We start from the raw sequence: 144,179 nt of genomic DNA on the forward strand, positions 1-144,179 counted from the left end.
TGTCCAAAAAAGGGCCATTTGAATTTTCTATTAGATAAGCAAGTTTGCTTGGTGAAGGGCTGCTTTTCTTTGTCAAAAGACCTCCCAATCATGGCCAAAAGTAAAGCATCAGTTCCAAAAATGTCATACATGTCCTAACAAGAGGGTTTGAGAGGAAGTTTTAAAAGGAACCTACTTTATTTAAGCCTTTTTAAAGCGCTTTAATAGGCATTTGAGGAGTGAGGATGCCTTAAGGATGTATACTGGAGCGTTATATTTAGTAACTAAGTAAGTAAAGTTTATTTCTAAAGCGCTATCCACAGTTAAAATCACAAAGTGCTGTACAAGGGAGTATATCAAATAGAAAACAAAGTGAAAACCCATCAACCAAAGGTTTTTCTAAATAAAAGTGTGTTTTAGTTTCTGTTTCAAGACAAACATTAGAGGTCACTGAGAGTCTTACTTGCTACAGAAAAGTTGTTGAGTGGATACGCGAGGTCCGAGTCCTGCGGTTTATCTTTGTATCCGATGAACGAGCCGTCTGCCTTTAGCAGAAAATAGCGCGGTCGCCAGTTCTTTATGTACTCCCCTGAAACACAACATGACACAATGATCAATATTGCAAACCTTACAAAGCAAAAAGACACAATTTACAGCATGGTAACTATGCTATTCAACACCTTCTAATGCAATGTCTTTCCAGACGTCAGTTTAAGCTGGCTAGTCCAGTTAATTTAAATATTAGCTTGGTTTTAAACCTTTTTATGTTTGCTTTTTATTATAGTTATTACCAGTAAAGCCACGGCAATACGTTTTTAGAGCCACATTCTAGAAATTACCATAAACGAAGGTAAGACAGCTGCATTTTGAGAATTAACAGCATCGTTCTACCAGAAATTGTGTTCTGTCCTGGTCCACATTTAACGATAGGCTCTTATTTTAATGGTCTACTGTTAATATATTCTCAAATTTATGTAGAAATAAGCCTCTCTTACCCCTCTTCTGGACCCAGCCCTCCTTGACGACGTTTTGGTCGCTCATGGTGGCGTCTCCTCACCGTCTCGCCCTCTTCTCCCAGTGTGATGACTTTACTGGGCGCAGCTATCCGTTCGATTCTTCTTACTCTGTACCTCCTCCAACCTTCTCCTTCTACTCTCACCTGAACAAACGTTAATAAACCCTGCAATCACTTCCTGGTTCCTCCTGTCCCTGACTTTCTCTCGCCTCCAAAAATTCCCCACTTCTAGCGATTTTGTTGCTTCCGATTTCCTTCACCGTTCACTTGTTGTAAACTTCGGGCGCCGTGGTCGTGAGTCAACCTGGAAGGAAGCAAGAGGCAGAGAGAGAGAGCACACAAAGCAAAGTTAGTTTCCCCAAACGCTTCGACACTTTTCCTGTTTGCAGACCACAGAATATGACAGGTAGATGTGGAATACACATGATGGATTGTGTTGTTACAAGGCTTTTCATCAGTAACTTCAACCAACAAAGACCCGTGGAAAGACAGACATTATCCACACCTGCAACGAGTCGTGTCCAAATGATGTTTTTAAAAAATACACAAAGCCTGTTGGCGTTTTTAAAATGTAATTCATGTTGATGCAAATGGGGAATTGGGTTTTTTTCCATAAGTAAATATGTTTAGATTAGTTTATTATTCATATTGTGTTATGTACCCGCTGCTGATGAGGGAAAAAATAATCTTACGGAATTGAAAAACATGCAAAATGTCAATCTATCCATCTATATTTTTCCTATTAATTTATCAAAAAATGTGCACAGGTTGCATGTTTAATTTGCAATAATGGTAAACAATAATGGGGCGACGTTGGCACAGAGAGGAGAGCGGGTCGTCTTGTGATCGGAGGATCGGCGGTTTGAATCCCGCAGGTGCACACTGTTGTTGTGTCCGTGGGCAAGACACTTCACCCTCCTTGCCTCCAGAGTCTGCGTACACTGGTAAATGAATGTGAGTGTGAATGGGCGACTGGTTTCTTGATGTAAAGCACTTTGAGTTCCTAAAGCAGGTAGAAAGGTGCCATTTAAATGTAGCCGTTTACCATTTTTACCATTAGCAGACTGCAAGAGGTGATTTGATTTTGGTTTTTAATATCCTCTGCAAACAAACAAATATCATGCCTCTCCATAGAGCCTTATAGTAACACCTGCTAACGCTGTAGTTTAGACCTCTACAAACTGACACATATGTGATTTATTTATTGGTTACTCAGCACTTCATATTTCAGTCTTCTCCCAAATGTTTAGGTGACTGATTTTATTTGGTCGGTACAGTGCATGTTAATGAACATACATGGGTCTCATGCATGTAAACAAGCCACACCAGACTGTAGCCATGGGCTAATTTCCATCCGTCGTCCCCCATGCGCACTCTCATTCATCCTGGCCTATTGTACATGTTTTTAGTGGTAGGGGAAACCGGAGCACCCGCAGGAAACCTACGCAGACACGGGGAGAACATGCAAACTCCAAACAGAAAGGCCCCGTCCTGGTGGGAATCAAACCCGGGACCTTCTAGTTGTGAAGCACAAGCGCTAACCACTGTACTACCGTGCCGCCCAAATACATCTTGAAATGGGCATTTCAAGATTTTATTTGAAATGCACATTATCTGAGAACTAAATTCTGTTTCTAAAACATAAATCATAAAGCAATAATTCATGATGAACCTGCGCAATTCTACTTTCCAGCAATTCAGCTCTAAATTGTCAAGAAGGATTTGAACAATGAAGTGTAACAAAAGGACTTCAACGGTCAAACAAGCATTACCATTTTCTTGTTTGTTTTTTCTATGCTTATACTTTACCGCCTTTGGACTATTCTTTTGATACATCTTTAATAAATGATCACAAGGGTTAGTTTTGGGAGCTCATGTAGTCCAGATACATACCATTTCTAAAAACGTCCACCTGTCCGAAAAGCTACAAGAGGAAGCTATTGCATTTTACCTTCAATTTTAGGGACATTAACATATTCAGCGAGAATACCAACACAAGACTGACAACAGTTCAGGTGCAGGTTTAACAGCAAAAGCCTACAATGCTACAATATTACTACAGGAATGCAAAGAAGCCTACATCAGCTGCTTAATACATGGGTGATAATAACACAAATTTCAAATCCAATACACCTAAAAGAAAATTGAAATATTTGTCGAGCTTGTGACCTCAATTAAATAAAAGCTGTCCTTTCACAATTGCCTTTATTGTGCTAAATTATATAGAAATAGAAATACAAAAAACGAATATGCTTTTTTTAACACAATATGTGATTTGTAGAAGCTATTCCTTCCATATACGCCTTCCAGACAGGTGCGGGGTAATCAGCAGAACAACGAAAACACAAGGGCCTACCTGACTGTCTGGAGTCTGCTACTCAAAACCGGTATATAGAGCAGGGCTAAAACTGAAACGAGCAAACATCAAAATGCACAAACCATCACGACGATCCCGCATCCGAACAGCGACGCATCAAGCCCGCGTTATTTCGCAGCGCAGCCCGTGCAGCTGGTGGCGTGCCCTCAGTCATCGCCATCACCAGAACATAGCGTGCACAACAAACGTGAGCCCCCCAATGACAACAAAAACAATGGCTGACACCAGCGAATGGGGCTGTGTTTCAGCAGCCGGCAGAGAGCGCAGGCCTGCGGGCACAACAATCCCCCTCAAAAAAAAAAAGCCAAACCCCCTGCGCCCTGGCTCGAGCTCCGCGCACAAACAACCAAACACACTCCAAACAACAGCTTTTGTTTCAAGGACGTGTGGTGTCATTATTGGTTACATAACAACATCCGGCTTGGCGAAGAGCCTTATATTTCAACGGGGCAGACGAGGATAGATGTGTGGTTATTGTTCCGATGGAGAGACAGTCTGGGGCGGGAAATCGGCGTGTGAAAAGCGGGAGGGAGAGGCGAGGTCAGCGGGGTAGCCGTGCACCGGGTCCCCGGCCTGTAGACTGTGGAGGATGCGAGGGGCTAGCCAGGGATGCTAGTAGAGGTGGGGGGTGGTGATGCTAGGGATGCTACGGCTAATGTTAGCCGGTGTTGTGCCGAGTTAAGACTCCCCCCACGAATCTGCTGGCGCGCAGGCATACAACCTCTTTTTTGCCCCCATGGTTTAAGGTTTATAAAGGACACGCTGTTTTTTTTTTTTGCTGTGCATTTCAACATCTGGTTGCGAGGATATTTTAAATAATGTGCCTAAATAAGTTCGAAATAAAAGCAACTGGACACCAGATGCTTCATTAAAGGGATGGAGAGGGAGAGCACGAGACCTAGATTTTTTTTTTCTTCTTCACAGAATTCTTAACATTTTTGTGGGAGTGGATTATTATTTGATGCTTTAAATTTGTACAGATTAAATGCAGATAAACATAGAAATTAATCTAATTCAAACACAAAAAGGCATTTGATAAATACTGTAAAGCCAATATGAGGTCTTATGACATTAGACAGGAGTAAGGATCTGCAATGACAAGTCGGGCTGTGGCTCTAAGGAGGAATATTCATGTTTATTTGCCCATCATTGATCTCTCGTCTCAGGCTTGGTTTCTCATCAGACAAACGGTTACTCCGTGGTAACATTTTCCTGACCCAGAGCCATCTAAAATACTTTGGATGTGGGTGCTCTGATCTCTGATTTGAGACATCTTGCCTGCTATGTTGAGAGGACACCCCAGAATCAGAAGTTTATTGTTGTTTTTAATAGATACCAGCACCGACTCCAGAACAAACGGACTGAGGGTGCATTCGAGTTTCTCACCCTTAAAATACATTGGGATACCATTAAAACTGAGGGTGCAGACATTTCAAAATGAGGCTGCAATGCACCCTTTTGCACCCCCTTAGATCTGGCCCTGATAGATACTCATCCATTACTATTAAATGTTTCCTGATTTATTTTATTTTATCCATTTGCAGTATGTTTCATAACTGATCCCTACATTTCATTAGTATTAGGGGTAGTAGTATTAGGGGTAAAGAAAAACACCCAAAGCTGTTAGCCCGCAGTATCTTCATGTTCTTTCAGTAATTAATGAAGTCAGTCTCACACATTATTCTGACAATATAATTTTAAAGCAATTGCAAATTATAATATTAATTTGTGGGCATCTATTGACTGGTCTCTGAAGTAAATGTGCCTACTGAATAGATCTGTCAAACTTTTCAGCTTTCCAGGACTAGACTAAGACGAGATCAGGACTAAACCAGCCAGGTCTAAAACTGAAGAAAATTAGACTGGACTAAATCCTGAGTGTAAAGATAGTTATTTCAGTAAAGGCTCGAGCTACACAAGGTCATGAGGTGCCATTTAACAATGATTTTAAAAATTACTCATATCAACATAGACTTATAGTGGTCATCAGCAGAGCACTATTGTCATACTTTTTTTTGTTGATTGTGTTGTGAAGTCTTTAGACAACATGCTCTGCCCGTGAAAACCTGTAAGTAATGGAACAATCTGCCTCTCATTGTTGTGTTGCATGTTCTCCTTGTGTCTGCGTAGGTTTAGTAGTCCAGTAACCACTAAAAATGGACGTTTGGCTAATTGTGTATGTGAGAGTGAGTGGTGGTGGTGGTCGGAGGCTCACATCGACAGCCTCGCTTCTGCTAGTCTACCCAATGGGCAGCTGTGGCAACTAAGGCTGCTTTACACCACGAGGATAAAAAATTGCCCCATGTAAACTGACCTTGTCTGTGAAAGGCCCAATACAAATGAAATGAAGTCTTGTGGCCAATAAGTGTACTTTTTAAAATGTCTTCTGCTGCTTCTTATGTTAATCCAGCAATTTTACAGGTTATTGTTTCAATGCAGATGTATTTAATGTGCACCATCCCTGTGAAATAAATAAGTACAAATAAAATAGGTAAATCTCAGTCAGATGAAAGACTTATAACAATCATTTGACAATATAAAATAATACTATATTGTGCAGCCCTCGGATATTGTCTAACAACTGGAAAAAGAAACTGATCAGACTATCCTTACAAAAGATCAAAAGTACAAGGTCTTTGACAAAGAGGATATATTGCCAAATCAATAAACTGTATTTAAACAGTCTAGTTTTATTTGAAGACAAAAATGTACAGCCAGGAGCTTTTGATGAAAGCTGTGGACTCAGACGTACTAGTATTTGGAGGAGCTGCTCCTAAAAAAAAAAGGCAGGAAGAAGGCAGTGTCCCCAGCTCACCTCATCTGGAGCACATGTTGTACCAGTGTGCTTTTCCAGTTCTGAAAGAAACCATTTTGAACAGCAATTTGGATTTTAGATTCAGGGGCAAAATATTAAAATGGGGGGAATAATCTATGCAAAAGATGATTGAATTATGTACTCTTTTCAAGATTTTGGCGTTATGCTGACAGATGCTGATCCACCTTTGTTGTAGCTCCACTAACACTAGACATGTAAATCTCCTCAAGGGCATGCATTTGTTTAGACATTTTTGATAATTTGCAGCCATTATATTTACTGATACTCATCCAGGCAAATGTCGCACCTTATTTCAGAAATAGCACCCTTTTTTTTAACATTGAACCCCATGCTAAGCCGCTACTCAAGAAGGCATGGCGTGCTGGCTTTAAACGCTCCATTTAGAAAAGGAACACGCATCCGACACGAACAAATGTACAGTATACGAGACAATTGAACGCAAATGTGTCGATATTAGTCAAGGTTCTCTGCCATTTCAGCCTAAAGATAGCTCGCTGGGTTACATTTCCTACTGGGGGTGCAAAAGCGGGCAGAACACCGGCTCCGCATCCCTTGCAGCCTGGGCTGGCGAATGACGAAGCAGGGAGCTAACCACAGCTAGCCGAGACGCTCACCCCGGACTGTTCCCACCCCATCCCCAAATGCCGCCTTTATCGCGCCATCCACGCCGTAAATCTGCACCCTCGCCCCGTCCATCACCATGTTACATCGCCCCGAGTGTAATAAATTCACCTGGCGGGGTCGAAGAAAGATAGGGATGCCCCTCCTCCCCTGCCTTTCCTCCTCTACGGGCAATGGAGCATCCGACCGTGCGTCAGTGGAGAAAAGCGCAGGGCAGCGAGGGATCCATAGCCGCCGTTAGCATCCCCCAATCTCCAGACAAGCGGATAGTCCTCGCGAAAAAACGGGGTGTGTTTCTCGTTGAGATATCCAGGCGACACGGGGAAGGGAGTGAGAGAGAGACGGGCTGCGGCGGAGGACTGACGCACGGCCGGGGAGACAGACAGACGCGTCACGTTCACGGGGATGGATCCGACTGGGAGGACCCTGCTGCGTTCAGGGGCTGCGGGGAAAGGAAATGGACTTCAGCAAAGGGCGTGTGTAGGGGGGGGGGCATAGAAATATATAAGGGGCGAAATCAGGGCATTATTGAGTAGTAACAGAGAATGAGGAACTGTAATCACTGTCAAATTATTTAACATAAAATTAAAATAATATTAAGGAAATCCCCACTGCTAATTTTGACCAAATTTTTAGATTGGGGCGAACAAAGAAGACAATGCATTTATGTTTTAATAATAATAATAATAATAATAATAATAATAATAATAATAATAATAATAATAATAATAATAATAATAATAATAATAATAATAATAATAATAATAATAATAGTAATAATACATCAAACTTGTAGCTGATTTAACTGATGAAAATGCAGGGTAAATTAGAAACTTAATCGAGTATACTTTCACTGCTTCATGGACCTTCTGCCACATATACAAGAGACCAGACTTATTCTTTGGCGTTCAATTGAAATTTCACTGGAAGTTAAAATGTTTAAGTCCCTTCTTTTCATTCTTAATTAGTTGTTATTAGTTTACAAATATATTGGGATATTGGTAATCATTAACGTCTTTTCATTTATCTTTAGTCCAATTTTATCGAGCGACAATACACTGCCTGAACAAAACAAAAAATCACAAATAAAAAGGTCACATGCTCTAATATTTCGACCACCTTTAGCTTTGATGCATTTGGCTTCTGAAAAGTCATAAGATCCAGTGCTGCATTCATTTTTCACGAAGATCTTGTATTGATGATGGGAGAGTGTGACCACAGTGCAAAGCCTTCTCCAGCACATCCCAAAGACTCTCAATGAAATTAAGATCTGGACTCTCTGGTGGCGAATCCATGTGTGAAAATGATGTCTCACTCTCCCTGAACCACTCTTTCACAATGTGAGCCCCGATGAATCCTGGCATTGCCATCTTGGAATATGCCCGCACCGTCAGGGATGAAGAAATCCAATGATTGAATAACCTGCTTATTCGGGATGTTCTGTCGGCTGATTTCATTCTTTAGTTAGTTAAATCAAGGTGCCGACTTTTTTTTTTTTTTTTTTTTTTTTACTTAATGATAGCTATATAATGTATTTCATATTATTTCATTGACCAAATCTGGTTTAAACTGACATGAAACTGACCCGGGTGCCACATCCGTCTGGCTGATGACTTTTTAGCCAAATACCACATTTGTGTCAATAATTATCAAACATTTTGGTGTGAGACAAATCTGACATATCTCAGCTCTTAATAAAAGTTGGACTGGTGGTGGTCAACAATGAAGCCCATTGAAAACTTACTTTTTACCTTCAAAATGCTATGACCAAGCTTCAGCCCCATCTTGTTGCTGTTATGCACCTATTCTGTCTGGAAATTGTGAAAAAATGTTTTTCTCTTTTTATTTTCTTGTTTGCATATTAGGCCTGCAGAGGGCAGTATTGCTCTAAACCCAAATGGAGGCAAGAGCAGTGTCCATTTTCAAGGCTCCAGTGTCCACAGTGTCTCATTACTTTGTCCTGGATTTAAGAACCCTGTAAGAGGTAAGTCGCCATACTACCATAGTAACATGACAGAAAAAAGCTATTTGTGTTTATCAATAGTACAAATGTATGTCATTGTCAAGAGATGAGCGGCTGTTATTTGAAGACAAACACACATGATTAATTGATCCAAGTTTAGAGGCAAAATAGGTCAACAATGTCAGATAAACACAAAGTGTAGGACTGTGATAAGCATCATGGTCATTTGTGATTTTTAGACTTTAATCACTTTAATGACAGATTTTATTTGTGTTGTAGTGGCCTGAAACATTTAAGTTATGTATTTTTCTTGTTTAGACATGGTTTGGTTTACAGATTAGGTTTTACCACCTTTTAACCTTTCTGATGGTTCATTGTGGGAAAAGTAGTATCACTGGGTTAAGGGTTAGTGTTGCTGCATATTTTAAATAAATAATAAAGCTGATGCCAATGTTTGTTTTCTTGTAAACACTTAATCTTTTTCCTGTAGATAGGCATATCTGTTTGTATTGCAGCGATGGCAGGATCTGGTGCTGCTCTTCGGCTTCATGAGTTCAAAGAGTTCCTACACTGTGACCACCTCGACTATCAAAACAGGTCAAAATGGAAATTATCGCAATACAAATAAAATTTCAAATATATAAATTATTGTTCATAATGTAGCTGTTTATAACCCGTTTTCGCTCCTCCTTACACTTCCTTACTATGACATCTTTCATTTGTGTAGAGCGTCCCGTCAGGGCAGAGACACACATGGACAGTACCCAGGACAGCTGGGGCGAGTGCATCCGGCTCACTCACAGGATCATGGGTAACACACTTGTTAGTCCAGACCAGAATATAGACCTTAAAGACCAGAGCCCCAATAACCAGAGCAGAGGTGGGTTGAGTAGTTGAGTAGCTGTCAATCAATTCATCTTTTAAATCAGATTAATCACACTTGTGCAATTTCATTAATCGCGATTAATCGGGGCTTAATTATTCTCTGATAATTATAATCATTATTAATATTTGGCTGATATAAAACATTCAAATTGAAAGCATTTGCTCACATTTCATTAACCAAATATATATATACCTATATAATATATAGGTACATAAAGTAGATTACAAAGATAAAATTAAAGTCATTTTTGTTGAAATAGCATAATCACACAAGCCTCTTTGTTGGATAAGTACCTGCATGACTTACAATATAGTTAATAATACCAGTGCTTTGTCTTTCAGGTAATGTGTGTGCTCAGAAACAGGTATATAAACAGAAGCAGTATATGTAAGGATTAATTCATGAATAATGCACTTATTATTATTTTTCTGATTAATCGTGAGTTAACGCTTTAACTTTAACTTTGACAGCCCTAGTTACCACACGATCATTCACTTAAGTGGAAGTATAAAAAAGATAAAATACATTTAGGAAAAGATACTACAAAAATGCATACTTCACTTTTTTATCATAATTTTAGGATGGAGTAATCAAATGTTTTGCTGAAGTAAGAGTATTGTTGCTTCAAAATGATATTATTAAAGTAGAAGTAAAAACTAGTGTGGGATAATTATTTCAAGGCAGGGCTGTAGACGGGGGAGGCAGCACAGGGTCCCAGGAACAGGGGGGCCCATGAAGGAGCTTATTTTCTATTAAAGTCTTTCTGCTTTAGTACAATACTTTGAAAAGTTACTAATGCGTTTTTTGTACTTGATTTACTGAGTGCTACTTAGGAGACAGGCCTCGACTTCTGATCAGAGTCATAATCTAAGCTTTTGTTGTTGTATAATTATGTTGTGAATGTTTTCCAGTTATGAATCGCTGAGTGGAAGTCCGAAGCTGCTTTCCGTGACTCCATTTCAACCAGTTCAACGTTTAAACCAAAACCGAGACGTGTCGAGTTTTGACCTCCGGACTCTCAGAGCGGTGTCTGCCCATTTCCAGCCTGCACCGCCAGAGCGTCCCATACAGACGACGTACCAGGAGCACTTTGGCCTCCAGTCAAATCTGCAACTTTAAAGCACCTTTCTATCATTTGACAGAAAATGGCAATGAATGCATGTAATGACGGATCTCCCTTGGAAAAATGGAACAAAGGAGTGGGACTTCCTAAAAAAAGAAGTTATTGTAATCGAGAAATAGCTAGTGTTTTTTGAAAAGTTTGTTAAAAAAAAAAGTAAGTCCCTACCTTACCTCCAAGCTCGGGTCCTCTACCAGGCCTGGGAGCTTGAGGGTTCTGTGCAGTATCTTTGCTGTTCCTATAACTGCACTTTTCTGGACCGAGATGTCTGATGTATTTCCTGGGATCTGCTGGAGCCACTCCTCCAGTTTGGGGGTCACTGCCCCGAGTGAGTGCCCCAACGACCACGGGCACCACTGATGCCTTCACCCTCCAGGTTTTCTCCAGCTCTTCTCTGAGCCCCTGGTATTTCTCTAGTTTCTCGTGTTCCTTTTTCCATACATATATATATATATATATATATATATATATATATATATATATATATATATATATATATATATATATATATATATATATATATATATATGTATATATATATGAGTTTGTTCAAAATATGTCTTCTCATTGTGATAGGCCTATTATCATATAAACTTTGTGTTTAAGTTGTATATGGCAGTTGACCTGTGCGATGGAAAGCCCTAAACTACTTTTAGCAATCAGGCTATTTGGAAGTTAGGCTCTTACTCCATTTGCTTTTTGTGAAGAAGAAATTTCCATTTTTTTCCCCTCAGTTTCTATAACACACTGTAACACATTTAATAGACTATACTGCAGTTTCATACATTTTCCAGCTCGGATGCTGCAGATCATTCGGCACATCACGGATGAGGATGCGATGGGTCGTTCTTCCAGAGACAAACCCCTCGGCCTAATCCTGACAGACACGTCCTTCATTCAATCACAGACCACAATTTCACAACAACGGTCCAATCAGATCCCTCCCTTGCGCGAGTAGGCGGGAACACAGCGGATGCGGACAGCCAGCTCAGCGGCCATTGACGCACAGGCCATTTTTTGCGAGACAACGATATTATTTCATTCGTTTTGGCTGTTCTCTCGAACCAAAACCATGGTGTCGCACTCGCTCGCCTTACCCATGATCTGCTTCACCACGTTATGGGGCCTGGTCGGTGGCGTGGCTCCGTTTTTAGTGCCCAAAGGACCAAACAGGGGGTAGGTTCACTAAAACCATTCATTTACATGATGCCGTCACGTCACGCGGGCTATTCTTAACAAAATGTCATTGAGCAGAAATACATTAGCCATGTAAAGGTTCGTTTTCTTCGCACGATTTGGCATTTGATATTTTTCGTGGGGTTATTATCCTACATGCGTGCGTAAAGGAGAGGCCTGTGCGTCATCCTCGCATCCATCTGTCCATAAGGTCAAAACGAGTCGAGTGTTGGCTGTCAAATCAACACAATATGGTTGGGCAATACAATTCGGTGCTCTGCAGTTATTATTATTTACTACATTAAAGATATTTTACAAACAACAACCGTGTTTTTCTTTTTTTTTTTTCATTGTTGGTTTACAGTTTTGATTGGTGAACCGGAGCTAAGCTAAATCAATGAAGCACCTTTGACTGATTTGTATTTTTTACATACTGACTGTTTATATCTCATGCTATTATTACAATAGGCCCTGCAAGCTTTTATTGTTTTATAGCCTCGTTTCGACATAAACCCAGAGGTAAATAGTCTAGGTTCAAGTCTAGATGTTTTGTTTTAATGAAATTGCCCTGGCCACTGCAATACTGAAGCCACTTTACATTGGTCTAATACGATTTTATTCTTTTTCACAGAGTGATTGTCACCAGTCTCATCCTCACGGCCATCTGTTGTTACTTATTGTGAGTAGAAACATCTTTCCCACATTCTTGCTGTTTGTTTAATATTACGACTTGCACATCTGCAAGTCGTACCAGCTGCACACAGTTATTTAGATCTCAAATTATGGAGCCAGTTGTTGTCTCCTTGGGCAATGCACTTCACCAAGAGCCAGAACAGATGTCGGTACACAAGGTGAATGAAAAATTGCCTGAGAAGCTTAACAATATTCTAAAGACCACTATCGCTTAAATTCAAAACACCATCGCTAATGCCGGGTGATTTTACCAGAGATAATACACCCGATAAAAGTACTATCAAAACATGACAATACATGACAAATTTGAGTAGTGTTCTTTTATGTCTAACAAAATTAAAGAAGAAGAAGACCCAGGACACGGTGGTGGGACTATGTCTCCGAGCTGGCCTGGTGTCGCCTCGGGGTCCCCCCAGAACAGCTGGAGGAAGTGTGTGTGGATCGGGAAGTTTGGGCATCTCTGCTGAGACTGCTGCCCCCGCGACCCGGCCCCGGATAAAGCGGAAGAAAATGGATGGATGGATGGAAAATTAAAGAAAAAATGAGGGGACCATATAAAAATGCTCCAAAATTACAGGAAGACTAGGAATTTGTGAACAAAACATCCACAAAAAAAAAGAAATTAATAATGAATGATATTTGACACTTCCCTGGTGAAGGCTGTACCCTAACCCTGGGTAGAATCCACCCGAAACCTACTTTACCTTGTATCACTATTGCCATCATGTGCCTGTAGAAAAAAAGTATGTTTTGGATTAGGAAAACACCCATGTCATCAAAGACATCAAAGACGATGCTGAAGACAAATTACACTCAGATAAACGTAGCATAATAAAAATCACATGCATTTATTTGCTCGGGTTGCCAGGCAATGGTGTTCTGGGGTTAATGTAAGATTTTGTTGTGAGCATCCAATCTGAAGACATTCAAACTTTCCACAATAAGCCTATTCGACCATTTTGAGCTTGGTTTCTCCTTTTAAGTGTACTCACTGGAAGCCCTCGAACATAGTATTTCATATTGCATTGTGCTTGTGCTAATGCAAATCCTCCACCAGGGGGAGCTCCTCAACCACAATCACCAAGAGGCCTGTGAAATGACCATCAGAGAGCTTTGATATCTTATGTTTTTTCAGCACTAATGTGAAGAGATACTTGTAACCGAAGCATGATTTGTTCCCATGTAAAGGTCTCTCTCCCCCTCTCTGTCCTCAGCTGGTTGATAGCGATTCTGTCTCAGGCCAATCCTCTGTTCGGCCCTCAGCTCAAGAATGAAACAATATGGTATCTGCGCTACTTCTGGGAGTAAACATGGTGAGTTCATCTTTAAAACATGTCAGATTCCACACAAAGAATGCTAATCCTTTTAACAGTTGCTAAATTATGAGAAAGTTCAGGTCTGGACTTAAACATCCGGCTCAATCTATTATTTACAATTGCTTTATAACAGCTGTGTAGAAGTTGGCAGCTGGATAATAGCAGCATTGTTCACAAATGGCAGTAGTATATACACGCACACACATGCACATACCATACCATTCCTGTTTATGAAGCGTGTGTTTATTGAAGAAAATGTACACTTTCCTGCCTAATGCTTTGTGGCATGATTACTCCTCTTATCTTCAAAAGAAAAGTCAAAACTGAAATGTTTTGTGCAATTTGTTAAGGCACACTTTACTGTCCCATAGTGATATCTGTCCTCTGCCGGGGTTAAAGCTGTTTGGAACAATAGGCTAGTAGTCAGGATTGGGTAGACTATTGAACGTTTTTAACCTCTTAACCCCCGCGTAAATGGAGCACATGTTCTCCAGTTCAGTTTTACCCAAATCTGAAAGCTTCTCGAGGATGAAAAGGCAACAAAAACATGACAGAAAAGCGTCTAAAAAGATATGGAAAATGCATCCAAAAAAACGCTACCAAAAAGTTACAAAAACATGACAGAAAATTCTACAGGAACATGACAAAAAAGGCAACATAAATGTGACAAAAAAAAGCGTCAAAAGAGTTATGACAAAGCATAAAAAATGCAGCCAAAAAGTTACAGTAGTGTGATAAAATGGCAACAAACGTGTGAAAAGTGAAATCAGTTTTGTAGAACCTTAGCTTTAAAATGAGGCGTTACTCTGGCCTATAGGCTGTGAGCTCCAGTCGAGAAGCTTTTAGATTTGGGTTAAGCTGAACTAGAGAAAATGTGCTTTTGGTTATGGTGGAGATATGATAAAAGCAACAGGCACAGTGAGAGCATGCAAATTCCACACAGAAAGGCCCCACATGGTCCGGGAATCAAATCCAGGACCTGCCAACCACTGTACTGCAAATATAGTATTGTTGGTTAAAGGGGCTAGATGCAAGTTAGCCATTTTATACTCACTACTGCCACCTCGGGTCATACGTGTAACTGCACCTTCTATATTGAGCTCGTGCATGACGGCACTTCCCGAATGAACACCTTTTTGAGTGACAGTGCAGGATTTTAGAGGCAGCAGTTGTGGTGAACAGGTCTGGATTCATTCTACACCTTAGGACATTGTTGAAACATGTAGGGGGAGAAAATACATAATACATTATTTTTTAACATTTTTAAACTCTGTGTGGTCCCTTTAACGTCTATGTAGCACTTAGATTATCGCTTTGCTGAGAAAGTTTTGACACCAGCTAAATTACCAAATCAATGCCTGTTATTAAACGATAGCTCAGGGAGGACATACAAACACTTCAGAGCACGACGACTGACTGCATTTGCCATTTATTCCCCAAATAAAGGCCAACGGCAGCAAAAGTAAAATGTGTAGGGTTTGGGCTGAGAACCGTTCACTCTATGGTTTCTTAAGAGTTGACCCGCTCTGTCACTGCACACTTTTAAGGTTATTCTTTCATTTTCTTGTAGAGTTTTAAGCGCAGTGTTTTCATCACCACCGTTCAGCCTTTTTGCCTTAAGACGTAGGGAAAGGCGACTAAGGGTCAAGCAAGTATAAAAGAGAGATAGACCCTTTTAGAAAAGAAACTTCACCTTAACTTTTACAATGCGCAGGAATGTGTCCTTGACTCTTGCTCTTTCACAAAACACATTACAGTACATTTGACATAGCTACAATAAAAAACAGTTGCAATAAAAATAAGGAAAAACACCCAACCCAACAGCAAAAGGATCAGCTAAAACGTGTCCCCCTCTGCACAAAACTCAGAGCATCAAACTGAGTCATAACAAGACTTGTGTCATGACCAAAACACGGCTAAAATGGAAGTCAGTTTTGAAAATCAGGACAAAAACACTCCCATGCGCTTTTGTTATGGGTGTGTCTGCATATAATGTGCACATCTCAGTCAGATGGGAGACGTCAGTGATTTTGTGATGCTTATTACTTATATCATTTTCTGTTCCTCGGTTTCAGAATGAAGTCCCAGTGCCCGGCGTCTCTCCTGGATCTGGTTTGCTGGACTTTATCATGTTATTTATTCTCTTTTGAAAAACACAAGGGAACATTTTATTACTTGAATCAACTGTTCATTTGGCATTCGTGTGATCACCGATGCAGCGTGATATTTTACTGTTTCGTTTTCAATTTGATATGATAATAGTTTTACAAGTCACTAAATCTTAACTCAATCAACATGGCGTCTGTGGACTTTTCCCCAGTCTCTTCCCGTCAGCCTTTCCCTGCAATGTGCTTGTATAGTACTTACAGTAGTGAGTTTTGTTTACATATTTATTTATTTTGTTGCCATCAGGGAGCGCAAACTTGTAAAATGTTATTTATTTTAGGCCTGTACGGGCTCGAGTCGTTGTACAATTGTCAATACTTGTGACGTGATGTGTGTGTGTGAAGAGATTGCCTGCGATAATGAAATCTAACATACAGAACAAATGGCCTTTAGTCTCAACCACCTATATGGTTTAAAGTCATTTAAATGCAGGCTGCGCTCGCAACTGAACCCCAAAAGTGGCCCTCCCACAATGTTTAGACCATGTTTAGTCCTAGATCTTGGTGCTTGGGCCTGCATTTCTTCTCGTTTTGACCCTAATTCACAAAAAGTAGAGATCAAACCAAGAAAACTAAATTAGGGAAACCATGACAGTGAAGCATACTTTTAAGTTTCCTTTTGTTTTTTGTTGGAGTGTTCGCAGAAAATGTGTCTCCTTTACGATATAGATATTGCGCAGCCCTACTTTTGATCACTCTCGCAGCCCCTCACACGGGAAAACTCCAATCGCGGCTCCTTTCAGTCGAGAAAGAAGAATAAGAAGGGAAAAAAACATCCCTAAAAATTCACAAGTGGCGACATGCTTCCCCTCCACTCCAGAGCTCAAACGCCGCTCTCACATTGTTCGATGCGGAGGTCCTTGTTGCCATGGTGATCTCATGCCCAATTCATCGCCTTTTTTTTTTTTTCTTTTTTCCCTCTCCACTCGACCCCTTTTTTGATGAAATTTGGACCAATCACGCCCCTGTGCACTCACTGTACTCTTGTCTCTAAAGGAACCGCAGCAGAAGCAGAAGCACATGCCCCGCTTTCTCTTTTACAGTACGTACAGTAGCCTCTCCAGCTCGAATTTCAACATTCAAGTTTTTTTTTTTTTACATTTGATCACTTTTTGATTAAATCCCGCTGTCCATTCGTTGCCGTCTAAGCACGCATGCCCTCCTTTTGTACAGTATGGAAGCTATTTCAGCCAGATTTTCAACCATATTTTTATTGATTTCACCCCTTTTTTTCAAAATTCATCTTTTACAATAATAATAATGCCCCGCAGCTCTTCGATATAACCGTTCCCAATATATTTGGCTTTCTTTTGAGCCGTGAATGTACAGTATTCGAGAGCAGATGTTTTCTCACCGGCCTCATTGCTAACACGCCTCATATAAACCCTTTCACGAAACGCATGACCGTACCTCTTTCTCTACCTTTAATAACCTCGCGCATTCCTGTTTCGCACCGACGCTTTAAAGAACGTGGAGTTTTGGACTGACCGGCCGCTACCACAACTAAAAAAACAACAACAACTACCTTACTCTTTTCCTACTCCAAACCCGAGACCCCTCCCGAAAGCCTCCCACATGCCTCTTCTCCTCGCTCTTCTCCTCCGCCGTCCTTCTCTCGAAACCACTTTGCTTCAGCCAAAAAGAAATCTTAAATCAATATACAGCTACTTTTTAGAAAGACCAAATTGCGTTGTATTGTCTCCTCCTGAACCTCTTAGTTGTGGTAGTGGCCAATGTTTAGTTTATTTTTCTGTAAAAAGAAAAGAAAAAAAATGCAGTGTTTAAGTCTTGCTCCATTTGACTACATGTAAACCAAAGACAGTAAATAAGGTTATGTTAGCAATGAGACCCGCGGTCGAAGCATCTTCTTTTTATGGATATTAGTTTAGTAAATCTCCACTCTGTCCTGCCAGGCTTTATACCCAGATGCCCCTTCCTCTCGCTACCAGCCATATCCTACTGTAAAGCTAAAGCAAAGAAGCTAAGCTGGCTAAACTTTCACACTACCATTCTCATCGTATTTTGGACCAGACTTGGATCAAAAAGTGTGAGAATTGGGGCAATGACTTTAGTTGCAATATAATATGCATCACGATACAGACGATACGATACATATGATGTTGCGATGCGACATGATTTGTCAATATAATGAACTGCCCTTCATAAGAAAGCACAAGCTGAGTTTCCTAAAGGTGTAAACTCAATTTAAATCAGTGTGACATTGAGTAAATCATTTTGCAAAGTCTAAATGGCAGAGGAAAAAGTCTGGCTCTTTCAGCACCAAAACTGGTATTAAATAGGGGCGCAACGATTCGATACATACTTCGATATAAATGTCACCATTTCAATTCAAGCCAATACATTTTATCTGCTGAACAACAAATACAACTTCAACATTTAAAAAATATTATTTATTTGATTTTATTTCGCTAACAGGCCAAAATAGCACAAAACAGAATTACTGTACTGTGCCAAAATACATTCTAATGCAAAATATTCAACCGCTCTTATAGACTTTTACAAAGGGAAACTTCTGACAATATTATTAGCAGCAAATCTACAAGCTTTCATCAATTCATATTGAACATATTTGCGTATTGAACTGAAGGAGGCTTAGTGAATGATTCAATATAATGTGAATTAGTATTAAAGGTGCATTATGCAACTTTTTTGTGAAAAAAAAGTTGATATTTGTACATATTTGACCTTATTTGACCAGCGGCTGTAAAACTGGTCACCATGGCGCCTTTACTTTTGATTATGGTGGTCTCTACAACGCTTCAGGATAAATTGTTGTGTAGGTTTTCTGGAGAAAGGGTCCGTCAGCAGGGAAAACCTTCCAAACCATTGATACTGGAGCATCCAAGAGACCACTGTGATAGTAAAGTCGCCATGGTAACCACTTATACAACTGCTGGGTCACTACAAGGTCAAATATGCCCAAATATCAACTTTTTTTTTTTCCACATAAAAAGTTGCATAATGCACCTTTAATGCCAACTTTAAGTACACATAAAACATGTGTACATGTATTTTCTAGGGCTGACTTGAGTATCAAAAGTATTGCTATATGTAGCTTCCGATACGATACACGTATCACGGCAAACGATATTTTGTCCTGCCCCAGAAAAAAAGGGTCAAAAATAGACTTAAATTGTACTAGAATGTGTCTAAACTGGATGTAAATCATGTCTTAGCTACATAAAACAGCTAACCTAAACACATAACTAAAGCATCCATGAAATGATCAAAGTCAATAATGTTACGTAATGTGAATTGGTTCTAAATGAATTGCAATCTCCCACTGACCTTTCATACAAATCCAGACCTCTTCTAGGAATATAACAATCTTCCAAGCACGTCATAATTCCCCTTAATAATGATTTATGAACGCATCTACAATTCATACATCGCCTAATCTCTGTGGAGTGTGTAATGACCTCCAGTGAACCGATCCTAACAGTTTGGCTTTGAACGCAGCCCAATTTGTCAGTGCTCATATTTCTCTTATCAAACAGGCTGCTGCTGTGTATCTGTTACATCTAATTAATATTCTTGGCTTCTCTATGACTTGATTTTTGGGCTGTGTTTTTTTTTTTATCGAATCACCATGGTAGCAACAATCTAAAAATGAGGAGACGAGCCGAGTGGAACAAATGAAGAAAAGGTGTCTGAGTTAAGCACTGATGCTGCGGAATAGGATTTTAATGACTCTCTATTAGGGCTGCGCAATATGAGAAAAAATATCTGTTTTGAACATTACGATGATAAGTACGTGCAACTAAATGTACACAAAAAGCAATTCTAGGTTTGTGTTTCCATCAAATTGTGTCAAAATACGACTTAAAAAGGACACAATCGGGATCAAAATGGGGCGGAAAGTAGGAAGTACAAAATTCATGACCACTTTCATGTAATTTTATTTTGAAATAATCCTACAGCGTGTGTTAATCACTTGGATGGTCCTGCAAACTATTTATTTTGAGGAAACCTTTTTGGGAGCCAGGTTACGGAAATTATAAGCGTAATAAAATGATCCCTTACTACTGACTGAAAGCCTTCTTTTATGCCTGAAGGGTATTGAACTACGAGATCCAATGTTTGAGTGTGTGTTGGAGCACTTGTCTCAAAAGCAAGAATGGGTATTCTGGGCTTTTCACTGCAACTTGTTATGTACAAAATGTGAAATGTATACTCTAAATTGGGAACATCACGGGCCTAATACTGTATTTTCCCCCTGTAGATTGTGTGTGTATTGTGAACTGAAACCTGTTTTGCCCGTGGCACTGTATGTGAGACAACAATAAAACCCACGACCTAAATGTACCTGCACTGTGTTGACATGTCGTTCATTCTTATGGAAAGAGGTTAGGGAGCGTTAGGGAGTTTAAATACAGACGTGTGATGCTTGTTTGTCTTTCTGCACTGCCGTAAATGGTTGAGCAACGGCACTTTGTTTGTATAAGAGTGTGTGTTAAAGCAACAGCAGCACACAGGTGACTTTACATGGACGCCTTTAAGGTAGGAAAAAATGTGTCTTCTGCATTTGACTCATTATTTAATACCACTGTGTCTGAGGGATAGGGTTGAAAAGGGGAGGACATTTCCTGATACATTTCCGTCCCTTTTTAGCTTGGAACTTAATTGCCTGGCCTGCCAGACACTCCTCCTTTCTGTTCAAAAGAAGAACCGTCTGGACAGCTCCTCGCAGCCTATCATTTCACGATTTTCACCCACATCGGTCCAATCACGCACCGAGAGGCGGGACTTCATTCCCCCAAGTGGCGGAAGCCGTTACCACACTCTACCAAAACAGAGATGGCATGCGTGGCGAGTGATACGATGTTTTCTTCTGCTCTTTTGTCTGTGTTGAATCATTTGAAAAAACAATTAATCCCAAAAAACTGGAGCAAGAAACAGCGTTCGGAGTGTTCCTCGTAAATTTTCCAAAAACGTCCTGTTTTTGGAAAGGCTTCCTGCCGCTTGTTGCTGCGACGTATCCAGCGTTGCTCTGATTGGTTTATGCCGTCAGTCAATCACGCCCACCGGGAAATCGTTGAGATCAAGCTTGCTCCCAGACTATATGTCTTTGAAATATCTATGAAAAGGCATGTAGTTTGGCAGGCCAGGGAAGGAACTTAAAAGAACAGGCCACCGTTTTTCTTTACTGAAATGGTGTATGTTCTTACCTGAGCTTAGACGAGTTGATACGTACCTGTCTGGTCTGTTTGCGTGCCCGTGGAAGAGCTCGGTCTCTTCTAACTTCATCCCGTTTGGAGCTATAGGAATATACTGGGAGAGGCCAAATGCTAGCAACTGTGGTCGTTTTGCGTGACTGAGGGCACACAGTTCTTCCATACTGAAATATGTTACTATTCTTACCTGAGCTTAGACGAGTTGATACCATAGACTGTAGAAAAAAATGGACGTCTTATGCTCACTCCCCAGATTGACCACGGCCGTGGGGCAATTCATGGCGGATTTACAGACTCCCCCTCCCCAGCTCTGACGAAGCATGTTCCTAAAAAGGACATACGGGCAGGATTTTCACCGTAGACTCGGCCCTTGCGTGACGTGTAGCTCGCGCTGCTCCAATGCTAACAGTCCGAGCCTCATTAAGTACGAGATTTCAAAAATTCATATTACGAAAACCAGCCTGGTTTCATATATTGTTATTAACCCAGCGTTATCTCAGGAGGAATATCTAGCCTAGTCTAGTGTTGAAACAATTGAAACCAGGCTTTAAAGTAGTTTTTAACGTGTCTAAACTCCAATGCTTTTCAATGGGGGCCTAGCGGCGATATGGAGGTACTGCAGCAACGGCGGAGCAATGGCGGCCCCCACGTTTGTGGTCAAAAAGCAGGGCAGCCAGCGGCCATTGGTTGATACGTACCTGTCTGGTCTTTGTGCGTGCCCGTGGAAGAGCGTGATAACTTCCAACTTCACCCCCGTTTGGAGCTATATGAATACATTGGGATAGGCCAAATGCTAACAACATCTTTGGTTGTTTTGCGTGACTGAGGGCACGCACAAAGACCAGACAGGTACGCATCAACTCCTCTGAGCTCAGGTAAGAACATAATCTCATTTTGTAAACACGGTGACCTGTTCCTTTAAATAACAGTATATTTTAACATTTATTTTGTTGAATAAACAATTAGTGAACTATACGTTACCCATGTCACTGAACCATAAAACATGCAATTGACATGCCCCCTGATCCAGGCTACAAATAGTCACGTCAAAACATAAAACAACTTTCTTAAACCGCTGCTTAACACTCTTTCCAATAAGTGGTGGGACAAACGGCAAAGTTTTGTTTTAGTCTGTGATTGGTTAAATTCACTAAATTGTCTCTAACTCATGAAAAACACTGATCAATACTGTACAAGGAGTGGATGAGAAAGAAGAGACACTTGTGTGACATAGAGCTGCATTAAATAAATATACCACACTCTACAGACTGGCACATGGCTAAAAACAATATAATATTGTAATATTGCATACACTATGAATATGCGCAATGTGATTACAAACATAGAATGAGTGTTCTTTGTACTGGTCAGACACTTAAAACACTGTCCTCTTTACACCCTGGTGTCAGACATCTGTGTATTATCCAGTATATATTTTATGAACCTTTGTTTAGCATAACATCAACCTGGCCAGGGACTGCGGGTGGAAATTTGCATTTTTGCTCTAACCTGGCACACACATCTCTTCACTATTAGACTAATGTTGTTTGTGCATTGTCCCTGATCAAATAAAGGCAAAAAAGGGTAAAAAAAAAAAAAAAAAACATGGCAAAGATTTCTTTTCATATCTGCTGTGGTATTCAGTTTAGTATAACTGTCTAATCTGATTCTTATGCTGCTGTTTGTATCTGTCTGTAAAGAAGCAGCCTTCAGATCTGTTTATTCCCGTTAATCTAGGTGCATTGTCAGGAGTATCTATAGGATTTGCCTATTGTGTGTGTGTGTTTTTAAGTTGCTTCACCTGCTCTGGGGATTGAACAAAGAGTCATTTTAGTGCAAGACAACAACGGCAACAATTTAGTAACGTTCTTCAACACGGATGAAGATTGAGGAAGCTTTTATTATCCCCATTCATTCTCTCAACAATAAAATGAATGCTCTGTCAGGGGAAAAAAGTTTTTATTTACGCCAAAAGTGGAAAAGTACAGTGTAGGACAGAAAAATGTGCCCTTGAAAAAGTATACGGTTATATAGCAAATATTTCAGGCAGCAACACAATTCCGTTAGGTCCACGAACCACTCACAAATATGTTTTTTAGATTTTTTGTTTTTCCAACCAAGAATGCAGGCGAGAAACGTGACTCCATGTTACAGTTACATAAACATAACAGGAACAAAACACCCTCCTCCTGGCTCTGATTTATTGACCAACACATAATAATAAAGGAAACAATTAGATCAGACTGTGTTGAGTTCCTGGACCAGAGTATGGAGGATTATGACACGGTGGAGCCTCAGTGTTTCAGGGGTTTCCAAAGTGGGGGTCAGTACCCTCCCGCAGGCCGCAAGTCCCTGAGTGGGGGTCCCAAGTTGATTTGAAGACAAAGCCAGAAGACAAGGCACTGTTTTGTTTGTATAACTCTAGTGTAAAACGGTGTGTAATTTGTGAAATCCAGCCAAATATCATCAAATAATGGTGAAAATTCGAACTTGATTTGAAATGTTATGTTGCCCTAAAACAATATGACATTTCGATAAGATAGGAAGAGTCCTGTATCATCTTAAAGCTGCATTATGCAACTTTTCTGGGAAAAAAGTGAATATAAATTTACCGTCTCAGTAACTCAGCAGCTGTGGGTGATTTAAATGGTGTCTTTACTTTCAATCCCTGTGGTCTCCAGGACGCTCCTGGACCAATTGTTCTGAAGGTTTTCCACTGCTGACGGACCCTCTCACCAGAAAACCTACAAAACAATTGATCCTAGAGCTTCCAAGAGACCACTGTGATGGAAAGTAATAGTAGTAGGTACCATGCGGACGACCCATACAGCCACTGGGTCACAGAAAGGTCAAATACACATTAAAATCAACTTTTTTCCATCAGATATAAAGTTGCAAAATGCACCTTTAAGTCCTATCTTATCTGCTATATTTCAATCATCCTGTTGAGCTGCTTAGCCGACCTTTCCGGAGTAAATGCAGCACCCAGACACATTTCTCCAGATCTTGAACTAGGCCATGGGTAACCTACGTTGCGTTTGTTGGTTGATTGGGGAAACTGGTGCTCTGAGGGGAAACCTAATCAAATCAAGGGGCGAACAAGTCCCACAAAGAAAGCTCTAAAGGTCTAAGAATAGACCCGGGACTATGCCGGACTCTGACTGAAGTCTTATTTAACCACTTTGCCCCTATTATGACCATTGCGGAAGATGACTCAGTGTGGTCCAGCCAGTGCAGAAGCTCAATTTAGCAAAACAACTGACTGAATATGTTTTCAATGAGTGCATTTCAGTAAAACAAACTTTTGTAAGACTCCAAATAAACATGTTTTTGAGTGCGTACGTTCAGAGTAACACCTGTTTGCAATTTGACCCACAACAGAGTCCATTGCACACACCCATGATACTGTACTCTGCCTATAGGGGAATGTGCACAAACAGGAAGGTCGACTCGGGACACTGCTGAAGGGAGAATGTAAACAAGCCTTATATAGCACATATGACGGCAACAGGCACTGGATTCCCAGAACTGTTATATGTTCAGCCCCAACAACTAAAGGGGAATGTCAGTGGAGAGTTTACTTGAAGCTTCACTTAGACACAGAGCTAACACTTCAAACTTTTCACTTTCGAACTGAAATTTCTTCTGTGATTAGGACAGTGGCACAAAGCAAAACACACAGCGGAGAGTGGTGGAATTAATTTTGTTTTGCTTTTTCATTGAGAAAGAAACATGCTAACCTGGTCTTATTCCAATCAAGAAGGTCCCAACTTTCGATTCCCAGATGTTTCTATGCGCGGAGTTAGCACGTTCTCTCGTGTCTGCGTGGGATCCCTCTGGGTTTTAGTTTCATCTGTCAATTTAAAAAGGCCACTGCACACTAGGCCTCCAGCTAAGAACAATCAACACACAAGGTCAGGATCTGGACAAACGTCTGTGGGAGCTGCACTGGTGGATTGTCTCAGCAGCTCTTTTAGGACCTGTCAAATGCAGAATGAACACTTTTCTCTGTGGAGGCAAAAAAAGATCAAGTGAAGCCACGCTGCAGATATATATTCATCCTAAGTAAATAGACTAAAATACATGCATTAGTTTCATTAGGAGTGGCTAGTTTCCGTTAGCCTGGCCAGTCCAGCGTGATACGTCCCTGTATTCTTATATACACAGGGACATCCGTCTTGTTGGCTGCTCGAGAAAACTCAATCAGATTAGTTTATTTGCCATCACATGTTGTTCTCAAGCAACGTCACTCTTTAGACACGGTAATCCCCTCAGTAACAATCCATGAATGGCCCATGGGGTGCAGAGTTTTTCCAATTGGCAGTAAATGACCAAAAACACATCAACAGTATGTGACTTTCGTGATTTACAATCCTGTTCAAATATTAGTGCAGAACCGCTAATAACAACGACACATGTCCTCCCGTCGCTGATTGGTTGCTCCACTTCCTGTTTGCTTGTGTTTGCCCCACCTCCGAACGCAGTTGACGCCACGGTCCAGACTCAATCTCTGGTACAATGCTGAGTCTGGAGTTCCAGGCAAAGGAAAAATGTTTCTAAGTTTCATCAGATCCTCATCAAAATGCTTTGTTTTGAAAACCTGCTACAAATAGTGTTGTACAGTTATTGTTAATGTCAAATAAAGCACTTTACTTTAATCACTGACAACAAAATGTATCCTCTGCATGAATCCCCTATGGAGGATTAGCCATTGTGTATGTTTTGGATTGATGAAGGAAACCAGAGCACTCTCTCATAGGTAAACATGTTTACAGTACTATTGCAGGTATGTTTGTTTTTTCATACCACAGTTGAGTTGCTTTGATAAAGAAGCGACATAAAACCTAACATTTTCCGCAGTGCGGCTTTAAGTTTCTTTTATCAGTCGTTCAGGAGTCTTAGACTTATAGCCCGGGTGCTCATTGGCTCCCCACCTCTTTCTAAGTAGCTCCCCAAAGTCTTTCTACATTCCACATAAGCCAGATGAGTCAACCTTGAGTACTGTCTTCGCGGAACCACTGCTCTGTATCAAGTTACATTTATAGATTTTAATCTCTCTCTAACCAAATGATTGACTTATGAACACAATCAGCAAATATTAAGTATTAAGAGGACGCTTAATTCATTTTCATTCTTTGTGTTGAAACATTATCTTGGCTATTATCTCTCCAGGCTCCACCTAAGCCCCACGTTATTGAAATATCTCAAGACATAGTCATCATTGCAGTTTCGTATATTGTAAAAGTAGATCATGGAGACCCCCTTTAACAGCTCCCTCGCCCAATAAAACAAAAATAAGGCTGCAGAGGTGACATTGCTATGAAGCTTTGGTTACATGCCATAGTAAGCCTTCAAAAACCTGCAGACTGTAGGCCTATATTGTGTTGACCGGGCTTATAGTGGCTTCCTGGCTGTCAGCTTTCTCTATACGGTGCAGACATTATTAGAGCTAACAGCGGCAGCCTAGTTTTGCATTGCCGTGTTTTTTTTTTTTTTTTACATAAGCTGATTCTGTGAGGTGTCCTACATATCGCTCTGTGCGTTAGAGGGGCCTGGGCTTCATCGCAAAGAAGCAGCTGCTACAAGCAAGTGCACATTTTAATCTGCAAAGACCTAAATCACACAGATACAAACATACTGTTAAAATGGCTCTAAAGTCAATGCCGATTAACGTGAAAGGCTCAGAGTGCATTAGCCTTTTGCCTCTCAAAGGTTGTGGGTTAGACTCCCAAATAAGCCACATGATTTTAATAAGCGCTGATCTGTCAGAGCGTGCATTGTCATGTCATTCCTTTGTTATTACGGCAGAGAGGTTAGCCTGACTCACTCAAGGAGGACCCTTTGGCAAACTTCCCTTGAGAAAAGTCAGGCTACTTCTTAGACGGCGACAACATAAAACAACCCATTATATTGTACCAGACTTTGATAACATTTAACTTGTTAACTGGCTTCTAAACCCCCAACAACCAGGAGTTCAGATTTAGACCTCCTTGAGTTTACTTTTCAGAATGTGAGCAAGTAACCAGAGTTCAATTATATCAAACTGATGAATGACTCCAGATGAGACCAGGACTAAACCAAACCAAAACTCTACCAGACCACCAAGAAAGCTATGATAGATTCTCTTAACCAGGGGTCACCGATATACCTGCTTCCTCAGTGGCAGGACGGTAGCACAGCGGTTAGCGCTCTCGCTTCACAGCTAGAAGGTCCGCGTTCGATTCCCACCTGCACGGGGCCTTTCTGTGTGGAGTTTGCATGTTCTCCCCGTGTCTGCGTAGGTTTCCTCCGGGTACTCCGGTTTCCCCTACCACTAAAAACATGCACAATAGGCCAGGATGAATGATGTGTGTGAGTGAATGCATGGTGGTGTCAGAGGGTCCGTTGGCGCAGACGTGTGTAGTCGCGAAAGCGCTTCTGACAGTCTCCCCCAGGGGAAACTGAAGCTACAAGCGTAATTTACCACCACCGAGTATGGAGTGAATGTACAACTGTCTCAAAGCGCTTTGTGACCATGTCTGTGAAAGGCGCTATATAAATAAAGATCTTCTTCTTCTTCTTCTCAGTGGCCCTTTTTCCTTTTTACAATCAGATGTCTTGATTTTCTTGCAGTGGTTTCTGTTATTTGAACTCTGTATTTGTTTAAAAGCATGCACACGTGACATTACATGGTTATTACCCTTCAAATAAATAGTGTAAGTTTGTTTTTCTGAACTGGTTGCCTCTCAAAAAACTTCTGCTTACAAAAGGTTGGGACCCCTGCACCTATCCTCTTTAACAAATTAATATAGGCTAAACCCTCCTTCCAAAACGTCTTTCCTTTCACGGTGCAGCCTATTATGTAACGCAGCTTTGTCTTTCCTCGTATAGTTGACTCGCTCCTCTGGAAACCGCCACACTGTCAGTCTCTCGCCCCGCCGTAAAGTCTGCGGCCGGCGCGCGTATTTGGTCCTGTTACGGTAAAGCCCTCTCCTCCGCGCGTGGAGCGGAGCCAAGCAGCGGTGCTTCTCATCGAAACAGACCGGGGGAAACGGCGCGGGTCATCGGGTTCACAGACCCAGTCCTCCCCGCTGTCCTTAAACTTAGGTCGCGCCGCTCCGCCCCTTCGGAGAGGGCGTGCCGTGGACTCACAACACATATCCGCCTACAAAGAGAGTCAAGCCCCCGGGGGAACGCAGGGGAGAGGGGGGAAGTGGGACCGCCTGGCTTTCACAATTAAAGGCCCAGTTATAGGTCAGTGTTGCTGGGCCTTATTTTAAATTCACAACACGTCAAAAAAAAAAATTATATCCATGAATAAATCTCTTAAAAATAATCCTATATCCCTTTTTAAATCTGTTGAAATAATTGGGTATAGTGGGATTACTCGTGACATCTGCCAGGTGCTAACGAGCAGATGTGACTGTGTTACTGTAAATTGCACCTTTCTACTCCAGTGATAACAAGATTAAGATTCAGTTTTGTCATGTAGGTTTATTTGAACAGCTTTGGCAATGTTTAGATTCTTACAAACCGACAACAAAGCAGTTCTGGAGACGTTTAAGTGCTATTAGCGTATAGTGAAATGTGACACCTTTCTCACTGCCACATGGGATATCATTATTTGTTTATTTGCATTTTTTTTTTATTCGTCATACATTTTCCCGCACTCTCATTCTCAAATTCTCATGCATGCATCAAAGCACTCAACACAAGCACTGGAAGCAAGATGGATGAGGCGTCTCTTGCCCAGTTTGTTCTAATCAGACTCAGGGTCAGGCCATATAAAAGAGAGCGATTTAAACTGTGAAAAATCTACAGTGGTGATTGGTAAATGAAGCCTAGGCGTAAATTCAACCTGGCAGACTAAATTCAGCATCACATAACTCCAGCCAATGATCGTGTCTGTGAGGGTCACACCTCCACCTCAACATATCAGCAGAGAGCTACTCCATTGTAGCGGCCAATCATCACCCTCGGGTATGCTTGTAAGCCTCCAGCATTCATGGTTCGTTCGCATCCCAGCTGTGCTGCGACCCGCCTCCACCCCTCAGCATCTCCCATGTACGGCTCTCCCTGCTACATCCTTCTCAAGCCTCCCATACCACCACCAATGTCCAGGCTCCGGGGAAGACATCTCCAAGTCTAACCTGATGCATACTAAATTTAATCCATATATCTGATGCCTACTGCCAGGGTCAAAATATACATATGTCAACAAACCTTTCTTATCTTTTGTCTGTTTGAGCCTATCCAGGTTGAAATATGTACAGGTGCACAAAACTCACACATTTCTTTTATTTGCCGGAAATAAGAGCTTATTTTTTTAATCTTTTGAGGCAGGCATTTGTGGCAGCAGCACCCAGCAGGGGGGCTTCCAGGAAAATATGTTGAAAACCACATGTATAAGTCATGGAGGAAAATAGGAGGGGAAAATGTATGTGAAGCCAAGACGGCACTGTTGTACATCTAATTTTTCCATGATATAACGCATAGGATCAGAATGCGTTGATGTTTGTTTTTTAATATTGAAAACAGTTCTCCGTTTTCTGCACAAAAGCGTGTTTTTTTAAAAGCATTATCCACTGTGACTTTTATTTTTATGCCCCAAAACAGGAAGCTGGTCCGCGCGCTACTTCGTCGAAATCGACAGTTGCCAAAACGCGCTTGTTGAACTCAAGTGCCCCTGTATCTCTGAGAGCGGTGCAACTGTGTCTGCAGCTGCAATAAGATGCCTTTTTTGCCACAAATTTCAGAAGCTCAGGCAGATTTCCGAACTCATGCGCCTGAGAATGCCACGAAATTGTGAACAAACCCCCCCCGTGCAACACTGCCACGCGACTAAAAATAAACTGTCCCTTGTCTCCCAAACACACGCTCATGCCATAAAAGTTGCTCACTTTTGCCTCGTGTCATCCTGCGACGCTCATGGGCCACCGCTGCTCTCATGCGTAAAAGTTCCTCTGCCCTATATATATATCGCCCGTATCTACAAGAGCGCGTGCACCAATGGCGGGAGGGAAGGGAAGCACGGGGAGGAGGTGGTGATGGGGGGGTGTTAACAGTCCTGCAACCATCTTTAATGTCCCGTTTATTCGCTATACAGTCGCTGCAAACTTCCTGCATGTGACCGATACAATAAGCGCAAGTGGATTTTTCCCCCCTCCTGCGTTTCGCCTGGGTCCGCGCGCCGGCGCTTCCTCCGCTGACATTGGGGTTGTTTTGGATGGTGCGCTGTGCCGTGGTGGTGGTGGTGGTGGTGTTGGTGCTGGTGCTGGTGTGTATGTGTGTGTGTGGCTGAGATCTGGAGAGGCCGAGGCGGACATTTTAGCCCCGACGGTCCGAGGAGGAGAGGAGTGGAGAGGGAGGAAACCAAGCGCAAGGGGACAAACGAGGACACGCGCTGCAAGGTAAAGCCCTCTCTCGCTCGCGGCCTTGTCCGGCTCATTTCAGGGACGGTTTTAACCCACATTTGGCCGTGTTTTGAAAAGGTTTGCGCTTGTTTTGAATGAGGAAGAGGTTGGATGTGTCCACATATCGGGTTTTTAACGGTCTGCCGGGTGAAAATGGCCACTTTTTTACGGATTTACGCAAAGTATGGCACGCTGGATATTATTCACTGTACCCAAAATATGTTCTAAGGTAGGAAAACAATGACTTTTATATTTTTTGGAGCTTGAAAATATATTTGATAATTCATAAAATTGCATTTTTCAACAATGTCTGAATTTATTGCCAATTTGTTATCTGTGTAAAAGTGCAATTCTTTTAAGCAATCACTGTAGTTAAAGCGATGGCGACATCTGCAAAAGACAATCGCGCAAATAATGTAGTATAAATAGTAAGATTACAGTATGTAGCTTAATAGCATCGCAGAAGGCTAAACGACTTTTATGACGGAGGACATCTGTTGCTTTTGTATACACGGTTAGACTGCGTAGCTTCCAGTAATCTCGTTTTATTTGGTGGGAAGCCGTGTAACATTGTAGGCAAATTATCACAGCCTATTTGCAAAGTAATTTGGATAGTATACAGGTCACTGGGAAATAGGAGCGTGCAGGCCCTATGACTTTGCAAGTCTTCAACATTGAAATTGAGAAAATCTTAGGCAGCAATAAGCAACAAAGGGCCCTTATAACAACGTGCAGTTAGAATATTTCACAGTTATTTTATGTTTGAGCTAGTGGAAATGCTGTATTTTGGATAAATGCTGCTTGACTTTGGTGTTTGAAAAAACTTTCAATTACATTGGTGCTGCTGTGGCAAATACATACATATACATATACATATACACATATCTGCTTATCCTTCATATTTGTCCAGAGTTAACCCAAACTGTGGTGCATGTACAATAAATGATGTTGAGGAGTCTTTCGAAGTTTGACTCATGATTTTGTTTGGAAAAGGTTTAATAGTTTTTGTTTGTTTTTGTTTTGCTTTTGGAATTCATTTGCAAAGCTGTACTCATGGTTTAGACGTGGCTTAGTGTCGATTTCGGCCATGGTTGTGCCTTTGTCTGAGTTTTGTTCTGGTGGTTTAGGACTCGGAGTATTGACGAAAATCTCTTTCTGTCTCTCACGGCAGTTACACTATATGAGGAAAAGGTTGGAATATTTGGCTATTGTTGTGGTGCTGTCCATGAAACCAGTACAGCATGGTATGTGTATTATTGTTTATTAAAATGTGTCAAAACAGTTCTTAAAGCGTGCTAATAGGGTTTAAATTTAACATAACTCGTAACTCAAAACTCGTGACTCAAACTGGACTTATGCACATTTTCTTCTAGGTCACCATGTGTTTCTGTTTTAGGCTGTGTTTGCAAAAAAAAAAAAAAAGTTCAGTAAATCTCAGTTAGTTGGAAAACCTCAGAATCACCTAATTTTCCTATAACTATAATTTGCTAATACATTGTGCTTCTCGAATTTCAGTGAACATCCATTTGGCAATACAAAAATCACGTTATTCGGCTCGTGGATTAACAGCCTTTGTGCAAACCGTTACAGCAGTGGTGGTGTTGCAGTGAGGGGAGAAAAGTTGGTTCAATCTTTGCTTGTCCGTATATTGTCTTTGTTTCCTGTGGCAACTTCACATCACTAACTTCACAGTGTTTGCAACCCTCTGAAAGATATATCATTCAGTTATCGTCTTGATTCTTTGAAGTAGCAATCACTGTTATATTATTATTGTGTGTATTTGGCTGCTACGGCGTCTGTTAATGAACACAAATGAGACTCATGCTTGTAAACCCGCCAGGCTGGACTCTGGCCAATAGCCATCGGCTCATTTTCCATCCGCACCAGCTCTCGCAGACACACTCTCATTCATACGAGCTCGCGGCACCTGGGATTCCCACACGCTCTCCCATCCCAGCTCTGCTGAGCCTCCGAGATCAGACGAGGCATTCTCAAGGGGGAGTGTGTGGACCTCCTCTGAGTGTACTTTTGCAAATACCTACGGATTTTTACACTGTTTGTATTGTTTTAGTGCGTTCATGCCCCTTCTCGGAAATTAGTCTCAGTTTTTATTTTGGTTTGCCACTCTCCTCAGGTTTTTGTGCATGGCATATGAACTTGTCCGGGCCTGTGTCTGTGCCTCCATCTGGCAACATGTGCAGCTGCGCAAACTGTACTCAAGCGGCTTTATATTCCCACAATGGTATTTTATTATCAGGGAATATATTGCCACAGAAAGGCAAGCTTCTGTGTAGGCCTTTTGTGAAGCACTTTGGTCAACAGCAGTTGTTTTAAATGTGCTATATAAATAAATTTGATTTGATTTGATTTGATTCTGTGGGGAAAATTTCAATGTGAATTCATTTTCTTGATTGCCTACTTTCCTCTTTCTCCTTGTTTATTAAATGTTGCCTTTGTGTCCTTTGGCAGGTCGCTTCACCCGACACATTGCCGTCAGTGTCTTTGTATCAAATTACATCTTTGTAAGTGAGAATGAGGAACAACTGATGCAAAGTCCCATGATTTTTAACCAGTGTGTAGTGGAAACAGTAAGCCTATTACAAACAGGCACACACAGACTCCAGGTGAGCGCTGCCCAGTTATAGGAACTAGGGCAGGGCGATATGGCCTAAAATCTATATCATGATATATAAAAGAAATGGACAAATTACTTCTAAATCCCAGCTTTACGCCTATGAGGAAGATTAATTCAGTGATATTTTTTTTAATATATTTTTTTTAATGATACATAAAACAAAGCTTACAAACAGCACATAGACAAAGGAAAGGTACACAAGGGCAGGGCATTAAACGGATACACATTTGATTCTTATTATCATTCTTGGGTTGTGCATGGCGTGGATGTGCTGTGTGTGATGAGTGGGTGTGAGATATGGATGAGAGAGAAAACAAAAAGAAAATAAGTGAAAGAAATAATAAATCATGAGAAACAAATCATAAGACATGCAAAATGATGATAGTACCAAATAATAGTAAAGAAACAATAATAATAGAGGTGAAGGTAAGCTGAATGAGTGAACATGAGAGAGGATAAACATTCAAGATTCAAAGCAAACAGACAATAAGGAAGGAGAAACAAGAAACAACATAACATTTTCGTAATAATAACATAGTCGTAATAGTATCATTCGCTTATAATATAAATCTAGAATATACATACAGTGGGGGAAAAAAGTATTTGGTCAGTTTCCCATAGGCTTTCTACTGGATTACTGAATACTTTTTTTCTCCATTGTATCTATAAAATTAAATTATATAATTCCATAGATTCGAGGATTCTGAGGTCAGCAATAACATTTTGTATTACAAAAATACATATCTACACATATGTACACCTCATAGTTATGATATACATGATATACATTGTATCTATTATTATTATGATAGTAGATACTCCTTTATTTTCTTCATAGATAATACCATATAGTAGTAGATTATGTTCTGACCGCCCGCTATATAGTTTTTTTTTTTTGTTTCCTCACAAATATGATCTACTCATGCAGTTTACATCCTTCATTTCATTTGACTTTTTGAAACACCTGTTCTCGTGTTCTACAGTCAGTGCTTATGTTGCTCTGATGGAGTTGAGCGTAACACAAATTATATCGTGTCCACAACGATATCAAAAAATTATTTTGCGATAACGATATGCGATACGATATGGCCCAACCCTAAAGTGTACAGACACAAACACACCAGCCCTCTTTCCACAGGAGCAGAACGGGGCGGGACAGCATGATTTAGGGGTGTCCATTCAGCCTAAACTAAACTGTTCCGAGTCCAAAGGGGTCCAAGCCGCTCCAAGGGCCACCTCTGTGATGGGGTGGAGAGGAGCTCTGTGCAGCTTTGACTGATGGAGAACGCACTCGAGCAAATACAACAAGACCAAACCTTTCTTCTGATGAACTGTATATCAAATGATTTTAGAGTATTATCAGCTGTTACCACTTTTTTGTCATTTTAGTATAAACTGGTGAATTTTGCACTTATATGGACCAAAACTGGATTTTGGTTTGTGTAAAAGTAGAGGTTCATGTCATGAGCACAGAGCGATGTGATCAGTGTAGCATCCCCAGGTCACGCCCAGAGAATTGTAGGATTTCTGTATTACATCCACAAAGCATCAGGTGTGTGTGTCATTAGCACTTAGCTTTACCGTGGACATGTCAGCTACTCGCACGGTGAGAGAATTTACTGTGTTTATTTGATGCTGTTCAGTTTCTCGTAGCACTGACTGCGCCCCCACTGCACCTCCCTCGCTTCCCCCCCACGGCCCGACGAGTCGACCCACTTCAGCAGCAATTTCACACTGCATATGCGAGCAGAGTTTGTGTCTTTAGTGCCACTTCAAAGGTGCATTATTACGTTTTATGTGAAAAATAAAAAATATAAAAATATTTGTGTGTATCTGACCTTTCCGTGACCCCGCAGCTGTAAGAGTGCTTAGCATGGCGCCTTTACTTTCCATCACAGTGGTCTGTATGATCTTTTTAAATTGTTGTTTATTTGGTGTTAATGAACATACAGGGATCCTGGAGCGCTGTAGAGGTCACTATGATGGAAAGTAAAGATGTCATGCTAACATCCATGCAGCCATTGGGCCACACAAAGGTCAATTAACCACAGTTTGTTTTTCTCATAAAAAGTTGCATAATGCACCTTTAAAAGCACAAATAAACATTAATTTGCCATATTTAATCAAGCGCTTACCTGTTTTGCCTCAGCGTCGCATTTTGTGAGAATCGCAAGTTATGTCGAGCTAAAATGTTGATCAAAACAAAGCAGCGACTTAGCAGCAGTTGTTTCCATTTGGGTTCTCGCTTCGAGAATAAAAACTATGCATTTCTTGTCTGTAAAATATTTAATCCATTAGTAAAAATAGTTGTTTCCCAGCTGTAGCTTAATCTTAGCTCCACAGACCTGTCAGTCAATCCCGCTGTCGTCTAGACCGGTTTATTCTGTAAAAAATGAGAGCGCTATATTTATTTCTACTTAATCATTTGGTACTGCTTGAGATGGTGCAAAAATAACCAAAACATGTAAATCTGAGTCAGACGGCAGACCTCAGTGATTTTGCATATTGGCAATATATTGTGTATCCCTTTAAAGTGATATAATTAGTCTCCTCCAACGGCAGTATATCATGAAATAACACATCCTGGCATCGGTTTGTATAAAGTATTCTATGTTCATTGTGTCATAATGTATGCTTTGTTGAAAAAGAACACATTTCCCCACATTTAAACCCAACATTAATGCACAGCTGTAATAAACTCTGTTCATTAAATCGATGAGTCCTCCGTCTGTCTTGTATAATATTATAGTTTTGCATAATCCCATTGAAAACTGTCACTGGTATAAGGAGTAATTATGATGATGCCTCTCGAAGCCCATTTGAACGGGGCTGTACGTTGAGCGCAGCTGCGTCTCTCTAAACGTCTGTGGTCATTAGTGTCTTTGTAAACACGCAAATTGCACGGCGTTTTAGAATAAAGGATCCATTCACCATCAACTGTATCTGTGTAGTATTTACGTTACCACTAATTAGATCGTCTCTTAAACGCAGTGATGCTCTTTCTGTGCTTCGCGAGGTAATGGGATTCTGCTCAAGGTGAATATGCACATGAGGCGTGCGCTAAGATAATCAGAATCACTTGCATCCACTTGTTCCCGTGAGTGGTGACGGAGGATGAGTAAAGCGTATAGCAGAAACTCCCCGTGTCGGCGTGGGTTTCCCCCGGGGTTCTCTACCATTTAAAACATGCACAATAGGTTCATCTAGTCCCTCGCTCAGAGCTTGACAAAACTAAGAACCAGAAGCTCCACCAGTAAAACTTATACACACTGTTCGTTGTACAAAAAAGGCTCTGAAAATAATATGAGATCCATCAAATCCACTATGTGTCAAACAGGGTTCCCACGGGGTCTTGAAAAGTCTTACATGTGATTTCGGAAAAATACAGCCTTTAACAGTCTTAAATTTACTGAAAATTTCAACACACACTTTACATTGAAAGTGTGTGTTGTGTTTAAGACCTGCTATGTAAATAATGAATAGGTTAAGGAGATTTCTGTTTGTTTTATAACGAAGTCAGGACAGGTCAGTGTGAAACGGCATGGGCACGCGTCGGGGTGTCTGTGGACGAGGCTTTGAGTGCGGGACAGGGGCGTCGGAGGACAGGGGTGCACCTGAGTGAAGGGTGGTGGTGTTTGGTAATGCTCTGCAGCTGCACAGACTTGTTTCCGTTGCACCAGAGCGGTACCGTTCTGACAAAGATTGCTTAACTTGAGTGAAGTGGATAGATAGATAGATAGATAGATAGATAGATAGATAGATAGATAGATAGATAGATAGATAGATAGATAGATAGATAGATAGATAGATAGATAGATAGATAGATAGATAGATAGATAGATAGATAAAGACAATTGTCTTAATCGGCTCATTCATGAGAGTCTGATGCACTGGATTAGTTCTGCTGTTTAATTGCAAATTAAGGAAATATGTAAAAGAAAATGCCTCCATCCTTAATACGTATTTCCATAACCATTTGTCAACTGATAGTATGTAATTTATACAAATGCAATGTTTTATTTTTTCCATTTCAAATATTATTTGAGTTACATTTACATAAAAAGCAAGTCATCTTTAGGTGTGTGTGGTCTTACATTTCTGATTCGAGGTCTTTAAAAGGTCTTAAATTTGCAATGCAAACTGTGCAGGAATCCTGTCAAATGTAAATCAGTGAAGTTATAGGTTTTAGTGTATTATAATATTCTTTTGTATAAAGCCAATTATAATAATGATAATAATAAACATTTTAAAACAAAACATCTAAGAAAGGTTTGAAAAAAGAGAAAGTCATTTCATTTGAAAGGAACAGACATCTTCAATCAAAAAAAACTAAACAGGTTCAGTTCCAGAGCAACAGAATGAACCGTCACAGTGACAGGAATTAGTTTATGCAAAGAACTTCAAAAGAAATAAACAAGTCAGGAACTCTCATGGCCTTCAAGGAACGCATCAAAGCCACAATGTTAAAGAAGTGTGAAAATTAGACTGGGACAGGAATAATGTGAGATATTTCATTTGAACAAACATTTTTGTGCTTGAATATTGTCAATGCTGTACATTAAAGAGTTGGACATTAACATGAAAAAAATAACAGACTGATGTAAAGTGATAAAGTAACAATTTCAGACTGTTGGATTGGCAGTTTTATTGTAACTAGCTAAACTGCCACGTTTGGATGATGATGATTACTATCTACCACTACTACAATCAGTGCAGTTGTGTACATATTTTTCCTCTTATTTTTGTAATACTTACACATTTTTATGGAGGTGAATACATTAATGCTGTTATGACAAGGAATTACTGACATTTCAATTCTTTAAGTCAGTTTCAGTGGCATCAAGTGGTCACTATTATTTATCACTATATTTCCCAGCCTCAATATCGCTTCTTTTTCATGTTTTTTTATTGTGTTTTCATCGCTTTTTGGGGAAAACTTTTCCGTTGTATTTTCATCCTTGTTTTTTGACGCTGTTTTGACACCTTGTTCGAGAAGCTTTATAGATTTGGGAAACGGGAGAGAATGTGCTGGGTTCAGGTGGGGGTTAAAAGGTTAAGTCTCCAAATACAGAATACAGCCTTCACGGGGGTGGCTTGTGACCAATTCACGTTTTCTCATAGTTTATTCACTAACCTAACCCTAACACCTGCTTTTCAATGACTAAAATAACTTGACCTAATTTTGGCAGCACAGTGACATAGATATTGTTCAGTAAGTCACTGGTTCACTTTCCGCTACAGGTCGGGCCTTTCTCTGCTCCAGTTTCCACCACAACCAAAGATATTCACATTTGTTTCTTTGGGTACATTTAGTCGAGCAAATTAACCTCTTACCCCCCGCCTGAACCGAGCGCCTTTTCTCCAGTTCGGCTTTACCCAAATCTAAAAGCTCCTCGACTGGAGAGCAATTTGAAAGCTAAGACCTACAAAAGTGATCGAGAGTCAAATTTTTAAAGCATTTTTTGGCTCTTTTTCGTCATGTTTTTTTCATGTTTTTGTTGCTTTTTCATCACTGTTTTTCATTGCTTTTTAGTCATGTTTTTGTCACGTTTTTGTCATTTTATTGACATTTTATCAACGCTTTCTTGTTGCTCTTTTGCAACTTTTTTGTTTTCGTTTTCGCCTCGTTTTCGTCGCTTTTTTGTTTGCGTTTTTGTTGCTTTTCTGGCATGTTTTGTCTCCTTTTTGTGCCGCTTTGCGCTGCGTTTTGATCCTCTGTTTTGTTACGTTTTCATCCTAATTTTCAGCACTATTTTGATGCTTTCTTTTTTTTAAGCTTTTAGATTTGGGTAAAGCTGAACAGGGGAAAATGTGCTCGGTTCAGGTGGGGGTTAAGAGGTTAAAAAAAAACTAGCCAGTAAAACAAGAAAAGACAAATTATCCGTGAAAACAATTGTAAACGTTCTCCTTTACTGCCACTACAAATACAATTGGACTCTTCATGAATCAGGACTCACTTTTGAAAGTTCCCTTCAAACGGGATAGCTAGCAGTTTGCTCAATCAGTCCATACATATTAAAACTCCACAAACATCCTAAACTGTGGGGGTCAGAGCATATAAAGTGGGGACAGTTTCAGCCTTAGTGCATGCCTGGAGGTCATTCTTTATGAGGCTGATACTTTTGCACATTGTGATCTGTGTTTACAGTGATAAAAGTCGTCGAGCGCTTGTGAGTGGCAACCCTTTGGTTTCAGAATTGTAAGCGCGCCGCTGTGAAAATGTAGCATCTAAAAACAATTATATTATAACTTAGCATCTCAACTCGTCTTCTATAAGCTACATTTCACTTAATGATAAATGCTTAACAATGATCTTTGGTCTAATTATGCAGCTGGGTTTGGATTTAGACAATGACTTATATATGACGTATATCAATATCTCTTTACCCCCGCCTGAACCGAGCACATTTTCTCCAGTTTGGCTTTTCCCAAATCTAAAAGCTTCTTGAAAAATGCACCAAAATAGCAACAAAAAAAATGTGACACAAAGAGTGACAAAAGAGCGACCGAAACACGGCAGAAAAGCAACAATAATACAATTAAAAAGTGACTAAAACATAGCAAAGGCGATTATAAAAGTGATGAAAAACACAACAAACGTGCACGCCAGAAAAGCAACAATAACGTGACAAAAAAATCCCCGAAAACACATTAAAAGAAAAGAAAATGTGACAAAATATGCAGCAACAATGTGACAAAAACCTTTGTAGGCCTTAGCTTTCAAATGAGGCATTACACTGTTGCTCTGCAGTTGAGAAACGTTTGGATTTGGGTATAGACAAACTGGAGAAAATGTGCTCGATTTTCGATGAGAGGTAGAATCAAGTTTATGTAAATCATGGCCGGTGATGTCGCATCCATGAAAATGTTGGTGGTAACTGGTGGCACTCTTTCATTAAAATAATTTCAATCTCAAGTTTGTTCCAGTTTGATCCTTTTCCGCCATGTCCATGTGAGATCAGCTTAGTCCTGGTTTAGTCAGAGCTAGCATGTTTTAAATTCAAACATTTTCCTACTTGATACTTTGTTGTTAGTATAATATCCTCCACAAACAGCAAAACATCCTGCGTCTACGGGTCTTCACGTGTTTACAACCTGCTGCAAATCCAGTTTAGACTCACAAATGCTCTCTCCAGGTCAATGCCGTGAACTGAATCTCCATTTTGCAACATAAAAATGCAATTATCGTCGTTTAATTAGATATTTTCCCAAAATCGTCAGCGCTTCTCGGTGTAAAATAAACCCTTTGAAACTTGAGGCCGCTCTCTTTGCGCTTGTGCGGTGTGTGGGCATTTGCGTTGCCATAGTTTTCTCCCATTCAGCTTTTCAGACACAAAAAAACAAACAACTACTTTCTCTCTTTCTCTCTCTCTCCCTCTCTCTCTCTCTCTCTCTCTCTCTCTCTCTCTCTCTAACTCAAACTGTCTGCTACTCCACGCTGGCACTCAACGATCTGTTACTTCGGGCTGCGGACATCATTTGCTTCCTGCTGAGAGTTGGATAAAAGGGTTTGGTGGAAGGAAAAAAAAAAGCGTGTCTTGTGTCTCTCTCCTCTGAGACGTTCTCCGGTCAGCTCGAGTTTCCCCCTCCCATAGGCTGAACAGAGCGCCCATCGATGATACGCACCGCTCTTTTTCGGCTGAAAAGAGCGGGCCGTCCCCCGCGGCGCCGGGCTCCATAATAACCTGCTGTGTCCAATGCCGGCCTATTGTGTACCCAACAGAATATTTGAGAAAAGTGCCATTTGACTTATGTCTTTGCATGAAATCGATTGCGATATTATTCAATCTAACCAGGACTAAACCTGAACCAGTAGAAAACAATTCAAAAGTAAAGTCCGTAAAATATCGACAAAAACGGGTCTCAACTTGACTACACGACTGCAACTTAATAACAAAACTCGGAATAAATCAGCTCTAACCTTGAGTAACCGTGAGTAAAGTTAAAAGCAGGGGTAGAAATGATTGCTCGGTTACCAAAAAGAAAGTAAATGCCAGTGTTGTACATAATATATGATTTAATTAGGTGTTCTGTTTAGACATTTTGAAGTAATTGACAGTATTTCTCACATTTTTCGAGTACTTAAAATCTTAAAATGTTAAAGCACCCTCTGATTTGAGTAAGAATATTCCTCAGAATCATCTTGAGGGTCAGAGGTTTTCTGCTGGAGTGCCTGGATTTGGCCCCATGGTTTAAAGTAGCTTTCCTTCTTGGAGTTGTTTTATGACCGTACTTTTTACTTCTACATAACATAACATTGAAGTAATATTATTTGAGTGAAATATTCCACTGTGAGTATTTTTTAAATGTTTTTATTTGAGAGGGACAGTACAAGAAAACATTGCCAACTCGGTGGCCAATTTGCAGCTCCCGTCCCTGGTTAGACTTTTCAAAGTGTTAATAAAATAATAGAAAGATGAACAATCGGGAAAAAGCATCAAACAATACAACAATAAAAGTCCAGCCATGCAGTTCAGTGCTCACACTTTTGTTTGTCCTTAAGCCACAGCTTTAGCTTCAGGGAGAAAAGTCTCAGGTCCATTTGGGACTTTAGCTCCAGTGGCAAAGAGTTCCAGAACTTTGTCCCTTTTACTGAGAACGCAGACTGATCCAGTAAAACTGTCACTGACAAAAGCTTCATGTTACATACTAAATTGTGTTGAATTTGAACTAATTTAAACTTAAAGTGATAGTCTGTAAGTTTTAATGTTCTACACTTGTATAATTGAGCACCGCAAGCAATATTTAATAACCCTTTTTCTAAAGTCCCTCCCTTTGCTGATTTCAGCATCAGAATCCCCGGTGCTGTTACTTGGACCAATGAGAGGAGCTCTCTGTGACCTGGCCCCGTCAGGGCCAAGCAGGAGGAAAGGGGGGCGGAGCTTGTTTGTTTACTCTCAACCCAGTCCAGTCGTTTAAGCTTCACTATGATGAATACTTCCTGGACGAATGAGAGCCTTGTCGACCATTGTTTGAAAGTTTGTTCTCACTCATTTTGCAAACTAGGAAGCGGCTTTCTGGTCCAAAGAGAGGACGAACTACATTATTTTCTTTAAAATGTCCCTCTCCTCACTTTGCAATATTACAGACTATCATTTAAATTCATTTACTTTATCTTTTATGCCGGATTTTTGTAAATAACAGAATCTCCTCGTTATTCTGTTTTTTGTTTGTTTGTTTGTCAATCAACACTTAAACTCCTCTGACTTTTGCGCTGGAATAACTGCACAGTATCATTTTTCACTTTTATTCAAGTATCTATTGGTGTTCCTACTTTTTACTCTTACTCTCTAGCCTTTACACCCAGACTAACTCAACAGAGCTGGAGGACAAATCCAAGTCTAAAAAGGACTAAACCAGGACTTAACTGCATCAACACCACGTCAGTATCGCTGTGCGCTACCCTGGTGGAGCTTATGCGTAAAACAGGACTCGCATCAGCCCTCTCTCACCAAACGGCCTTATTAACAATTAATATTGGACATCCGGTGGCACTGCCAGCTGCGCCCCATCTCATTGTTGTCTGTGCGCTGCGAGGAGCGTGGCTGGGCGAGAGACTCCGCGGCGTGGCGCTACTCTGGGAGCGAAAGGTATATTTTCTTAAAAGCATGCTTGATACGGGCTCTAAAGTGGTTGCTTTTGTGTTTTGTTTTGGTATACAAACGTGTGGGTAAAAGTGTGTGGATCGCTGTGCCACTCGCTCGGAAGTCTGATTCCTGTGCCACCTCGCTCGCTTCTTCTTTTGCACTGTCGGCCGTATCCGAGAGGAGCAGGGATGCGGGTTGCACAGCGGACAGCGGTAGTGGATGGGGAGCAAAGAGCGTAAAGAGGCGGCCATGGCTGGAACTGTACCCGGGGGAGCGAGCGAGGGGGGGGGAGGCGAGTGGGGGGAGATTTCGGTAAACATCATGGCCTCTCCAAAAAGGCAGAAAAAACGCAGAATCACGGCACGTCTCTTGTTGTGGTGAAACTTTAATGAACGTGAGAGCGACGGCAGCGCGCGTCCTTGGAGCTCTCCTCGTGTCACTTGTTTCCCCGTGCACCTGCTTTGTAGCGCACGGTCCGGTAGGTGTTAGCGGGAGATGGCGGCGCTGCGAGTCCGCGGATGGACGTCCAGAGCCCCCATGGTTGTTGCCAGTTTACCCCCCGTTCTTTTCTTTTTTTCCCCTCTGGCTTGGATGAGTAAAATACACGCGCGGCGCATGTGATGATGGAGGGCACGTAGAGGCGTCCCTCTGCCGTAGTAACCTCGTGCTTGACATTTGTAAAAGATTTCCACCGCAAATATAGTTGTGATTACAGTATGGTGCGTACTTTATGGCGAACATCTGGAATCGTGAGTGGATTTTCCTCGTAAAGAGTAGGACGTGTGTGTAATCCAATATGGAACATCTTGTGAAATTGTTGCCAGTTCGACTGTGTAAAAGTGAACAAGAAGCTACTGTGCTCATATAGGCGACTTCAGGCATTTCAATGACAAATGAGCTTTTCATAATTGTATTTTAGGTTCAACAAAAAGCTATTTTTGGCACATACAACACAATTGGGCTATAGTTTCTATCTGGCCTTAAAGCCACACCGCGCAAGATTTTATCCAATAAACAAAATTGAAATACAAGCATTGATTTTCTTAGCGATATGTTCATCATTTAAAAAAAACAACAACTCATATATGTTCAAACATGTGCCTTTGCTGTGAGCGGCACAGACATGACTGTAACTTTACCGGGAGAGGGTCCGTCTCCAGCTCGTCTCCATGGAGATGTGAACAAAGTCAGCAGAATTTGAGCTTTAAATGGGTTAGGTCCTCATCCATATCCATTCTTTGAGTGCACACGGCAAAGAAAAGCATTTTCGGTGTCGAGCTATTCATTAGCATGTTTGTATTGATGGAAACAGTATAGTCCAAAATGTTACACTGTGTGGCTTTAATATTTTTCTACTATAGGATTACTTTGCTTGCAGAAACTTGAATAGAGCTTCACACGTTCACACAAGTTTCTTTTAAAAATCAAAATGAATGTGCTTTCTGGATGTTACAATATAATCATGTGTATTCTAGGGCAGTGGTGGCATTTGCACGATAAACACAATAGATGTTTTTGATTTGCTTATCATGGTATGGCCCTGGTTTAGCCGTTTAGCCTGATCACTGAAAATCATCGAAAAACTGTTCATTTATCTAGAATACTATTAAAAGTTTGCAGACAGAAGACGTTTATCAAAGACAGACCAGGTATTCCATCTAAATGACACAGGGAGCCTATGGTTTCAAAGATGAAAAAACCTGCATGTAAATCAGTTGGTCTTGGCTCTGTCTTGGATTAGCTCTGGTTTAGACTTCGCTACATTTGCCCAGGCACGGTGTTTACATATCCCGCTAAGCTGTGCTTCCTTTGACATGGTTTACGCTCATTTCGAGTTCAATCCTTGAAGTAACATTGTTCTGGTGTGGTCTTAGTTTAGTCTAGATGCAGCCCTGGTTTAGGTCCTTGTTTTAGCGTTTGCTGATTTAGATTTGAGTCAGCTAGCTGTGTCCGCAATGCGCTGTTTTTGTATTTTGAGAAAGCACGCAGAAACCATTTTAAAAGTCCAATACCTGATTTGTTTTCAGTAGTGGATCACAACTTGTTCTGTCCTTCAGAATATTGTAAAAACAGACATTTGTGGATTCAAAAAATACAGTTTTGTGCTGTGCTTCTAATGAGAAAACCTTTTATAGCTTGTGAACACGCTGCAAGCTGCTGTAAGTGTTTTTCCTACTTTTCAACTCTTTCCCTGTGCAAAAATGGAATGCTAGAGATGTGTTTGGAAAGTTAGGAATGAGTTTGGATGGCAACAACAACGTAGCAATTCAAAATGTACAAAGTTTTGCCAATGACAGTAATTCATGTAGCTTTACTGGACGGTCATACTAGTGTTACATCTTGTGCTCCATATGAAGAAGCGATGCTCAAGTGCACGGCCCCTGCCCTACATTAAAACCGGGGGTGTACAGTAGCTCATTGGCTCTATGGAGGGTGTCTCACTTTAAGAGGCCTGCAGCTGTGGAGGTTATTGTCTGGTCACATTGTTCACCCTCGCCTCGCGCTGTCGCCAGGAAGACTTCCCTCCCAGATGAATACATTACAGAGAGGAGGCATGTGCGTAATCGATGGCATTTGCAGCGAGGACTATGATCCAGAGTTTATTAGTGTTGTATTACTATAGCATGCAAGGTGATTCGATTGCACGTATGCAGTTGAATGCACATGACAGTAGCCCTTTGGAAATGCTATGGATAAATAATAATGAAAACGAGCCACGCCGACGACGGAATGAACGTGACATGCATTGCAGGCGTTGGTGCCACATCCGTCAACGCGCTTGTAATCGTTCTTGTGGAAATGCGTTATGCTGATCTAGAATGATAAGTCACACTCTGTCCCACCAAGGAGGTCACGAGACATGGACATTGTTTGGTTTAAAGTAGGATATGTAGCGTCCGTACTGGTTTATTAGACATAAGTACAGGTTTGAGCCTCATGATCATCACCAGAATTCAGTCAATGAGCTTTATTTACTTGAGGCTTGCACTTGCACTAAATAGGATTTGATTGTGGACTGGTGGTGAGATTTTGATAGTGAAAGAGAGAGAGACAACCCCGAAGTTTGGGGCTAGCTCTGCTTTCTGATTTTCTCACGAACCTAAATAAAACATGTATATGAAGAACTTCTAACATTACATTGAAACAACAAGCACAGGGTTCACTCCGCCATCTACATCGAGAAATGATTCAACTTTTCTCGAAATAAGAACGTTTGTGTAACTAATTTTCTTAGGTGGTTTTTTACACTTTAACTGAAGAAAATATATCTCATGTCAAGGGCTGGACGATGTTGTGTTTTTGTTTTCTTTTGTTTTCTTTTCATGTACCTGATTCCTGAACTTAGACAGACCTTATAGTTAAACCTCAGCACAAAGAAAATAGTACAATTTAACACAAAAGTGTTGGTGGGTTGCAGGTTCTAGATTGTGATGATGCCACCAGACCCAGTGGGGGGCAGGAGCCAGTTTTTCCTATTAACAGCATTACACTTTCACAAGTCGTAGCTAAAAAGAAAATGTATGAATTAGAAAAATGACCATTAATATAAGTCACTGGTCCACTATCTCTCTGTACAAGACCAAAAATGTCCTCAAAAAGAAATATTTTTTCCTCTTTATAATAGTATAGGCCATTAGAATGCTGTGATGTCCTGCAACCCAACAATTCCATGGTCTCATCCAAGCTCTAAAACTAGGTGTTGTTTATGCCAAACAAATGTCTCAAAACCTGATTTTTTTTTTTTTTTTTAAATTAAATTAAATTTCGATTCATTGCACAGCCCCGCTATGAACTAACACTGCTCTTTGATTGTCTCACGGAGCAAAACAAAAACCTTAATACAAAACAGCTTTTAACCTTTTCCTTTCCGAGCACTTGCGGACAGTAACTCGGGCGGCTGAGCAGAGTTCATGGCGTTTTTGATGCTATCGGTCAGAATGTGCATGGGCGTAGGTTTGCTTGGGGACATGAGGCAGTCCGTTTATGGAGCTTATTAACGTGCGCCATATTTATGTGTTTGACGAAAATGGAAGTCAGAAAAACAGTTGTGAAGCTCTTTCCATTATTTTGTTTCATTGTAAAGTCAAGAGCGAGAAGAGGAGAGCGACATGTTCCTGCGTCCCTGAGCTCAGCATGGAGGGGAGGGGCCGCACAGAAAGAAGAGACTGACTTAATTACAAAAAATATACATCTTATGAATATTTTCAACTGAAGAACACCCTAGACATTTTTTTTTTCAAGGGGGGGGGGACCAGTAGTGACACCAATATGCCATTGCCGCCAAGCCACTGTGTCAAGAAGACCCTCAGTGATTTGAAAGGGGAGTGAAAGGCCTTGCCCTCGATAGGCATGGAGGAGCGCTTCCCTAAACTTACTGTACTTACTAAACGTATTTCCCAGTCGTGAAATGTGTCAATCAAATCAAATTCAGCTAATGCTATGAAAGGAGAAAACTCGTAAGGAACATCGCGACCCGTCTCCACATTTTCTGCTCGCTTTCACGGTCAAGAGTAGAGCTACTGTTGACCTTGTACACACATAGAAATGGCACATGCATTTACCGGAAAGCGTGCCGTTTATTATTCTGACCACGCAGACCTCGTGTAAATCTATGGAGAAAGGAGCTATTCAGTTTGCTTCAATTTCAATGAATCATTCAGTCTTACTTAATGTTTTTCGTCTTAATATTTTAAACCCAGTCTACCAAGGTCTTTCTTTTATTAACACTGGACGTATATGACATTACAGCATCAACCACAGAGCCTAATATCCCGGTGAAGAGACGAAAACTCTCTCCGAGGATTCATTTAATTCAATGCTCTTGATATTATGCCACTCTCTCTTTCTGCATATTACTCTATATTACAGTGGGATAATGGAGCCTGTTCATTTGAATACGACGTTGTGCGAGGAGATGTGGTTTGAATATGGGGTCAGTCTTCTCTGTTCGGTGCCTACACAGTGCATTATCTTCCCCTGTGCATTAAAAAAAGACTGCTACATTCGCTGGATTCAAATCACCGAAAACATCGAACAAGAAAGGCTGTGCATAAAGAATGGAAATCCATATAGTTTGCTTTTAATGAATTATTAAACAAGGAACTGTTGCTGCCCGGAGTCTGCGCCAAGGCTACACACTGTTATTAATATGTTTTTTTCGTACCGTGAAACAATTCCTGGATAGAAAGATTCTAAAAAGGACTTAATATGTTATAACCTTGAAAGGAATAGAATAGAAATGTCAAATGTTCCAAAACTTTTAAAAAAAAACTAAATTATACAATGCTGAAATGTTAATGTTAGTTTTTAGCACCATTCAATACCCGACCATTTTATTTATTGTTCAGTTTAGCCTTACAATAATTTGTAATACTGTAATACTGGTGTAGTGTCAAGGGACATAACAACCACTACATTAAATTGTTTATACATTGTAACAAGGGCTGGGTACTATGAAACATTTTTTTCCCATCTCAGTACTTTAATCAGTGTGAGTGGGGGGGACAACAGATGGAAATTTGCCCATGGCTTCAATCCGGCGTGGCGTGTTTACATGCACGAGACCCATGTGTGTTCATTTACATGCACTGTCCCGACCAAATAAAGAAAAAACTAAATAAAACGATACTTGGTTTACAATATCGACACCTGAACAATACCTATACTAAAGTATTTGTCATCTACAACCAGCAGGGATCAATACTTGGTGTAAAGATATATAATTTGTTTTCTGTGCCTTCTATTTTTTGGATAACAGTACTACCTACACTTTTTTTCCCCCAATACCACACTGGTATCGTTTAATGGTACCCACAGTTGTAACACCATCTTTGTCGATTTTATACAGGCCATACAAGCACAAACAAGCAAACTGCTAACCTGGCCTCTCCCAGCAAAGGTATAGCGTGAAATGTTACACGATCCAAGTCTAGTTACACAAAATTAAATAGCATTGATTTTCTAAGCGGATAAAGAGGGGTACTATATTGTGAGGCGTAATAACAATAACGTAATAACTTAAAGTATTTCCTTTAAAAGACCGACTTAAAAAGCTTCTTCAGAGAGAACCTTTTTGGATCTACCACCTGAAATCAATCCAGAATCCATGGCTTAAAATTAGATTTCTAGTAAAAAGATATTTTTTGATTCATTGATCTATAAATGTAATCATTTTTGTATTGTTCTGCAAAAGTCTATTGCTCTGTATCTTGGCATGAAATCCTTGTATGATATGACATCATAGACCAGGTGACTATGTGCCAGCCCTTTTGTGCATGTGACTCCTGCAAACAGTTTTAGAGGTTTGTGATCGGCAAATGCAGACCATTCATTATATGAATGCAAATCCCAGTCTATGGCAATGAATACATAATGTTAGTATTTTGATTACTGCATTAGGCGCGGACGCTCATGCATTTCTGTTTTTCAAAGGAATTTTCTTACTATTTCTTTGATCATTTTTGTGTACAGCTAATACATCAAAGTTTTTTTTTTTATAAATATGATTTTATATTTAAATTATTTAATAAAAATGGAGGCATTCTTACAATAGTTTTTCTTTATATAATTAATTTCTCTGGTTGAATGATGGACGGTGACATTGCAGATTTCCTAGGTTGAATAAGTTTCATTTATTCATTAATTCAATTTCATTATAGATGTTAAATATTAATTGGGTGATTTATTTATTTATTTATTGGCAGCACGGTCCTGGCAGTCCTGGGTTCGATCTCCAGGCGGCCCTTTCTGTGTGGAGTTTGCATGTTCTCCCCGTGTCTGTGTAGGTTTCCTCCGGGTACTCCAGTTTCCCCTACCACTAAAAACATGTACAATAGGGATGGATGACGCATGTGTGTGTGAATGAAGGGATCGTTGGCGCAGATGTGTCACATGTGCAGTCGTGACAGCACTTCTGTCAGTCTCCCCCAGGGGAAATTGAAGCTGTATACGTAGCTGACCACCACCCAGTGTGGAGTGAATGACGGACAAATCTCCTGAATATGTGAAAAGTGCTATACAAATAAACTTCCATTCCATTCTTTTATTTGTAATATTTTTTATTGTAAACTTAACTCAACCAGCAAAGTCCAACTAAATTTCATAATCTCTTTTTCAGAGGAGAAATGGTCTTTGTGAAGAAATTGGACAAATGGAAAAGACCATTGTGTGTCTAATTACAAAGCCTTTTTATCGACCATGAACCAGCTCTAGTTCTTGATAAGCAGTGAAACGAGCTTAGAAACTCATTTCCTGTGAAAAATGAGGATGTTAGAAAGTGTTAGGAATGAGCTTGGACCAAAGCTAACAAATTCAAATTTACACGCTCCCTCTTTCATTGTGTGTAATCAATAATGCAGATGAATTGTTTACAATATTTTGCCTTGTATAACTTGTCTGATCGATCCATTGTAGTTTTGTGCTGGTCTGTCATCATATCCTGGTATTGCGTTCTTTTATGATTTGTTTTGATTATGATTTGCTCTGTGGAGTCTTGATTGCGAAAGGTCGGTCTGTTTCCTGTACTTAAATGTTAATGCTGGTTATTGACCCTGGTGGTGTTTTTTTCCTGGCATGAGCTCACTCTCAGTTTGTGTATCAGACCTTTAGACCAATATTAAACCGACGTAATAAATGATTGCAGCACGGCCTGTTATTTTCACGAAACCTCACCTGATCCTTATATGAAGGCTGCTGCATAAACAAATGGCCCTGTAATCTCCCCCGCTTAGGTAGAATGACTCTGGAAATAATAAGGCGAGGGCTGACCTAGAGGTCTGACCAGAGTTAGCAAGTGACACATAGAATACATAGGAGATCTAGCTCTTAATGATGCTGCATTTACTTTTTGCTCTCCAGGAAATAATAATATTATAATAATGCATCGGTTTTATATGCGCTTTTCTGGACACTTAAAGACACTGTACATTGCATTATTCATTCACTCCATTCTTGGTAGAGGTAAACTACCTCAGTAGATTGTGTACACCCATACACATACACGTTTTTAGATGTCATATTGATCAAATTCGATTTTCAACTGATTTTATTTTTTCATAAAAAAAGCGATTTCTCAAACTAACTTTCAAATGTTTCAGTAATCTTGCACCTGAGACATTTGTACAGAGACAAAACAGCAACCGAGTCACAGAGGCTCCATCAATAACAACTGCACAGTTCCTCACTGCAAGACTTCATTTGGTCAGTCTGACTTTACGTATAAAAGTGCAAAGTTGTGGAACTCATGACCCACTCAACTTGAAACCATGACTGAGTTTAAAATGTTCACTTCTCGAGTTAAGTCTTGGCTTAAATTGAAACAGAATTGTACCCATCTGTAAATATTACTGACTTGGTGTATATGAATGATTTTTACAGTGTATACAGTGAAGATGAAATTGTACGTTTTAATGTAGTAGAAAGGCCCAACCAGGGACTGGAGTTGAAAATTATCACTAGCTATAAACTCTTTTTGCATCGCATCAGCTACAAGGTTGTTTTGTGCTATGTTGAACTGCAATGTCCCTGTCAAATAAATAAATAAATAAATACATGTAGATGATTCATGAACTTAAACATAGCTTTCATACAAATCTTAGCTGGGTACTTCACTTCCCTGGACTTTACATTGCCATATTTACTGTTTTTTTTTTTTTTTTTGCCTTAATGTTTAGTGCATTCCTGTGAGGCAACTCCTGTTGTTATATCGGGCTCTACAAAATCATTGATTGATGATTGATGAAAAAAAGTTTCCCTTCAGTATCATTTAAAACCAACAAATTGCCTCGTCCAACCCTTGGTCCTGCTTCTATCACAGACACAGCTGCAAACCTGACCATGATAAAGTCCAACGACGATTATTGAGATCAAAGAAGAAATTGCGATTTTGATCAAATTTCAATCAGTCGCCAAGCCCTAATGTTTTTAGTGGTAGGGGAACCGGAGTACCCTAGAGGAAACATACACAGACACTGGAAAAACATGCAAAAAGGCCCCGTTCATTCGGTGATTGAACCCGGGACCTTAGCTGTGAATCATGAGCACTCACTGCTGCACCACCAATAAACTACGACCATTCATATCATGTTGATGCTCCGGCTCCTTCTGATGGAGCATTTGTGCTTTTGTTGTCACATTTTGCCTCTGTGTTTGGGGCGGACGTGCTTTTAATACACGATATTGGGCTGGAACCTTTGATGAGCCACAGATACAGCATTAAAAGACATTAACATATTTTGAGGATTCTTTCCTTTACCCGTCGGAACTTGTTTTTAGTTGACAGCTTATAGCTCAGGGCAAAGGGCTATTGCTGCTATAAAGGTGTGATCATTGGCACCGATCCCGTGAGCGCTGCGGGGCTCAAACACCCACCTGTAAACTAGGGCTATGCACGATCGCTTTGTGTTGGGCTGATTTTCTTTGTGTTCTTGGTGTTTTCATTAATATGCATTATAATAAATACCAGTGCTGTTTATCATATCGATCCTAACATGGGGTTTGGGGCGTCGTCTAGGAAATGTTGAAGTAATTGACAGTATTTTTGCATTTTCAGTGCACTTTAAAAGGTATTTGATTACTGATTTTCATGTTGGGGGCTTGTCTACACTGGAGGGCCAGATTTTGCCCCTGGTCCTGACGTTGCCAACTCCTGCTGTAAATCACGAGAGCTCTCTTTTCTCTTCTCATCCGAGCACGGATCAGCACATTAATGCAAGTGCAGCGGCACAGAGGTATCGCTCGTTACGCTCGATCGGGAGAGCACCTGACTCACAAGCAGGATGTGTGAACCATACTGATGATATTCTCTACTTGCACATGACCCATAATGCTTTGCGCCTTGGGGGGGGGGTAGCTACGAGCTGGAGGCCTTTGAGTGCGAGTGAAGCTACAGCCAAACAATGATGAAAAACAACTTCTGCTGTGCTCGTAATTGCTCCAACAATTGAAAATGGAATGGAAGAGCTTTTTCCCTGTCGACTTTTCAAAATCAATAGATAAAAAGGTACAGATATTTTTAAGCTTTGGTTTTGTAGAATTTTATATATTTTTTAAGGTATTTTGAAGATTAATGTTAGTCTCTTTGATGACAGCTCGCAACGCCATATTGTTTACATTACCGGGGAAACAAAAATGTAAATGATGAATAATGTGTGTTAAAATAAAGGTTAAAAGTAGCATGTTTTTTTTTGTAAATTGTTATGTATCGTAGGTTATTTTTGCGCAATATATTGATTATTGCAATATTGGCGTATCGTGAGGTAATCGTTATCGTAAGCCATCGTGAAGTAGAGGTTCCCACCCCTAGCGGCTATAGAGCTTTTCCAGATGCTCAAAGCTTTTTCTCCAGCATTGTAACGCCTCATTTGAAAGCTAAGACCGTAAAAAGTGATTGTAACTTTTTTGTCACGTTTTTGTTTTTTGTTGCTTTGTCATTACTTTCTTGTGACTTTTTGGCGCGTTTTCGTCACATTTGTTTGTCACTTCTAATGGCTTTTTGTTGCTTTTTCATTGCTTTGTTTGTCTCTTTCGTTGTTGTTGTTTTTTGTTGCGTTCTTGTTGCTTTTCTGGCACATTTTTGTTCCATTTTCATCTTCGTTTTCAACGCTATTTTGATGCTTTTAGACTTGGGTTGAGCTCGGTTAAGGCCAGGCTAAGAGGTTAAGATCCAGAAGCATTAAAGGAATAGGCCACCGTTTTTACATACTGAGATATGTTCTTACCTGAGCTTAGACGAGTTCATTTGTACCTGTCTGGTCTTCATGCGTGTGCTCAGCCACGTAAACACAGCACAGACGGCGTTAGCATTTAGCCTCGCCTCCTCGCCAATATAGCTCAAAATAAGGTGAAGATAGAAGCTGCCAAGCTCTTCCACGTTTTCCTTATTTAAATATGGTTACGTGAAGTGTTACACGTAACCACACAAAATTAAACAATGTGGATTTTCTAAGCGGATAAAATGCACGGATGTCGGAACTACTCCTGGTATTATTGTGCTGTGTTTGTGTGACTGAGGGCACGCGTGAAGACAGGTACAAATGAACTCGTCTAAGCTAAGGTAAGAACATATCTCAGTATGTAAAAACGGTGGCCTGTTCCTTTAACATTTGAGAGAAACAGAAATATAGTTATAGTCATTTTGAATTCCCTAAATAATCCCTTATTGTGCTAACTGAGACCATTCACAATGCAATTTTGATTAGATTCTGATTTAAAGGGGCTATATGCAAGTTATCCATTTTATACTCACTACTGCCACCTCAGTTCATACGTGTAACTGCACCTTCTATATTAAGCTCGTGCATGACGGCACTTCGGACCCGAATTAACACCTTTTGACAGTGACAGTGCAGGATTTTAGAGGCAGGTCTGAGCTCATTCTACACATTAGGACATTGTTGGAACATGTAGGGGAAGGAAAATACATAATTTTGACATTTTTAAACTCCATATAGTCCCTTTAATACTCTTGCTTATGAGCTTAGTGTAAACCAGGGGTGCTCAAAGTAGGGGTTGGCATATAACTTGCTTGAATACATGTTATGAACTTGATTTTTAAATGTTTTGCTGCCCTACTGTATTTTGTGCCAAAATTAGGGATTCTGAGAAAGAAAAAAAAGAAGTTTGTGAATGCTTGGTTTGAACTGCTCAACGACATTGGTTTGAACTACACCTCAAGACAGTGTTAAGTTATAGTCCTGATTAACTCCTGCGGTTTGATCCTAAATCTGATTGTTCTTGATTGATTCATTATTGGATTCATTTCATTTTATATTGAGCAAGTAGAGTGTGAAGAAGAAGGCAAACAGAAAAAGATATTACACACTAGTAATTACTTGCCCCAAATGGAGTGGAGAGAAGAAGAACTTATTTAACCCCACTCTGATCTCTTTGGTTTAAATCTGGTTAATAGATTAAAGAAATAAACCACAACGAACCCCAGCATCCCAACCAATTTGCGCAGCAGCAGTGTTTCTGTGTTGCTGTGGGAAAGTGCTCTGTTGCTACATGTTCACTCAAACTCTGCTAATCCGGTGGTAAACTTTTGCCTTTCTACGGCTCCTCCTGCCGTTTCCGCGATCCGTGTAGCGTCAGCGCTGCCTCCTCCGATGCTGTGTGTATCTGATAAGAGCGCTGTGTGCACAGTTTGTTGCTCGGATCCCGCTCGGTGCCAAAATCCCAGTTTTCCACGCGACGTGCCAAGGCAGTGTCATAACCGCCCAAACATCCAATCCCCCATTTCCTCATTCTTCCACAACAACTCAATCACACGCCGGGGAGAGAGTGGCAAGAAATTGAATCTACTCTTGTGTTTTTGTTTTTTTTTTGTGTGCCAATCTCGGTAGCGAAGTTGCTATAGTAAACTCTATGGCAGCATGTTCCTGGACTTCTTCGGGATTTCCGCAGCTTTGGTTCACGCGCTTTTCTCAGTTGAAGTTCTTTAATTCCTATTTTAAGACTTGGTTCAGTCCGTATTTAGTTTAAGTTCTGTTTAGGGCTTGTTGCATAACACAGTAAACAGTTCAAAATGTCATAAAAGTTTCACTTCATGGTGTAATAAAATGAATGATAAACTCTCTCATCGCATTTTGCAACACATTTGGCAACAACACACTATAGTAAAGTTTCATAATTTACAAAACATTGATACACTTTTACTAACCATTGTTTATAAATGATATGCACCAAAGCAGATTCCATAGTAGCACCATCTCTTCATCTGGTTAAGGTTAGACACGAACAGGAATGGTCAAGATAAGGAAAACAGTTGTTGTCTTACCGGATCTAAACATGTTCACAGACTGAGCAATGCTACAAAGGCTTTAATAGTGTGCAGTCCTAATGTGGTCCCACGTTATTGCATTACATAATAATTATGTTATTACTTAAAGGGGCTAGATGCAAGTTGGCCATTTTTCACTACCGCCACCTCAGGTCATATGTGTAACTGCAGCTTCTGTATTAAGCTCGTGCATGACGGCACTTCTTTAGGAGTGACAGTTCAGGATTTTAGAGGCAGTTGTGGTGAACAGGTCTGGGCTCATTCTAAACATTAGGACAGGGCTGGAAAATGTAGGGGGAGGAAAATACATAATTTTAACATTTTTAATCTCTGTGTATTGTCCCTTTAAAGGCACACTGCGTAACAGTTTGGACAATACTGTTGCTATCATGCTCCCAATGACCAGCTGGACACAGACAATGCTATTTCTGCAGTGGGTAATCAAACAATGGATCTTAGAATCTAAACTATTTAAATCTCAAATTGTACTTTAGTCACATCTCCATGGAGACGAGCTGGAGACGTTCCCTCTCCCGGTAAAGTTACAGTCATGTCCTAGGAGAGCTGGGCGGCTCACAGCAAAAGCTCATGTTTGTACATTTAGGTGGTATTTTTCAATGATGAAAATATCTGTATTTCAACAATAATTATTTATTCATAACAATACGTCACCAAATTATAATTTGACAATTAATGTTAAATAGAGTGTCACCATTTTTGTCAAAATTGGAAATTGCGACTTCTGCGTCTGAATAATATAGTTGCATTGTTACAATTCACACATTCACTGAAAATGACAAAATGAAAATTGTTATGATAAAAAACAATAACTACTAATTACATTTATTACTATGTTTTTATTAGCATGCTGTGTTAATGATATGAAATGGTAAAACCTCCTTGTTTGCCAGTGCTGCAAAAGTCTGTTGATATGTTGACAATTGTAGCAACAGTAGGATAAAACTTAACTCACAAATACATATAGGTATATATTTGTGTTCTGAAACTAGTATAGAATACTCAGAAAGGATTGTACTTTGTTTATTTAATGTAAATGTAAAAGAAATGTATAACTGTAGCATCATGAATTGCAAATGTAATGTACATGAACAAGGGGTCGGCACTTATAAGCTTTTGCTTCAGTCGACTCCCTTTGAGCTTCCATTAACTGTATGATTGTGAAACTATGGAGAAAGAGAAAATGTTAATTGCTCAAATAAACTACACAAACAAACAAACAAACAAACAATTAGATTTGCAATTTGTCTGACATAAACGAACACATGAAATATTTGCATTTCAGGACAGGTTTGTAAACATCTAAACAAATGGGTCTCAACCGGTGGGTCGGGACCCAATAGTGGGTCACGGGTTTTTCTAAGAATACATTTCTTTCAATATTTTTTGTAAAAGTATGAAACGACATACAAGTATGGAGCAAAAATAAATCATCAAAAATAATAGTCATAATGTTGATAAATCTCAATTTTCGATCCCATTTTATTTTTTCTCAATAGCTGATAAATAAACGTAGACATATCTTTCATACAAACCTCAGCTCAAATGAAATCAAATGCTGTCATCCAGTTACATTAAACTCACATGTCTGTGAACCTGATAATTATAAAACCCCCATAACGATTATTGAGAGTGACTAAAGGCCCAACTAAATTTTGATTACATTTCTATTAATTGCCTCCTTAATGTCACCCCACAAAAAGAAAAAAAGATGCAGTATTTTACATTCTTTGTGACAAATTAAATGCATGTTTGGGTTGTGGCTTTTCATTCTGGGTGATGTTTCCTGTTGGGAACGACTGGGATAAACTACAGGGTCAGCAGCTTTTGTGCACAATAGATACAACTGAAAAGCATTTCGCAGTTTAATATCAGCTAAATAACTACAGTCAAATTTTTGATTTAGATTAAATTGCGATGAATTGTGTCGCCCTAAACGTGGTTTGTTTAGTCCTTTTGCAGGCCTGGGTTATTCTCAGGTTACTGGGTTTTTCTCTGTACTTACCTCCATGCGTATATACTGTACGATTTTGGCTCGTTTTAGTTGATTAAATACATAAAAGCCAGATAAGTGGATGTGTTTTGTTTTAAAAAATTAAAAAATAAAAAATAAAACAAAATCAGATTGCTTTCCTCCCGAGCACCTCCTCTTTGTAAACCCCCCCCCCTCCACGCGATTGTGCCTTTCCTCGTGTCCTCCTTGCGCTGTTGCTCACTGTTTCATCATGTCCTCTGCCTCTTTTTTTTTTTGTGAGCTGCCGATTCGGATACACCCGGCAACAAGCGGCGCGCCGATTGGTCCGCCGAAAACCCGGGGCCCGACCTGCGCCGAACCAAAGAAAGAAAAAGGAAAAAAAAAAAAAACAACTTGAAAAAGCGCCACGTGCTGCTCGATGGAAAAGCGGAACACTGTGTACAGACCTCCCAACGATTTAATGACAAGTTGCACTGACTCCAAAAGGTTTATATCTTTCTCAGTGAGGAGGAGATAAAGTTAAAGGCTTAAGCCAGGCCTCGGCAGACTCACACTTTAGCTCTTTTGAATCAAAGGTTTGGTGAAGTCCACATCCAGACCGGATTAAATACTGGTTTGTGTGAAAAAGTGTTACAGGAATTTTGTTGTTCTGAATTTTACTATGCACTTAAAGAGACAAGTGCCATTGGAAAAAAAAAACTCAACGTATGCTTGTAAAACGCTCTTTCATACCAAATCTGTTTCCATTCCATAAAAATATAAAGTTGCATGTGCTTAATCAAACCTGCACAGTCAACTGTAGAGTGCAATAACAAATAGGGCTGCTCGATTATTGAAAAAATACGATCACGATTATTTTAGTCTATTTTTATTTATTTATTAATCAAAAAAGTATGCTGACTATTTTCTGTTTTCTGTACAGTCATAAAAGTACAAATGATTTCAAGTCTGCTTCGATTAAGGAGAGGTCTCTGTTTCACGCCTGCCCCGTGATGGCCAGCCCTCACACCTGCGCAAGTAAACTGAGCAGAGCGGCCTGATGACATCGTCACACAGCGCTGCTTGTTTTTATGTCAAGAAAAAGCATGAGCCATGGCACGTGAAATGCGAAGGGGAAATCATCCCAGCGGCATGAAATATTGCAGGTCTGCTTTGCAAAAAAAAAAAAAAGAAAATTAATTGAATTTCGATTAATTGCACAGCCCTCGTAACAAATATCTAAAACGATTCAGGGAAAGAAAAGAAAGAACTCTTCACTTGTCGATGGTAAACAGGAACAGGAGTGGAACATTCTCACCCATAAGCTCTGTACAGGTTTGGGCAAACATTTTGATGGAAGGGCCACATTGAACTTTCCACGATCAGTAGAGTTGTGAATTGGGTTGTTTGAAACCATTACAGTTCTCATATAGACTGTAGTCTCCTAAACACATTGAAAAGCACAACAGAATTGCTGCAATTAGGCATTTTCTTTCTTTATGTCCGTGAAAACATTGTTGTTGTCATCTATTTTTGGCAATTCATATTGGGATTGATTTTCATGGGCTAAATTGAAGTGCTAGGTGGTAGAGCCGGGTGATATGGACCAAAAGTCATATCCCGATATATTTAGGTTGAATATCGATATAAAGCAAAATAGAGTACAATAATCCAGTTTTTAAAGGCCCTATAGCACTGTGCATCTAATTACAAAGCACAGAAAAATGACCCTGTAAGTTGTGAAACCGGTCGATAAACTGATCTCTGTGAAGAATCGTGAGGCTTCAAATATGTTTGGAAAGTGAGGAGTGAGTTTGGACACAACTAACATTTTAATTTAGTGGCTTCCACTTTCATTGTTTGTAAACACACACAAAAAAAAAATCATATATATATAAGGCCTTTAACCTCTTAACTCCCGACCAAGTACAGCTTTATCCAAATCCATAAGGCCAGTGTAATGGCTCATTTGAAAGCTAAGACCTACAAACTCATCTAAATGGATCTTTTTCCTCGCGTTGTTGTCACTTAAAAAAATAATAATAATACAAAAATTCCATCACTTTTTAGTTGAGGTTTTATCACATTTTTTGCCACATTTTCATCACTTTTTTGTTGCTTTTGTCACTTTTTTGTCATATTTTTATTTGCTGTTTTTTTTCAAGAAGCTTTTAGATTTGGTGGAGAAAATGTGCTCGGTTCAGGTTGGGATCAAGAGATGAAGTAAAATTGTATTTATTTTATTGTTTTAAGTGCAGTAAAATATGTAATCTCATTTCAAGCGCATTATTATGTGTTTTTTTCCTTATTCTTTCAAAGGCCCTATACCTGATTTAGTTGTTGTTATTATATACAATGAAAGAGGAGGTCGTGTCCAAATTCATTCCTGACTTCACAGGGACGAGTTTATCAGAAATGCCAGAAAAACTAGCCTGCGAGTTCATTAAAGTGTTCGAACAAAGACCTAATCCATCGGCAGATCGTTTCATGTGCCTACACTCACATCAAGGTCAATTTTTTTTTATTTCGAGACATTGTAGCTCCTTTTTTGATTCATTTCCCCAGTGCAGCTAAACTACTCTGGAGAAAATAAGGACTAAAGGACTCAAAGTGCTTCAATGGAAAGATTTACACCGAGTTCTATTATTTTTTCAATGGAACAAGCAGGTTTTATCTCGTCTTTGTCACAGATTTTTTTTTATATTGGTGCATGTAATCAACACACAATTCCCTTATTTCAAGCACTTTTAAAGTCTAAACCTGTTGTAAACAAGGATCTTCACAGACGTTTTTGAATCCAAGTGGTCACAGTGGCTTGTAAGCGCTCGTATTTTTCATTTGTACGCGAACAGAAACATCCAGGAAGTAACCAAAACACAGGAAGCAGAGACAGAAAGTTCAATGCTTTAAAATCTCTATAGACCAGAAAGTTTTTATTTTTGCACTTACTGTACTTGCAGCGAGCGCTCGAAAAAGAAAGCCAAGGTTGAGCATTGTTCGATTTCTTTTGTCTCTTCACGTTTCAAGTAGTGTGGGCTTTTTGTGCCGTAAAAAAAACAGCATTTGTTTTTTTTCGAATAAGAGAGTTCAAGTTTAAATTCACAGATTACAGCTTTTATTGATGACATAGTGCAGATACGTTTGTGAGTATTTTCTGTCAGTTTTGTGGTTGTCTTGATGTTTAGCTTCTCTGGGTTAAAAGTGATTTGTAATAATCTCAGAGCTCTGTTTCTTTGCTTGATAGTTCGGGCTTTAAATGGGAATGTGTGGGCTGCTGTCTCTTCAAAAGTGTTCAGAAGGACGGCACGATTTTGGAAAAGTGCAAACAACTACAACAATTCCAATCATATTTGCAGTTTATGTTTGACAATCTGGATTCAGTTTATACCGTGCATAGTTTAAACACATCCAGGAGCGAGAGCATTTGAAGAGACTGAAATATGAAGGCTAAACTAATACAAGTGTCATTATGCAGTATTTTATTAAAGGATAAAATGGTGAGTGCATTTTGGATCAGTCAGGTGTGAGTTCATGGTGAAAATATTGAGTTCATGATGAAAATATAACTGTACAAATATACGGAAGCATCCTGGTCTCACTTGCGTATGTGTTATTTTTTTCAGATAATTTCATGTTTGTACAATATACGGATCACGTTATTTCGTAAGAAATTGGCATCAAGAAATAATGTGATCCGTATATTGAACGAACATGAAATTATCTGGAAAAAATGTCATACCATCGAAAAAATAACAAAGACCAGGACGCTTCCATACAAATACAGATCAATGTCATCATATGAACCTGGACGACATGTTGCCTTCACTGTATTATAATAATAATAATAATAATAATAATAATACATAATACATAATACATATTACATAATACATAATACAATAATACATCAAACTTATATAGTGTTTTTTTTGGACACTCAAAGACGCTTTACATGGGGGATAAAACAAAACAAAAAAAGGGGTTTAAGGAAAAGCTAGTTTGAACAGGTGGGTTTTGAGTACTGATTTAAAGGGAGTGAGTCTATGTTTCTGATGGGCTGTGGGAGTGCGTTCCAAAGGGTGGGGGCGGCGATGGCGAAGGCTCGGACCCCAAGGTCCGGCGGTTGGAGTCGGCTGAGGGGAGGCGGTTGGTGTTGTTGCAGGAGCTCGGTGAGGCAGGGCGGGGCCAGGTTATGGAGGGATTTGTAGGTGAGGAGGAGGAGCTTGTATCAATCCAATCATTTCTTCGGCCACACCGCCTTTGCTCTTGCTCTGGGCGAGTGAGTGAGTGAGTGAGTGAGTGAGTGAGTGAGTGAGTGAGTGAGTGAGTGGTTGGTGGTGGTCGGAGGGGCTGATGGTTGCCTCGCTTCTGTCAGTCTACCCCAGGCCAGCTGTGGCTACAATAGTAGCTTGCCACCAGCAAGTATGGATTGAATGTATAATGCATGAATTATAAAGCAACTTTGAGGGCCAGATCTAGTGGCGGTGCACGGGGCGGTGCAGGCTCTTGGCGAATTATTTTCCGAGTGGCGGCGCTATATGTGCCATTTGCCTCCGCCACCTGTGAGGGGGCGTCACAAGAGGAGGTGACTGCACTGATGGAAACACGGCTGACATTCACTTCCTCGTTTACATTGCGCTGTCTTGTGTTCTTTCTTAAGCCTTAGGCTCTCACAGGTCAAACTAAAAAACTTGATTTACCCCATCGTGAGCTAAACGATGTTCACGTCTCGAGAGAAAAAGAGCTACAGCGTCCGCTGTGGCGCGGATCGGATCTTGGCATGAACGCGAAGCAAAACAAAAGCACATGTTCACCCCACACAACCACTCTCCTGGACGCGGAGTCGATCTGGTTGGAGGAAAATGTGTGTGTCTCCACCCACTTAAATGCGCTAAGTCTGGAGTGGCAAGATCACAAAGTGCGCTCCTACTGAGCACAAAATGTCACGCTATCGTCCCCGTTTTGATGCACAAGATCGGGCTCTGAATGTCTGGAAAAGCGCTTTTTAAGACTAATGCATTATTATTAGTATTATTTGATAATTTAGCTTTGATTACGGCATGCTTTTGCTGTGGCGTTGTTTCAATGACCTTCTGCAAAGTCAAAAGATCCAGTTTTGCATTAATTTCTCACCAAGATCTTGTATTGACGATGGGAGAGTGTGACCACTGTACAAAGCTGTCTCCAGCACATCACAGACTCTCAATGGGGTTAAGATCTGGACTCTGTGGCACCTCATTCTCCCTGAACCACACTTTCATAATGTGAGCCCGATGAATCCTGGCATTTTCATTTCGATTTTATGCCAGGGTGACGTCTCATTTGAAAGCTAAGGCCGACAAAACTGATCGTCACTTTGTTGCATTGTCGCAGTTTTTAATTGTGTCATGTTTTCGTTTTTTCTTTTCGTTTTGTCATGTTTTGGTCACTTTTTCATCACATTTTTGTCACTTCTTTGTCGCTCTTTCGTGGCTTTCTTGTTGATTTTTTTTGTGTTCCTTTTTCATCGCTCTTTAGTCGCGTGTTTTTGTCGCTTTTTTGCTTGTAGATATGTGTGTAACGCCAAACTGGAGAAAATGTGCTCGGTTCAGGTGGGGGTTGAGAGTTTAACTGTGCAGCCTTGTTAGTTCTTCTACAAGTGTTGTCAAGGCAACCATAATGAATGCAGATTGAAATTGATCTGTTAATTAATTTTGTAGTTTGTTTGTGAATATACATTGCCACAGGAAGCTATTTTTGTCCAAAGCCGAGTCAAAGATAATGCGCATGGACAACATTTATTCAAGCGCGGCTGTTAACAACACAAATAAAATATGTTTGTGATTTTAAAAGCTCTTAGAAATGCCGTTAATTCAATCAATAAACATACAAGTCTTGTGCAGCTGCGATTTCTCCTCGACTCGTGATTCGGACTTTGTTTCCATGACGTCAGCTCTGTCCCTGCGTGACCTCTGAGCTCGACACATTTATGTTACCGTCTGTGCCGAGGCCGAACCAAAAGCTACAAATGATTAACTTTGGCTGCTGTGGCTGGAATCCGCCGTCGTATCTTTTACCCGATTGCTGTTTGGTGTATTTTCGATTTCGTCAGGTGATTGTGAAAGATCCCATTGTGACTGTGAATGCATTTATTGTGAGCCAAGTTGTCGGTTCACTTTTTCAATATGAACAGCAGCTTTGACACTTGACACAGCATTGACGATTGAACGTGCTAAACATAAAAAATGACATGCTTTTCAGAACAGGTTTTATACGTAGCTAACCGTCATGGAGATGTTTTGTTGTTTGCAGACATATTAACTAAATATTCCCCCTTTTGCGATTTACTATGAATGTTCAAATTGTCATAGTCGAACTTGAGACCTGGTTTAGGTTTAATTCTTGCTTTGTTTACTCTTGGCCTGTCTGGTCCGAGGCTGGTCTTTTGATGTTCACTCCCTGCATTTTGCTCTGAGGGATTAGTGTCTCGCACAAATAAATATTTCAAGACTACATGGCGGGCAGCAGGCCATTAATGAGCAGTGTTAAAAACCATACGTTTGATTTAAAGACAATGTGGAGGAAGCATCTGTGTTTCTTAATTTCCTCTTGGAGCTTATGGCTATACAGATGGCAACGTCATAAGGGGATGTGGCCTTGCTGAGGGGGAAGAAAACCTCTCATGGGAATCACAATTTTTCACTTTTTTTAGCCGTTTTCTGGCGGACTATAATATATTTATCACACACCGATAAAGTCAAGCAAAATCGGGTCTAATATGAATGGTTTTTCACAGCAGATTGTTCAGTAGAAGTGAAAAACGGCTCCTGTCGCTAATGTTAGCGTATGTGGCATGAAGCTAATGTTAGATTCTTGGTTAGCATTGTCAGTTTTTTAAGTATTTATGGGCTGTGCTCTACTTGTCTTGTTATTGGAGGATCGGCGGTTCGAATCCCGCAGGCGCACACTGTCGTTGTGTCCTTGGGAAAGACACTTCACCCACCAAGGGACTAGACTAGATGCAAGTTGTCATTTTTATACTCGCTACTGCCACCTCAGGTCTTACTCGTAACTGCAGTTTCTATATTAAGCTCGTGCATGACGGTGCTTTGGGTCCGGATTTTGCGTGACAGTGCAGGATTTTAGAGGCAGTTGTGGTGAACAGGTCTGGGCTCATTCTACACATAGGACATTGCTGGAAAATGTCAGGGGAGGAAAATGCATAATTTTTTACATTTTTAAACTCTGTTTGGTCCCTTTAATGTTAAAGGCCCTGTACCTCATTTTTCACTATCAGTGAAATGAAATGTATCTTGAACCCGCAGTGGTTTGTGAAAAAAGACTGTCAAAGTAATTATAAAGCATTTTTATTGATGTTGAGCTCAGAGGCTAGTTAGCATTGCTGTGATAGTGACCCTGAAAAAGGAGGCTATCATCCAAATGTGGCGTCAGCAGTGGTTAAAGACGCGAGAAATATGCACAGACGTTACAAAACTTTAATGCCTGTTTTCTCAAAATTAGGTTTTCTTTAGTAGAAAAAGTAATTTAATTTACAGTATATAGCACATTTCACAGATAAAATCACAAAGTGCTTCACAAAGAACACAGAAAATTACAGAAAATGAACATAGAAACAGTCACAGCCTTGTCAACTAAAAGCTTATCCAAACAGCCATGTCTTCAGCTGCTTTTTAAAAGAAACAATAAAGTTGGCTACACGTAGCGACAGAGGAAGGTCATACCACAATTTAGGAGAAACAGCTTAAAAGGACAAGTCTCCTCTGGTTTTAAAGCGGGTCACTGGGACAGGAGGAGGTTCTGGCCCGAGGACCTAAGGGTGTGACCGGAGGAGTGAGGGCACAGCAGGTCAGATGCTTATTTGGGAGCCTGACCATGCAAGGCTCTGAAAGTCAATAAATTCAACTTGAAATTTGATGGGGAGCCAGTGCAGAGAGGATAAAATGGGAGTAACGCGTGACCGATTGATAGATCCTGTTAAAAGCCACGTTGAAGCGTTTTGAACCATTTGAAGACGATTCAAAGCAGATTTGTTAAAACAAGTAAAACAGAGTTACAATCATCTAAACGAGGAGATAAAAGCATCAATCACCAATACAAGAACTTGGCAATGTTTCACAAGTGGTAAAAACTGTTTCTGACCAAATGTCTCGAATGACTGTGAAGCGACAGACACTGGTCAAACCACTTACCACTCACTTAACAATATTTTGAAAGTTTTTGAGGCCTAATTCCTCGTCTAACATACATATTCTAAATTATATTGTTTTCTCATATTTTCATTTGTAATCTACAGCAAAAGTTTCAAATTGATGTCTCTAATTTTTTTTTTTCCTTTTGACCTGCAGTGTCTCACCTTCAATAAAAAATTGAATAAAACTGAAACGACTGAATACAATTTTAACTAAAGACAAGCTAACTTTTTCATTGCGGCTCATTTAAATCTCTGTGTTCTTTTTTTGTGTGTGTTAGTCATTTAAGTTATACACAGACGTTTCCTCCCTGAAGTTTTTGCATTGAACATAAAGGTTTTAACATATAGCCAGTCCAGCATTAACTAACTGTCCACCACGTATTCTTTAAATGTTTACCTATTTGCTCGAGACGCTGCATATCTTTCGGAAAATAATGAGAAACGAAAACCAGCCCTCTGTGCATGTAGCCCGTAACTTCATCAAATTTAAGACGTTTCTACTGATTATTTGTGATATAAATGTCTCAATTTGTTTACACTTGATAATTTTTGGGAGTTGGCATGCCCTACTTTCCTGACAGCCGCTCTGTGCATCTTAATTCTCAATCTAAAGACATATTAATAGAAAAACGCATCTGAACGGGCCACAAAGGCGCTAACTCTCGCTCTGTTTAACGGCATTAACATCTGATGCGTGCCACAGACACAGCGGGGCTCCTGCCTGACAGCTCCTTTCAAATGCCTTTCTAAACTGCTTAATACGGCCTTTATTCTCAGAAACAACTGCATTTACCGGCCCCTTTTCTGCTGCCAGTGTCACGCTCGCTTCATGTTCCCCCCCCTGAAAATTTGTCACTTTGAAACTTGACACGATATGAGTTGAATAGAGCTGTAAAAGTAATGCATTTGTAAAACTATTTTGACACGCAGCTTGCATTGACAGCCGCAGCTCAAGCTCATACAAAAGCAGGAAGATGGGTGGGTGTCACTTGCAAATTCACCTTGCTTTTCATCATTTATTTTCTGCAATACATTATTCTTTTAGGAAATTAGTTTGGTCAGTTTTTGCTGTATCACATGTATTTTTTGTAGTTCCACTACCTTATTGGACACCCACAGGAAGTGACATAGATGAAGGTAAACAATTTTAAACTGTTGCCGTGCAGTTAAGGGGGAAAACAATTTGGAGAAAAATCTAAACTTTCTTTAATTATTCAAAAACTACTTTAATAAATGCTGAATTATGAATATAGTTTTCTACTAAATAAAGATACAAAGTCACGGAGAGGAGCAAAGAGGTTCAACAGCCCATAAATACATAAATAACAGAGAATGCTAACAGGAGGCTTCATATTGGCATTGGGCTAATGCTAACGGTTAGCTAGCTCTAGCTACAACTGCCATTTTTTTCACTTCTACTGAACAATCTGCTGTGAGAAAATATCCATATGGGCACAATTTAGACTTAACTTTATTTATGTGTGATAAATAAGTTCATATTCCACCAGGAAATGGCTGAAAAGAGTGGAAAATTGTGTTTCTCTAAAGATTCTATTTTCCCCCTCGGCGAAGCCACGCCCCCTTCCATGACGAGATGCCGTCTGTATCTATGGAATGTTACCTTCTTCTATGTCACTTCCTGTTAGATTCCTGTGTTTTGTTTGTTTGTTTTGTGTTTAGTGATTGTAATACTTGAACATGAGCATGTTTCTATGTGTATGATGATTTAGCTTGAACATGAACATATTGTAGCTATGTATAGGATTTTGCATTGATGTTTAATAAAAGAAAGAAAGAAAGAAAGAAAAAAGTCCTTTCAGTAGCTTAAAAATTCAAACAAAATAACTTTTCTGCCTGACCTTTCTTCATTAAAATTGCTGCTTCACTGAAATAAAAATGAACTTGCAACAGATGTTATCCATCTAAATAAGTCATATTTTTAAAAATCATTAAAACCTGTCATCTGCACTTTAAACTTTTCACACCAACTACCACCTCATAAATTATGTGGCCTAAAGCATGATAAAATAAACTTGTCTTGGGCACAATGCTTCATTGGGTGACAGTAATAATAATAATGGCTTACACTTGCATTGCACTTTACAAGCCTGTGCTCCAAGTTTCTCAAAGCGTCACATTAGCAAGGCTGCCAATCTGTGCTCTCACTCACACGCTTGAATAATGGCAATGAAAGAACGAAGAAAACTTGTCACCAGCGCTTATTTAAGGAAACTCACTTGAACTCACTAAGTACAGGTGAACATTTAGGTCTACAATAATGCAGGCCAACGTTGCCATGTAAATGTAGCCTACTTCATACTGGAATCACCATAGTTTGGAGGGGTGCGACGTCGGACCATTCGTCTCTCGTTTGACACACACAACCATAAGGGTCGTCTATTCCTCTGAAAAGGGTGCGCACCGAGCCTGGTCTTAGCCATCTGTAAACTCCGGTCAATTGTAATTTCCTTACATGTACATTGGTTGACTCTCTACCTACCATTCAGCAAGTCGGGGAGGCGGGTGTTGTAGGTGACGTCAAGCATTTGCGCCGATTTGCTGGTTGTAGTTTGGCAATGGCAGAAATGGAAGCTCTTCAATCCGTCCTGGCTCAGCTCCCAAATATCGAGAAATTGAAATTGAAGCCTTGAAATGTGCAAGGAATTCCCCCAAGAGTTATAAAAGCATGCTTCACTCACTCGGGCGCAACACATACATCACGACCAACTGCTAGCGAAAATCAGATCCAATCGTTTCAAAGGAGTTCACCCCTCCCACCTGATAACGGAGCTCAATTGAGAAGTTTCAGACCCTTATACGAAACGAAGTAAGTACGAGGGTATGGTAAAACCAGGCTAGTGCGCACCAGCCTGTACCATTCCTGGATTATTGGTACTTTTGGCCATACCGCCTTTGCTCTGCCCGATCCTGCCAGACCTCTGAAGCTAAGCAGGGAAGGGCCTGGTCAGTACTTGGATGGGAGACCGTTTGGGAACACCAGGAAGTCTGGGTGAATGGAGTGAGTGAGTGGTTGATGGTGGTCCGAGGGGCTGACATGGCGCAAACTGGTTGCCTCGCTTCCATCAGTTTACCCCAGGGCAGCTGTGAATACAATGATAGTTTACCAACACCAAGTATGGAGTGAATGAATAATGCAATGTAAATGTCTTTGAGTGTCCAGAAAAGCGCTATATAAAACCGATGCATTATTGTTATTATTGTTAATACTTCTATTTGTGAAATCAACAACACGATACAATGGCATTGTGTTATTTTTATATGAAAACAAAAGTGTGTCAATCACGTCTCGGTGCTGCTACAATATAGTTTTCCAGTTGTTTTGCACCTGGCGATGTTATGTAGGACAGTGGTCTCTCCTCTGGCTTTTTCCTCCTACAGACCGTACCACACTTGAATATGTTCTGCGTATTTGCTGCACTTTTGATCATGTTTCCAGTGCAAAGCGGGACCATCTCTTTCTCTCACACGACATGTCCAGTGAAAAAGGCTGTAGCTGAAATGCTGAATGAATGAGTATGTGGCACCACCTACGAACCAGAGTTTGGAAACCACCAATTCCTTATGCTGTTTTCATGTGGCGTCTGGTAGTTGCTGTATATGGATGACTTTTCGACAGGATGTAGCACATTTGTCTCTCATGCAGCCTTCATGTGCTGTGGCAAAGATGATCCTCTCCATTGTGAACTGGAAAGCGCATTGTGTTCACCTACTATTCACATACTCCTACCTGTTTTAAAAATACAGATACGCTAAGTGAAAAAAGAGATTACCTCAAAATTACGGAGCTTAGTCAATAGCCAAAAGGCAAAACAACCTTTTATTGCTGTTCTTTTTCGTGGTCAAAGGTGATCTCATCTGGGGAACTCGGGCATCAGAATTATTTCCCAATTTCCCAGTGGAAAATACGAGATGAGGAGGCGTTCATGAGCTATTTTCTACTCGACAAGTGGTATTTACCATAATTACGAGGCCACATGAAGGCAGCATCAGCCCCGTTTGTCCAAGTCAGATAATTAGGGATTGTGGAAGCAATACGGACTGTCCGAGTTGTGATGTCAGGCTGTTTCATTGGTGAAAGGCAAAGGAAAGGTCAATGCATTTGTGGTCGGGATTTATATTTGTTTTAACTGCACTTTACGCTTCAAAGAACGACTTAAAGCCAACATTTTCCCACAAAATTGTTGCTCAACGAGAAAACTGGACATAAATGTAACTTCCTGTGTTTCTCTTCCTGTTGTTTAGGTCGCAGAGAGGTGATTGGTGCAGGACAGTCATGTGACAAGCCCTCGACCTCATCAGCCTTTTTCAGCTGTCACTCTTTGGTAAATATTCACTTTTATTCAACGACTACTGCTGCTTCCTCCACTGATGCTGTGTACCGTACTCATACTTGATTTGATTTATGTATTTCCCCCATCGGTCTCCAAGTAGGGCTGTGCAATCTGAGAAATAAAGTGTTTTGCTCGATAAGTCTTTCAAATTGTAATAACATTATCATGATACTTTACTAAACCATTTCAACATCTGCTCTTTCATCTAATTGTGTCAAAGCAAGACTTAAAAAAAAACAATATGACATCTAGACTAAAACAAGGGGGAAATTGAACTACATTAGGAAAATCATGTCTAAAATTCAAGTTTGGCACATTTTACTACTTGTTAGAAAAAAAGATTTGGATTTTGCTTCTCGATATTGCGATAGAGATAAGCCCCTAGAGGCCATAAGCGCCACTGCAGGTGTTTAAGCATGTTGCGTTATTTTACTCATTAATTGCCTGTGAGAGTAAATGCTACGCTGACAGAAAAGACAAAGGGAGAGAGGGATATTGTGCATCCAATTACACAATGGAGATACATTTTTTCACTCAAACTTGGCTGTAAATACTGTTTAAGTAGCGCTAGCCCGCAGTTAGCTTCTTCTTTGTGATTCCATTAGTCACTAATGGAATCACAATAATTAGTGTGTATGGCACCTCCGGGTCGGAGCAGGGAAAGTTGCAATTGTAGTACAATTGTAGAGACATCAAGGGGAGATGAAAGACCCCCCCAATCATCCCATTACACTTGTATTAACCCCAGAGGGACTACAGAAATTATTTATGAAGGTTAACAAGTTACTTAGTTCTGCTTTAATGAGAAGTTGCACATACAGGCATACAAGAAGTCATTTGTGCAAAGTACATCAACCTTGCCGGGGGTAAAGGAAATAAACAATATAAAAACATCCTTTCACTTAAACTATATCAGCACATATCGTGAGCAGATTTCAGCAGTTTTAGCAGCCTTTCTGTCTGTATACGGCTCAATGCATTTTAAATACATAAAAGTTCTTTGTGGAAAACTTCTTTACAAATTTACAGTTATGAATGTTGTATAACGATTAGGGTAGGATCTTATTAGGACTCACATAAGCCAGAAAAACATTCACAATACATTATGTAATTGTTGCATAAATTGTCTGTGTTACCGAACAAGACCAAAATAGACGAGATACAGTTTCTGGATGGGAACCAACCACTAAATGTGTAATTAACGTCTAAGCCTTTTTTAAATTTGCTTGAAAAGTTTAATTTGGTAAAGCAGATTTCTTTTGTTCAGTTCGTGAGAAAACACTTATAGGGCAAAGTCCAAACTTTATGTCGTGAATGTACTTGTTCCGGTCACTATTAACATGAGGGTTTGCAGAGGTGTCACGTTGAAAGAGATGGAGGAAATTGAGCGCCTGTGTTTCCCAAACTCTATTGGTTAACTTGTATGGTCTTATCTGCATTGTTTGTATATTGTAAGTAAACACCACTGCGCTTTATGGATGACAAGTTGATTCTATATTTGACTTCAGCGTAACTCACACTGTATTGAAATGTCGAAATACAACAAAATAAAACAAATAAAAGTGGTTTATGGTGATAGAAAACAGATACATCCCCTTCGCCACCACAGAGTGTCACAATAAAGGCAATAAATGAAGCCAATACCGGGTTTTTTGATTCTCTTTTGCTCTTTTCCCTTTTGTAACTTTGTTTTCGCAGAGTTGAAGCCGTTGAATTTGCCCTGTGACCAGTCTCCCTCCGGCCGCAGGCGATGCCTCAGGTAAATATGCAAAAACAACGTCTCAGCGCTGCAGATCATTTACTATTACAAAACACGAGGTTGCGCCAGGAAAGTATTAAGCGCGTCAACGCTACAAGAAAGGACAATTAAAACAGAACGTCTTAATATTTTGCCTAGTTTTCTCTAAGGAGTTGCATTTCGAAGCTTTACGGTCTTTTTTGTGATATTAATTCAGCTTGATAGTGGATAACTTCACGCTCAGTGACGTTCACATTTGCAAGCAAGGGGGAAATATACGTTACTTTACAATGATTGAAGAAGCAAAACGTCCGCACCAGTCCAGTTGATGACTTACACACTTCCCATGGTGAACTCCTGGACGACAGAGACTGTTTGCTATCTACTATTACATTTAAATAACTTACCAATATGGGTAATTATTCTTCTCTTCTAGTCTACAAAGAACATGGGTAATTGAGTTGACAATGTTTGTACATACAGTAATTAAAAGCAGGGTTTCCGCAAGGCATTAGTCATTCAAATAAGGCCCTAAATGTCATTAAAATGCAGACATTAAATTTACATATCTCCTCCTTTACTTTAATTACTCCATATGTTCAACAACAATATGGTTAAATACAGGCTTCTCTTCAGGTTTAAGGAATATTTTCTTTCAATATTCTTAAGTTCTTGTGCAAAAGTTGCCCGTCGTGTCCAATTTGCTTTTAAATATCCTAATTTTCCAACACTAGTTCAAATGGAAATCTTACAGATCCCTAAATAAAATAATGCATATTTCTTTCTCCTTTGTGGCATTAACCTCTTAACCCCCACCTTTTCTCCAATTTGATACAAAGTGATCGATCTGCGGCAACACGTGGTGATTCAAAATGTGTTGTCAAACAATGTTGTCTTTGAAAATTGACTTGAAACTGAGATATTTAGGCATTTGCCTCTTCCCATTATGTGCCTGAGAGGAGAGAGGAGGAGAGAGTTGGAGAGAGGAGTTAATCAGAAAGGAGAGTGTTTCATAAAACACGCAATATCTCAGTTTCTAGAAAAAAAATCTGTGATTTTGATCAAAACTAGCCTCTGTTTAGCTTAGGGTTGCTCAGGAACCGCTCAGGCACGAAGAATTAAACGGTTTTCACCTACGGAGAGCTTAGAGTCTCACCTTTCAAATGAGCCATAGCATAGAATACACCTTGGTGCTACAAATATCAGGTCTGGATTGTTGGCACTCTACAGCTAAATCCCAAAAACTCAATGTGGCACTGTGTGGATAATGGCGAACTGGAGAAAATGTACTTGTTTAAGGTGGAGGTTAAAAATATTGTATCTGGGAATTGAAAAGCAATAGATTCATGCTGTTACCTGTAGACTGACTGACTTTTGCTTTGCTTAGATTATACACTGTGCTCATAATCCAATTAGAAGACACAAAGCTGCTGTGGGAAGTTAATTAAATATGTCTGTAATGAAATATTTAAAGTGAAACGTATCCCACTGTGAAAATGGTGAAGGAAAAATATAATTAACTCTCCGCCTACACATGTTTATGTAACTGAAATATCAAGTACAATTATATATGCGAACAATGTAGGGAGATTTTCTGAATATTATTTTTGTTTCTCTTATTGAAAAATGTTCTTCACAAACCGGTGAAAACTTTGGAAACCCTTTGAGGTAGTGAGGTTGATTTCAAAGTACTAATGCACTACAGCTCTAATTAAGTGGGAAGGAAGCTATTATCGACACAATGAGCAAACAAAACCTTGAGTGCAAAGTCTTCAAATGTTCCCCATCCTAACGCCGCGGGTGTGCTTCGTCTCCAGCCGGGTCTGAGTGGGATGGAGCCCGTGTTCGGTGAGGCGTACGGGGGACACAGGGCGATGCTCAGCCCCTACCCTCTGGCCATGTCCCCGCACGGAGGACGCACCGACTACGACCAGGTCAGTCGTATAGTTCACGCTCAACCTACAAAAGTGACAAATTCATAAAGGCGCTTCGCTCGATTTTTCCTGCTTTCAAAACGATTTTAGATGTAGAAGAATGAAAAGCATATTGCCTTGTCATTGTGTTAACAGACGAAAGGTTGTGCTGGCAAATTTCCGACCATTATTAAGAGTGATCGGATTCGCGAGCATTAAGCTTATGGCTGAAAGTCCTAGGATCAAGCACATCATTTTGAATATTGTCTTCACTTTTGGACACCTTTATTAGACAGTCACCTAGTATGTGCTGAGAGTTTCATGTGGCTAGGCCCAGCCGTTACACAGATATTAACCATGAACCAAGTCCAAATCCAGCATTTTGATGGTTACCATAGTTACAACAGTAGACTCATTACCTGCACCAACTCATTACCTGCACTCAAAGCAACAGGCCACGTTTTTTGCATACTGAGATGTATGTTCTTACCTGAGCTTAGATGAATGGATGCGTACCTGTACCTGGTCTTTGTGTGTGCGCTCAATCACGCAAAAAGACCAAAGATGTTGTTAGCATTTAGCCTCTCCTCCTCTCCTCTATGGGGCCAAACGGGGGTGAAGTTAGAAGTGACCAAGCTCTTCTACGTTTTCCCTATTTAAACATGGTTACGTGAGTAGTTACATGATCCAAGTATAGTTACGCAAAATTAAACATGTCAAAGGGGAACTATATTGTAAGGTGTAACAATACCTTAGGAACACTTCGACGTCTTACGCAGTAACATCTGCACTTCACTGTGCGGATGTCAAAGTGCTCCTAAGGTAATTACTCACATATTTTAATAGGGGAAAAGTGGAAGAGCTTGGTCGCTTCTAACTTCACCCCCGTTTGGCCCCATAGAGGAGAGGAGAGGCTAAATGCTAACAACATCTTTAGTCTTTTTGCGTGACTGAGCGCACGCACAAAGACCAGCCACATCCACTCGTCTAAGCTCAGGTAAGGACATATCTCAATATGGAAAAACAGTGGCCTGTTCCTTTAAATGACAGGCCACAATGCTGTGGTGTCATATAACTGCAGCGTTGTATTTTTAGTAATCATATACCCAAAAGTAGCCTATGCTGAAAACATTTAGCATGGTGCAACATTACTGTGCCGCTCCCTGTAAAGTGTGAAACTTACTTATATAAACCACAACTAACATTTTTAAGTCAAACACGTTCCTTTTTTCGGTTTGAAAACTTGAAAAATCATGTTCTTTGTGCAGTGATATGTGATAAGCCATTTAACCTGAATTGTGTGAAAGCAATAGTGGAAATAGCCACCCACTCATCTAGAGCAGGGGCAGGAAACCTTGATCTTTAGGCCCACATGTGGCTCTTTAAATCCTCTGGTGCGGCTCTTTTGATCTTTGATGGAAACGCATGTGTTTTTGAGTCATGAGTTGCTATAAAAATTCTGCAAATTTTTAACCAGAATGAAGCCAGTGACAAAAGATTATTTCGTGATTTCTATTAAATCTTATATAATCTCGACCATTTTTCCATCAAATTAGTTGTTGTTCTTTGTTATTTGCAGATAGAAAATAAATAAAATACATTTGGTTTGAAACGGGGCAAAGTGGCTCTTTTGATGTTGAAGGCTGCAGACCCTTGACCTAGAGCAGTGGTTCCCTAGAAAGGTTGGGAACCACTGACCTAGAAGATGGTGGTTTGACCCCTTCGCCAAAGTGAGTGTGTATCAGTGTAACACATTTGTAACACACTTTTGTTTTTAACCTTTAGAAGAAAAACACATTCTAATCACATTTGGCTTGCACACTCCCAACCAGTCCTTGTTGCAAAGCATTGCCTAATTTGCTTCACTGACCAAATTTCAGACTGTGCTGCTGATGTTGGGCTCCCCGGCGTCTCCGCGGAAACGGCCCTTCGAGTTGCTAAGCGACTTGGTGGATGACGGAGGGTTCGGGGAGGACCTGCAGCCCGAGCGGTGGGACGTGTCGGCGCTGGACGAGATGACACGCTTCACCAAACCCGGGCTGGGCGTGGGGGCGGAGCTGCTCACCTACGCAGAGGTAACCATCGCAGTACTAGTACTAGTAGTAGTACTAGTAGTAGTAGTGGTAGATCTAATAATAATAATAATGATGCATTGGTTTTATATAGCGCTTTTCTGGACACTTAAAGACGCATTACATTGCACTATTCGTTCACTCCATACTCGGTGGTGGTAAGCTACTATTGTAGCCACAGCTGCCCTGGGGTAGACTGACGGAAGCGAGGCAACCAGTCTGCGCCATCGGCCCCTCCGACCACCACCTGCCACTCACTCACTCACTACATTCACTAGGCTTCCTGGTGTTACCAAACGGTCTCACATCCAAGCACCGTTCAGGCCCTTCCCTGCTTAGCTTCCAAGGTCTGACGGGATTGGGCAGAGCAAAGGCAGTATCTACAGCAAATGCTATAAATGCGGCTGCAGTTTGTTTGGATAGATGTACCTACATTTCTCCCATTTTCAACCCCCCCCCCAAAAAAAAAAAAAATCAGTTTATTAGTTTTGATAATTTGCCTCTAAAATCAGGCTAATTGTTTTTAGCACCGTAAACCCTGAAGTAAGGCTACGATCGCTCACGATATACAGCAGATGCCATGCAATACTGCTGTGGACTTCTCTCTATTTACAGTACATTAACTGTCTTTATTCCTGGTCAATGAAGTTGATATAGTGGCAATGTAGTTGCATGAAGATATTTGGATAGATGTGTTACAAATAAACATGCTTTATTTGCAAATGATCAAACCCACACATCTGCTTTTGAAAAAAAAAAAAAAAGATTCGAGCTTGTCCAGCTGTGTTGTTTTCCTTAAGTCTCTACAGACTCCTCAAAGTTGCGCTATCAAGTTTCACTCTTTGTTTACTCTAACTATATACAGTAGTTTTTGATGCTCTTGGTTCCCTGTTTTGTCCTGATTACAAATGTCTGTATCCGTAGGTTTTCTCAGAAGAGGTTCTGATCGGTCGATTGGGCAGGAGTCGAGAGGAGCAGGAAGAGGAAGATCAGAGAAAGAGGATCGCTACCAAATCCGTCTCGCCCCCAACTGCAGCTGTGTCCCAAAACATCCCCAGCACCACCACAGCAGCCGTGGAGGCGGGACGAACCAGCGCTACCACATCCGCGACATCAGAGGGGCAGCTAACTGTACCAAATGTACGATTCAACTGCATTATTTTATACTTTATTTCTGCTAAAATGTCAGACTGAGATACTGATGCCATTTTGTTAAATCCACAATATATTTTTCATGTAAAACTCAAAGGGGCGTATTATGCATTATCAGCTTTGTAGAGCTTCTTACAATGTTGTTCTCTCATTAGAAATATAGTCGTATTCCGAGGAACTTGCACATCTTTCAGTAATCTATGAAACCTCCCCAGTGGTTTTTCTTAGCAGCGTGGCGGCATTTCACAAAAAGCTTTTCCTGAGGACCTACATATCCAGGAAATGTTTTCCTCACCTCTCGATCTCTTGCTAAGCTTTATCCTTTCATCGTCAAGTAAATCACTCACCGCCTCTTGTTGTTTCCCTTTTTTATTCAATCTTTATTACTTGAAGTTTGCTCGAATAAGGAAGTGAAACAACTGGATATTTTGTTTAAGTTATTTTAGATCAATATTTTTACATTTTCTAACCAACAAAGAGTAAGATAGTCATAAAAATGTGTTTGAGATTATTATTAATACCTGCAATTAGCAGAATACCCCGTCTTTAAACTAATAAATATTATACATCATCATATTAATATTTGCTGTTAAATCACCCAACTCAAGGAAATGTATTTGAAACAGCACTGAACAACACAGATGACATTTTTGCTTCTTTCTCTTATTGCAAAATTATTGAAGTTGAAGTTACTTATCTGAATTTGTCATAACCACACTACATCAACACAATTTCCTTGTTTCTTTGCAGGTGGGTTCAGGCCCAGAGGCGTTGGTCCGACCCGTGGAGGTCTATCAAGTGACCCAGGACGAGGAGCTGACTTTGGAGCACAATTACTCATTGGGTCAAGGGGGGGCAGATGGCGGGACGGGGGTCAGTGTGGTGGAGGAGGAGCAGCCCGGGGAGAGCGCACAGGAGCAGGGTGAACCGGAGGAGGAGGAGCTGGAGAGGAGAGACACAGACACTGAGGAGGAGAGGCTCGATGAAGACGAGGGAGCAGAGGAGGAGACGGCGGCTGAGGCTGATCTGACCAGCTCCTCTGAGAGTGAATGTGGTGAGTGAAGAGTGTAATATGCTCTGCCTGGCTGAGCATGAAGAGCATGGCTGCTTTGTTCCTACAAATCACATGAAAGATCCTCGTCATTGTGCATTATTTAACTGAGATCACAGGCAAATAAGCACAGGGGGACGGCACATTTGAGGTCACAACAAAGCATAGATTATTCATACATTGGTCAATTTGGAGATTTTTGACTAGTTCTTTCTCTTAACATCTTAGTTTTAAAAAAAAAGATCAAACTCACCCTTTACGAGGTTTGCTTTATGACTCCATCGTGTTTCCCACTCAAAACCCAGTTACATACTGACATGTTTGGTATCTATGTGACACATGTGAGTCGTCACAATCCAAACCAAATATGGTCATTTCCTTTCTGAAAGACGCCAGCTGTGAAAGCCTGCAGAGATATACATGTGCTTATGTAACTTTAGGGCCAGTTTTCTCAAAATTACGTTTTCAATGCTCAGTTAATGTATAAAAAAAAAAAGCAATATTACATTTTTTTTTTTTTTTTTTTTTAAAGAGAAGGAAAACACAATTTAAGGAGCTTGGATCAATTTTAAAAGTGTCTCTGTTTGTGGCCCTAAAATATGGAACAAATTGCATGTAGACCTCAAACGATGTCCAAATATCAGACTATCAATATAAAGAAATTATATTTTCTATGTATCTGAAGAAAGTATTTGACTATTCATGATTGTTAGGTAGCATTCGTATTGTGTATCCTTGACAACTTGCTTTAGACTTGGATTTAGACACATAACAATGCTCAAACAATTCTGAGATAAAAGTACTTAAAGCAGCACTAAGTAACTAAGTATGTTTTCGTAGTCCCTCTGGGGTTAGTACAAGTTTTAGGGATGATTGGGGGGTCTTTCATCTACCCCGATGTCTCTAGCCAGAAAACCACCCTTGCAACTTCACTGCCACCGGGTTGGAAGCCCCAATACACACTAATAGAATCACAAAGAAGAAGCTAACAGGCTAACGGGCAAAGCTAACTGTGGGCTAGCGCCGCTTAAACAATATTTACAGCCAAATTTGAGTAAATGAAAAAATCTCCATTGTGTAATTGGATGCACAATATCCCTCTCTCCCTTTGTCTTTTCTGTCAATTAATGAGTAAAAAACACAACATGCTACGACACCTGCAGTGCCGCTTATGGCCTCTAGGGGCATGAGTTAATTAGTTCTGCTTTAAAGAGGGGGTGGGATTAGATAAGCGTTAACTTCACCCAACTCCTTTTCAGACAGACTAAATTAAAATATGCAAAATGTTGTGTTTGTCCTAAGTTGCAAATGTATTGAGCTACATAGCAGGTTGTATTATCAGTTTATATAATTTGTGTGCTTTTATGCTTGTTTGTTTGTATATATGTATATATTATATTTTTCTATGGGAAATATTCATGTATTACACTCTTGCAATCTCTACTATAGCTCATGGAGACTCCAAACTTTCCAGTCTTGTACTTAACAATAGATTTTTTAATATCTAACTTTAGGCCTTTTTTGATTTATTGAGCTCCCCAAAACAAGGCAAAATTTGAACTTTTACTGATTTTTTCCCCACTGATAACTAGCCTCAAAAACACAATATCCAAATTTTCCTCTCTATTGACCCGCAGTGTCTCGCCTTAAAAACCAAATAACAAAGCCTAAGCACATGCTGGAGGGGACATGTTCAGCGGAAACACACGCTGCGTTTGTGCGCTCAGATACGGTGAGGCCGCCTGCGAGTGAACGGCTCCAGACGTGAATGGCTGAGAGGCAAAGGCAGCAGTGTGGTCTTTCTCCTGATTGTTCACTATTGATCCGTCTGGAGCTTCCCTGCAGAATGAGCTCAACATGATGAAGTATTTTTATATCAGCAGTTAAGCCCTGTTATTATCCCCGGTGGAAACACTGTTATTGTAGCTTACAGCAACATCAATAACCCGGTGCAATATTAGGCTTGTTCCAAAGATCGCCCAAAACAAGAAGAAGCCATTGAGACTGATTACTGTAGAGGGGGTGTTATGCTTTTCTCAAATATTTGGAAGGATTTCAAGCTCATCTCCTTTGACATTTCGTTTTATTAAAGCTTTTTAATGATACAATGTTGTCCCTTCATCAAAAACGTAACACAGCATGGAGTTGTGCTTCGAGCCAGTAGTGCATGTTTCAATAATTTTTCAATCTTCCCCGGCGGCCATTCTTTGCATCGCGCCTCATGCTTATACTCTGCTCCTCCTGTTTATACCGAGCCCTTCCCGCGGCCCTGTGTAATCAGGAAATGTTTTCCTCACCTTCTGATCTCTTGCAAAGTTCATCCTTCCATCGCAGGTCCAAATATTGCCTCCGAAGCTAGAACATGCAGCATTTTGTTTTCTTTTATTGACTTCTTTTATTGAAACTACGCAGAAGGGGAGAGAAGGAAGGGGAGAGAGCAGCTTAGGAGCAGAGTGCTTGATGATCCAGGACGTATAAACCGTTTTAGATGCATATAGCATTTTCTAGCCAACAGAATTTAAGATGACGTGTTGTCTTTAATGTAAAATTTGCCTGGAAAACTGTGAGTTGGAAAAAAAGCGGGCAGGAAGCGGAGAAACCAATAGTCGAAGGTGTATGTGAGTTGTTGTTGCTGTGTTATTAGAGGTTCTGCACTAATATTCAAACATGATTATAAATCACAAAACGCACCTACTGCTAATGTGTTTTTGATTGCCACTTGAACGGGACCATTTGAGTTTCCATGAGGCCGTGAGCCCAGACTGATATCCCTCTGTATAAAAAAAATACAGGGGGTTTATCATTTTGGAGGTATATTTTCATAATGAGATAACTCCATTTGTTTCAGAAGCATCAAGGGGCATCATCCACTTCTCACTCCTGATCATTGTTAAAGAACCTCTTGCCGGGGGCCATTAATAAAGATTGATCTATGGTTCTTATTTGTGTTCAACCATAAATTACACAACTGAGATTATGTGTATTTAAACTGGAAACATAGCACTTTCAGTTTGCGTATTTGTTAGTGACGGCCGAGTGAAGCCTTGTGACACTTCAAGGCTTTCGTGGCAAAAAGTCTCTTAAAGATTCTGAGCTTCAAAGCTGCTTCATTCTGTTTTAACACTGACCTCTTGTGGACAAACCTTATTATTGCGACTTGAAACACCAACTCAATCAAATTGTGCAATAGAAGGTTCAAACAGGGGTGTGGGGTTTTCATAATTTTCACACACAATCTGATATTGATGTTTGAATGTTGTTTGAATGATCAGATCAATCATAAGCCAGTAAATAAGAATAGGCAACATTTATTTGTAATGTGGTGATGTGGGCGGGGCTGACTCAGTCACCTGCAGCTCTGCTGCTCCCGGCCAGGACATCAATGCGCTCTTGTTTTATTTCATTCAGTCAGAGCTGATTTTGCCAGTATTTTATGTAGATCGCGCTCTTTACGTTTCCCACTGTCAGGCGAAGAAAACTTGCACCATGAATGTGGATTCATGGGAAACAGGAGAAATGCAGCACATTTATCATTTTTGGTTTACATCGACAAATAGGGCTGGGGACCATTAAACAATACCCCAAAAAATCGAAAGTAGGTACCAAAAAAACTATGTAGATCCGAGTTTTGACACTGTAGTATGGATCCAGGGATCCCCACCCATTTTTTCTCATTTATTTTTCCTTTTTCCCCCAATGTTTGCCCCATTTTTCCCATTTTCTTGACACATTTTTTTTTCTTTTTGCTTGTTTATTACCAATATTTTCCCTATTTTCCCCCATTTTTCCCATTTTTTTGTTTTGAGTAATTCTGGTGCCCCTTTGTATTAATGTATTCAAGAAATGGGCAAAACAGTGCATCGCTCAAATAACACAGGTCTCAAGGGCGTCTGGCCAGTCTACAAAAATCTATTAAAATCTGTTACTTTTTTTTTTCATTTCCAACATAATGTTCAGAAAGCTACAAAGGAAGTGAGTGAGGCTGTGTCAAGGCCCCCCTGTAGTGTCCGATGGTTTGCCAGTGCACACTTAAATAGCCCTTGGTCTTTCATGTACGGCCCTCCTGTTGTCCGGAAGCATACATTGCCGTCTGTGTTGATAATAATCTTTCCCAGGCCTCGACTCTGTGTCCAGTCAACAGCAGTGGGTCGTTCGGGGCGAGGTAACGGAGAGGTCCCTGGCCCAGAGTCAAGTACATGTCAGGCTAAAGTTACGGCCAAAGCAAGACACCATTGTCCCACCGCATTAAAACTGAGGCAGAGGGATTTGCTAGCGCTTCATGTTGAAAACCTCTTGTCGTTTTATAAAGGTGTGGCGATGTCTCTCACTGAAAACTCGAATTGTGCGCCGCAATGGTGCACTCTCCTTTCTCTTTCTTGTCAAATAGTAGGACACTATGACTTTCTATGCTGTGAGTGGTTGTTGCACAATATGGCTACGCTAGTTCGATGACTGAAATTGAGAGGGCCAGGACTTCCTGTTCCTGTTGATTTTCCATTAAAATCATTTGAGACCCGTTCGAATCACCGTTTTAGAAAAGTCGTCAAGTTTGTCTTAACGCTAAATGATAGCATGCAATAATAAGTAATTGAAGAAAAACAAATAACTACATCATAAACTAAACATTGCTTTTAGGTTGACTTGTTCATATTTGTGGCACGAATTTGTACTTTATGAGACATTAAACTAGCGTGGACCTTTAGCTTCAAGACAAACATACCGACTTTCCTAAACACAGACGTCTCCTCCGCTCAACTATTAACATCCTACAGCCGCAAGCTCATAACACGCTGTGAGTGATCATTTTCTCACTCTTCACCACAGAACACTTAGGTGCTTGTTCAAATGAGTCCAAGATCATTTTAACCTGAAATGAACAGGATGTACTGGCCCTCGGAAATAGCACAGCCACATCGCGGAAAAAGAAAGGTCGTCTGCTGCCATTGTCTGGCTTTAAGTTTGGATCCAAGGCTCAAGTCTGTTACAGGAGAATCATTAAATCTAACCCTCTGGTTAGTCTGGTTATCCAGACTAACCAGTCTGGATATAGATTGAGGTTTGCATGTTTGTTAAAATGCTCAGATCCATCTTTAGGAAATTTTTTAGCTGCTTTTTTTTGCTGGGGTTTGCCTGGGTCGATTGTAGTGTAGATATGTTTAGTCCATTCTGGCATGTTGTATTGTTGTTGTCTTAAATGTACGAGGACTAAGGATAGAAATTAGCCTGTGGGTGACCCTGGTGCATTTACTCGAAGTCATTGATGCCAGTAATGAGTTACTTAGTAATCGGACTGCTTTTTTCAGTAACGAGTACCCTAACACATAACTTTTTCCTGTCCAGTCGGTTAGGGTTAGGTTTAGGTTCCTATCCAGTAATCAGATTACAGTTGCTTTTCCAAGTCACTGTGAGTTACTATTCTGTCCATTTCCCATTTACATTTTCAGCATGACGACAACTCACGACATAAACATAGGGAACAGTAGAGGAGGAGAGAGATGGAAATACATCACTATTCTGACTCTATGGCAGCAAAACCGGTTGTCGTGTTGGTGATGTGAGCCGCTGATTAATGTAACTGATAAAGTAACTTGTAATCTAACTTTGTTACTTTTAAAATCAAGTAACCAGTAAAGTAATTAAGTTACTTCTTATGGAAAAATCAGGAATCTGGAATCTAATCTGTTGCAACACTGCTCAAGTATCCGTACTGAGTGTTCATCAATGTGCTCTGTCCTCTCCAAATAAACAAGTAAAGTAAAGATTTATGGCTCTCTCAGGGATTCATTTCAAAGAGCTGTTCAAAACACTGGCTAATTTTATTATAGATTTTTTTTTACAACGCAAGCCAGAAAATTCATATTATCCAAAAATGATGATGGGCCCGATTTATACCCTTTTGATAATATAGTATGTGATTGAAATTTGGGCCCTATTGTCTGCCAAATCCATATTAGTGCAATTATCTTTCTCGCGTTGCCTGCTCCACTGTTGTGCTGATTCTTGAGTTGGTTCAGGTTATATAGGCTTTGTTATGCCTATGTGTTATTAATCAAACACTTTATTAATTCATCAGCAATGAAAATCTTCTCATATCTGGTGAACAATAGCATCAAATGAAGAGTTTCGCGGCAGTTCAACGGAGCAGACAATATCCCTGTCTGGTGTTGTGTGGACTGGCCTAACCCTGGATTATATAAACCCTAATCCTTTGACGCGGCGGATGGAGCGCCTCGTTTTAACTCTGTGCTGACGTAACCCCGTTCGCTTCTGCTGCTGGAGCTTTGCATTATTTATCATTATGCAATTATTTTCTGTTATATACTCCACAGTCTACAGCTATGGGTTTACATATAGGCAAGATATTTTAGACTTTCGAGCATATGCTGTTACGTCCTTTGCAGTTTGGGTACATGTGTGTTTTTCATATCTTGATGATAAGTTGATGCCATGTCATTGGTTTGGGTGTTTCCAACAGTGTCACGAGGTGGATACTGTTAAACAATACCAGTATGGGGAAAGTATTGAAAGCAGGTTCTGGAAAAAAACAAAACATATCTTTAGAGACCAAGTTTTGATGGTAATGGGTTCAGGGACAGCATTAAAGGATTAAAGGATTAAATTTGTCTTATGGTTCTACATATAAATATTTTAGTATAGGTATTGAAAAAAGTATTGCTCAAGTATCATTATCGTGAACCAAGGGATCCACAGACCCAGCCCTACTCACGAGCTGCGTACAGATAGAGCAGCCTCAAAATGATATTGTATTGTGGAGAAATTCCATCTTCACAATATTTAGCCCTATCAGTATTTTAATACGACCCAATGACAACCCTTCAGCTATCCTGAGACTCACTAAAGGCGTTGTTCCACTTAGTGCGGCTCTAGCACACCACGATCTATGTGCAAGTATCAACTCTACCCAGTACACGCTTGCTTTTCCACAAGACAGTACATTGGCAGTTGTTGTGGGCGGCGCTTCTACAGAGGTGCGCGCTGTACAGATCTTCATTTAAGTTTTGTTAGCCGCGATGAGAACAAATGCTGCCTTCTGGAGGGGGCTATGGAATCATTCAGTGGTACCAGGGCTAATAAAACAGAAAAGAAACCGCTGAAATATGAACTTTGAAGATAAGCAACTCACAAATGGTGCTTGCTGGTGTTATGCTAAACACCAGCCTGGCGTTGCGCTAACATCGGCTAAATGCTAATGTTGGCAAAATAACTTTTTAGAACAAATACATTTTAATATTAATTCAGTATGACCTGCCTGTTTTAGTGAGGGCTGTCCAGCAGTCTGTTCACGTCCGACTAGCGAGCTTTGACCACAGCTAGAAGTCGGTGCCAAAACCTATACCTGGTCAGTCCGATTTGGCACTGGCCTCTTCTGTGGAAAAGCTCGCCAAACCGGGTTGACCAGCCATTGGGCTGAGTCGCACCTGCCTGTGGAAAAGGCCCTTAACACAATTATACATGTATATAATGTATATAATCAAAATGGTACAACATCTGCACTCCTGCAGTCATTGGATTGTTTTGATGAGAACGCAGTTGGGTCAAAAAAAAGGCTGTTAAGGTCAATGTATGTTCCTACCCTTACGTATAGAGTAAAAAACAAATAAAATACAAGTGGTGGAAGTGAGTTCAATCCCCAGAGTGACTTGAGGATAGGGTGAGCTCAGTCGCTTGGTAGGAGCTGGAAGTAGAGCCGCTGCTCCTTCACGCCGAGAGTTTTTTTTCAATCAGTTATTATTGTTTTTGTCTCTCGAGGGAGAAATTAGTCTTGGAGGAGAGTCAGTTTCAAACATAAATACAAAAGACAAACACATTAGACAAAATTACATAACAAAATTAACTAAAAACAGTAGCATTAGCATTCTCTCATTTACACATCAGATTTGGGGCTCTAATACTGAAAAATTCAAATGGTAAATTGAGTCTCAATTGCCTGGAAACAGGAAGTGTTTGGGATGAGTCTCTTTTTAGGTTGGTGCTTCCGTGCCCCGTCCCGGCTCAGCATTAACACAAGGATAACAGGAAGGATGCTGCATATAAGTGTCTTGCTCAGGGACTCAATCCGAGACTTTATCAGTGTGAAAAGGGATGAAGAACTAATCGTCCAAACCAAAAGTCAAACTCTGGATGTTGAACGCCCACATGGGAGGTTGGGTCACAGTGCACTTGGCTCTTCAGGCTGAAGTCAAAAATGTAGAAAAGCTTTTGAGGAGTCACTTGGAGAGAGATGAAGACACCACAACCTCTGCTCTTCAGCTTATTCTATTACGGCTCCTCTTCCTGCGTTAAATTGCATGCTTTCATCGCGTCTCTATCTCCCAAATCTCAGACTGGCTGTGGTCGCGGCGGCGTGTCCTACTTTTCGGTTCAGACGTTGCTGCGCACTCAACGACACCTCAGACTCTGCTCCGTCTGTGCTGCAGAATGTGAAGCGCCTTCGCTCCGCGTTAATGAAGTTTCGCGACCAAATCGACACTCGCGTAGTTCACAAGTTCAAGCTGTCGCACCAAATTTAGTGTCGTATCTCAAGAGGGGGGAACTTCTGAAAATGAGTTGCTTCTTTCTTGCTGCTGTATCTTTTGGCCATTTATTGTATTGTGACTCTTTTCGTCGGCTCTGGATGCTGTTGGTGATTGCAAGTTCAAGTTCAATCCAGCTGAGATAGCTAGATATTTTGTATTATGTGTGCTGATTTAGAGGGCAACTTATTCTTAAACATTTATGACCCCTTTTACCCAAATCTAAAAGCTTCTCAACTGGAGCTTACAGCCTGTAGGCCAATGTAATGCCTCATTGAAAAGCTAAGACCTACAAAACTCATCTAAGCTTCTTCCTCAACTAAGAAACTTCCTTTAATGACAAAAGAGCAGAATAAACACTTTACAAGTTTTTCTCTCCCCCCCCCCCATTTTTAACCAATTATTAATGTTGTTTCCCCAATTTTGCTGAAATTTTTAATTTTCCTGACATTTTTTTCACTTGTTTTTCCCCCCCAAAAAATCTACTTTTTTGATGATCAACAGCAACTAAACTTGAATATAAAGATTACAATTTCAGTACCTGCTTTTTTTTTCTTCGATACCAGTAGTGCCTAATCCTTTTTTTTTTTCAATGCCATACTCCAGGGGTAGGCTTTCTTGAAAAAAACAGCATCAAAAGAGCGACAAAAACAGACAAAAAAAGTGAAGACAACGTGGCAACAACTTGAGGGAAAATTGTAGATCAGTTTTGACAGTCTTAGCTTTCAAATGAGGCGTTACTCCTATAGGCTGTACGCTCCAGTCGAGAGGCTTTTTACAATTGGGGAAAGCCAAACTGGAGAAAATATGCTCGGGCAAGGCATAGGTTAAGAGGTTAAACTCTACAACGTTTAAAGTACCTCAGATTTATGTCAAGTTACTTCCCAAAATCATCTTGAGGGCCAAAGGTTCTTTGCTAGAGGGCCGGATTTGGCCCTCGGGCCTGACATTGTCTACCAATGCCAAACTCGCATCGTTTGTAGAGTTTGTCCTGTTAATAGAGTTTGTCCTGAATGGTACCCGGCCCCCCTTCTGGACAAACTCTATAACTTCTCTCAGCTGTAATTGAAATAGTTTTGTAATTCGCCTGTTGATTTGGCAGAACATGACCAGTTTCAGTGCAGTGATATTTCTCATTACGTTTCATGTTTCGACACACACCGAAGCCGTTAATCCACCTGTCAATCACGCCCTTCAGAACTCACAGATTTAACGGCGTCCACCAGACTAAACACGTCTTTGGAAAGAATTGGAAAAGCAGGGAAACTTCACTGTGTGTGTTAACTCTTTGCTTCAGGTCTGTGACAGCTGAAGGCCTCTCCTCGTTCCCTCCCCTCAGCAAAATAAATAAATAAATAAAAATCAATGCCCTGTGTTTAAATTTGTATCTAGTGTGCATTATTTTTGCTGATTGCTTTGTCATTTTCTTGCAGAGGTGGAGACAGAGCCCGTGCGTCCGAGCGGAGAGCGTCCCTCAAAGCGCCGCTGCTTTTGGGAGTACAGACGGTCACGGGACTCCTCCTCCAAAAAGAAGCCGGGGTCAGAGGGACACTGGTCCCTGTCCTGGAGCTCCAGCACGCTGCCCAGCACGCTCTACCGACGAGAGGGTAAGACAGCGACTCAGGAGGAACAACTTTGACCTCTTCACCCCCACCTGAACCACAGCACATACTCTCCAGTTTGGTTTTACCCAAATCTAAAAGCTTTGAGAAAAAAAGTAACAAAAATGAGATGAAAACAAGGGCGACAATGCAAAAAAAGAGCGACAAAAACCTGAAAAAAACAACAACAATGAAAAGGTGACAAAAATGTGTGACGAAAATGCAACAAATAAGATGAAAAAGAGCAACAGAAAAGTGACAAAAAAGTGTTGAAAAAAATGTTTGAAAAGTGACGACAACGCGAGTAAAAACATTCATTTAGATGAGTTTTGTTGGTCTTATAGCTTTCAAATGAGGCATTACACTGGCCTATAGACTGTGAACTTATGGATCTGGGCAAAGCTGAATGGGAGAAAATGCACTCGGTTAAGACAGGGGGTTATGAGGTTAAAAAAACAACCTTTAACCATATTGGTCAACATAGAGGCTGTGTCTAAATGCTCTCATTATTCCCTATATTGTTTTATCGCATGTTGCACATTGTCATGAATAAACCACTTAAATAAGAATCTTTACTATGAACAGTTGCTAACGTTTGTGTTAACATTTAGCTTGATCTGTTAAACGATTGATAGCCCCCCCCCCTTTCGGAAAAAGGCAATAATAATAATAATGATCCAAGCCGTTTTCTTAATTCATGTAAAATCCATTTTAAAGGACTAAGTAACTTGTTTACCTTAATAAATCTTTTCCATAATCCCTCTGGGGGTAATACAAGTGTTAATGGGTTCATAGGGGGGTCTTTCATCTCCCCCTGGTGTCTGTGGCCAGAAAACCACACTTGCAACTTCCCTGCACCGGGTCGGAGGCCCCAATACACACTAAAGGAACCACGAAGCTAGCAGGCTAAATGTTGTGTAAATGGATTGTGGCACAAAAAACAATATCCCTCTCTCCCTTTGTCATTTCTGTCAGCATAGTATTTACTCTGACAAACAATTCATGAGTAAAAAAACATGCTACGACACCTGCAGTGGCGCTTATGGCCTCTAGGGGCATGAGTTACTTAGTTCTGCTTTAAATCAAACTGATCCAACTCATATGTATCCATAAATATTAAACTGTCTCTTGAATTTGGTAGGTCTTTATTGCAGAAATCCATGATTACCGAAGTTTAGCCGACTCAGATGTAGTGTCACCGAATGTGACAAAAAGAAAAAGTATACATCTTGGAAATACTCTTTACATTGTGTGATTCTCAATGAAGTCATTAAACTATGAATGAACACATGGGACTATTATGTAGGAAACAAAAAAGGGTGAAATTCTTCAAAATTGCCGCTCTGTTTTCTTGGTATTTTTTTGATGAGCTTCATAAGGTCGTCCCTGAAATGGTTTTTCAACAGTCTGTGAGATCAAAACCATTTCTGGTCTCTATATTGTGAAACTCAATGAGAAAATGTCAGAAGTACAAAGCAGTAATCAAAGCAAGAAGCCACATTTTGAAGACTGTAGTTCACCTTTTTTTGAAAGACATTCTTCCGCATGTGTTCATTCATAAATGAATGACTTCAGTGAGAATAAATAGCCTTGAAATCAAAGTAAAAACCAATAAAAAAAAACAGTTCCAAACTGTACATACAAGAAAAATTCAGTGGGGATTTGGGGCAGAAACAACTGGAAATAGGAACCAAAACGACACAGTTGAAATTACTTTCCACATTTATTTGTGCATCAAAAGAAACAACAATATCCAAATGCATTGTCTTTTACAGCAATAGGGGAGAGAGAAAGACGCCCACTCTCTCCTCAAAATGCACAGCTATAATGTTAATTCGCGGGTCCCCTGATCTTGGCTTAATTCAGGACTGTGTAATTGTGTATAATTTGCAGTGAGAGCCCTCCACTCCACGCCGTAGACAGCGATTACGTCCCTCTCAGTGACTGCAGCTGTCTACGGCCCACTTCTGTTCCCCCAGTGACAGGCATCAGACCCTGCGGCGGCTGCCCTACATTCAGCTATACATCAAAACCTCAATCTAAACCGAGAAGCGCAGCCTATTTTTGGGAAAGTATAGCCGTGAGACAAAGGGAGACAGCGGTGCCCTATATAATGCAAAGAGACATTTTGGCAGTTCACTTTGGATTTTGTGTGGGACTTTAATGTACAGAGGAGACTTAAACAGACCCAAAAAGGAAAAATAAATAGATGATTGCTGGATTCAACCTCTGCTTCTCTGTGAGATACCTTTAATAAATAAAACAGCAGAGGATGTGCTTGAATAACCATGGGACAATTCAACACAAATCATTTACTTTTCTCTTAATACTTTCTACGTAATGCTGGTGCACAAGAGAAAATGCACCTATAAATACGAGTTAATATTTCACCTAAACAGACATACAGTGGTCTTTTTCTTCTCGTCAAGCTTATCAAGTAAAGTAGAAAGCCTTTGAAGCTGCTTTACAGAGTATTAAGGCGAGACGCTGCATGTGAAAACATTGATTTTTCACACAGTGGTCAATGGTCATTTCTTGCTGGTTTTCTCCCTTAATATCTTTAACGCCAGAGTATTAAAAAGACGAAACTTGCCGTGTGCGATGCTTATTATGCTTATCCAACATTGCATAGCAACTGCGTTATTTCCATGTGTATTCATTCACAAATATTGACGTTTTGTCCTTTAGTATATGGTAAAAGCAGACATTTATCCAAAAAACACTGGTTTTAAAGCCTTTAAACAGTCATGAAATGTCAGGGTATAGGCATTTTTACAGTGAAGTGACAGTTTTCCTCCCTGAAAGTTGTGAAACCTGGTTTAAGTCCCTGTGATGAATTTTGCTGTTGTAAATGCATTAGGAAAGTTTGAGATAAGTATGGACCAGAAAATAGGAATTTGAAATTTGAGTGACCCTGTTTCTTTGTACAATCAGGTATAACAAAGGGGTAACCAAAAATAACCAAACAAAATTTTTACAATAATAGGCTGTTTTATTAGGTTAATAAAATTCAACCTAAACTAAAACAACTAACAAGTGTACCAAACCAACTTCCTAAAGCTTAACAAAATACAAACAAAACCAACAAGTGTCTCAAATCACGAGTGTCACATAGGCCTATAAAACAAGTGACACAAAAAAACAACACAAATGGGAGACACGACCGCAATAACTGAAAACAAGTGTCTCTGCACACAAAAGATAACATTAACAGCGAAGAGACACAGAACAAATGGCGTACTGGCCACAAAGGTCAGCAGCCCCAAATGTCCCAAAGTGTGGTCCATTTATAGGCGTGGCTGGCACAGGTGACTTTAATGAAATGGCCAATCACACAGCTTCAAATCCAAGGACCCAATCACCAGCCAGGACGGCCAACATAGTCCGGCAACCCCATGCCAGGATCATGGCAGAGAATTTACATGGTGGGAAAACCACAAGTTTAAGCTATATGCAAATATACAAAAAAGAGGGAGCCTGGAGGCCTGGGGCCGTAGCAGTAGGCTTTTCCAGAGGGATTTTTAAATATCAAACGTTGCCTGCTTTTTCGTCCCCCCTGATGATGGCCTTCTAGGCTTAAACGCGTTGGAGCTATGTCTGTCCATTTAGACATGCCATAAAAAATGCCTTGGTTTTTCGATTTTTTTAATGACTTTCCTTGCCCCAAAGAGCACCTCTGATTTTTAATCATAATGGTGAAGGTCCAGGAAGAGCTCCTCCTTTTCTCTTTTTCATCTCCAGCATTGAACCCCAAAAACAAGGCAACATTGTAAATGGCTTATTCAAAAACTAAACAAGATCCAAAATCCTACATTTAAATCTGGCTCTATCCATTATCTAGATTTTGTCGTTGAACATAGGCAATTTTGCGTGCCATGGCAGTACTGCACTTGTAGCAGTCGATCCCGCACTCTATTACAACCAGCCGCTTCATTGTGACGATGATGCCAACATAGGGGCCTTGACAAACAATGGCAGTGTGTAGCTTTGGTGAGGTTTAACCTCGTTACCCTCTTGGTTGCCCGCAATGTGATATATGTTTTTTGTCTCAGGTAAGAAAGGCCGTCGTAAAGCACGTAAGACCGATGCCAGTGACCTGACGCCGAACCCACAGAAGCTCCACAACATCGGGGAGCAGCTGCAGAAGCTGAACGCGGCCATCGACGGGATGGGCCCCGTCAACGACCTGCCGGCTGTGGCCCGCGCTCGCTCCAGGAAGGAGAAGAACAAACTCGCATCCAGGTATTGCTCCGTTTTGATTACAGAAAACAAGAGGTGTGAGTTTGTGGGAGTGTGAAAGTGCATCGGCCTATCCTTTTTGCTGGTCAAACTTTTCTAAATGGATTGTGCTGTAATATTCCAAAAGTGCAACAAGCTTATTCCAGTTCTTCTTGATTGTTAACGTGCTGAATCCCATTGACTGCTTGAACTAGTTTCTTAAAAAAAACCTTGAACAAAGACAGTGCCAAAAACCGTATTCTCTCTTTTGAGGACACATGAATTCATATTTTAACAACAAAGGGCGCTTTTGACATCAGAGCACAGTTTATATGGGTTTTTGTCTCTTGGAACTACATGTGCAGAGGAAATCTAGATGTGTAAATCATGCAAGGACGTCTTATTGAGCTGAAAGTATCTGTACATTTTGTGCTGAACTGATATTTACCAAAGTTTGAGGCAAGACAAGACAGGTGAACACATCGCTTTTTCTCCCTTAACATCATAGCTTTAATGTCAGCGTAACAAAAGAATAGACCAAACTCACCCTTCACCCTTAGCTTCTTTTAAATTTTCTTGCAACAACGTCTCTTCTTGAGCTGCTCCTACAGACTTTTTTGTCGCCTTGTCCCCGTGTTTATGTCACATTTTTGTCTCTTTTTTGTCGTGTTTTTTTGTCGTGTTTTTTGACGTTTTATGATGCTTTTTTTGTTGTGTTTTAGTTTCATTTTTGTCACTTATTTTAATGTGTTATACTAGCTTATCCGGCACATTTTTGTCGCTTTTTTTTATCCCTTTTTCTTTTTTTACTGAACACATGAATGTGCTCAGTTCAGGTGGGGGTTAAGAGATAAAAATCCTATCCTGATATATTGAATTTTAAATCTTATTCAAAACACAATGTCCAAAATCCCTACTAAAAAAGTCTATATATCAAATATATCGACAAAATTAAACAATACGATACGATACAATTTGGGCCATTTTTATGCAATAATTTTTTTTATATTTATATGAAAACATAAAATGACAGAACACTTGCAAGACATTTTTCCTCTCAGTAATCTGCAGCAAAAGTTTCAAATTCTCAAAATGTTAAATTTCCATAAGCTTCTCCATCTTCCCCTTAGTTTAATCCTCTTTCAGTTTTCTATGGGCCTCCCGGCAACTTTGTGTGTTGTGCACCAGGTATTTCTTGTTACAAAAAACTTGTTCGAAATAGTCGAAGTTACAATACTTTTACATATTTAATGCTTGCTGAACCTCTGTCCTCAAAAAGTCACACAAACATTTCATACCTCCAGCGTTGCAGAGTGACCAAACTGATTCCAGATTAGAAAAAGCTTTGACTTAATGTTTATATGAAAAATGACACTGCCATCCTCGGAGACCTGAGCCTCATTTATAAAAGTGAGTGAATGCTTTGGAAGACTCTGAGGATGCATATATTTAAAATGGTCATATACATACTTGTCAAGCTTGTCGAGTTGTTTTTCTGCGGTGAATTTAGAGGCTGATTTGTTCCCCTGGGAAAGGAGCAGTAATGCATGCAGGAAAACATACATCTCACTGGATTCCTGGAAATGTGAGCTGAATCAAAACACAATGACAAATGTATTCAGTGCTGGATGATTTCCATAGTTTCCAGAAGAAATTACAGAAATCATCCTCCAAGCCTCCAAATTAGAGGCCGGCCGATATAAGACATCTCCAGAGTTGATAGAGACTTCCTAGGCCTCATAGTCCGGTTCACTATGTATTTTTGCTGGATTTTTGTGGAGAGTATCGAAACTATACATTTATATGGGGAGTAAAAACGTAGTTGGGCAGAAATGTACGAAATTTGACAGAAAATTCCATTTGGTTGTTCTAATCAAAAAAGTCAATGAAACCCATGTTATATTTTTCATGGAGTTACCGTAGCGATGAACTCCACATTTATTTACACAACGATCTTTCACCAAAGAAAAAAAGAGTGGAAAAAGAGTGGTGCGCACTGAATGGGTGCTGCTGCCGGATGCTCTCTCATCGAATGCAATTTCTCCATCTGTGAGATCAATAAAGTACCATCTTATCTCTTATCTCTTATCTTATCTTATCTTATCTTATCTTATCTTATCTTATCTTATCTTATCTTATCTTATCTTATCTTATCTTATCTTATCTTATCTTATCTTATCTTATCTTATCTTATCTTATCTTATTTGAATGGGAAAATTGTATAATAGCACAATTTTAGTAAATGTCAAGGGCAAATGGATGCATTGTTTTTCTCATTGCTTATTGCTGGGTTGCAGGTTCTAGAATATGACGATGTCACCGGACCCAGTGGGGGGCAGGAGCCAGTTTTTCCTATTAACAGCATTACACTTCCACAAGTCGTAGCTAAAAAAGAAAATGTATGGATTAGAAAAATGAACATCAACATCAGTCTCTGGATCCATGATCCCTCTGTACAAGACCAAAAATTTCCTCAAAGACAAAATAATTTTTTCTCCATATAATAGTATAGACCTTTTGAATGTTGTGACGTCACCTGCAACCCAGCAATACCATAAGGTTTGCAAAAATATATAGTTTTCATACTCTCCACGAACATCCCACAACAGTGGAAATCGAGACATAATGAACCAAACTATCAGGGGAGCAGAGAAATCGGTCACAAGTTTGTTCACCTCAGAGGCTTGGATAATGTTGTTCATTCTTTTATTTTTTTTATTTTTTACATAGTTTATGTTGCAGACTTTTGCTTATAATTTCAGAACCATAAGAGATGGAGCAGGTATCTCCAACCAGTAGCTCTCCAGTCCAGTTGTTTATACACCCTTAAAGCCACACAGCGTAACATTTTGGACTATACTGTTTCAATACAAACATCGGCTCAACACAGAAAATGCTATTTTTTGCAATGTGTAATCAAAGAATGGATTTGGATGAGGACTTAACCCATTTAATGCTAAATTCTGCTGACATTAGTCACATCTCCATGGAGACGGGCTGGAGACGTACCCACTCCTGGTAAAGTTACAGTCATGTCATAGCCGACTTCAAAGGCACATGTTTGTTTGTACATTTATGAGGTATTTTTCAATGATGAACATATCTCTAAAAATATATATGCTTGTATTTCAATTTTATTTATTGGGTAAAATCTGTGGCTTTAATAACTCACATTTTACATGCATTTTCTCTTGGTTCTGTGTTGTTTTGACTGTCTTCTATTGGTATTGACACATTTCAGGTCAAACATTTGTTTCTTTCCTGCAATGTCAAGCTGTAAGGAAATCTAAACAAATAAAATGTAAGCTAAACAACCGGCAAATATTTGGATCGATATAAGGGCAAAACTCATTTTCTTTAAATATAATCTTTGCTTACTCTCCTGGGTGAACTCCTCCTAAGTCGCATAATTACATGAGTGTCTTTGAAGAATAAGTAGCTCTCTGAGGTTTTTATCGCGTGAAAGTAGCTCGCAGGGTGAAAAAAAAAGACTGGTTGGAGACCCCTGAGATGGATACTTAACGTTTTATGCTGATTTTTGTCTTTCAAACGAGCTCCCTCTGAAGTACTTACTAAACATGAATGTCCTGGCTAAATCAGCCCTCTGCCCCCAATAAAATGCCCCCTGCTGTCACAGTTCAACACTGACACATTTTACAGTTTAGGAGCATCATATAGAAAAGACGTTTTTAAAAATCGGCATCAACCAATCAACATCTCCAATGATCGGTATTCAACATTTCTGCATTCCTGAGTACACTTTGCTCATGAGAACGTAATTTTTCCAATATATTTTAAAGCAGTACTAAGTAACTTGTTTACCTTAATAAATCCTTTCCGTAGTCTCTCTGGGGGTAATACAAGTGTTAATGGGATGATTGGGGGGTCTTTCATCTCCCCCTGGTGTCTCAAATGGAATCACGGAGAAGAAGCTAACAGGCTAATGGGCAAAGCTAACTGTGGGCTAGCACCACTTTAACAGTATTTACAGCCAAGTTTGAGTGAAAAAAAAAAATCTTCATTGTGTAATTGGATGTACAACATCCCTCTCTCCCTTTGTCTTTTCTGTCAGCGTAGTATTTACTCTCACGGGCATTTAATGAGTAAAAAATATGTAACATGCTACGACACCTGCAGTGGTGCTTATGGCCTCTAGGGGCATGAGTTACTTAGTTCTGCTTTAAGTTTAGCTTTAGTCAAATAATTATCTTTTGTCTACTTTTCACGTAAATTTGAATTAAATGAATTGAGTCAACTTGTCAGAGGTTCCTGCTTTTCTTTTTTGTCATTCACGTTTTATTTGTCAACAAAAATATATGGGTACCTTAGTGATTAGTGAGGGAATCGGGTTGGAAGTGGACCAAGGATATGGTTTAAGGGTTATGTTTTTGCTGTGAGTCTCATAAACGAGCTAAGGCCCGCTCCTCATCAGCTTTAGTCGCTTGTGGCTCAGATAAACTTAGCTTAGACTGATACAAGTGTAATTTAATCATTATAAGAATTGTACTATGTCCACCCAGTCCATCTACAGTCGAAACAGGTTTATTTCTTGTAGCTCCTTCAGTTTACAAACTGCTGTAAACACGTCTTCGTACGGTGGGAGGAGGAGTGCTCTGAATCCTGCAGCAGGGAGAGGGAGGACATTTTAATTTCCTCCATATTGAACTCGCTGACCTTTCCAAACCAATCTCAGGGGGAGCCAGATCAAGATTCACTGCGGCCGGTGTTTCAAATGAGCATCTGCGAGACACGCTCTGGGGATGTCACACATTTTTACAGGATCATCAGGGAAGCCAATGACGTTTATCTGAGCAGCTTTTTGGAGAAATTGGGATGGTGGTTAAGGTGTGCATGGAGTTGTGTTTTGTTTCATTCCTATTTAAGTGTGCCTCATATTCAGTTGATCGTCTCAGGAGGTAGAAACACTCTCCCTCACCTGCTGATGTCATAAGGTGGTGCTTCAATGGGGTTTTTAAAGTCCAGGAGGCTTCACTTCACTTCACACCGACTGCACTGGACTGTAGAAGAGCTGAGCAGCTCTCTCAGTGGCAGACTGAGACACCCTCAGTGCAGGACGGAGCGCTACCGCAAAGCCTTCATCCCCACTGCTGTCAGACTGTACAATAAGACTGTGAAGTAACGTCGACTGTAACAAGTGAATTTCTCCTTTGTGAGATCAATAAAGGTTCATCTTATCTTATCTTATCTTAAATGCTATTGTAATTTTCGGACTATTGAGCGCACCTGAATATAAGCCGTATCAACTAAATTAAAAACATACATAAGTAAAGTTGTGCTCAAAAGTTTACATGCCCTGGCAGAATTGTTGACCATTTTTCGACCATTTTTCAAAGAATATGAAAGATAACACAGATTTTTTTTTTTTTTTCACTCATAGTCAATTTTTGTGTTATCTTTCATATTCTTTGAAAAATAGTCAAAAATACACAATTCTGCCAGGGCATGTAAACTTTTAGCACAACTGTAGGCCACACTTGTCTATATGGCCGCAGGTGTCCTTGTTGTACGTCATACAAAGCACATTGAAAATACAAGACTTTTCTCTCCATGCACTGTAAAATATGTCAAGAGGACGGTGGCCTACAGGTACATTTACTTTTATAAAAGTGTGTTTGAACTTAAAAGTTTGCCTGCACAGTGTTCAGAGCCGCCCTGCTCGGCCTGTCTGTGTACTCTGCTCCGGGTCACGGGGAGTTTACTAGTGTTGGAAGTATAACCCAAACCTTCAACCTATATTTCTTGCTAATATAATTGCTGGCATTTCTTGTTCCCTGGCTTCTCCCTGCATTTCTATAAGAGCATCCCTGAGCAGCTTTATAGTTGCGAAAGAGGGAGAAAACTTTGTATTTTTTCCCTGTATTTTGAAAAAAAGATTTCTGTCATTTGTAAATACTACATATAGCACCATATTTACCTTTCTGTTTTTCCCACAAATGAGGGAACGGGAGGAACAAAAACATCATTGAGTAAAAATGCTTTTACTTGAATGCTACTCCTCTCACCTTTGGAACAGATTATGCATTTACCGTGCGGTTCGAGCTAAAACTGAAGCGCTTTTGGGCGAAGGATCATTTCGTCGTGTCAACAAAACAATGATGAGGCAATGTGAGGCAATCCGAGAAGGCAGCGGATTGCGAGTAGATGCTGATACGGGAGAGGCCGGATGGAGAAGTGAATGGCAGGAAACAGCGTCACACAGGGGGGTCGTACAAAGTTCATCTGATGCAGCGGGCGGGAGAGAGAGAGAGAGAGCGAGGAGGATACGATTACAGGCTTCCGAAACTGTATGTATACCTCCTGGAGTCAATCATTATTACAAACAAAATTAAACACAAACAGAAAGGCTATAGCTCATGAGGAAATACTATGTGTGCCAAAAAGGGGTCATAATGTAAATAAGGTACAGGTTACTGGATTCACGTTTGGGAAAAATCGTTTGGACGCTTTATTTGCGGAACCATCTGCAGACCTTGGTAAGCAGTACCTATAGTTGTTAGTCGTAGGTTTTTGTTTTGGGTGAAAGAGGCAGGTGTAAGTAAGTATTTTCATTCCCTTACATGTTCTAGCCATGTCCTAATGTGTAGAATGAGCCCAGACCTTTTCACCACAACTGCCTTTAAAATCCTGCCACTCAAAAAGTTGTTACTTCAGTCCGAAGTGCCGTCATGCACAAGCTGAATATAGAGGCTGTAGTTACGCATAAGACCTGAGGTGGCAGTAGTGAGCATAAAATGACCAACTTGCATCTAGTCTCTTTAAGATGCTTATTTTTTACTCGTTTTGTCAGGTATTGCTTCATAGTTTCCCAGAAAATAAATGCGACATTGCAGAGCTCCCTCGTCTTTACGACTTGTTCTGATATTCCCAAATATTGACATGTTTGGTATCTACGTGTAGCACGAAAGACGACCGACATGATGCTGTAATCCAAATATGGTCATTTCCTTTCTGAGAAACAGCAGTGGCCATAGCCAAGACTAAAGACATGCATGCTTCTCAAAATTAGGTTTTCTTCACACTCAACAACCGCTTCAGTTGCTCCAACAGACTCCAAACTTCAATTTTTTGGAGGCTTTATGAGAGACATTGTTTAAATATCCACATTCAATTAATTTATTGAGCTTTGAATCACAAAAACAAGAGGAAAACATTTTTTTTTTTAAAGGTGCACTATGCAACTTTTTATTTGACCATTTAGTGACCCAGTGGATGCTTGCGTGGTTATAGCTTAACTTACCATCCCAGTGGCCTGTAGCTCCAGAATCAATTGTTTTTTTTAGGTTTTAACTGCTGATTGAACCGTATCCATGGTTACGCATACATTCCATTACAAAAAACGACTAGAAATGGATCCTGGAGCATGATAGGAGCCACTGGGATGGAAATGAAGGTGCCAAGCTAACCGTTCATACAGCCGCTGGGTCACTGAAAGGTCAAATATGCACGGATAATAAAGGGACTCTACGGAGTTTAAAAATGTAAAAAATTAAGTATTTTACACCCCCTACATGTTCCAGCAATGTCCTAAGGTGTAAAGTGAGTCGGTCAAAAAGTTGTTACTACTGGTCTGAAGTGCCGTCATGCACAAGCTTAATATAGAAGGTGCAGTTACACATCTGACCTGAGGTGGACGTAGTGAATATAAAATGGCCAACTCGCATCTTGTCCCTTTAACTTTTTTTTTCTACCTATAAAGTTGCATAATGCACCTTTACTAGATTTTTGTTTTTGCTTTTAAGATGTTTATTCAAAAACTAAAGACAATATTCAAAAATCCTCTCTGAAAAAAATCTTTGTAGCTAATTTATCAACAAAATAAAACCAAAAACTTAAACCTTTTGTCGCCGAAAATATTGGCGCTTTTGACAATTTCTTATTTTTATATGAAAATATAAAGTGACAGAAAAGTTGATACACATGACCGTAGTCTACAGCAAAAGTTTCAAATTGATATTGCTACATTTCTTTTTTTTTGGCCGAGTGCAGTGCCTCACCTTAATAAAGATGAATCTCAGTCATCCAGGAAATGCAGAGAGTCCACAGTATCGACTCAACTGGACATTTCCTCACTTCGTATCTTTAGAGCTTTTGAGTATTATGGCCAATTTATATCAATATAGAATAAAAATCTGCTTCCATTTGGCACAATGCAGTGGTTCTCAATAAACCAAAATTAATTTTTTAGGCACGTCATCCCAATGCTACAGTTGAAAAGCTCTGGTATAATGAGTAGCAGTGCACGAAAGCAAATGCATACCTTTTATGTAGACGTAGTAAAACAAAATTGGCTAAAGATCGTTGGAGTCTGCAGTAAAGGAGCCCGTTTCCATTTAATTATAACATTTTATACCAAGAATGTGTGTCTGGGCTCTGTCTTAAAATATGTCGATCCGCTCCAGGAAACGCCAGAATTCAGTGCGTTGTTTTTACCACGGCTGTAAATGGACAAGCGAAATGTGTTGGCTCTTTCTGCAACCTGGAGAGACTAAAACCAAGAGCCGCAGAAAAGGCCTGAGTAGCTCTTCTCACAATCAATGATTCGTCGCGGCCTTCCTCATGTCTGTGATATCAATGTGGTTGTCTGCCGGGTCGAAGTCTCCAAAAGAGTATTCAACGCCCATACATTTAGGTCTCTATCCCCTTGTCCCATCTATTTACCTTTTCAGTGCAGTCAAAAGTAACATTTTATATAACGGCATAACATCCAAACTCTTTGCGTGAAATTCAGTTTTGTTTTCTGGGTTGGAATATTTTGTGACCTTTTGCATCTTATTTGTGTTTTATTGGTTCTATGACTGTGGTCGGGTGTTATTTCAGATCAAGGTGGAAAATAATTTGAAAATGGGTTTGAAAGGAAAACCTACTTAAATGTTGTTTATTGCAGTAATACAAATGCATTTGAGCGTTTTAGCTTCTTCTTGATATTACGGCTCCAAGCCTCGAGGCTCACTCCTTTTTGTATATTAGTTGTTTTTATGGATACCATGGCTGTGTGAGGCCTCGTGTTTGATGGTGGATTGCTTCAACCCCCTCCTGATTGGAGCGGCAGCTGAGTGACTGATCAACCCTGTGTCTACACCTGGAATGGCCACACCTATTTAAGGACACACCCATCTGCATGTTCGGGGCTGCTGGCCTTTGTGGTCAGTACACCATTGGGGCTTTTCCACAGGCAGACACTGCACAGCCCAATGCCTGGTCAACCGGGCTGGGTGAGCTTTTCGACTGCCGATGCCAGGGCCAAACCGGTCTGACCAGGTATAAGTTGTGGCACCGACCTCTGGCTGTAGCCAAAAGGCGCTAAACCGTGCCGTGAACAGACGCTGACCTCTGATTAGCAGACGAGAGAGAGGACAGCCCTCACTATTAACATGTAGGTCATACGGATAGAATATTTCACAACATCATATCGCTGTTCGAAAAGGGATATTAGCATTTAGCCACTATTAGCTCAACTTAATGTCAGCATAACATTTGCATGTACCTTCATAGTTGTCTTTTAGCTGCTTAATTTTCTATTATCCTTGGCACCTCTGAATGAACTCTGAACTTTTAATGATGATCTGTACAGCGTGAACAGCTGTGGCCACGCCGCCCACAACAACTGCGGTTGTGTTGAGTAGTGGAAAACAAGAGTGCACTGGGTAGAGTCGATACGTGACAATGCGAGCACATAGACTGGGGCGTGTGCGGTAGAACAGTGGACAGACGGCTCATCTGTGTCACTTTTTGGAATGTTCACTTTCAAGTGATTTAGTATTTGGTGGCACTCTTTTGTTTAGCAATGACTTTTGTTTGTGTTAGGCCTAATTTTATTAGTACACTTATTTACGTTTGTGCACTTTAATGTTGTTGGTTTCTTTCGCAACCTTTGTTTATTGGGTTTTTTGCCGCGTAAATTTGTAAATAGCCTTTTTGTTCACCTTTTTATTCCACTTTGTATGAAATGATCCTTAACACACCTTTTTTTGAATTCACCATTTTTACATCTTAGTTTCTTGTTACTTCCCTTCACCCTAGCAGAAGTGGGTTGCAACCCTGGAAACAGAGATAAAAAGTAGATTTAATTCCCAAATATTCGACAACACTCTCGAGGTAGGGGGTGTGGAGTACAAATGAAAAATCCAAGGGGTCTACAATGCAAAACAGGTGGGAACCATAAACTGTAAGTTCTAATTTCTCATGTCTTTCGCACCACATCTTCCATTTTAACCACTTGTTCAGGAGGCCATTCTGGTTTAATGACGATGGGTTTTTTTTCGGCCTCACGTTTGTACTGAAGCTCTTTCCTAAAATGGGCCACATGTGTGGTCTCTCGCTCTTGTCTGGGCCGTTTACGTCATAATAAATTGTATAAAACATTTGTCAAGTTAATGCATAAGCTTTGCATATTGGCTTCAGTGGGAAACAAAAAAAATGATTAATGGCTGTACTCCAAACAAAAAACTCAATTTCTCCATTATAATTATATCGTTGCGTCCAAAGAATGTGGCCTGGTTTGTGTCGGAAAATCCACAGCTGGACTCTATAAAGATCTTCTCCGAGTGTTGTAAAGAGTAACATTCATTAATGTGCTTTTGAATGTCATCCAATCCGTAGCAATAAGGTTATGCAAAAAGAATCCCTCATCGGCGTATTATTAATGTTCTCCTCTCCGTGGCTGCGGTCCAATGTTTGCGAGATTGAAAACTAGGGAGTGCTATGCTTTCCAGGCCTCTTGACCCAGGAGCATTATTTACTCGCGTTGAGCTGAATCACCGCTTTGAGGCGAGAGAGAAAATGGTTCGCAGCGTTAATATTTTACAGACATCGAATGATTTCTTTTGACCTCAGATGCGCCAAAACCAAAGCATGCGTGTGCATTCAAAGTCACTGTGTCAAACGGGGCGGGAAGCGTGGGCGGACGAGGCCACTTCAGTCGATCACATTTCCTTCACAAATTTGTGGAGTATAGCGGCGGTGGTGTCAGTAAGAGGCGTAAGAGAGTAAGAAAACTGACTTGTCTTTTTTTTCCACGTGAAAGGCGCGTTTTGCTCATTGTTGTTTGTGCTTTTTTCCTTTAGAGCGTGCAGACTGAAGAAGAAGGCGCAACACGAAGCAAACAAGATTAAACTGTGGGGACTCAACCAAGAATATGGTCAGTACTGTTCAATACAAATGATGTCGACAATGACGACATTGCATTGGTTTCATAAAGCGATTTTTCCAAGTGCTCCAAATTAGGGATGCACCGATCCGATACTGGAAAATATACGATATAGGGTGTCGATTCCTTTTCTTTTTCTTTTTTTTTATAAACATAAAACAAAGCTTACAAATAGCACATAGACAAAGGAAAGACACATAAGGGTAAGGTACATATTTGATTCTTGGAATGGTTCTTGGGTGCTGAATGAGAGAGGAAACAAAAAAGATTAAAGCAATAATAAATCATGAGAAATCATAAAACATGAAAAATGATGATAGTAACAAATAATAGTAAAGAAACAATAACACTAGAGGTATAGGTAAACTGAATGGGGTAGTGAACTTGAGAAAGGGTAAACGTTCAGACCATTTGGATTAGGAGGAAGAAAACAAAACATAACGAAAGACAAAATTGAAAAATAAGAATACATAATATAGCCTTAATAATAACTTAGTCATAATAGTATCATTCGCTTATAATATAGATCTAGTGTACATATCTATTCTGAGGGTTCGGAGGTCAGCAATAATATTTGGTGTCATACCCATACATATCTACAAATATTTACACATTAAACACCCATAGTTATTATATACACTGTATCTATTTTTGCATATTATTATTATTATATAGTACACATTATATTATTATGTACAATATGTAATAACATATAATAACCCCCCCTTTATTTGGTTTATAGGTAGTAGCATACAGTTGTGGATAAAGTTCTGACCACCCCCACCTGCATCTCTGTCTTTGTGTGGTGCATTAAAAACTTTGTGATATGTGGTGCAATTAAAAACCCATAGGGTAGTACAGGATGCAGAGCCTTATCCCAGAGCTCCCTGTTTTGGGTGTCGATTCCAAATATCCGATACTGAACCGATACCTGTTTGTGCCTCATTTTGAAGCACAGAAACTGCAGAATTCAAGGTATCTCCAGGACGATCGGAGATACCATGAATATAAACTAAGCAGTCCGAGGCGCACTGACTGAACAAGGAGCAAATTGGAGCTTTAAGCAATGTTAAAAACAACGAGCCCACATCAGGAGAATCATAATATAAGATCACCCTTACATGTTGACGATAGCGAGAACTTAATCCAGTCCAGTCGACCATATTTAGTGTTATATTTAGTATTTATTGTGATGGACGACCGGTTCAGACTGGGACTCGGCCCATAGTTTTTTTTTAGCATCTGTGCTACCTCCAGATTTTTGTTCGCTAAGTTAGATAGCTGCCTTTTTTCCTACAGAAATGACTGTGAATGCAACACAAAGCAGCCTAATGGAAAATCACTTTAAATGGTACAGTCTGACCCAGTGAACATCGTCTCTTTGTGTCACTTCAGTTCCTCTGTGCATCAGACTCTCTCTCTGTCCTGCTCTGCCCTCGGATTTTCCTCGAGTTCAGCCGCATTCCTGTCGTTCCTTATCACTTCATTGTGTTGATTCTGGTTAAGGAATTTCCACTCTGAAGCCAATACACACATGCGCCCTCACGAAGCCTGACCTTCTAAACCCCAAACTTCCGTATTTTCCCGGTCACTCTTTAGAAACAATTACCTCCTCGTGATCCAATAAGTAAAGCTTCCTGGTGTTTGAAAGTTATTCACTGATCTGGCAGGGTTAGGGTAAGGTTTAGGGTTAGGTTAAGGATTGGCTATGAATAAGCCGATTATTAATGGCCATTAGTATGTTTACAGATAAAAGTATTATAAGCAGTGTGTTAATACTTTACAGGCATATTATTAATGCTTATCTGTATTGGAATAAAATAAGTTTTGTCTATGGTAAAAGCAGACATTTATCCTAAAAACTCTGGTTTTAAAGCCTTTTAAACAGTCATAAAATGTCAGGCTCGTAGGCATTTTTTACAGTGAAGTGACAGTTTTTCTCCCTGAAAGTTGTAAAACCTGGTTTAAACTCAGTCCCTGTGACGAAATTTGATGTTGTAAATGGAGTAGGAAAGTTTGAGATGAGTTTGGACCAGAAAATAGCAAGTTGGATATAGCTCCTTTAATATAAAGCGTTACAAAAGACACTAAAGCAGAACCAATATTGAACTAACTAATAAGACTAAAACTGAACTGAATTTAAGTTACCACACTATTTTTTGTCTGTTTTAGCAAATGAATTGTGAATCTCAGTCAGATATGAGACCTCAGCAGTTTTATGATGTTCCTGGGATATGAATATTGCATTATTTTGCGACGTATTTCATTATTTATTGGTTTATTTGGTCCGGTCTCATGCATGTAAACACCCCCATGCACACTCTCAAACACACTCTCATTCATCCTGGCCCGGGCGCGGCACTGCCGTCGACCACTGCTCCTTACGGGTTGCCCCAGCGGCATCGAAGGATGGGTTAAATGCAGAGGACAAATTTCCCTACGGGGACAATGAGGTATACAAACAAACAAACAAACTATTGTATGTCATGTATGTTGTTTTTAGAAGTAGGAGAAACCAGAGGACCCAACAGTGTTTAGCACTTCACTCACAGAAATCTGTGCTGTTTCAAATGCACATAGGCTGCCACTATTAAATGACACGTGAATATGACAACTCGGTTTTAATTTATTTAAGAGTAAATGTGTGTACTTCAATATTTATTATGCGTACAAATTGTGCTCTACAGATAAGCTTGCCTTTCCGAGCAGATGTGCTTAGCCAAGGTTTCAATCAACATCCGGAGTCAAAAACGCAATGCAGCTGGACATGTCTTAATTTAGACACTGAACTTTGGCCTTTCAGAAGAGATTTGCATGAGTCTGATGAGTCAGCCGTCTAAATTAAGACCTGCCGCATTGTTGTTTTGACACTGTTTAGCCAAAATTTGAATTTGAAAACCCAGAGTTAGGTGCAGTTTACACAGCAACAAAATGGCGGTACGTTGGTACACATGTATCTTTTATACAACAACGCACATCATAACGCCTGACACGCGGCCGTTTTCAGCCACTCTGCCTCATGTGAACTGCAGAATACAAAGATGAATGCAGAACGGTCACGTCAAGGCCCTGGTCTGAACACTCACGATCTCATTATATTGTGTCCCATTGATATTTAGTCAAAAACGGCCTGTGAATACTTGTGATGGCTTACTTCGGAAAGCTCCAGAGTTGGCGTAAGAAGCCATATTCATCCCAAGAAGTAGAAACAGATAAACTGTCTTCCTCTTTGCACTCACGGCACGTGTAAAAGCGTGTGATAAGGAACACAGCGCTGTTTGCTGGACAAAGGCGTGCACTGAAGTTTCTTAGGTTTTGTTGACACCTCATAGTTTTCATATAAAAGCAGATCGAGAGAGGACATGGCTGCTCAGTTTTCCTGGAGGCTATTGCCATGTAAACTGTACCCGCTAGGCCACTCAAAGTATATGCAAACTATACGATCTTCACCGTTTTTAATTATGCAAGTTATATTAGTGAATCGATGTAATAGGCTTATGTAAGACACTTGCATAATCCCTCTGATTGCAGTGCTTGCGTTTTGCCCTGCTGTCGTTGACTTTGAAGTGTGAGTCTAGACTTAGTGCTTTGTTGTTATTGTATCATGGTCCTGTAATATCGGCCTGTAATGCGTCCTGATGCGCAGAGAACCTGCTGGGCGCTCTGCTGAGGATTAAGGAGGTGATCCGGCGGAGAGTGGAGAGCAGTGAAGAGGACGAGGCGGACCACAGGGGCATGACGCAGCGGCTGGAAGACATCCTCCGACAGTCCAGCGGTAAATAAGACTGTAATGGCTCTATACGTGCAGCACGGAGGCGCACAGGGACACTAATCCACCAGCAGGACTTAGTATTATAGCTTCAAAAGATCATTGGCTGTTGCCTGGTGCTTTTTATGTGGCCTGAAGGCAACTAGCAAAGTAAACACGGTTATACAAATAGTTTTTTTGCACTTTGATACAGTTTTTTTTTTTTTACAAATAAAAACCTAATGAATCTAAAAGCGTGAGCTTAGAGCCACATTTTTGCTGAATGCCTCTCCCCTCATTTCACACTGTACTGCTCAATCTTGCGTTGCGTTGCGTTTCATTTCCAATTTCTCACTTCCGTAATACGTGCTTGGTAAGTTGGGACACAACAAACATGAAATATTTCCCAGCATTTTAAGCCACTTTAAACACCAAAGCAAACGGCAGCAGATGGAGAATTATAATGCTCACAGTGACAGACACTTAAGATTTTAGTCCTATTGGCGTCTAAGAACGCACCCAGAGAGCACATGGCTACTTAATATGCAAAAACAAAAGGATGTTCTTTAGTGCTTCGGATAATTCAGTGAGTGTATTTGTAAGCTGCTGTGGACGGTAGGGCTTTCCATGTTAGCATTAGTATGTGCGTTGCGATTAGCCTATGTGAACCTTAATGGCCGCCTAGTCTCCCTAGTCTCCTCCTACGCAGCTTGTTTCTTAAAAGGGCAAAAGGGCGGGAAGCCCTGCACTCATGGGGCAGGCGGAGCCTCCACAGAGCTCCAGAGCTTGATTAACAGACTCTGTCAATGTACTGTCAATGTCAATGTACTGAAAATGCTTCAAAATTTCAGGCTGATAAACATATTATAATAATATAGTAATATAAAAATATTTCACCTGCACCAGTGTGGTGACATGGGTCATAGCGATTTTTAGAAAAAGAAAAACTCTTTGGAGCCAGGCTTTTAAGCCGTTGAGCCGGGACGTTTGAAGTCCCATTAGAATCAATGCTCCCAAGTGTCTCTTGGAGTCGCCCCTGGCCACCAGGGGGTGGTATTACAGCAATATCAGCTCCCCACCATTAGGACCATACAGAAGCGTGTTCCTCGGCCATTAATGAAGAAGGAAAAAAACATATATAATTAGCTCCGGAGTATAAGACGCACCTCTCGGGAAGCTATGAAAAAAAGTGCGACTTATAGTTCGGAAAATATTGTATTTAATATGAACCAAGGTTATGGCAGTACTTCAGAGATGGTATGGCCGTACAGCTTGGCCCAATATGATAGCGATTTAAATGAGTGACCAGGTCAGGGTTGCTAGGTCCATGGTTAAATCCCGGCCTCTCTCCAGTATTTGACCAAGCACGTATTTCAGAAGTGAGGAATTACACACACTGCCACAATCTTTTTATCATTTATTGTTTCTTTGTGCCCCTACAGGCCCGTTAGTTGCCGGTCGGACCAAAGACTTTGTTCAGAGGATCCTGGCGGCCAGCGCTGGAGGTCAGGTCCAACAGAAAGGCCCTGCCCAGGGAGAGGACACTTCGGCTGGGTAAACCTTCCCAGTCTGACCCCCCCCCCCTTTCTTCTCTGGACCCGACCGGTAAAACTGGCTCATCCGAGAGGTGGCGTCTTGTCACAGCAAAACGGGAGGAAATCTCTGGCTCATTTTCTCTCGATCTCTAACACGACCAGGCCAGAGCTGCTGCTAATGCTAACATCTTTGTATTTTGTCGTTTTGTCGTGTTCGTGTGTGCGCCTTTGAGTGTAACATAGTTGTACTCTACTCCTTTACTGTCCGTGCTGTACCCCATTGTGCCTATAATGAATAGACATTGCACTGTTTTTTGTAAAAAATGGTTGTAGTTGCCGGCCGGGGGAGATGGAGTAGGCAAAGGGATGTCAGGACGCAAAGATTTTCACCATAAATTGCATAAAAACTTGATCGCGAAAAGGTTTTAATGATGGGAGACAAACCACTGATTTAGTAACAATTAGCCTACCCCCTCATTATTTTCAACACTAATGACAAGGATTATTTCTATCATCAAAAGACGAGAGATTTATGAGCAGCACTTTACTTACTTTACAGCCCAATAATAACATAATGTTGTAGGATGGAAATCATATGGTACCTTAAAGTGTGATGACATGGTGTCCATAGTAATTGCATAGAAACAGGACACACACCTAATTTTTCTATAGTCATGTGATAAATCATAATAATAATAATCCTAACCCCATCCTTCAACCAGTATCAAGACGAGGGCCGGGTCAGTGCAGTGCATCGGCGACCAAGGCAGTTTCCTAAAGTGCCATCCAACAATTATGGCAACTCTATGATGAAATATGCGATGAAGAATTCGTGATTTTGCACCCAAAGCTGTAACAAAGCTTGTTCCTGTCTAAAATGAAGTATGTACATCTTTCCATTTTTACACATGATACATGGAAAGATTGCCGGGGGTATAATCTATTTTGGACTGCTCTGTCCATGCTTAAATGATTAGTGCATCCAATCAATTGCAATGGTCAAAGCTTTTGGCATTCGAAGAAACAATGAACAGAACGGCGCAAGTTCCTAACACCCATCATGTTAAATTTCATAAAAGTTTTGGCGTCTTGACATCCCTGAGTAGATCGTAGGTTGCGAGGAAGCGAGCGGAGGGCAGTGCGGGGTGCATTCGAGGACAAAAAAGGAACAAAAACCGAAATAAGGAAGTAGGGAGTGGACCGGGCCAATGGAAAACAAAGGCGCCAGTGTTTTATATCTGGCTCCTATAGAGACGCGCTGCACGCCATCCGGGCCGCATCGACATCTGCAGTGGCGAGTGACAAAAGACATAGCTCCAGCTGCTCCTACGAGGAAGTCGAGGCTTGAAATGGAACGTTATGCTGCAAAACGTGAGGTTTTGCTAAAAGTGAGTCATGTTCAGAGTTTTCATCCGGATTTGAATCGTTTTGACAAGTTTATGGTAATTATTTTCTATTACATCGAGATTATTTGACAGAAATTCAGCTGCCACTCCATTCATTGGTGAATAGGGAAGAAGTTAATTTCATTAATAATATAAGAGCCTTAACAAATAGGCCATTGACATAAACGGCATCATAGATGTACCATCAGTGCCCCCTTTGGGTGAAAACAAAACCTAAGAGTGTGTAGGCCTATGGGAGAACAGGGATCTTCTCTCGTTCTGGAGATAAAATATTCCACCCAAACCAGTGATCAGAACCACAGGAAAATGGCCGCTCTTGCTTACGGACACATCAGTTCACTGTCAGACGATCGGGAGCTATTTTATAATGGAAAAATATGAGCCAGTTTATCGATTGCTACTATCTGTTAAGGCCATAGGGCTTATTATGGAGGAAATGGCTCAACCTAGTAGCTGTGTATTATGCCCTTTTTGATTTCTTTGACCGGTAAATATTCAGACTTATTAAAAGTGCTCAGCGTTAGGCGTTAGGCGCTAACGTTAGCGATAGCAGCCTAGTAGATTCGCTGCTGAATGAACATGTACCATTTGCTCTCCAATGCTACAAAACTACATTGTAGGCTCTGCATAAATTTGATTTAATATCAATATAAAAGGGACAGACTAAAAGTTGAAGCCTTAATGACATTATGAAGCAACCAGCGAAAATGTTACACAAGAAAATGTTACTGACATGTCATGATCACAGTGGATTCGGTTGCTCACTTTAAAGGTCTTCTGTGTGAATTATCTGAAGCAACAGATGCACTTCCACGGCTTCCTTCCTTCCAAATCAAACAAATAAAACGTTTTTCATAATTAGACGTTCTCAGACAATCTCTGCCCATTCATTTCAATGGGCAAGAGCTGCTGTTTTCACCCAAAAGGCACACATAGTTGTTTTTCCCATCTATGCTAACCATATTCTAACGTTAGCTTTATGCTACAAGCTGAACTTCGAGTTCCATTTTTTAACTTCTAGGAGACAATCTGCTCTCTCAAAACATTCATAATGACCAGATTTTGACTTGACTTCATTTGTGTGTCCTAAACTATGCTTATAGTCAACCAGAAAATGTCTAGAAAAAAAGTGCAAAAATAGCGCTACTTTTGGCTGGTTTAGCTACTGACCATGACCTCATGTTGGGTTTAGTCCCTGTTTTAGACTTTCCCAAATGAAAGATGAAAAAAACACATCTTGAAGTCTGTGAAAATGAATCCGAAACGACTGAAACGATTCAACTCCAGATGGATATTCTGAATTAAAGGCATTGTCAAGTTCTTTCTCTCGAGCTATTCCTTCTTTGCAGTGCATATTGTTCTCGTACACTTTCTCACGTCATTTCACCCCATGTATAGGAATAAAAGTGGAAATGCACCTTATAAATCAAAGTGACCAAAGAAAATCGACACTGCTGAAACACGCAAACACCAAAAACTCTCCACGCTTCGATGCTGCCAAACATTCACTGTTTAGTTCGAAACGTCCAAGGAAAGTGACGTAAATATTTGTAATTTTCTTGTGTTTACGCAAAAGAATCATAGCATTTATATCAGCTGCAGGTCCAAACTGAACTCTAAATAACGCCATGAGCCACTATAATAATGTAATTTATTGATTTTTGCCATTTTTCAAGTGTGAAATGTGTAGAATGTAGCTTTGAAGTAGTCACTTTTTCGTCACTTTGCACCTATTTTATTCTATGGTTTTTGATGCACCTTATACTACAAATGATATTTATCTTCAACACAATTAGTTAGAGCTGAATGTTATGTGTTAAAACGTGAACATACACAACCTAAGAACAGCTTGAAATTTGTTATTATTATAATTATTTAGGAACTACATTTTGAATTAAATGTGAAATTACATTATTTTACTATCCCCTTTTTACTTCATTGATATACGTATGGTTGCACTTAACATTTTTGTATGCAATTGCACTCTATAATATAATAATTTAAGTATAAAGACTAAAAAGCCCCAGAAACACTGGACAAAATGCCATCTTAAGTTAGATAAAATGATTTAAAAGTGCTTGAATTATTGGAATTGATGCTGATTATGAAAAGATTTGGACGATCTTACTGCCAATGGAACAAGAATGATCTTTTGCTTTTGACATTTTTGTCTCTCTGAATTTATTTTATTTGAGGTAAAATTGTTTCATCTTTTCAAGACAGTCCGAACGTTTTCAAAATCTACATAAATAATTTTAATTCAAGCACGTTTTGGGTAATTTATGTAAGATAACATATTTGTGTTGACAAAAATAAACACTATCAGAGGAGGGAAGCATATGTTACTTTCCATTGCTGGAAAGTAACATAAAGCTTTTTGTGAGCATGATTCACCAAATAGGTTGCGTTCATGTGACATCACAACATCCTTTGTTAAGTGGTGACGTCACAGCTCTACTTCCGGGTCCCAAGATGTGTGAGAAACTACAAAAAACTCTTTAATAGCACAATCAATATTTCTGAAACTCAATGGAGAGTTACTGAACATACTTATTTATCAGGCCCATTAGCCAAAAATTATGTACCTACTGCTATAAAAGTAATATTTACCAAAATCGGTACATCCGGGTTAGCGGAGATAAATGCTAGTGGCTGCTATGCTAACCCGGAAGTAGCGACTTTAGTAAATATTACTTTTTTAGCAGTAGGTGCAGCATTTTTGGCTAAGGAGTCTGAGAAATAAGTAGGTTCAGTGACTCTCCGTTGAGTTTTAGAAATATTGATGGTTGTTTTAAAGAGTTTTTTATGTTTTTTCTCACATATTTCGAGGACCCCCTTGAAAACGAGATGGTTCGTCTCCAGGGGTTATTCCTCTTTAATAATTTGTCAATGTATATTACCCGGAAGCGGAAGTCGTAACGTCACACTTCACAAACGTATAGTTTAAAATTGAGATGGACCAACTGAAAATGGTGGTAACTATGGTAACTACAACTACAACTGGCAAATTGCACAATTTTTTTGTCTTAATTTTTTCTTAACATCTCAGTTACTGGAATAATCCATATGAAACATAAAATGTCTCAAAGTTCGTTGTCTGCTCTGTCAGCACGAATGAACTAATGTCCAATTATTTTCTCATAAAGGGGTCTAAAAGTGGTGACAATATTCGAAAACGTGTGTCGTTGACCAATAGGAAGGACTTTCAGACATAAAAATAATGTGGCAGGTTTGTGAATGCAATCACTGTGAAATACTGATGAGGAAAATCAATTGTTCCTTTTTTCGTGTTGGAGATTTCTTACAAAAACTGTACTTCTCTTCATCACATTGTAAATCGTGAGCGCCGCCTATTGACTGTTTGAAACTGCCTGCATCACAGTGTGGGGGCCCCAAACCTGATGCGTAAATGAAATGAGTGCTGATCCACTTTAGCACATACTCGCTTTGCACATCCCCTAAATGTTATTCTACGACCAAATGCGCTTGACAGAAACAAAAAGGAATGATTTCTTGTCAAAGTGAAAACTGCCTGGATGTACGTAAATCCCTTTTCCCACTAATTTCTTTGAGTTCAGTTTGGACCTGCTAACGCTAAACCTATAGCCTCTCGAATGCACACAGCTTTTTGGCTTTACTTTATTTATCTACTACAACTTCCTCAATGCCTTTGCTGCCCTCCGCTCTGCCCCTGGTCTTTAATATGTAGCGCACCTTCCTAACTTTTTGCAGATAGAGAAAAAACACACACTTAGCTAGACAAAGCAAATAAGTTGTTCCTATGTCGTTGTTTTTCGTTGGCATGGCCACAGCTCACAAAGTGGGCATCACGTTTTGTTTTGTTTTTGTCGGGAAAATTTGCCTTTCTTCTTACTCTTACTCTGTTTTTTTTGTTTTGTTTTGCTGGAGTACTTGTATGTGCAGACCAAAATGTCCGCGGTCTCTAAACGTAATCGGACAAAAGACGAAAATGGTTCCCTTTGATTATTTTGTATTGTTTTGCACTGTGGTAAAAAAATAAGAGCAACCAAGCACCTTCGAAACGAAAAGAAAAACCCGGCACCTTTATTATTTTTTTGGACTCAAGATTGAACGGTTGTCTCTTCTCTGTTCGCTTTGGTGCTACTTTACATGGGAAAAAATAGCAATGCAAATGAATCGCAAAGAACGAGACAGCGCTGCCACAAAATGAAAGAGGAAGTGATGTGAATTCTCAATATTAATGTTTGTGTCGGCCCTCAGTCGTCCAGGAAGTATCCATCGTAAATAGACAGGACTGGGTTGAGTTGAGGACGTTTCGCTTCGATCTTCAAAAAGCTTTTTCTCGCTTTCAGGCAAAATTGTCTACAAGGAGAGTTTAATCAGGAGAAATACCTTGAGAACAGTCAGAAAACCGGTCAAATGATCCAATTAAAGAAATGTAACCAACTCAACTCTGCTCATATCAACATCAATATCCTGAATTCATCACTCTGTAGGCAGGCTTTGACATCTGACAGGGTTTTGGTCTCAGCGCGTACAGCCGGAGGTAATGGGCAGTTTGATGTCTGAAATGACGCCTTTCTGAAGTGCCTGAAGCTTAGCGCCGGAGGGACTGTGTAATTACGGTGCACCTTTTCGGGGATAGTCGTTTTGAAGTCACCGGAAGGGGTGGTTATAGGATATAAAAACATACAGACAGGAGCAGTGAATAAACTGGGCTAATCAAATATCTGTCATTGTTGTTTTTTCATTGTATGTCATGGGTAACCTATTCCTCCTTGATCTGGCAGATGGATTTAGTGATACGTTAAAGCGCATCTTAAGGACGGCCTTACATTTTTTTGGTTTGAAAATGCTGTTATTATTCCAGGCTTCCCTTGGCTTTGCTTCTGGTTTGACATTCTTTTCCAAATCCTCTTGTTCCCCGTCAAAACAAGCAAAACTGCCATCTGCATAGGGAGTTCTTGACCAATTCAAAATTCTGACCAGCCCAGTCTCTCACTCCTATAGATTGTAAACAAAGACCAAGAGAAGGAGGCTTTCCCCATGGCGTTCAAGGTGGGCCAAAAGTAGCTAAAGGAAATAAATAGAACGGTGTAGAGAGTGTGAAGACAAACAGGTGGACGTCAGAATGACAAGTCTGTGATAAATAATGAGTTTCAATGGAAAGTCCATTACAGCAGAGCTTCTTAACCTTTTAATACCATGGTCTGGGTGAATACTCGACTCTGATTGGCTGGAGGGTGTCCATTAAAAAGTGATCATGTACACCTAGTCCGGCAACAGTTAAATGACAGATAAATCACGCTCTGTATCGCTCCACTGCAGCTGTTTCCAAAGTAACGATAAACAATTGAGCTGGAACTAGCTTAAGGTAAAACGGCTTAAAAAGTGAGATGGCTTCTGCCCAGGACTTAAAAAAATCAAACAAGCCCCAATGAACGGTCTCAGGGCCATGGTATAAGCGGGATAATGCACTCCAAGGTGCCCATTATCAGAATAACTAGACTCCGCGTTCTTAACCTTTTTTGACCCCTTGAGTTGTTCATTTATACTCTGTGTACCCCCAAACTTGAGGATCCTGACAATAATCTAACTTAACGTAGATTATTCAGTATTTAGTGTGTTATGTCTAAAATAAAGCTGAAATGTTCTCAATACTCACTTTTCCTCAAAAGATCTTTCAGTTTTATCTTTTTGTTAATCCAAGTGCCCCCATGAGAAACACTGCATTAGAGCAAGAAACTTCTGCAGCCAAACCCTGTAATTAGTCCATTCTTCATTTTATTTGTAAAGCACCTTACAATAAATGCACACAGAGCTTTTCTGAAAAAAACAAAAAAAAACATTTGTCTAAAAAAAATAAAAAACATTAATCCAAAACACAAATGTACATAAAGCTGCAGTCGATTCAGTGGCTACGTGACGAAAGCTTGTTTGAATAGATCAATGTTGAGTTACTCAAAACTAAGGTTAACGTGTACTTTAATTTCCTCGATCTATTGCACGAAGCCTCAATTATGCAGGATATGTTTTTACTTAGTGGGACAACACATTAACTAATTACTGGTTTATAGTCATTACATTCAATAATATTATAACCTATAAACTAAAAGTACATCGCCCAGCCCTCGTGGCCTCAGCTGACTTGTCCTACTATATGGAGGAAATAGCGGTTCATCCGTCACATACTTAAAGCCTCAAGGAAAATATTTGGCTTGGCTTTAACTCGATGTGGAAACAGTAGCCGGCGGCACTCTGTGGGACGTTAAGCGCTCGTTGTCGACGGTACATTTCTCATTTTTCAGTTGCTCGACGATCCATTCCAGGCTCCGGTCCAAGATGTTGCTCGAAACACTTATTTCATTTCTCTGGAAAGTCCATTTCCTGTCCCAGTCCAAAACGTCGAGCGCTGCATGAAAAGGAAAGATCTTTTAAGTACGAGCTATAGTCAAAGCGAAAGTGCATAAGACTTTTTTGTTTCACTTTTGGACATATCAACATTGGTATTGTTATATAACTTTATAACGATGTGCAGATAGGAAAAACAGATCAGAGCAGTTTAGCCACCAAGGGGGCATTTCATATATAATCATGGCTTAAAAATATTCTTTTGGGTACCCCCCTCACTGAAATTTGACATTTTATAATTGAAAAATAATAATGTATTTGCGTAGGAAAGGCAGTAAGCAGTGGGAGACTGGGCTAGTCAGGATTACAAATCGGCCTGGAGCACCCTCTACTGGCATTAGCAGGAATGACACATGATAAAATGGTGAAAACAAGCTTTAACTTTCAGCAAAAGTCACTGTAACAAATCAATGGTGATGAAAACACACTGAAAGCACAGAACAGCTTAGAACGATTGACTTTAAAGAGGACACATCCTGCATATGGAGCTCATACAACACTTAAAACATTATCTTGGTGCCTCACAATTTATATTTTATGTTTTATCACCTTACATTATGTCTCTATAAGAGTTAAATAGTAACAATAGTAACAGGCCCTAGAGCTGGTGAGACTTTGACTGGGGCTCCTCCTGCTGGCAGCTGTGGGAATAACTTGCTAAAACTGACTTCAGTTTCGATTTACGGCGTGGTTTACAGCTTCAGCACAGCCTGGTGAACACACTTAGACTCAGAACTGATGTTGGATTATGGGCTTTAATAATGTGGGTACAGTTTCGGCTTTTAGCAATGACACAATTGCAGAGGTGGGTAGAGTAGCCAAAATATTTACTCAAGTAAGAGTAACGTTACTTTAAAGAGACTAGATGCAAGTTGGTCATTTCATGCTCACTACTCCCACCTCAGGTCTTATGTGTAACTGCAGCTTCTATGTTAAGCTCGTGCTTGACAGCACTTTGGACCCGAAGTGACAACTTTTTGAGTGACAGTGCAGGATTTTAGAGGCAGTTTTGGTGAACAGGTCTGGGCTCATTCTGGCTGGAACATGTAGGGGGAGGAAGATACTTAGTTTTAACATTTTTAAACTCCGTAGAGCCCCTTTAAAATAATTTGACTGAAGTACATATAGAAAGCAGTGGCTGAAATAATTAGTTAAGTAAGAGTAGAAAAGTACTTGGAGAAAATGTTACCTGAGTACTGTGAGTAACTGAGTAACTGTTCGAGCGTAAACGTCTGATTCATGTTTCAGTTGTGACAAATTATGAGACACAACAAAACACGAAAAAAATTGAAAATTGTAACATTATTGAAATACAATACCATAAAAACATCATTATTTAGAATTAAGTTAACAAAACAGTTTTCACATGTCAAAATTAAGATTTTCTTTAAGATTTGCTCACAGTAGCATGAGTTACTATTGTTTACTATTGAGTACAGATTTTAGTCAAATAGAGGAACAAATATTGTATGTTACTTCAAAAGGTATTGTAGGCACATGTACTTGAGTAAATGTAACTGAGTATTACCTGCCTCTGTGCAATTGTATCTAGGAAGTGCAGAACGAAGCGCTGACACCATAGAAGAAGAAACAGCTAAATTTAAGAGGTTTACCACAGGATGAGTGCAGTGGAATACAACTTCAGGCATGTTTTTTTTGTTTTTGTAACACACAGCTCAAAAAAGTCACAATAAAATCGAGGAAAGATCAGATCAGAGCGCTTCAGCAGTAGAGGAAGAAACGTCCAAATTCAACAAGAAAAACACACACAATTTGTTTAATATACTTGTACGTCTATTACAATATCTTTAAACCGCTTTTCGCTCATGCAGATTCCTTTATTCCATGAGTGGAGCCAGTGCATGCTTCACTGGGGTTAAGTTGTAATGGGCGATGAGTGCTGTGGGAGACTTTTCTGGTTCAGCTCTGGGACAAAACACTACTGGAGTTTTCACTATGTTCCTCTGTGGGGCACTTATCTACAATCTGTTTATGGGGGAGAAGTGCATATGTGGTCTCCGGTCTCTCAAATCAAACGGTAATTACGGCCTGACATTTCTGCAAAGCGTGGGTTTTCTGGTATAGTACATACGGGCGCATATGAACAAAGGGCAAATGCACGGAAAAGTGGCGCTCTTTAAGTAAATCGAAAGTCAAAAAAGTCGCTACCTGGATTAAAGTACCAGAATTGCCTTAAGAAGTATCCCACGCATTATAAAAAATTGGAAGGATAGTGGGGGAAATGATCGCTTATACAAGAGCTTGGTGAAAGATTTATTTATGCAACACTGGACGTACATGAATTTTGGGACATTGCAGAAGCTTATTAAACAATGTCACAGTGCAAAATATTACAATGTGTTTGTATGCAGTATTTTAATGGGTACTTTGTACTGTTTTGAAATGCAAATGTGCTTTGCTCATTTCCATACACCATTTTCTCCTTGCTAATGTTTTTCAGCAAACCATCGTTGTTTCGTTGAGCTTTTGCAACGTCAGAAGATCAAGTGTTGCATTCATTTTTCACCAAGATCTTGTATGGATGATGGGAGAGTGCGACCACCGCGCAAAGCCCTTCTCCAGCACACCCCAAAGTCTCTCAATGGGGTTAAGATCTGGACTCTGTGGCGGCCAATCCATATGTGAAAGTAATGTCTCATGCTCCCTGAACCACTCTTCTTTCACAATGTGAGCCCGATGAATCCTGGCATTGTCATCTTGGAATATGCTCGTGCCATCAGGGAAGAAGAAATCCACTGATATTCAGGTCATCAGCTGTAGTGTTGCTGAACCTAGATTTGACCAACTGCAGCAGCCCCAGATCATAACAGTCAGTTAAATGGCCGCTTTTCTTTTGGTCATGCAGTGTATCATACCCTATATTTGAGCGGTGAATCTGAACTTTATAAAAGACAAATGGTTATCTTAAGTATTTATTTGGACCACTGAATAAGAGTCGCCTTAGAGCTGATTAGCTAAATCCTTTATGGCTGTTAGAGCTTTCACTGAACCGCTCCATGTTTCCAGATGTGGCTATAACTTTGTCTCTGTAAAATGTGAAAATTTTATAGGAGAGAAGTCTGGCCTTTCTCAATGTCAAATGATCGGAAAGTTACGCTGAGTAAAGAGTGTGCTATACATGCGATGTAATGACAGAGTAAAAGCTTTATGGGGCTATTACAGTGACATTTTGCTCCACTAGTGTGTGGGCATACGGTGCTCAACACACAATCTGGTCACATACGTAAAAACGAGAGCATTAAACGTCCCATATTGTGCTAGATTAACCTTTTTATGAGCTTCAAACTATGCTATAACGCTCTTCTCTCATGAGTTGCACTTTCCTTTTAGGTTGGTCACAAAATGCTACAATTGAACTCTTGTTGTAAGGAATTGTAAACCAAGAAGTTCCACAAAGCTGCATATTCTGTGCTCAAGGCAAGACAATAGGAAAAAAGAAAACATTTTCTGTACATCTACATAATTTGGAGTTCTATTATGTAGCACAAGATGGAAAGGTGTCCATAACAACATCAAAGAGCATTGAAAACATGTGGGAACATTAACTTATGGAACATCTGGTTCGGATTCCTGTAATGCATTACTTTTATCCGGCAAACACTCATAATTTAGCCTAAGCATTCCGTAGAGAAATCATTGTTTGGTGGCTTTCCCTTTAATGGGGAGGGTCTGTCTCGGAAATGCCCCCCTCCTTCTCTCTCTTCTCTCTTTGCATTCCTGAATTGGTTTCCCAGAAAGCGTGTTTATCCGCCTCCGATGGGTGACTGAACTGGCCAAAAGTACAAGATACAGTAGGCCTCGTGTCCGTAATGGCCCACATTCCCGGTCGAGGAAAAAGAGAGCGAATACTAAAGAAAGATAAATTTAGACCACCGGATTTGGAGCAGTGACTTTGCAAAGAGGGAAAAAGACAGATAGAGTCTTTTAGGAAATGTGTGCTCGAGATACAGGCATGTGTTAGGGCAAAATATTTGATTAATATTTGATTAATCCATGATTGAGTTGTTAATTATCTTTTGGTCGATCTTGAGCTACAGCGTTAACTTTGACAGCCCTTAAACATAAGAAAAACTAGAACCAATACAATGCCAAGCCAGGATTGGGCCACTAAAACTGATGTTGGACAAAGGTAGATTTACTCCCATTACAAAAAGTTGCACCAAATCAGACCCCTCCATGCCAAATCATGTGAACCGCACAGTTTTGGAACCATTTCGCCTCGTCTATTCAAGGACCACAGCCCTTCAGACTTCAGATTCCCTCTTCTCTGTAGAGTACTTTGCCGCTGCTTTTCTCACAGCGCGACTTTGTCATGAACCATATCCGTGTTTGGGTCTGATCTCGTGTTCAAACACAACTTTATTTGTTTCCTTGCGGAGACGAGCAGCCGACAAGCCCCTTTGTTTACACTCGGGGCTTTGAAGCTTGAGGAGAACGTACGCTTTTCCCTCTGTTGCAGACAAATGATCCGCGTCGTGACCAAACAGGAAAACGTGTGTGAATGAGAAGCCCTTTTAGCGAGCGCTCGGGAAGTTCTGTTTAGGTACAATGTAAACTGGACATTAAGGAGCGTTTCTCAAAAATGTGGTGCATGTTTTGTGAACTGTAAAGCTTATGCAAAGGGGAATTGCTGCGGAATCTGGGATATGATGTTCTAAATTGGACACATCCTTCTGATGGGACTTTAGAATAAGACTTAAAAACCTAATTTTGGTCCGTCGGCATCGATATTTTCTGTTTTATCATTTGAAATTATGGCTTGTTAAATAGTAACAATGGAATACAAGCCTAGAGCTGGTGTAGACTTTGACTGGAGCTCCTCCTGCTGGCAGCTGAAGGAATAACTTTTTTTTTTGTTCAGTTTCGATTTACAACGTGGTTTAAATAGACATAAACGTGCTTTGAATAGAACATCTCAGAACCGATATATGTTGGATTATGAGCTTTAATAAGTTGGAGAGTTTCGGGTGCAGAACGAAGTGCTGACACCATAGAAGAAGAAACAGCTAAATTAAACAGGACCTGAGCATTACTCAAAACTGGATGAATGTAGTGAAATACTTCTACAGGTCTTTTGAACAACATTTTAACATGGTTACAAGCTCAAAAAGAGTCACCTTTGCATGATATGTCCATAAACAAAAAGCAAAAAACAGCAACATAAAAAGCAGAGAAAAGAGCCGTGAAACAGCTTCATTAGCTGCCGGGTGGCTCTGGATAATCTCATCTAAAACAACCCAGTGTTTAAATGCTTTTACAAACAAAAACTCCATTATTTTCATATCGACATAGCTTATAATTATGGAATCCGCCAGGAATCCAAGAAATCTTTATCATTCAGACGACACAATCCTGGGCTCTGTTGGGTTTCAGAAATCTAAACCTAAAATTGTACCACTTCTGAAAAGGAGAAACAATCAAGATGTGTAATTTTATATGCAAATTGGAGTCAGTGAAAACAGTCACCAACTGTGTCCTAACATGAGGGGAAAGGGTCATATTTTATAAGAAATGTTGGTGCAAATATTTCTGTATCATTAATGACTAAAATGCTTTCAACCCATCCATCTATCAAGAATTTGTCAAAGTTAAAGTGAGAAATGGCATTCCTGGGTTTGAATTAGGTTAAATATTAACAATATGCTTATTAATGCATTTAGAAGACGAATCGTAGAACTGACCCAAAGACTCAACAACAAATTGAGTGTGCAGAAGAATTTGAATGAAAGTCCAATGAAAGCCTCTCTCTCTCCCTCTAACTCTCTCTCTGTGTGTTTGAAGTCTTGAATGTTCCCAGTTTGAAAAGCGACACTTGTGGGACAGCTCTGACCTGGCGCGGGACATCCCACACAGGAATAAGGTTTCAAAAGACACCAGCTCCTAAAATGGCACCACAATCAACTGCTTATCACTGCTATTAGATATCAAACAACTGGCACATTGGCACATTTTAGCACGAAATAGTTCCTTTCTATTGCCCTTCATGTGGCATTAAGTAAGGCGTCCCACGGTTGCTTTTATTGTTGGAGAATGTGCCCTCGACGTTTAACCCGTCCTTCAGCGCTGTGTTTTCTGTGAGGTAGAGCTCAGTCAGGAGTAGCCTCTAGACTTGGCTCCTGATGGGATCCCATTGTAATTTTTTTAGTTAGAGCAGAAAGTGCCCAGAGTAAACCGACAAAGACAACAATAAATTAATATCTAGAATAGTTTAAACCAGGGGTGTCAAACTCTTTTTGGGTCGCGTGCCGCATATAATAGAGAATTTTTTTTCAATAAATGAATAATAATAAGCTGTGATTTGGTGAAAGCCTCAACTTGACCATAGCTTCATTAATAACAATGGCTTACTATAAGTAAGACATTAGTATTGCAGTGGGGCAGACCGTCCATTTACCACGTGGGTATATGTGTTGTTCATATCCTGAGCTCTCATTATGTCAGTGCCCTCTGCTGGACACATGTGGAACTCTTTCCTTTTTTAAAAAAAATTTAATGACCCCTAGTGGCTAGAATTAGCATTCTGGTTATACTTTAAAAATTCATAACTCTAGAGGAATGGGCTAGAGACTTACTTTTTTTTTTACATACTCTGGAATTTATGCTCTACAAGGCGGGGGTCGGATTAAATCATCTCGCGGGCCAGATAAGGCCCACGGGCCGTATGTTTGCTCCAAACTGTAGGAACTTTAAAAACTGCCCTTAAAACAACTTGACGCCCATTTGCGTTTGATTCAAGTTAGCTCTTGCAGAGTTATAGTCATTTCTCTTTGTGCGCGGACAATGAGTTCCTTTACTGAACCCAAGTGGCCAAAATGTTTGCTGCTATTATGCTCCTATTCTGCATTAACAAAGCTTTACTGCTCAAGCCAGTATATTAAAATATGTATTTTGGTGGTAAATGGTATAAATTTTTCCGAAAATCCACAAAAACTCCTTGTTTGTGACTGTATTTTTTGCTGTGGCTGTGACCAAAACCCAAGTCAGTCGTATCAATCTCCGGCATCAAAAGCAGCAATTTCTATTGTTGAAGCAGGTTGGGAAAATTGATGTGGAAAAGTGTCTAAAAACAAGATCCTGCTGTGGCTGTAATAATCTGTCAAAAACCAAGAAAACATTCCTCTGCCATTTGTCAAATACTGTACAGTGTTTCCTGTTCGTCTCAATAACCACAATACTCCACTGTTGTAATAGTCTTTACTTTGGACCTGAGCGCATTAACACTTGTATGTACTATGTCAGTAATCAATTAAAAATAGGACAAAAAAAATCAAACAATAACAATAATTTCAAGAAGTGCCGTTCAAATAGAAGCCTAATATTATGTTTTTTGTGTGAGTGTCCTGTACACCTGTATAATGTATATTTTAATATTTATATGCAGCTGTTGTATTAAAGTATATTTTTAAAATAAACTAAAAGTGTGGTTTTGGTTGATTTCTTTGATCCATAGGTGGTTAGTAGTCGTCATCTGGTCTGAGGTGGTTTTCACTTTAATCGACTCAGAAACTGAAACTGTTCAATTGAAAGCAGAGAGGCCTTTGTTGAAGAGGAAAAACAACCCAGTTCAGTTGACGTTTTTGGAAGCTTCGGCTACAAATTATGAGACATAATCAATGTTGATTTAAAAAAAAAAAGAAAATACACAATAGAAACCAGCCTTTCAAGTGAATTGTATCAGTAGAATATCTGCAACTGCTTCAAAGCTTGAGTTGTTTTCTGACCAACTGCTGCCATCTGGAGGCAACCGCCGGTGGTGGTACTCAGTCAGGCTTCAGGCTGTGTTAGATTTTGAGACCTTTTTTTGTCACATGTTGGGTCAATCCTTGTTTGGAAATTCTTTAGAAGTCTTATTTTCAGCCTGGTTGCTTAAAGGCCCTATACCTGATTTGTATTTTCATTTCAAACAATGAAAGAAGAAACCACTAAATTAAAATGTTGGCTGAGGTACGAACTCATCCGTAATCTTCCTAACATATTTGTAGCATCCCAGTTCTTCAAAGGGACATGTTTATACTAAAGAAGACAAAACAAATGTTATTTCATAACTAGAAAAAAACTAGCTCCTTTAAATTTGAGTTAAAGCTAACCAAATCCATCGGTCAAAAAACCACAACTCATCGCCATTGTGGAGGGTGCTGATATTAGCCTATCAACATACACAACTGATACAGTGTGGTCTCAATCGTGTATGCTCAATATTACAACAGGAGTTGCTCACAGGGCTGCATCAAACATCAAAAAGTGAGACAAAATAACCAATGTAATGTCCCAGTAAATGTAATTTCTAAACAGAGGTCCCAGGTCTGAATATCGTCAGTCAGCAGCAGATGGAAACGTGGTAAGGAAAAACATCTGGGAGAACCACAAGAAGAGATCAACGCCCATGGACCCCATATTTGTCCCGCTTAAAGCCTGGTATAGACCTGGTTAAAATCTGGTGATACTTGATTAGCTACATTATGTCTAAAGTAGTACTAAGGTTTAAGAACCGACGCTGAAGCAATAAGTCAAAGAAGTACATTATGTTTTTATTTAGGGACAACGTACAATTTAACACTGACCAAAAAAAATATTCTTCATTGTGCCATCATAAGACGCAAATTCTTTATCCTTAAAGTATATCATAAAATTATATAATATTCTGGCATCTTAACACTCAGAACACTCACCTTTGAGCTGCTCGTCTTATTGCACTTCGTCCATTTTATTTATTTCCCATCAAGGCTGCTAAAACTAATGTGCACTTTAACACAATTGTATTTTGGGATATTTTACACTCTTTAAATCTTTTTCTTTGACCTGAGAAGAAAGTAATGTCATTCTTCTTTCTACAGTATACGGTGAAATGATAAGAATCTGTGCCATTCAGTGTTACTTTGCTGTCTACAAAAATAAATACACTTTTCCATTATTTTCCCATTTCTTAATAAATCTAATATTCAGAACAACTTATTTGAGGATATTGTGGTAGTTTAAACAAAAATATTATGCCTTTCACTCAAGCTTCCTCCCCTTTGCTTCCTTCCTGCCCCTCCTCCTCTGAATACTCCTCATGGTCGTCTGAGTAGTCATAGTTTTCATCTGACTGTTCGTCTGCAGGACAGTCCTCCCCCGACGGGTGCTCGCGGCGCTCCTCTCTCGCTCCTTCGTACTGCTCCTGTTGTTTCACCGTTTCAGCCTCGTTTGGGTCGGACTCAGTGCCATCATCGGCCAGGTAGATCTTTCTGAAGTGCACCGGCTTGTACCCCATGTCCGGGTCGTCTCTGTCGCTGGAGAAATGATAAGACATGATTATTTGTAGAAGGGTCCAGGAATTATTCACGGTTACTTACTAATTAACAAGCTATGTACGAAATATGACCAAAAACACTTTCTACTCCAGGATTTTTGTGAGGTTTTACACATTTAGTAAATATTTGGCCACAGATAAATGCCCCGAGCTGCACCTGTGCTTGCTGTCAGTGGAGGAGGAGGGTTTGCGTGCGGAGGCGTGCGTAGCAGATTTCCGGATGAAGTCGTCGGTCAGATCACAGCCCTGAAGAGCCTCGGTGTAGCGCTTCTCTGCTGCCGCCTTGGCATTCCTCTGAAATGAGATGGGAGTCACATTAAACGTGTGTTTTATAACTAAACATGATGAACTCTCCTCTGAACAGTTCATGTAGCATGTTTTTTTTTACCTGTGCCACCTGCTCCAGTAGAAGCGGCCTCCCCTTCACTCGCTGTCTCATCTCCTCGATTTCCTGCTGATATTCCTTCTTGCGCTGAAGGTCCATTTTCCTGCAGACAGAACAGGACAGAACACACATAAATATACAATATGTAATATATGACCAATATGCAGTCGAGTTAAGAAATGACTGTGTCTATCCAAATAGTTCCCCCCAATTTTTCTTTGTGTGTGTTTTGTTGTGTTTCGATCCATATTTGAATAATCTTTCAACAAAAACAAACTTCTCCTGAGGTCCTACGTACCTCGAACTGATTTGGATATTTTTGTTTCAGCTGTTTTAGATCAAAATTGCATTTTCTCACCACCACAGTGTAAAAAACTGATATGTTCTTACCAGAGCCTAAACGAGTTGATGCGTACCTGTCTGGTCAGTGCTCAGTCACGCAAAAAGACCAAAGATGTTGTTAGCATTTGGCCTCTCCCAGTATTCCTAAGGCTCCAAATGGGGTGAAGTTTGAAGCAACCACGCTCTTCCACGGGCACGCACAAAGACCAGTCGCATCAACTCGTCTAAGCTCAGGTAAGAACATATCTCAGTATGGAAAAATGATGGCCTGTTCCTTTAAGATGAATTATTGGCGCTTTATAACTTTTTTTCGCTCACTGGCTCCTGTTGTGAATGTTTTTTTGTTTAGTGTACCTAATCCAAACTGAACTGGCCAGAGAGTTAAAAACCAAAATAGAAATATAGTAGTATTTGGCTTGGTGCATTGCATTATAATCAAGCCCTACAAAATTACCTAATAACTTATTATAGAAGTGTTCATCAACGTGTCATTACAGAACAAAAGCCGCAAATTATTTTTTACTAGCCTGCTGATACCATGTAAGGACAAAAACTTCCACCCCCAACAGGCAGAGCATTTACCTGAATTCCTTGAGCTTGCTGGGCTGCGTCTGGGACAGGGACACGTGCGGGTCGTTGGCCTGGGCGCGTTTCACCACCACAGTCTGCAGCCTCTTCTCTCGCTGCCTCTGCTTCTCCCTCCACTGCTCCTCCTCGGCGTCCGCCTTCGTCCTCTGCTCCAGCGCCCTTCTGCTCAACCACAAAGCCTCGTAACTTCACCACTCCATCATCTGGAGTCAGGGCGGAGGGACCAGGGGGGAGGGAGGGGGGATGAGTGGTACGGGGCGGGGGCACACTGCCGAGGGAGCGGGTACAGGAGAGCCGGGTCGAGAGTGTCACTGTGGGAGGGAGAAGGTGGGGTTATGAGGATAAACGGGGGATTTGGGATAAAACCGGACGATACTAAGGCTGTACAAGGTAGTGGATGGTTGTGATGTGAACGTAACCTATCACTCCCACCTGACGGCCTCCTGGCGCTTCCTGGTGGCGCTGGTGCTCTTGGTGGGCAGGACCTCGGTGCTGCCGGACAGGGACGAGCAGAGGCTGGAGGTGGGGGTGCGCGGCGGCTCGGGGCTGACGTATGGCCAGCGCAGGGATCGCGGGCTGCTCTGCTCCTTCTCAATCTCCGCCAAAATCCGCTCGCGATGGGACGGGATTTGTGCCGTCTTCAGCTGGAACGGCTCACAGGACGTGGTGGGCTTCACCTCCTTGCGCTTCTCCAGGTGCTTCTTAAAGCGCCTGTAGCTGGCGTCAAAATCCGGGATTTCTTTGTTGATCTTTGGTTTATGGGTGCAATCTTTTGCCATGTCATCTTTAGTCTTTTTGCGCTCGCTGAGTCGTCGCGTGAGCATACTCGGCGGCATGGAAGCACTGCAAAGCAACTCCTGAGCTCGCATTTGCATCTTGATGGAACGATACAGCTGCTCCTCTTTCATTTGCTCCCCAGTGGCTGCAGCGTACACTGATTTGGGCACTGGTTTGGCTTTGAACAGTGTAATTTTTTCCTGACCTGACAATGCTGCCTTCTGCTGTTGCCTCTGCTCCTTCTTCAGTCGCTCTCTCTCTATAAAACTAAACGGTTTCTGAATATTTTTGAGGTAATTTTCGTCTCTGATGATCTTGCGTCTCTCCTCGCTCTTCTCTTGCAGCTCCTCAAACAACGGTAGATGAACGTGCGCAGGGACCGGGCTGGCTCTGAACTTTCTGTGGCATTCGTTTAGCTCTTCAAGTTGTCTCTTTAGGTCTGCGTTTTCGTGTTCGATTTCCGAGCGTGATTTTATGCCTCGCTTCCTCCGCTCATCTTCTCGAACCATCATGTCAAAAGGCTCAGGCACTGTCACCCTGTGCTTCCACTTCTCCCTGCTGGACCTCTTCTGTCCTCGCACCTTTTTGGGACTGGTTTGGTCCCACGGCAGGCTGCGCAGAGAGGAGGACAGGCCGTGCGTTGGAGGTGAGAGTTTGAAGTCCAGCCACATGTTTTTGATGTGTTCCTTTGGGCAGAACTTAAGGCCGTTCTCCACACAGCTGGTGTCGATGTCGCCCTCTTCATCTGACGAATCAGAGAGTCCGTACCGCAGCTCAACCGCAGAGAGAGACTTCTTCAGACCATGGGGCAGCAGTGGACTGCTGTGGGACCAACTCATCCTGAGCAAAAAAAGACAGGTTGAATGAAAATATGAAAACAATAATATGAAAGTGTTTCTCTGAGCATGTCTTATGTCAACCCTGTATGTGTGGCCATATACCACATTGTAAATGCCTGATCTAGACAGTTTTCGGCAACTAAGTGGTTGATGGTGGTCAAAGGGTCTGATGACACATATCTGAGCAACCAATTCTGTTAGTCTACCCCAAGGCAGCTGTGGCTACAAAAATATTCCTTCTGAAAGTAACACTGTGGATGACTTGTGTCATGTAAAAAGTGCAAAACAAACAAGAATCCCTTGGAACAAACTGTCCATTGTCCATGGTGTACCTTGCACACTTTTGAACTGTCCATGTACAATCATAATAAAACTTATAATAATCCTAACCAAACCTAGAAAAAAACATCACACAGGACTGTTTATCCCAGAAAGTTTACTTTATTCCTTATCTCATTTTACTTTTTGAGCACTCATTAAAAAGTCAGACGCCTCTCTAGGCATCGTGATAAGTGTCTAAAAATGTAAATGTCTAATAATGTCTAATAAAGAAACATCTCTAAACCCTGAACTTGCACCAGCCTCTGACCTGTGTCCAGCGTCTCCGGCCGACTCCAGCGGCTCTGTAGATTTGAGCTGCAATTTTCTGCGGTACATGCTCTCCAGCTCAGCCATGGTCCGCAGGTGGGCCTTCTTCAGCTCCTCCAGTTTACTGTAGTACTCTTCGTTTGAGAAGAAGATCTTGCTGAGGTCAATACGGTCTCCTGAAGCTCGCAGATCCACCACCTGTGCCCTGTTCGTCAAATAGTCCTCATCACAGAAGTCCGAGCCTGAGTCCTCATACTCCGACTACGAAAAAAGAGAGGCTAGTTTTGTTGTGGTCTGTGGAGATTTGGATTGAACATCAGATTATAATGCCCAACAATGACAACTAACTAGCATCTCTTCCCTTTCTAAAACCCTAAAGCAACAGTCTCTCCGCTGTTGGTGCAATTTGCTGGTTGTGTCAGGTCTAAGCTCATTATGTGTCTGAGGAAGACAGATGGAGAGCACAAAGGGCTCAGGGCCTCCATCAGAAACTGACTAATACAATCACACTGACCATGATCTCTGCCCAGACAGGTGTAGACACCAACAACCAAACATGTTTTAATTATTTTTATTTGACCTTTATTTAAAGGAAAGTCCCACTGAGATTAAGAATCTCTTTTTCAGGGGAGTCCTGGCCCCAGAGGGAAACCTACTGTACATGTTTTTAGTGGTAGGGGAAACTGGAATACCCGAAGTGACTGCACATGAAAAGAAGAAGAAAATGGAGTGAAATATCTGATAGCTGTCTTTAAATTAGCAATAACAACATCATTGCAATACCACAACACCAAAAACACAAGCAGTCTCTTTTGTCATTAACTTGTGTCAGAACAATTGCTAAAATGTAACTATAATAGGAAAATCGTGACTAAACCTTTTTCTGTCAGTTGCTTGCCACTTTGAGCAGAGACATTCATTCTAAAACAAATGCTGATTGTCTCTCCTCCAGATCCATCAGACTGAATTAGCCAGTGGGATTATCAACTGAGAGTGTCTGTAATCTGGTCCACACAGACTTCCATGAATAGTCAGCCAGCGAACAGGTTAAATCCTGTGGGCACCTGCACAATGACCTGGAACTGTCAACCGGTGGGCGAGAGTCGGACCAGATGAGAACATGCTGGAAAGAGTCGAGGAAAACAAACACGGGGTAATATACTGTATCTAGCTTCACTAGGTTGACAAGAAAATGAACTCTCTCCATTCACTGACATTCACCCCATCTCATCTGAACATCTCACGTCACATAAAACACTTTGAATTGTATCACTAATCTTAAAGCTTAGTAAAATAACAACAATTCCACTTAGTTATTAGTTCTGGATCTGCTCATGTTATTTTGAGTAATGTTATTTCCGCTTACATTCAATAAAGATGCAAGTAATAATGTACTGGTTATCAAGTAGCCTAAAAGCCAACCTGTGCGTAGGTAGTTTAAAACCCCCAAGGCTAAAATGTGTAGTATGTTTTGATCAGTTCAAAGTGTAAAGGGACATTATAAATAAGTGATTAATCGGTATCACCATAATTCTCAGTCAAATCTTATGTTCAAAAGTTACCTCATTGTCATAGTCCCGATTCTCGGTGTAGGGCAGGGCACGATCTCGCTCGTATGAAGCCAAAGGAACCTTAGTATGTGGATCTACGGGGGTCTTCAGGCACGAGGTGACCAAAACATTTGCCCGATGCGCGTTAGCCATGTCTACAGGGTAATTGCTGTGATTTTAAGAGTGTTTTAAAGATATTATTGAAGTGTCTTACTCCGCGGCGGGGGATAAGCGGCCGTGTTTAACAGGAGCAGGTGCGTTACTTAGCAACGGAGGAGCTTGGGAGGAAGTGACGAAACCAGGCCGGAAGTACACAAAAGAAATAATAAAAATGAAATAAACGTGTTTATTATGCACACTAAACGGAACAAGTTTATAAAGTGTATGGGAATTATGTTTAATACAAAATAGTTTCCATTTTATTCATCCAGTCCAGGGGTGTCCAAAGTGCGGCCCTCAGACCATTTTTTGGTGGCCCTCGGCCTTATTGCTTAATCGGTACACAATGTCAAACATGGTCCCTTTTATTTGAAATGTAATAATTTTAGACAATTTTAACAACAAACATGTCGTTTATTGTTTATTTATAATTGTAAGGTATGGGGCACAATTTAAACCTCTGCTAGTCGAAGGATTCGTGGCACTAACCACCAATCTATGGGCCTTCACCCCGTGTATGCTTATGCGGCCCCCATGAAAAAAGTTTGGACACCACTGATCCAGCCAGAACTCAACAATGGCTGTTGAAACTTACAGTATGGTTTGTTTATTCCCATCCCATTTTAAATTTGGTTTAGTAAGGGTTTAGGCTTGCAAGACCTGGTTTAGAGCTGGTGGTAAATATTTTCAATTTTCTAACTTTTGTGAACCACTAATTGCATAATAGAATTTGATGTTAGCTTAGTCAAAAGCTACAGCTTGGTATATGGTTTGAGATTAACTGAAGGTTACTGTGTTCAAGCAGGCCCCCCCTATAGCCCCACCAGTAAGTTTTTGGGACACTTCAATAAAAAGAATATACTTTAAATATGTTGAAGTGACGCTTAGAAGGTAAATGTGCTGGACAAAAAACATTTAAATCAACATTCTTCATCTGAAATGGACCACAAAAACAACAGCTGGAGTGTCAACAAAAACAGCCTTTTATTAAATTACTGAATGTAACAACTACAGAGAAATCTGAACAGACACGTGTCGGTCTTCTGGTTGCTGCAGAAGTCAGGCTTGAAGACAGGAGCAGGTTTACCGAGTATTCACCTGCAACACAAAACAAACAACATTCAGGAGGAGTTGGACAAAAGGTTTGAACTTTTGAAGAAAAATATCTTACCACATCATCGATCTTGAGGATGCTGCGGACCGTCTCAGTGGCCAGAGTCAGAGCAGAGATGGACACGAGCAAAGGCTGAACCACCAACTCTTCCAAGATATTAGAGATTCCTCCCTATAAAAAAAAGAATGTAGATTAGTTACTTCTCCTTACATTAACACAGGCTGGTCTGGACAAGTTTGTAACAGAGCCAAATCTATCCATTTTAACATATTTTTGTATAAATATATAGAAAGATAAACATTCCCATCTGCCCCTATAAAAGTCTGAAAACAACCGACTGCAGCCCACCTTGCGTACGTTGATCCCGGCCACCTTGTCTCCCTGCGCGTGCCTGTTGCGCAGCTCTGTCACCGTGGCGATGGGGTTAAGGCCGGCGTTCTCGGCCAGAGTGGACGGAATCACCTCCAGAGCGTCGGCGTAGGCCCGGACACAGTAGGCCTCCATCCCGGCCAGAGTACGGGAGTATTCAGCCAAACGCAAGGCCAGCTCAATCTCAGGGGCACCACCTCCAGCAATAAGAGCCCTGAGAACAGACAGGTACAAATGTATTACGGTTAGGACCAAACATACAATTAGGGGACCGCCTTTCATCCCCATTGCCAGCTAAAGTTAACCTTTTACACTGGTATATTTTTAGTCTTATCGTTAGCTGCCACAGATTCATAGAAATATCACAAGATCCATTATGCTGATCATTTCTCTGAAAAACGTAAGTGTATGAAAGCCCCCCAGCTGAGTTACCACGGTAACCAGGTGTATAAACGATGGGGAGCTGTTCAGTTTCTGTTTCTCTGCTCGTTACGCCCCAGCAGGAGTTCAGCCACTGGAGCGCCTTTGTCAGAGAGGGCCAGGAAAATGTATCACACCTTTCATTGAGAGATTCCACATTGGACAAACTACCAAAGGCATTTTGTTGTATTTATCCATGAAAGGTAATACACACACACACTTTAGTTCAGACAGAGATTCAGACCTTTTCATGTTGCAACCTCTAAAACATTGATACAAACTGGGGGCTCCCACATTTAATGTAATTAGTGCTTGTACTTGCTTCAATGGTCAAAACATTTAAAATCTGGTTTCATTTAAAAATGCCACAAATACCGGGAGGCAACTATGAAGAATTTATAGCATAAAACATATTTTGAGTGATTACACCCTTTTTCCTGTATAAATTATGAATGAACACACGGGATTAATAACGTCTTCAATGAGGTTCGCACAATGTAAATAGTGTTGAAAATAAAGATAAGCCAAAACAAAGTATTGCTAAACTTTCGGTACTCTATATTATAGTTTAGTGCATTTCGATAATTTTATATGACATAATAATGTTTCTCAATATAGTAACATATGCTACGGAAATATTTGGTGGAAAAGCATCCCTGGCTCTTGTTGAATTTGACTGACCTCTTCTTGACCAGGCAGCGGATGACACACAGCGCGTCGTGGATGGAGCGCTCGGCCTCCTCGATAACCAGTTTGTTGGAGCCTCGAACCACGATGCTGACAGTTTTCCCTGGGTTTGTGCAGCCTGTGATCTGCGCATTACAAAAACGTTTCAATATTATGGAAACCACATTTTTACTGTGTGAGAAAAACATAGAAAAAGTAAAAATTTAATGCGAGTTTTATAAACTCTGGTCTGAAAACGCAATTTACTTTTATCAGAACTGTTGAATAATACCATAAAATTATTTGACATAAATCTGGAAGCTAACCTTTGTCTTGTGTTCTCAAAAAGGCTCAAAAACAACATAGTATACAGCAAATAGTAGTATAAAAGTATTAGACACCTTGATAAGTTTTCCAGATCCGTCGAGACTGACTTCTTCAGCCAGTTCCGCTGTTCCGAGCATCTCTGCGGTGAAGTGGTCGATGTGAGCGATGGGTTTGGTACCAAGTGTCTGGGGAGAAATCATTGAAGGAAGCCATATCAGCCAAAGTTCTAAATAAAACCTTTATAATCTCAATATGAATGTGCAGGAGAGACAAAAAAAAGACAAACCTTGCAGATGAACTCGATGTCTTCCCTCTCAATTTCCTTAACAACCATAATCTTCATCTTGTTGAGGAAGTGCAGGGCCAGATCACTCAGCGCATCTCTGAACAAAAATAGGTATGGTTAAAAATCATTAGAAATGCTTTATGACCAACTTATTTTGATGAGATTCATTAAAAACAAATTGTGTCTATCTCTATGATTTATAGGAACAGTAGAAGAGAGTTTTGAGTAGTACCTGAGGATGGATTTCTGGATGAGTAAGACGTTGCAGCCGGCCTTTTTGATCTGTTTGACCAAGTTCAGGATATAGGCTCTTTCCTCCCTAAGCACTCTGTCCATTTGAGCGTAGTCTGACACTACGATCTGGTTGTCCATCTGCAACAAACAAAACAATGTTTTAATGACATTACGGATGATAACCCTTGGGAACTGTATGCATTCAGTATAAAATAGAGAACACAGATTACTAAGACCAAAAAGTCCCTGCCGGTGTAAATGTTACATGTAAATAGCTAAAATTATTATCTCTTCTGTTTTTCATGTTCTTATTCTTAAAAGACCTAAACACAGGGCAAAGGCTGATGACCTACATCTGTTTTTGGAGGAGAGAGACAGAACTGAATGAGTCCGATCTTGGCTTTTTCCACACGGGTCACTCCAGTGTTGGACACTTTCTGAGTCAGCACCAGGCCTTCCACCAGCTCACAGTCGTCAATGGTCCCACTGGGAATGAGAAGGAAAAATTCAATGTAAAACTATATTGTCACGATATACACAATTTTCAGTGATGTGTTCTAGCGCTTTCTCAAACTGTGGTTTGGGTAACATCAGTTTCGATTTACTAAGTTATTCCTACAGGAGGAGCCCCTGTCAAAGTCTTCACCAGCACAGTCCCAGCACATCGTTACCATTTTAATTCTTACAGACATCTTTTCAAAGTATAAATTAATGCTAAGGCCCCCAAAATGATGCTTTCAAGTCTATTTAAAAGCCCCCTGTGCATGATATGCAGGGTTGCCATGTCTGGGCAGCCAAACCCGCCCAAAAATATCTGAAAACCGCGGAAAACCCACGGACATACGGCGCGGCTGGAATTTTCAATATTGTTTACTAGTTAACAGAGCCCATGTGCTCCTGCAATGAGAAACCGCCCCTACTTCCCTCCCTTATTGAAAAAGCAGCTTACAGAGCCTTGGATTTGCCTTCGAAATAGTGATTTTGATCAAAAATAAGATAGAAATAGACAATTTGACATTTATTACAGCAGCATCACCTGCAGAATGGCTTTAAAAAAACACCCAATACCGCGGACCTGGCAACCCTGATGACATGTCCAACTTCAAGGCTATATCTAAACTGGACGACAAAGGCCAAAAGTGTATTTTACTCTCCCTCATACTGACCCGAGTTTCTTGGTGATCTTGATGTCATGTAAGTCGACGCTGGTGGCTGTTTTGGGGTCGATTACCCTCATAACTGCATCCACACTCATCGGTGCCAGCAGGCTGGAGTACTGCGATACCACCTTTGAACACAGGGAGGTGGTGGCGCTGTTCAGTAACGTCTCGCGGTCGCTCAGCTCCACTGGGCGGCTCATGGCTGTCAGAACCTCCACACCTTTATCTGACGCTTTCTGGAAAGACTCCGAGATGGTGGTCGGGTGGATACCTGAGTGTTATAGTGTTTGAAAAAGATTACAACCAAAATATACAACTGTATAATAACAGTAAAAGTGAGCTTCAGTTCAAAGTACATCATATCTGATATTTGGTGTGGTTCGTAAAGCCAGTAGTATTTTTTGGGGGGAAAATATACCCAATAGCAACTTTTGGGTTACAATAGCAATTAGTGAATTATCGTGTCATGCTTGCAAAAGTTTAAACCACAGGGTGGACAAATTTTATTACATTTTATTTATATCGGCTACACTTGCACTCATCATTCCACATTACTACTCCTTTTGGGCATAATACCGGTTCTTTTGTTTTGTTATATCATCTGCTGAATCTGGTGAAACTCAGCTGCTCAAATAAAAAAGATAAACTAAATTGGTTAAAATCTTTGGAAAAGTCACCTTCTGCTGTGTTCTTTCACTCATTCGGGGGCAAATTCTCCAATTCCAGGGCATATTCTATCATACTTAAAGAATCGCAAAAGAATTAAGTTCTAAAACAAAGTTTTCAAACCTTTCTGCAAGAGTTTGGAGCAGGCGTCCAGCAGAGCTCCAGCGATGACGACCACAGAAGTGGTACCATCACCAGCTTCAATGTCCTGAGCTTTTGACAGCTCCACCAACTGAGAAACCACCAAGAACAAATCAGAAACAAGCAATATTCATCGAGTATGAGAAAGCATTTACACAGCAGCAGTGCTGGAGCACAGCCACTAGGGGGCACCCAAGTAGATTATTTTAAAAGCTGCTTACTCACTGCCCTGTGTGCCCCATTGGGTGATAGATACAGGTTTCATTAAGGGCAGTCACACTCTCATTATTCAAAACTCAATGTGTTATTTTAAACCATACTAAATAGTACTTTTTATCTAAAAAAAAAAAAAAGTAGTTTATCAAAAAGGCAGATTATTGGCAACTACTAAATATTTGTTAGTTGCAGCTCCATCACAGTTTCTTACCATTTTGGCGGCAGGGTGCAGGACCTGCATCTGTTTGAGGATAGTTGCTCCGTCATTGGTGATAGTGACGTCACCTTTCTCATCCTGGATCTGCAATACACAAATATTTTCTGTTATGAGCTTGTCGTGCCTTGAAAAGTACACAATGAGTGGTATGAATTCAACAGACCATTTTGTCCATTCCTTTGGGTCCCAAACTTGTTCTGATGGCATCTGCTACAGCTGTGGACAGAAAGGTTAAATGTCTATTATATTTCTCAGTATTACAGAGACTTGGTTACTTAAGTTAACATATGAACTCCATTGCGAGCACCTTACGGTTGATATTTTAGTGTAATGTTTATTCTTATCATTTTGAATGTACAATTTATTGTTTATGGTGCAATGTGATTTGGGAAGCTCCAAGAGCTGCCCCCATGACCCGGCAACGGACAAGTGGAAGAAAATGGATGGATGGATGAATTTATTGTTCATATGTAGAAAAGTAACAAATAATATGGACTGAGAGACTGATGGTAATAAGGTCTTGTCTGCCGGAAACAGCAGTGGGACTGACACATGATAAAACACTAAATACAAGCTTTCAATTTCGGTCAACGTAATGATGACAAACTGACCCTAATGAAGACAGCTGAAGTACAGCTCAGAATGATGATTTAAAGTCTTTAAAAATGAGAACAGTAGTTTCATAATCGCCCTGTGACACAACAAACTCTTCAAAATAGGAGTCTTTCAGCAGTAGAAAATAAAACTACCCATGTAAAGGCAATTACAACATTGCACAAATGAAATTAAATACTACCATAGGCTATGCTTCCGCTAAGGAAATGTTTATATCATGGTTAAAAGTTTAAAAAAAAAATTACCATTACAATGTGGTCTATACACATCTGCAAGTGATATGATTATGGTGTATATGGTTATGATTTATAAGGCAAGTCTTCACAGAATTACTCAACAGAATAATTCTTGCCACATAAAAGATTTGAAGGTTACAGTAAATGTGGATGTAAACAGTTTCTGCTAAGAAGCCACATAAGTCCAGGCGTGGTCCTTTTATAGTGTCATGTCGAGACCCCTCCCCTTAATGCCAATTCATTGTGCTGATCATTGGCACAGTACATGAAAAGTAAGTAGGATCCTATACAGTACACCTACAGTACATGAATTGCCCGATCCAATAACAAGATGCATGTCATCTGCAAGATTAATAAGGATTATCCCTTTATTTGTGTGAACTCTGAGTGTCAAACTGTGGGCATGCTAGAACTAGCGGTACGTAGCTTTAGCATTAGCATTAGCAATGGGCTTTTATTTATTGCCCTAGTCACGGTTTCTTTGCTGAATAGGACTTTATTAACGAACCTTTAGCGGCGGAGATGTTGCTAAAGCGGATTTGAGCTGGCTTGTCGCGGTCCACGTACGCCCCTCCTTTGTGTCTGCCCCCGGCAGAGAGTTTAGGTGCAGCCATCGCTTCAGGCATCACGACTTCCCTCTCAGTTTTTGGTGTAAAATGTCACGGATGGTTTGTAGACCGACGATGAGGGGTCGTCGGGTGAATGCGGTCCGGTCTGGAGACGGATGGGCACAGATTGTGATTCTCTGCAACTCGGTGCCGGTGGGAACCTTCCAGAGCCACCGCAGAAGAAGGCTGTCAAACAGGGCGGCGCGCAATGATGACGTAGCACGTACGGCAAAATCTGTTTTATTATTTTTTTTACTTTTTAGGGTCTTCGTCTTTCCAGTTACTAACCATTTACATTTTTAATAGCTGCATTTTAATTTATTATCAGCATTTTGACCCTTATTTAACCCTGTAAAGCCCGAACCATTAAATAATTGCTAGAAAATTCTATTAATTATGCCATAAAATTGTATATGGTTGATTGATTTGTTTATTCAATATCAAATGTGACATTGTACCAGTGTTAATTTCGTCGACTAAAATATTTAGTCTTAATTTTTGTCAAAGTGTTATTTTTGACAACTAAAATTGGACTTAAACTAAATTTAAAGTTTTTCATGAGACTAAAACTATGACTAAAATGTCCAGATATTTTAGTCGACTGAAATAAGACTAAATAAAAATGAAAAGAAGAGACTAAAATCATCCAAACTTCTATTGACCGTCTGAAAGAGCTTCAGATCATGTAAATTCACTGCCAAAGGAACAGCTCTGAGCTTTGTTCATGTGGAGCAGCTCCATGAAGCAGAGGAACAAGATTAAACATGATTATAATTAATATTATCAATGCAAAGTCGACTAAATTCGTCTTAAATTTAGTCGACTAAATTTACTTGTAATTTTAGTCGACTAAAACTAGCCTAAAATTGAAGATATTTTTAGACTAAAACTAGATTAAAATCAAATTACATTTTCGTCAAAAGACTAAGACTAAAACTAAATTAAAATGTGCTGTCAAAATTAACACTGCATTGTACAGACAAGTAAAACATACTCACAACATACTATACCAAAAAAAAAGTAGGTCTATTTATATTTTCATAATCCACAAGTCTGGATTTAGACTGACTAGATTTAGCTGCAGATATCTCCATCAACATCCTTGATCATTTTCTTTTCTGCTGACTGGCTCTTTTGACTCTATGTCCCATTCAGTTTTCCCTTTAACTTGAAATGTGCACTGTGAATGGACAGTGAAACAGAAACATTACATACAATCATTAAACAAGAATTCAGTCTGTGGCATTAGTCCTGTGTGATTTGTATTCAATGTGTATCTTAAGGCTTATTAGAATTAATGAGGCATCAGGCAGCCCTAAGACCAAGTTCAAATATTGTCTGCAAGGATTTCCCAGTGGGTGTCTGATCCACTAGTCTGGTTTAGACGGTTTAGTCATGATTAGTTGCCAGACTATTGAAACAAAAAGCGGCACAATAGCCCCCTCTCCTGGTGAAATATAAGTATGGCAGGAAGCTCGGTCTTCATCGTCTCGAACGTAATGTCCTTTTTCAGTTCTTTTATAAATTTAATTGCAAATGTCCACCCAGCTCTAACCTCAGCATTCCTCTACGTGTGTATGACTCTCCCTCCTCTGTAAATGTCCAACCATCCCAATCTGGAAACTGTATCTCCAAAATACATATGGTGAGCTGTCCACATGATGTTGATACATCATGGCCTATATCAATTGACATTTAACAATTAACAGACAAAATTATGAAATAGCCTATAAATAAGTTAATATTTCCCTAATTTATTGAAAGTAGTTTAAAAATGCTTTGCGGGTGCTTTTTCGGCAATAAAGAGACTGATCAAAAATATAATGACAAACAAATAAAACAATACAATTGCAATGCTTTATATCAAATATTTCTCGAAATTCTAAATAAGAAAAATAAGTAAGTAATTTTATTACATTTGGTGTAATCAGCTGCAGCAAAATATTTGTTTCCACCATTTGTGCAAATATTGAATGCATTGTAAACAGCGTGAATAGCCACAGAAATCTATGTGTTCAACTGTTTCCTGCGTCAAGATTTTGTCATGTTTGATTAATTGTTTTAGACCCATCACTGATTATTCATGATACAGCGAAACAGACAGTGACATGTCCTATAACCGAACACAAAAAAGAGGTCTAAATACAGTAAACTAATCTTTCATCCATTTTCTTCCACTTTATCCGGGGCCGTTTCGTGGAGGCCGCAGTCTGAGCAGAGATGCCCATGAACCTCCTCCAGCTCTTCTGGGGACCCAAGGCAACACCAGGCCTCAGAGACATAGTCCCTCCAGTGTGTCCTGGGTCTTCCACGAGGCCTCCTTCCAATAGGACATGGGAGGCGACCAGGAAGTATCCAAAACAGATGCCCGAGCCACCTCTGCTGGCTCCTCTCTATGTGAAGGAGCAGCAACTCTACTTCGAGCTCCTCCCGGGTAACTGAGCTCCTCACCCATCTCGAAGGGTGTGCCCAGCCAGGAAGCTAATTTCGGCCACCTGTATCCGCGATCTTGTCCTTTTAATCAAAGTTAATCTTTTCTATTTATACACAATTTTGACAGTGTCTCACATAACGGAGGAGGTTGTTTGACAGCTGAACGGTTGGCTGTTCAATTCCCGATGGTTGCGGTTTTAGGGCAAGATATTTCCCCCACCTTGAATGAGGTGAGTGAGAGGTCGGTGGTAGTTACAATAGGCTGATGGCGCAGATTGGCCGCCTCACTTCCTCCGTATAAAAAAGTGAAAAAGTGTATTGATATGAGAAGCTGGTTAACTTAAGTATGTGAAGGGTCCTAACATTTTATACATGTTTTTTTCCCCCCTCTTTATTGTACAGTAGTAGTAGGCCTAGTAGTAATAGTGTAATTCCTTGGTGTAGTAGGCCTAATAAAAGACTAGTGGAAGTAACTACATAATAATGGGCGGCACGGTAGCGCGGCGGTGCTCTCGCGGTGCTCTCGCGGTGCTCTCGCGGTGCTCTCGCGGTGCTCTCGCGGTGCTCTCGCGGTGCTCTCGCGGTGCTCTCGCGGTGCTCTCGCTTCACACCTAGAAGGTCCGGGTTCGATTCCCACCAGGACGGGGCCTTTCTGTGTGGATGATGTTCTCCCTGTGTCTGCGTAGGTTTCCTTCGGGCTCTCCGGTTTCCCCTACCACTAAAAACATGCACAATAGGCACAATGTTGACTAAAGGCAGCAAAATATGAGATTTACCGTTAGTTCCTCATCCAAACCCACTCTTCAATTACCCACTGCAAAAATAGCACAACTTTCTGTGCCTAGCTCGTCATTAGGAGCATGGCATTAGTACATAGAGGTAGTAGTGTAGTAACACAATATGCTAACACTGCAATATTTCCAATAGCAATGCCCTCTACTGCAATGAATGTGAATGTGTACCCAAAAGAAGAGAAAAGAATGATCAAAAGTTGCCGTAAACAACACTGCATGGCTTTAATAATATGGTTACTTTATTCAACAAGATAATAATCATACAAATACTGTATTAAGGCACATCATACATTTGTGACATCATTTATATCTGAAAATCTCTATAGCTGTTTTCAAAAACTCAAAATTTAACACATAATGTAAAATTAAACTGTTAACTCTGTTTCTTTTGAGTAATAAAAACCTGAAACATGTTTAGGCAATAAGAAAAGAAAGAGGCAGAACACAATGCAAAACAAAATGCAGTACAGGTGGACTTTAATTGAACTAATCTGACAGTTCAAAAGTATGTCAGATAAACAAAAGTCTATACCATGACAAGTACAAATTTGAGAATGTTTTCCAAAAAAAAAAAAGAAAAGGCCTGCATAAAACAAAATTTCCTTATAGTCCTTCAGACAACTCAATACAAAACCTGGTATGTAACTTGAGCTGCTAAATTTTATGAAAAAAACAACAAAAGAGTATTTCTAATTAACGATTTCAAAATCCTAAACTGCTAAGCTAAAAAATATCACATGTCGGCTATTTCAGAACATGCCAGTAGGTCTTAACTCCAGTGTGAGCCGGTTTTATATAAAACATTAATCAATAGCATGTTCTGAATCTGAAGTCATTCCCATTGAATAAAATTTGGACTTTTACATTTTTTAATACTTTCTTAACAGGACGATGTCAGAATGATGAGAGGGGCTGAGTTTTTATCATCATAATTATCAGATGGACTAAAGTAAGGATAGAGTTTCTCCTTGAAGGTGCAGTTGGTGAAGGAGTAGATAAGAGCTCCAGTGTCTGCATCATAAAAGGAAACCAGGCCCTGCTCATAGTCTACAAACACACCCACCACATCAGGGTCTGAGTTTAGACTTAGTTCCACATCAGTGTGAGCATATGCTCTGAACTGATGGGCATCGCTTAAACCAATGCTCCAGTATCCATTCTTAGGTGTCACCTTTTCTTCTGCTTTTCTGTTGACTGACTCTTTGACCACTCCTAAATCCCATTCAGTTTTGCCTTTGACCTGAACCTCAAAGTAATATTTGCCTGTGGTGAAACTCTGCTTTCCTAAAACACACAGAAAATCATCGAATCTCTTTGGATTGTTTGGGAAATTCTTCATCACATCTTCATCATAAACCCGTTTAAGGTCCTTAGACAGGGCCAGCCATGGACATGCTGTATCAGGGTCTAGAGTCACGTCCACTGCCCACTTCTTCAGTTTCTCCAGTTGCCTCTTGGTCTGTTTCTTCATTTCTTCACTGAGAGTGGAGCTGAGCTGAACCATGGCCCTGTCCACTGAAGCCTCAAAGGCCGGCTCTTGGAGGCTGATCTGACTCCAGTCCTTCAGTCCTGTGGTGGTCTTCACTCGGGGCAGGTTTTGGAGGAAGGTAAGGTGGTCATTGGAGCGTTGGAGCTGCTCCAGCTCTGTGCTCCTCCTCTGCAGCTCGTTCAGCTCCTGCTGTAGTTGTGTGGTCCAGTGTTCAGCCTGTCTGTGAACCCTCCTCTGCTGCTCCAGTATCTTCTGTGTGAGGCTGTTCAGACTGCTCTGGACAGTGTCCATCAGAGCCTTATGGAGCCTCTCTCCTCGCTCAGTCTCTGTGAGGGCGTGTCTGTCACTCAGCTGTAGCCAGCTCTGGACCTCCCTGATCTTCTCCTGCCTCTCCTCCATCAGGCTCTTGGTTTCAGCCTGAGAGCTCTCCAGCGCCCCCCGCTGCTGCTCATACTCCTCTCTCAGGGAGACCACCTGGTGGTTCTTGTGCTCCTGGACAGTGCAGAGCAGGCAGAGACAGGTCTGGTCACTCCTACAGTAGAGCTCCAGCACCCTGTGGTGAGAGGGGCACAGTCGCTCCTCCAGCTGCCCCAGGGGCTCTGTGAGCGGGTGTGTCTTCAGGCGGGGCAAGCTCTCATGGGCCAGCAGGTGGCGCTGGCAGTAGGACATGAGACAGACCAGGCAGGACTTCAGGGCCTTCTGTTTGGACTCAGTGCACATGTCACACAGGACGTCTCCTTCAGCTGCAGGAGTGTCTGAGCTCAGAGCGGCCTCTTCAGACCTGTTCCTGAACTGTCCCACCAGCTCTGAGACCAAAGTGTTGACCTGAAGCAGAGGGCGAGAGCTGAACTCCTGTTTACACAGGGGACAGCA

The 144,179-nt window shown here is 40.4% G+C and overlaps 6 protein-coding genes across 9 annotated transcripts in view; 2 read left to right on the forward strand and 4 right to left on the reverse strand.

The window, feature by feature from the left end:
• The window catches only part of akt3b (v-akt murine thymoma viral oncogene homolog 3b), an 18,052-nt gene extending 10,790 nt beyond the window's left edge, over window positions 1-7,262 (reverse strand). The window contains exons 1-3 of one of the 2 annotated variants that reach the window (XM_079553436.1): window positions 6,940-7,262; window positions 975-1,298; window positions 443-568 (exon numbers count right to left, since the gene is read on the reverse strand). In XM_079553436.1, coding sequence (XP_079409562.1) covers window positions 443-568; window positions 975-1,020 — 172 coding nt within the window. In that variant the 5' untranslated portion in view covers window positions 1,021-1,298; window positions 6,940-7,262. Of the gene's footprint in view, window positions 1-442; window positions 569-974; window positions 1,299-3,433; window positions 3,668-6,939 lie in introns of those variants that run through there. The other variant, XM_079553437.1, reaches the window with a different exon arrangement.
• Window positions 7,263-11,745: 4,483 nt separating this feature from the next.
• Window positions 11,746-16,679, forward strand: atpv0e2 (ATPase H+ transporting V0 subunit e2). Its single transcript, XM_079553130.1, has 4 exons — window positions 11,746-11,973; window positions 12,605-12,652; window positions 13,881-13,979; window positions 16,058-16,679. The coding sequence occupies exons 1-3, from the start codon at window positions 11,771-11,773 to the stop codon at window positions 13,972-13,974; spliced, it is 345 nt and encodes a 114-aa protein (XP_079409256.1). The 5' UTR covers window positions 11,746-11,770; the 3' UTR covers window positions 13,975-13,979; window positions 16,058-16,679.
• Window positions 16,680-30,411: 13,732 nt separating this feature from the next.
• On the forward strand, window positions 30,412-110,507 carry LOC306960840 (uncharacterized protein). Of its 3 annotated transcripts, none has more exons than XM_079553420.1 (12): window positions 30,412-30,731; window positions 70,161-70,240; window positions 71,948-72,008; window positions 73,805-73,921; window positions 75,781-75,975; window positions 76,897-77,112; window positions 77,875-78,178; window positions 88,143-88,316; window positions 92,363-92,552; window positions 103,613-103,686; window positions 107,342-107,470; window positions 108,886-110,507. In XM_079553420.1, exons 3-12 carry the CDS (start codon window positions 72,000-72,002, stop codon window positions 108,999-109,001), a joined length of 1,524 nt encoding a protein of 507 aa, XP_079409546.1. In that variant the 5' UTR covers window positions 30,412-30,731; window positions 70,161-70,240; window positions 71,948-71,999; the 3' UTR covers window positions 109,002-110,507. The 3 variants fall into 3 exon arrangements, with proteins under 3 accessions (XP_079409546.1, XP_079409547.1, XP_079409548.1); XM_079553421.1 differs by lacking the exon at window positions 30,412-30,731 and adding an exon at window positions 30,740-30,963; XM_079553422.1 differs by lacking the exon at window positions 30,412-30,731 and adding an exon at window positions 42,651-42,959.
• Window positions 110,508-125,796: 15,289 nt separating this feature from the next.
• fam161a (FAM161 centrosomal protein A) lies at window positions 125,797-131,405 on the reverse strand (the record flags this gene model as incomplete). Its single annotated transcript, XM_079553690.1, has 7 exons — window positions 131,169-131,405; window positions 129,608-129,867; window positions 127,835-129,019; window positions 127,397-127,564; window positions 126,476-126,575; window positions 126,245-126,381; window positions 125,797-126,067 (listed from the first exon to the last, which is right to left on the reverse strand). The coding sequence occupies exons 1-7, from the start codon at window positions 131,307-131,309 to the stop codon at window positions 125,797-125,799; spliced, it is 2,262 nt and encodes a 753-aa protein (XP_079409816.1). The 5' UTR covers window positions 131,310-131,405.
• Window positions 131,406-132,275: 870 nt separating this feature from the next.
• Window positions 132,276-138,799, reverse strand: cct4 (chaperonin containing TCP1, subunit 4 (delta)). The gene is made up of 13 exons (XM_079553752.1): window positions 138,491-138,799; window positions 137,295-137,347; window positions 137,126-137,215; window positions 136,681-136,789; window positions 135,898-136,162; window positions 135,085-135,217; window positions 134,730-134,869; window positions 134,498-134,594; window positions 134,286-134,396; window positions 133,900-134,030; window positions 132,778-133,012; window positions 132,487-132,600; window positions 132,276-132,413 (listed from the first exon to the last, which is right to left on the reverse strand). Exons 1-13 carry the CDS (start codon window positions 138,606-138,608, stop codon window positions 132,399-132,401), a joined length of 1,611 nt encoding a protein of 536 aa, XP_079409878.1. The 5' UTR covers window positions 138,609-138,799; the 3' UTR covers window positions 132,276-132,398.
• Window positions 138,800-142,697: 3,898 nt separating this feature from the next.
• Window positions 142,698-144,179, reverse strand: part of LOC306961080 (E3 ubiquitin-protein ligase TRIM21-like) — a gene marked incomplete at both ends in the record, with an annotated part of 1,623 nt that continues 141 nt past the window's right edge. The window contains one exon of the mRNA XM_079553691.1: window positions 142,698-144,179. This exon is cut by the window's right edge and continues 141 nt beyond it. Within this exon, the coding sequence (XP_079409817.1) occupies window positions 142,698-144,179 (1,482 nt within the window).

This window comes from Gobius niger (genome assembly GCF_951799975.1).
Source record: "Gobius niger genome assembly, chromosome: 3".
Classification (NCBI taxonomy): domain Eukaryota; kingdom Metazoa; phylum Chordata; class Actinopteri; order Gobiiformes; family Gobiidae; genus Gobius; species Gobius niger.

Coding starts and splice junctions, on each gene's coding strand:
- LOC306960840 (XM_079553420.1), top strand. Junction 77,113..77,874: donor GGCAGCTAACTGTACCAAAT/GTACGATTCAAC, acceptor GTTTCTTTGCAG/GTGGGTTCAGGCCCAGAGGC. Junction 92,553..103,612: donor AAGAACAAACTCGCATCCAG/GTATTGCTCCGT, acceptor TTTTTCCTTTAG/AGCGTGCAGACTGAAGAAGA.
- cct4 (XM_079553752.1), bottom strand. CDS start 138,608: ATGCCTGAAGCGATGGCTGCACCTAAACTCTCTGCCGGGGGCAGACAC. Junction 134,870..135,084: donor TCTCTCCTCCAAAAACAGAT/GTAGGTCATCAG, acceptor TGTTTGTTGCAG/ATGGACAACCAGATCGTAGT. Junction 132,601..132,777: donor CCGGGATCAACGTACGCAAG/GTGGGCTGCAGT, acceptor TTTTTTTTATAG/GGAGGAATCTCTAATATCTT.
- atpv0e2 (XM_079553130.1), top strand. CDS start 11,771: ATGCGGACAGCCAGCTCAGCGGCCATTGACGCACAGGCCATTTTTTGC. Junction 11,974..12,604: donor CCCAAAGGACCAAACAGGGG/GTAGGTTCACTA, acceptor TCTTTTTCACAG/AGTGATTGTCACCAGTCTCA. Junction 12,653..13,880: donor GCCATCTGTTGTTACTTATT/GTGAGTAGAAAC, acceptor CTCTGTCCTCAG/CTGGTTGATAGCGATTCTGT.